We start from the raw sequence: 144,179 nt of genomic DNA on the forward strand, positions 1-144,179 counted from the left end.
ATACTTCGACTTTCTCTGGAGGACTTGACCCGATGATAGAAGAGGATTGGGTGGAGAAGAATGAGAGGATCTTGGAGGTTCTGCACTGCACAGATAGGCAGAGAGTCCTTTATGCCACCTTCCAACTATCTAGGGAGGCGGGTTGATGGTGGACTGTAGTGAATCTGCTGGAGAAGCAGAGAGGTGGTCCTGAGGAAATGACGTGGAGCCGTTTCAAGGAGGTATTCTTTGACAAATACTTCTCGGCTTCTGTACATGATGCGAAGGCAGATGAGTTTTCTGTGCTGACTTAGGGGAGTTTGACGGTGCAGGGGTATGCGGCTTGGTACATAGAGCTGTCCCGCTTTGCACTATGTATGATCTCGAGCGAGTATAAGAAGACTCGGAGGTTCAAGAAGGGATTGAGGAAGGATATCCATAGACTAGTGGGTATGCTTCAGATCTGCGAGTTCTTGGTGTTGGTGGATAAGGCAACGGTGATTGAGATTGGTATCCGAGAGGATGAGGTGGATCAGGAATCAAGGAAGCGGACAGTACCTTCTGGTTCTCAGACAGGATCTCGTCAGGGATTATGGAAGAATAGGAGCAAGGGCTTGGGTAATCGTCAGAATACCGAGCGTCAGGATTCTCAGATGAGTCAGACTAGTAGTCTTTGTACCAGGTGCTTCAGACGGCACGAGGGTGAGTGTCGGCTTTTTGATGGTAACTACCATAACTGTGGTCGACCTGGCTACATGGCTCATGATTGTCGTGCACCGAGGCAATACGTGCCTACATTTAGTGGGGACCAAGGGAGTAATCAGATACCTCGGGGAACCGCTCAGATGAATACAGCTCTGACCAGAGTATATTTTCTTACTCCAGCGAACACTGAGCATGCAGGTAACGTGGTGACAAGTACCTTATTATTACTTTCAAATAAAGCTTCTGTTTTGTTTGATTTGGGTGCAGCTCATTCCTTTGTATCTGTGAATTTTGTTGGACGGTGTGGGTTTGAGACCCGAGTCATAAATGAGGTGTTATCTGTTACTATGCCATCTAGGAGTGTATCTTTCTATAGGAAAATGTTGGTAGACTGCCTAGTGGAAATTCAGGGAAAGCTGCTACCGGTAAATCTTGTTGTATATGACATGTCGGGGTTTGATGTCATTTTAGGGATGAATTGGTTGTTCTCAAGTTATGCTGTGATCGACCGTCGTAGGAAGGTGGTAGTTTTCAGACCTCCTGGGGAGCAAGAATACAAATTCGTGGGATCGTGTGTGCGTCTAGCGCCACAGATTCTGTTGGCACTACAGACGAGGAGGCTACTCTTGGACGGATGTTAGGGGTACCTAGCTTGTATGAAGGAACCACCGCGGGATGAGTTGAGACTCGAGGACATTCGGGTAGTCAGCGAGTTCCCGGATGTGTTTCCAAATGATTTACCTTGTTTACCTCTAGATCGTGAGGTGGAGTTTTCGTTGCTGCCCGGTAAGGCACCGATCTCTAAAGCTCCGTACCGGATGGCTCCAGCAGAACTTTAGGAGTTAAAAGAGCAGTTACAGGAATTACTGGATAGGGGATTCGTTCGACCTAGTGTTTTGCCCTAGGGAGCTCCAGTGCTTTTGTGAAGAAGAAGAACGGGTCGATGCGGATGTGCATTGATTACTGTGAGATTAACAAGGTAACTATGAAAAATTGTTATCCTTTACCGCGTATAGATGATCTCTTTGACCAGTTGTAGGGGACGCGGGTCTTTTTGAAGATCGATTTGCAGTTGGGATATCATCAGGTGAGGGTTAGGGCTAAGGATGTAGCAAAGACAGCTTTCCAAACCAGATATGGCCAGTATGAGTTCTTGGTCATGCCATTTGGGTTGACGAATGCCCCGGTGGTGTTCATGGATCTGATGAACAGGGTTTTCCATGAGTACCTAGATCAATTCGTAGTGGTATTCATTGATGACATTCTGGTATACACAAGGAGTACGGAAGAGCACATGAAACATTTGAGGTTAGTGTTATAGATTCTGCGGGAGAAGAAGTTGAATGCTAAACTGAAGAAGTGTGAATTATGGTTTAGTCAGATTGCGTTCTTAGGCCATGTGGTTACCAGGGATGGTATATAACTTGATCCTAGCAAGATTGAAGCTGTGGTCGACTGGGTAAGGCCGAAGAATGTGCAGGAGGTTCGAAGTTTTCTAGGACTGGTAGGTTACTATTTTCGGTTCGTAGAGGGTTTCTCTAAACTTTCTGGACCTCTGACACGATTGACTAGGAAGGAAGTCCATTTTGAGTGGAGCAGTGATTGCGAGCAGTGCTTTCAGGAGTTGAAGCACCGGCTAGTTACTGCTCCAGTGTTAACCATTCCTTTGGGGGAAGGTGGGTTTGTGATTTCTAGCGACGCGTCTCTGAAAGGTCTGGGATGTGTGCTTATGCAGCAAGGTAAGGTAGTGGCGTATGCTTCTTGGCAACTGAACGAATATGAAGGGAATAACCCTACGCATGATTTGGAATTGGCTGCTATGGTATATGCACTGAAAATCTAGCGACACTATCTGTATGGGGTGTAGTGTGAGATCTTCACTGATCATAAGAGTCTTAGGTATTTCTTCACATAGAAAAGGATGAACATAAGGCAGAGGTGGTGGTTAGAGTTGATTAAGGACTACAATTGCACGATCAGTTATCACCCGGGGAAGGCTAATGTGGTGGCTGATGCATTAAGTCAGAAGTCGGAACCTGCAGCTGTATCCACGGTGGTAGCTCAACTTCATATCAAACGAGATCTAGGAAGCCTTGGTGTGGAGTTTGTGACTGGTGATCATCAGGCTTTGTTTGCTAACTTGGTGATCCAGCCGACTTTGTTTGAGCATATAAAAGCCGCGCACGCTAGTGATGCAGAGTTGGCAGAGGTGATGGAAAAGGCACAGTAGGGACTGGCTATAGAGTTTAACATCTCTGAAGGGGTATTGAGGTTTGAGACTAGATTGTGTGTTCTGAACGATGATGAGATCAGAAGGACGATTCTAGAGGAGGCGCATTGTTCTTTGTATACGATACATCCTAGTAGTACCAAGATGTATTGGGACTTGCGTGAGACCTTTTGGTGGTCTAGTATGAAGAGACAAATTGCTCAGTTCTTGGAGCAGTGTCTGACGTGTCAACAGGTGAAAACTGAGCATCAGAGGTCAACAGGGCCATTGCAGCCTTTGCCTATTCAATAACTGTTATGTCAAATCTGTGAAAACATATATATATGTAAATATATATATATATATATATATATATCATCAAAACATGGCAGAACATACTGCATTTTCATAAACATATTTCATCTCATATAATAAAAATACAAAAAAACATTCCTGGTAGGTTAACTGGTTGTTGTCATGTATTACCCCCACGTAAGTGAGTTTTGTGGCCCAAAGGCAGGACCTGACAATGGTTGACCGACCACTGTCAAGTCAAAAGTACAGTCTGTAAGTCTAATGGGTCTGCCAGACCTGGTCCGTACACCAGGGGCGCTCACACACTTCTTAAAAACCACATCGACCATCCAATCTCACACCACTCCGTACAGCGGCGTTAACACAAATATCATGATCATGATGACCATGGACACATGACAACGGTACCGCGCAAGGGCTAGCCTTGACCAAGCCAACCAGGTTCTGATATCATATAACATATACTGAAACTGTGATACATGGATATTTCATATCATTAATTATCAAATCAATCATATCATTTTGCATATGTACGTATATCATGAAAATCATTGGCCCGTACACCGGTATTACACATTCTACCATAGCTCGGCCCGTATGCCGGCAAATCATATCATAGCACAGCCCATACGCTGGCAAATCACATGCATAGCTTAGCCCGTACGTTGGCAAATCACATCCATGGCACGGCCCGTACGTCGGCAAAATATATCCATAGCTCAGCCTGTACGCTGACAAATCATACACATAGCATAGCCCGTACGCCGGCAAAACATATAAAAATCTTAGCCCGTAGGCCTGTTTTCCATTATAAAAGTCTGTATCATTAACATATTCCCAGAAAATGGTATTCCATAACAATTTCTACTCATGCCACACTAACAAGTTTTCCACATATTTAACATACCATCATTTTTAACAGTATTTTCGCAAATATAAATCATATATAAATATATTTATTTTCCTGAAATCAAATTCTATAACAATATACATATTTTTCATAAAATACTAGCTTAATTTATCCCCTTACTTGATTCTTGAAAAGCCCCTAAGAAAATTTGTCCCACACCCGTAGGGTTCCCAACTCAACACCCTGGAAACAACATTCCCCATAACTAAAGTTTAGTATTTTTACGCGTATAACACTTCCTACAACTATCAAATAACCAAATACTGAGTAGAAAGCCTTACCCTGGATTTGGGATGGTTTCCAACTCAGCCCCACCGACAATCCGCTCCGGCAGACTTGTAGAGAACTTTCCCAGGAGCGTCATGGTGGCTTTAGATCGTCGAATCGACGGAAATCTGGCCCAAAATCTTAGTAAGAAGGAGGACAAATCGTATGAGGAGAGAGAGAGAGAAATTCGGCACAGGAAAATAACTGAAAATTCTCGTTTAACCCTATTTATACTGTGGGATTCGTCGACGAGCCATGTCACCTCGTCGACAAGTCTTATAGAAAGTTCGTCGACGAACTTCAACCCTCGTCGACGGATTTCAAGTTTCCACAAATTCTCTCTCAGTATCTTCTCCTCAACGAATCCTGTCCTCGTCGACGAGCTCCTTTTATACCCTCATCGACGAGTCGCTTGTGTTCGTCAACGAGGAGCTGAAAAATTTCTCGGGATTATGCCATCCAAAATGCAATGTCATCGACGAAAGCTTTGCGTTTGTCGACAAAGTCGACTGCCTCCTTCTGTTCCTGTTTCCATTTCCCTTTCTTTTATTATTTAAATACCATTATTCTTCGGGTCGTTAGACGGGTGAGCGCCGCAGGTGTAATTTCAGGACCCACAGACTTAGTTTAGAAAATTAAGTGAGGGTATTAAATGTTAGTTTAAATGTTAATTTGGGATATATGGAGCCTAAGGAAGATTATATGGGTATTATTTTGGGGAAATAAGTTAATTAACCTGAGAAAAATTCGAATTGTAGGATTTGAGTTTCGGGCACCATGGGCGTAGGATTTGGGTTTTAACACAACTCTCAGTAAGCCAGGTAAGGGAAATAAATTATAACAGTATTTTTAGAGCTACTATTTGAATTAATATGTGAAAATGAGCATATGATATTTTGTTTGGAAATTATTATGATATAAATATCAGATGAATTGTGTGCATTTGAGTAATATTAAATTGTGATATTTTGGAGTGTGAAATTAATATATTATGAACATTAGACGAAAACTGTGTAGCATATGACTTATATTGAAAAATGTGAAATATAACGATGAGTAATTTCTGAGAAAATATTGAAATGAGAATTATTGATGTCATTAGTGGAAAATAATGAAATATGGTAGTTATATGTGAATAGAAATGATTTGCATGAAAAATGAGATTTTGCAAATTACTGATATAGGTATTTTGAGAAATGTTAAAATACGTGAAACACAATATATAATATTATGAGATGATGAAATGTGCACAAAAAATGATGAGAACATTTATATTGAGATGAATTAAGATATACTGATATGAGATTAATGATGTATATTTATATGGAAATATTGAAACGTGAAAATGAGAACGTGAATTCTGAAACGTATATACTGAAATATGATTGATGAAATGCCAATATCGCATAATGATTGCGGGTATGTGGTAGTGAACCCTAATGGATGGTTATGGAAACCCTAATGATGGGTTATGATATTGAGCACGATACTGTTGCTAGTGGTGTAGTGCAACCACACGGACTCTTGGAGCATGTGGTGTGACAGTCGACTGAGCCATTTTGTAGAGTTGTTGTGCCCCCTGAGTCTGGATCAGGGTTATAGGCCAGCCAGTCATACTACAGACGTGATATGATATTTTGATCTAACTGGGTCGACCAACCGCGGTTAGATCGAGCCTTCGAGTTACACAACTTTGACCATGGGGGGAAGCATGGCGTGGAAAGAAAGATCCTCAGGGTGGCCATGAGTTACAGACCCGATGTTGATATTTGATACCAAGAATACTCATGAGCCGGATAGTGAAATGGAAATGGAAAGTGAAAGAATGATAAAATGGGCTAAAATGAGAAATGAAAGAAATAATGGAAAATGTGAAATAGAGAATGGTAAAATTGAGAAATGATTCTGTGTGATTTAATAATATAAATAATTGAGGCAAAGTGAAACTCTCCGCTTGAGGGCTTACTAAGCAAGGTGAGTGCCCTGATAGGTATCAAATGTGGCCATTCCTGACTACATAACGTGTTAGGGCAGAGGAAAACTACCTGTATGGGCGGGTAATCTTCCCTATTCTCAGGAATTTCGCGGGTAAATATATGTTGGAAATGAATAAACTTGAGAAATGATTTTAAAGCTTATAAAAGATTGTGTTGTATATCTATATGATTATGAGAATATATTTATCAGTGTATTTTTCTCAGATGAAATGTTGATTTGAAAAGTAAAGTGTATGACAATTGAACTCATATGACCACACACTTTAAATAATTTATTCCTTTTTATTGAGATGTGTTTCATCCAAATTATCTAAATTTTTCAGGAAAGAAGGATAGACCAAGTGATAGAGCTCCAAGACCTTAGGGAGCTGAGACCTTGACACACAGGGCGAGTTTTCGGGACTAGGGGAGCTGTAATTCCCCTGATATGAGATTAATGATGTATATTTATATGGAAATATTGAAACGTGAAAATGAGAACGTGAATTCTGAAACATATATACTGAAATATGATTGATGAAATGTCAATACCGCATAATGATTACGGGTATGTGATAGTGAACCCTGATGGATGGTTGTGAAACCCTACTGATGGATTGTGATATTGAGCACAGTACCATTGCTAGTGGTGTAGTACAACCACACGGACTCTTGGAGCGTGTCACGTAACAGTCGACTAAGCTGTTAAGTAGAGTTGTTGTGCCCCCTGAGTCCGGATCAGGGCTATAGGCCAGCCAATCGTACTATAGACGCGAGATATGTGATATGATATTTTGATCTAACCGGGTCGGCCAACCGCTGTTAGATCCAGCCTTCGGGCCACACAACCTTGACCATGGGGGGAAGCATGGTGTGGAAAGAAAGATCCTTAGGGTAGCCATGAGTTACAGACGCGATGTTAGTACTAGATACCAGGGATACTTATGAGCCGGATAGTAAAATGGGAATGGAAAGTGAAAGAATGATAAAATTGGCTAAAATAAGAAATGAAAGAAATAATGAAAATTGGGAAATAGAGAATGATAAAATTGAGAAATGGATCCGTGTAAGTTGATAGTATAAATAATTGAGGCGAAGTGAAACTCTCCGCCTGAGGGCTTACTAAGTAAGATGAGTGCCCTGATAGGTATCAGATGTGGCTATACCTAGCTGCATAACGTGTTAGGGCAGAGAGAAGCTACCTGTATGGGTGGGTAATGTTCCCTATTCTCAAGAACTTCGCAGGTAATTATGTGTTGGAAATGATTGAATTTGAGAAATGATTTTGAAATTTATAAAAGCTTGTGTTGTATATCTACATGATTATGAGAATATGTTTATTAGTGTATTTTTCTCAAATAAAATGTTAATTTGAAAAGTAAAGTGTGTTATAACTGAACTTATATGACCACACACTATAAATAATTTATTCATTCTTAATGAGATGTGTCTCACCCAAATTATCTAAATTTTTTAGGAAACTGAGATAGGCCAAGCGATAAAGCTCCGAGACCTTAGGGAGTTGAGACTCTAACACATATGGTGAGTTTTTAGATTAGGGGAGGTGTAATTCCCCTAGAGTTGAGCCGTGTTTGAGTATGGGATGGTAATGTATGTATATATCTATATATATATATATATATATATATATGTATGTTGCTACTCTAGTATTGTATTCTGGTTATTAAGTATGTACTATCTTCCGATGTTAGGTTGTATAAATAAAATGACTTTTTACCCGGTACCCAATGCGGGTCGGGTCATATGAATGGTAATAGGGTTGTTGACGTGGCCGATTTGAGAATGTTGTTGATGACGAGTGAATATTTTTTTATTATTGTAAAAAAAATTGTACGAAAATTGGGGCGTCACATGTTGTGGGGCTCCGCTGTTCCCCTATATGATACAATCTTTCACCTAATGTCCCAACTTACCACACCGTAAACAAGCCTCTGTAGTCCTCTAACACTGCCTAGAGTGCCTCTTACCACGCGTACGACAACCATAAAAGGATGTGGTGCTCTGAGATGTACCACTACTGTTCTTCTTCTAGTTGCCCTGCCTTGCACCAGAAGAAGAACTGGGAGGCACTGGCCTCTTCTTCGAAACCTGGACCTCTGCGTCCTCCTAAAGGCTCTCCTCTGCTACGGTGGCTTTGTCTACCAGTGTAGCAAAGTCTTGCAACTTCAAAATCATTGTCTGCCTCCGGATCTCCTTCTTTAGACCCCTCTGAAACTTTTAGGTCTTCATTACCTCATTCGGTATCATGAATAGAGCAAATCGGGATAGCTCCTGGAATCTGGCAGCGTACTATTGAACTGTTAGCGATTCCTGCATTAGGCTCATGAATTCCTCCATCTTCATGTTTCTGACCATGGCTGAAAAGTACCATTCAAAGAACAACTCTTTGAAACGGTCCCACGTAATCACTACTGGTATCAGTCGATGCTCCTCCATTTTCTTTACCGATACCCACCATCTCTCTACCTCCCCTGACAACTTGAACATTGCAAAGGTTACTTTCTGCTTCTCTATGCAGTTCAGAACATCTAGAATCTTCTCGATCTCCTAGATCCAATTCTCAACTCTAATTGGATCTGCACTTCCTATGAAAATAGAAGGCTTCAGTCTAGTGAACTAGTCAATGGAGCATCCCATCTCAACTGTAGGACGGTCCTGCCCCCTATTCGTTCGCACCACCTCAGCCATAAGCTGCTGTGTGAAATCCCGTAGTACACTCGTAGAGTCGCTGCCAACCTTATGGCCGGCTCCCTCACTACTACTGCCTCCAACGTTGGCAGTATTGTCCCTGGACTCCATCCTGAAGAAGCAATTAAGAAAATCGATTAGAAGCTTAATAACCTAAGTATCATATAATACTACAGTATTATAGACCCAATTCCTTAATCCAAATTCATACTACTCATACACTTAGATAACTCAACATTCTCATTCTAACTCAAGTTCTGCCCCTCCACTCGGAAACAAAACCGTTGATGGCTTGCCGTGATTATCTGAACCTTTCAATTGATCCAGAAAAGCACAGAAGTTTGTCAATGGATTTCTGCCTCCAAGTCTACTAAGAAAAACTCAAATGTCTTATCCACATCCTAAACTCTGGTAAAGTATAGTCTACAAAACCTAACAACTTATGCTCTAAGAATTTTCATAACCAGGCAGTGTAATTCACATCACACTTTCGGCTGGTTAAGGCTCTGATACCAACTATAACGCCCCGACCCTTTATACGACCCCGGAGTGCTACTACACCTGTATAATATACTTGTCTCTAATAAATATACATATACAACCCGCCCTGAATAGGGACATACAGGTGTTTCATACTGATCTGTAATTTCATGCACAGCGGAAAACATAAACATTCATATGGAAATCTAAAAGACATACCAGAGTTTCTAACTATATTTTCACATACATACGATCGTGCTTAAAACATAACCTATTCTTACAATCCCCAAAAAGACATTCTAAACTAAGTCTATTACATATACATAACACTTACGTAATCTAAACACAATATGACACTCCAAGTCCCTCCAGCAACTAGGACCGACGTCTTGCAAGACCTGAAACAAAGGTTGTATGTTAGGGTGAGACACTTCTCAGTAAGGTAGAAAATATTACATCAGTGTGTGACAATGCATATTCAAACTAGTAGAAAGCAGTTACATATATAACATATTTTCAATACTGTAATATAGGAGATATTTATATATTTCCTGTAATAGATAATTCAGTATCGTTGCAAGCGAGAGTTCCCGAAGTTAGGGTAGGGTATAGGCCCATACACTGTACAATCCTTCCACCCGGTACTCAAACCCGTGACTTTGCCTATTTTAGTTTTTAAATCATGTATATGCATATTTTGAACACCGTCCAGCTTAGAAACATCATAACTAATGCCAACACTACCCCTTGGCGCGGGTTATGCGATCATAAATCCCTGAACAAGCCCGACCTTGCGCAGGCACTGTCAGTCATTATGGTTATTATAGTCTCACTAAATCCATCTGGACCATTAATCCACCAGTGGCTACTCCTACCTAACTGACTATCTCGATACCCACTCTGAAGAACAGATGTGTGGTTGCACTGTATCCAGAATATAGCAACGGAACCGCGCTTAAGCTTTTTAAGGCTTCATATAATGTTGAGCTTTTTAAGGCTCTCATAGTAACAATGTGACGACCTGCTTAATTTCCACATTTTTTTTATACAATGAATACAATATCACAAAGCTCAGCAAATCATAGCCCAACTGGACTCGTGGGTACCAGGGATATATAAGAACATATAACAGAAGCCTAAGCAGCAAGAAACATACAATCATAAACATCTTATTATACCATACATCACAATACCAGAGTTACTACAATCACTGTATATATGTACACAACACTCAACCCAAAAAGATGTCTTAGGGCCATTTCCACAAAATACATCCGACCCTATCAAAATACTTATCCTTTTGGAAGGGCGGATCTACTGTACTAGATCAGCGGGGCTTTAACCGCTCTCCTATCTGGGGCTCCTGAAAAGTTTATAAAATTTTGGGGTGAGACACCTCTCAGTAAGGGAAATCAACTAATACCAGTGTGTGACAACATCAATATTCCGTGTTATATATATACCATACAGAACATATTCAGTAACTGTTTTGTCAAATCTGGGAAAACATATATATCATCAAAACATGGCAGAACATATGCATTTTCATAAACATATTTCATCTCATATACTAATAATACAAAAACATTCCTAGTAAGTTAGCTGGTTGTTGTCATGTATTACCCCCACATGACTGGGTTGTGTGGCCCGAAGGTGGGACCTGACAATGGTTGACCGACCACTGTCAAGTCAAAAGTACAGTCTGTAAGTCTGATGGGTCTACCATACCCGGTCCGTACACCAGGGGCACTCACACACTTCTTAAAAACCACATCAACCATCCAATCGCACACCACTCCGTACAGAGGCGTTAACACAAATATCATGATCATGATGACCATGGACACATAGCAACGATCTTGTGCAAGTGCTAGCCAAGACCAAGTCAACCAGGTTCTGATATCATATAACATATATTGAAATTGTGATACATAGATATTTCATATCATTAATTATCTAATCAATCATATCATTTTGCATATATACGTATATCATGAAAATCATCGGCCCGTTCGCCGGTATTACACATTTTACCATAGCTCAGCCCGTACGCCGGCAAATCATATCATAGCACAGCCCGTACGCTGGCAAATCACATCCATAACACAGCTCGTACGCCGGCAAATCATATTATAGCACAGCCCGTACGTTGGCAAATTACATCCATAGCACGGCCCGTACGCCGACAAAATATAACCATAGCTCAGTCTGTATGCTGACAAATCATACACATAGCACGACCTATACGCTAGCAAAATATATAAAAATGTAGGCCCGTACACCGATTTTTCATTATAAAAATCTATATCATTAATACATTCCTAGAAAACAGGATTTCATAACAATTTCTACTCATGCCACACTAACAGGTTTTTCGCATATTCAACATACCATCATTTTCAACAGTATTTTTCCAAATATATAAATCATATCTAAATATATTTATTTTCTGAAATCATATGTTATAACAATATACATATTTTTATAAAATACTAGCTTAACCTTACCTGATTCTTGAAAAGCCCTTAAGGAAATCTGTCCTACACCCGTAGGGTCCCAACTCAACACCCTGGAAACAACATTCCCCATAACTAAAGTTCAGTATTTCTACGCATATAGCACTTCCTACAACTGTCAATTAACCAAATACTAAGTAGAAAGTCTTACCCTGGATTTGTGATGGTTTCTAACTCAGCCCCACTGATGATCCGCTCTGGCAGACTTGTAGATAACTTTCCTAGGAGCGTCATGGTGGCTTCTGATTGTCGAATCGACATAAATTCGGCCTGAAATCGAAGAGAGAAGGAGGAGGAACCGTATGGGAAGAGAGAGAAAAGTTATGCGCAGGAAATTTCAGCCAAAAGTGAATTTTAGGCCTATTTAGATTATGGCCTTTGTCGACGAACCACGACACCTCGTCGACGAGGTCAAGAGAAAATTCGTCGATGAATTATCCCCTTCATCAACGGAATTCAGAAACCCCAAAATCATCCCCTCGGTATTTCCTCGTCGACAAACCTTGCCTTCGTTGACGAGGTCCTCTTATACCTTCGTTGACGAATCCCCTATATTCATCGACGAGGCCCTGACAATTTTCTTCGATTATTCCTTCCAAAGTGCAATGTCGTCGACGAACGCCTCCTTCTGTTTCCGATTTCCATTTCCCTTTCTTTTATTATTTAAATATCATTATTCTTCGGGTCGTTACAAACAAGTTGTGGTCCTAATATTATATATATGATTTACAATAAAACACATTAACTTGTGCAATTCCAGTATTTTTCACAATCTCATTTATGCAGTCATATTGTAACGACCTGCCTATTCTACCATTTTTTTTAACTAATAAATCTTACAGATCATAATCCACCTGTACCCGTGGGTACCAGGAACATCTCAAAAATAGAATGCGAAAGCCTAGGTAGTAGGAAAACATAAAATCATATACAACCTGAAATATCATTAAATACAAAACTAGAGTTTACTATATCCATAATACAACTCCCAAAATCTCCAAAGACCAGTCCTAGGGTCGTTTCCCACAACACCCATCTGACCCTACCAAAAAGACTTACCCTTAAAAAAAAAAGGGTAGACCAACGGTATTTATCTCAGCGAAGCTTTATTCGCTCTCATATCTGGGGCTCCTGAAATATTCAAATAATTTGGGGTGAGACACCTCTCAGTAAGGGAAAATAGACTAATACCAGTGTGTGACAACATGAGTATTCTGTATTATACATAAGAGCATACATAAACATGTTTAGTAAAACTGTCAATATTATTTAAGGGAAAACATGTATGTTGCATAACCGAATATACTGAGTTTCCATAAACATAATCCGTCTTTTATAATGATAATAATACAAAAACAACTCTGGTATGTTAGCTGGCTAATGTCATGTATTACCCCAACATGACTAGGTTGTGTGGCCTAAAGGCAGGACCTGACAATGGCTGGCCGAATGCTGCCAAGTCAAAATAAATGTCTGTAAGCACGATGGGTCTACCAGACTGGTCCATACACCAGGGCGCCAACACTTCAATAACCACATTGACTATCCATCCTCATGCTGCCCCGTACGACAGCGATAACACAAATATCACGATAAACATGACCACATAGCTACAGTACTGTATCTGGTGTAAACCTAAACCAAGCCAACCAAGTTCTGATAACATATATCGTATTCCAAACCGTGATACATCATTATTCCATAATAATAATTATCAATTCACTATCATCATATCACATTTCATATACCAAGTGAAAAAGCATCGGCTTGTATGTCGGCATTTCATAGTTTATCAATCACGGCCCGTACACTGCATCACATAACAAATAAGAGACTCGGCCTGTACGCTGGGTCAATCACCTCAATAGCTCGGCACGTACGCTGGCATATCATATAAAAATATCCTCAGCCCGTACGCCGATTTTTCCATTGTAAAATTCTATATTTCTCAGAAAACAGTATTTCACAATAAATCTTACTCATGCCACATAAAATGGGTATTAGGTATATTTAAACACATCGTCATTTATCACAGTATTTTCCAACATAAAATATACATATATATTCATTTTCCTAAAACCAAATATTGTAAGATTATACATACATTTTCATAAAATTTCTAACTTAGTTTATCCCCTTACCTAATTCCTGAAAAGCCCCTAAAATAATCCGCCCTGCACCCGCAAGGTTCCCCACTTAATGCCCTGAAAATAATATTTCCCATAACTAAACTTCAGTATTTTCACGTGAATATCATTTCCTATAACTATGAAAAGACCAAATTTGACACAAAAAACCTTACCTTAACTTAGGGGTGAACTTCAACTCAAACCCACCAACGATCCGCTCTAGCAGATATGTAGAGAACTTCTCCAGGAGCGTCGTGGTGGCTTTAGATTGTCAAATTGGCATAAATTTGGCCCGAGATCGTAGAGAGAAGGTAGGAGGGACGTAGAGGAGAGAGAGAGTGTGAGAATTTATGAGTTTTGTGCATTTAAACTAAGTTTTAGGCTATTTATACTAGGGGATTTGTCAATGAGGTCTCGTCGACGAGCCAAGTCACCTCGTTGACGAGGTCAAGAGAAAATTCATCGACGAGCTCTCCCCTTCGTCGACGAAATTTAGAGTCGCTAACAACCTCTCGGTATCTTCTCGTCGACGAGGCTCACCTTCGTCGATGAGCCTGTACTTCCACATCATCGACGAACGCTAAGGCTACTGCCTTCTCTTGTTCAATTTCTATTTAACCATTTTCTTTTATTATTCAAACACTATTTTTCTTCGGGTCATTACACATATCGTACATAAAAACATAAGCTAACTTTTTAGAGGTTTAGTTTTCCAAAAAGACTAATGTAAACAAATCCCCTTACCTATTTCCCCAAACTTGAAACACAAACTATACGACTCCAAAACAACGAACCTAGTTCTCATAACCTATAAACCATAAAACAGTACTTCAACACGATCCCATTTACTACAGATCTATCGAACCAAAAATGAACTTAGACCCTTACCTCGATTTCAGGATGAAACTCGGAAATCCTCAAAACGAAGATCCGATCCGCTATAACTGTAGAGGTTTTCCCCCTGATCCACGTAGTAACGTCGGATCGTGGATACGAGTGATGAACAGCGGAGGATCGAAGAGAGAGAGAGAGAGAGCTCTCCAATTAGAGAGAGAGAGAGAGAGAGAGAGATAGTTTTGAGTTTCTTAACCATGAAGCAATGAAATAGATATTTATAATTTAGTTGACCTGGACAGACTCGTCGACGAAGTAGAGCGCTCGTCAACGAGTAGAAGAAGGCGTTCATCAATGACGGAGTTGGCTTCATCGACGAGCCTAAGATTCTAAAAATCCTGAAATCTTTTGGTATCCACTTATTGACGATTCTTTGAACCTTGCCGACGAGCCACATAAGAGGCTTTGTCGAAGAGAGAAAGTGCCTCGTCGACAAGCCCTGTTGTTTTTGCCTTTTTAAATTCCTTCCCCTTTTCTTATTTGTTTAATTCACATTTCTTTGGCATGTCCTTACATATTTAAACCTATTACCTTCATTTATTCCAAAGTACTAAGTCTATCATAATACAAAACATCAACCCAAAGTATCCAACATAATCCAAATGACATCCCGACTACAGTTTAGTACTCACAACAGTACTTACAAAACTAACAGAATACTATGCTCTAGAACCCTCTAGAACGCTAGGTCCGACTACTTGAAGGACCTGAAATAGATCTGCATGATTGGGGTGAGACACTTCTCAGTAAGGGAGAATCGGGTTATATCAGTGCGTGGGCACATGAGTGTTATTCCAATAAGAAACAAAGCATTTCGCATTTCCAATATTTTCACAAACAGTTCCAGTATATTTCACAATCATCAGTATAATCCGGTAAACCGACATGTCATTATTGACCTACGGTATTGAACCGGCATTCCACAACCCTCGATATTATCCAAAAAAGTGGCATGTCATTATTGACCCCACGGTATTGAACTGACATTTTAGTAACCATAATCTGGAAAATTGGCATATCATTATTGACCCATGGTATTGAACTGGTACAAATCTAGTGTTTTCACACTCTTCGGCATAAACCGGTAATTTACGACCATCGGTATTAACCCGACATGTCTTATGACCCCACAGAGTCAAATCGGCATGTCATTATTGACCTCACGACAATGAAACCGGCATGTCAGTAACCACCATTCCTAAGAACAGTTTGGAACTCCAGTTCCTATATTCCATTTCAAACACATCACAAGTCAGTCATCACAATATATCCTCTCCTGCCACACCTATTTGGATAATTAAACAATCATATGATAATTGATCTAGAAATACCTTTTAACATAGAATAAAGGTACGGTCATCTCTATACTTTAGTTTTATTCAAATAAACGATTTTCTAAAGGAAACGGAGACAGTACCCGAAACCCTATTTTTCCCAAAAACCGCATACCCGAAAAATCGGCAATCTCATCCAGTGAAATTTTCCAAACAAGTAACCAAAACATCTGTATGAACATAACCTATAGTTCTATCGGATAAGATTTTAAAAATAATTGATATAAATAAATCCCCTTACCTGTTCCCGAATACCGAAACACGACTCCAAATGGCTCGAAACACCCACACGAATTCCCAAATCCTAAAACTGAAAGACCATATATCAATATCACCCTATTTAGTACAAATCTATAAGTCACTAGGCTTTTTTCGACCCTTACCTCAACTTCGGGGTAAAAACTTAGAAATCCTCAAATCGAGATTCTACTCTGTAGGACTTGTAAAGATTCACCCGTTGATCCACGTAGTAATGTTGGATCATTAATTCAGGGGCAACGAGCTGCCCGAGATCTTGGAGTGAGAGAGAGTGAATTCGCAGTTTAGAGAGAGAGAGAGTTATATAATAAACATAACTTAGCCCTTAAGTAATCTAAAAATACCTCCTCCAAGATATTTATATATATAAATATTTAAAAATATCACCTCCAAGATATTTATATATAGATATCTAAAAATATCTCCTTCGAGATTTTTTTTTCGAGTTACTACATCTAGCTCCTTCTAACTTGGTCATCCATGTCATTCGACTTCTTTCCGTATAGCGTCTTCACCATACCTTGTTGCACCAACACGTTCTTCACCCTCCTCTGCCAAAGTCAGACATTCCTCATTCTATCAAACTTACCAACATCGAACTTTGGCGAAGAGCTCCCAGTCATTGTGAACCAACAACTCTGATACCAATTGTTGGAGTTAAACACGCAGCGGAAGCAGGCACAACTCATACTAGTTCAGAACCAATCTGGAACTAATGCAAATCACTCGGATTGAATCAGAACAATTGATGCAAACACATAATAGTGAATATACGAATCAAGCAAGCATAAATCACATTCACACACAATAGTTGAAGATCAATAGACAAGAGACACAAGATTTACGTGGTTCGGAAAGGTTTGCCTATGTCCACGGGAGCAATGATCGATTTTCACTCTTTGATAGTTCAAGCTTACAATTAGGGTTACAATAAAATGTATTTATACCAACCCTATACGCACAAGAGGCTCTAGGTCAAATCCCAGAGATAAAACCCCCAAATCCCCCCAATCTATAGGTTTGCAATAAGAGTTTTCGTATTTGCGTCGAACCAAGTCATCGACAGTTACAGCCAACCCATTGATGATTATAACCGAACCTTTGACAACTTCGGGTTGGATGTAATAACCCCAAAAATGGCTATACAAGATTAGTGAAGTGATTCCCAAAATAAATAATAATAATAATAATAATAATAAAATTAAATTTATAAAAAAGGAAAAAAATAATAATTAAAATTTATTTTTATTTTTATTAATAAATTATATTATTATTAATATCAATTAATAATAATAATAATAATAATAATTATTATTATTATTATTATTATTATTATTTTATATAGCCATCCTAAAGCTTCTTTGAAGCTTCAGGATCTGTTTGAACTACAGAGAAGCACAGAGCCCCTCCCCCAGTTCTCTCTCTCTCTCTCTCTCTCTCTCTCTCTCTCTCTCTCTCTCTCTCTCTCTCTCTCTCTCTCTCTCTCTCTCCCTCTCCCTCTCTCCTCAGTTTCGTGACGAATTTTCACCTGATCGAAAATCGAAAGATACCGCTGGACTCCATTCTTCGTTGCTGTCATTTTTATCAGAGCGGATTAGTGGTAGGAGCGGCGTAGGCGTATCTCCTGGGGAAAACTAATTTATGCTTTTACCTCAATTTCTTGTAAAATATAAGCCCAATTGATGATCAGATACCACCACGAGAATTTAGGGATAATTCTCTATAAGTCTAGTGAAACGGATTTCTCGTGGGGTTGTCGTAGGCATAACCCCAAATTTAGGATAAGGGGGTTATTAAGGGGCTAATTGTTAATTAATTGGTGTTGATTTAGAAATGCTAGTATATTGAGCATCTGGGGTTGAAGTAAGATTTTTGAAATTTAGGACCTGGGTGAGCGCCGCGGGTGTAATTTCGGGACCTGTAGGCATAATTCATAAAATTAAGTGAGAGTGTTAAATAATAGTTTAAATGTTAATTTGGGGTATATGGAGCCTAGGGAAGATTATATGAGTATTATTTTGTGGAAATAAGTTAATTAATCTGGGAAAAAATGCGAATTGCAGGATTTGAGTTTCGGACGCCAAGGGCGTAGGATTGGGTTCTAACGAGACTCTTAGTAAGTCAGGTAAGAGGAATAAATTATAATAGTATTTTTAGAACTACTATTTGAATTAATATGTGAAAATGAGCATATGTTATTTCACCTAAAAATTATTATGATATAAATATCAGATAAATTGTGTGGTATTTGAGTAATATTAAATTGTGATATTTTGGAGTGTGAAATTAATATACTATGAATATTATATGAAAATTGTGTGACATATGACGTGTATTGAAAAATGTGAAATATAATGATGAGTAATTTATGAGAAAATATTAAAATGAGAATTATTGTTGTGATTAGTGGAAAATAATGAAATATTGTATTTATATGCGAGTAAAAATGAGTTGCATGAAAAATGAGATTTTGCAAATTACTGAAATGGGTATTTTGAGAAATGTTGAAATACGTGAAACACGATATATACTATTATGATATGATGAAATGTGCACAAAAAATGATGAGAACATTTATATTAAGATGAATTGAGATATACTAATATGAGAATAATGATGTATATTGATATGGAAATACTGAAATGTAAAAGTGGGAAATATGAATACAACAATATGGAATTTAAATATGATTGATGAAATGCCAATGCCGTATAATGATTGCGGGTATGTGGTAGTGAACCCTAATGGATAGTTATGGAAACCCTAATGATGGGTTGTGATATTGAGCACGGTACTGTTGTTAGTGGTGTAGTGCAACCACACGGACTCTTGGAGCGTGTGGTGTGACAGTCGACTGAGCCATTTTGTAGAGTTGTTGTGCCCCCTAAGTCCGGATCAGGGTTATAGGCTAGCCAATTGTACTACAGACACGATATGATATTTTGATCTAACCGGGTCGGCCAACCGCGGTTAGATCTAGCCTTCGCGGCTGCACAACCTTGACCTTGGGGGGAAGCATGGCATGGAAAGAAAAATCCTCAGGGTGGCCATGAGTTACAAATGTGATGTTGGTATTTGATACTAGGGATACTCATGAGCCGGATAGTGAAATGGAAATGGAAAGTGAAAGAATGATAAAATGGGCTAAAATGAGAAATGAAAGAAATAATGGAAAATGAGAAATAGAAAATGGTAAAATTAAGAAATGATTCTGTGTGATTTAATAATATAAATAATTGAGGCGAAGTAAAACTCTCTACTTGAGGGCTTACTGAGTAAGGTGAGTGCCCGAATAAGTATCAGATGTGGCCATTCCTAGCTGCATAACGTGTTAGGGCAGAGGGAAACTACCTGTATGGGCGGGTAATCTTCCCTATTCTTAGGAACTTCACGGGTAAATATGTGTTGAAAATGAATAAACTTGAGAAATGGTTTTAAAGCTTATAAAAGTTTGTGTTGTATATCTATATGATTATGAGAATATATTTATCAGTGTATTTTTCTCAGATGAAATGTTGATTTGAAAAGTAAAGTGTATGATAACTGAACTTATATGACCACACACTGTAAATAATTTATTCCTTCTTACTAAGATGTGTTTCACCCAAATTATCTAAATTTTTCAAGAAACAGAGATAAACCAGGTGATAGAGCTCTAAAACCTTAGGGAGCTGAGACCCTGACACATAGGGTGAGTTTTAGGGACTAGGGGAGGTGTAATTTCTCTAGAGTTGAGTTTTTTTTGAGTATGGGATGGTAATATGTATGTATGTGTATGTTAATACTTTGGGTATTGTATTCAGGTTGTTAAGTATATACTATCTTCCACTGTTAGGTTATATAAATAAAATGACTTTTTACTCAGTACCCAATATGGGTTGGGTCATAAGAATGGTAGTAGGGTTGTTGACGTGGCCGATTTGTGAATGTTGTGGATGACGAGTAAAAATTTATTTATTATTATTTATGTATAAAAAAAAATGTATGAAAATCGAGATGTCACACTGGATGAAATTCCCCTTCTGTCTGCTTTGTTCAATGCTTCATTATGTTGTCCTGGTACATGTATTCACTCATAATATGAGTCACATATCCAACAATCTATTTTTCAAATAAGGACATAGACCTCAATGGGAGGTAATCCCCAAGTTCAGAACATTGATCTCTTTATCGGTTCATAGCAAAGGGCTTACTCGTGATTACATTTAAATCTATGTGCATGAGCGTTGGTGATTAAAGAGAATAAAGGTGGTTCATTGGACTTTAGTTGCTTTAACAAGGGTTGATTTGTGGCATCCTAAATTGATTGGAACATGTTTTGATATATACGTAGAGTGAAATGATTTTAGTCGATATTTACTCTTCCAGTTCTAAACCCATCTACTCTAGATGTTTGATCAAAGAACTTTGGAGCTTTCACTTAAGGAGAATGAAATGCAAAGAAAAACGACGAGGACTAGTTGTCCCCCTCCCCCCCCCCTCGCCACCATCCCTTAAATGTTGGAACGAGCAACTTTGCTATTCCTTCCATTGTGATGCCCATCATAAGATATTTTATCCTTAGACTAGTGAATTTAGTTGATATATTACTTTGCTCCCCGACATCCTTTCAAGGTGGTGATTTGTTAGCACAATGCTCATTTTATACTAAAAAGCATATCTCTAGGTTTTGATCACGGGATCGAAATGGGTTAGATGATCATAATCCCTGATTTTGATAACTTAGTTTAAGATCTCTATTGCTAGTTTTACATTGATTGTCATTTTTTTTTTCTCAATTGTAATCATAGCTTTGTTTTCAATTCCTATAATCATTGCTAATTTGTTAATATAAAATTTGACATCGTGTCTTTTTTCTTTTATGAGTTGCAACTATCGATAACAAGTGTTATAGAAGGGTCCATAAGTTGTTGACTTTAAAAGGTCATTTTTTTTAGCTCAAGCTAGCTAGCTTGATCATGTTTCTGTGATAGATGTATGAACTAAGGTGACAAAAAAGGTAGACAAGTGAGTGAGCGATTACTTGTCATCGAGAGCTATTCTTCCATTCACCAAACGTGGACTTTGTGATTATTGAAGTTCCCATTTTTTAGGTTTAGGAGTGTAGGCTAACTTAAATAAAAAAGTGCAAACATCATGATGGAAGATAAAAGGAACTAGCAATCATAAAGTGTAATAGTAATACATAATGCACTTAAAAAATCTTCATTAGTTGACAACAATTTTTAAAAACATGATGTTATCCTATTTATATTTTTGAAAAAATAATATATGCTGTTTCAAGAAAGAGTAAGAGGTTAAAAAATAGTTTTAGTATTACAATCAACATTATTAAAAATATAGTCATTTTAGCTGTAATTCCAATAAAATCAAATTACTGTTATGTTGCATTTGAGAGCATGAATTTCAAATATTGAATTTGGATTTGGGTGAATTTTGATAAATTTTAATATAATTATCTATTACACCTTATCGAAATACAATAGAACTCCAAATTAAAGATTTCCCTAAAAGCAAGGTTACTTTTATTTCTCTAGGAAATTGGAATACAAATCTAACTCCTCTTGTTTACTTTAAAGGATTCCTACAAAATTTATAGGATATAAGTTGACAATTTTAAAAATTTAATTTGATTCATTTAAACAAATCACAAGTGATAATCATTTAAGATTAATATTAGCTATTTGCAAAATATTTTATACGTTAGCTTATTTTTATAAGTTTAATTCAAATAGGAATCATAGGTAATTCCCATGTACATAATTATCGAACACATCATTTATCTAACCAAATCTCTAATACTATAAATGAAATTCTCCCTTTGGTGTCATATTTTCAAAGTGTCAAATTTATCCCTATAACTACTAATAATTATTTCAAAATACTATTGTAACTATCATCAACTATCCAAAATATATTTTATAATTATATCAAATTTATCCCTATAACTATTCAAAATTATCCTAAAATACCCTTATAATTATTTATAACTATTAAAAAATTAACTTATACTATTCAATTAATTTTTATTTTCTCTATGTAATACTGTAAAAGGGAATTTTTTTTTGGCGCCTTATTTCAAAAATATCAAATTTATTCTCATAACTATGAATGACAATTCTAAAATATTTTTTTAACTACCAACAACTACCTCAAAATACTTTTATCGCCATAACTAATCCTAGTTATTTTAAAATATCATTATAATAACTAGTCATAGTTCTAAAAAGAACTTATGCTATTTAATTATTTATTATTTTTAAATATTTTTTTAAAAATAAAAATTTGTGTATACTCTCCGTGCTGGTGCTAATTCGGGTAATACAACCCCGACAGCCGATCTCATTCACAACATTTAATTTTTTAAAAAATAAAAAATTAAAAAAATTGTCGCGCTTTCTATTTCAGTGCCCTCGCTGTCCCAGCCTGGTATGGATCTTGAGTTTTAGCAGCCACCATGGACATCTGAACCTGAGGGAAGTGCCGGCAAACCAAACTCCAGAAGCCATGGATCGGCTGCTCAAAGCTGCGAGAACCTCTGGTTCTCTCAATCTATCCAATCGTTCGCTCAGGTACGCACGAGATGCCGAAACTTCATTGTCATTTCAGTCTCAGTCGTCTTGATTTCTCCTGTTTTGAAAAATGCAATGTTTTGTTTTTAATTTTGTTCTCTTTTATTATGTTTTCTCAGCAACCAAACAGAGCATTAGTGAATGAAAAAAAAATTGGTTCTGAGAGAAGTGAGAGTAAAGGAAATGAATTGGTAGCTTAACTGTCGACCTATGTGCAGTGTGGACAATAATTGATTGAGCGGAAGTGGATTAAAAGAAAATGATCTTGGGCATTAAACAGTATTTTGAGCGTGTGTTTATGATAGATGGGCGAGTAGTTACATTTGATCTTTTGATCCAGTTGCAGACGGATCAGAGTTGATAGACCCCAATCATGAATGTACTGAGTTTCTTGGGTATTTAGTACAAATATAAAATTAAATAAAAAACTATTAGAGTACAAACAGGATCCCAATTAGATCAAATGTAGAAACTCCACTCTATTTAAGGAAATTCAAGCCTTTTGCAATTTAGGCTTAGCCTATGTATGGATATAGTGGAACATTTATTGACCTGTCTTCACCAGGATAGTCTGATTGAATTGTATGGCTGGCTCTTTCTATGCAAAATAAAATAGAAGAGTCCAAAAGCTCCACACACGAAACACCTTTCTTTGATAATCAAGCTCTCCATGACTTAGATTGTGTGAGTATTGAGTTGGAATGAGGATTTTGTGATGTGCTAATGCCAGAGGGTTAATTTGTAGGCATACATGAACTTAATAGACATAAAATGTGTTTATATTAAATAGATACTTGTGTAGGTCCAAAGTAGGTTCAAAAAATTAATATTTATAGTCCATGGATCTATGAAATACATGTATCAGTGACTCAACTAATTGAAGGTGCATATCCCCTTCCAAGGTACATTTTCCTTTCTCAAGGTACATTCTCCAATAGTCATTAATTCTTTAATATTTAAATGTACCTACGATCCCCATTCATTTTAATATTTAGAGAATTTGTCAAAGAGGGATCATTGTGCATAATGAAGGCGCGCTCTGCATTGAAACTCCACTTAGTGAAACAATAAACATTACTCCAAAGTAATAATGGTCTCATACTTAAACTATGACTACTTATGCGAAATAAATATTGGGGAAATACACTTACACTGCTATACTAACTCCATGGTTGTGAAAATTCTTTCTGTTAACAAAAAATAATGAAATCTAATTGATATTTTAATGGATATGGTACATGAATGCTTAATAATTTTTTTAGACAAAATTACCCTTATAAGCCTAAAAAAATATTAATATTAATATTAATATATTTTATAGAATGAGCATGGAAAAAATGACCATGAGGTGAAAAAGACAAGAAATTATTTTGGGGGTGTGGATGACAAAAAAAGAAAAAAGAAATAACATATTAAAAAAATAGAAAAATTAATTGAATTATAAGAATAAAAAAAGGGATAAAAATTTGAGGAATTAAATAATTGATTCTATAAAATAAAAATACACTATATTCTCATTAATAAAAAATACATTAATAAAAGAGCATATACTATATATTGTAATTTTTACTTATTTATATAACATATTTCTTATGAATTACATTGTAGTATCCAAAATAGCTTGATTAAAGAAATAATTTAACTTAATAAATGAAATAATTTTTTTTTCTTCATAAAATATGATGCATTATGGTGAGTATAAATGACATTTCACGATAGTTTTGGCATTCTTGAGGTTGTTTGATTCTTGCCATCAAGAAGTTGTTACAAAATTAGATTGAGTGAAATTAGGGTATAAAATATAATTTTATTATTTTAATTACTGGATTTTAACTCCGTTACTTACTTTGATAGTTTAGGTGTAAGTGTCGCTTTTAAAAATTTAAGAAGACATTTGTAATGGATGGTATAATTTAGGGGGTGTAAGTGTGTTTTCTCCTAAAATATTATTTCTCGCATTTATTAAGCTAGGCTTTGACATGGGCTTTAATAGTCAACATGTTTGAGCCTTGTGCTAACCCTAGTTTCATGAGCATATTTGGGAATAAGTCAATCCTCACAGCGAGCAGCCCACTCTTATGATCGTATAGGTGAAATTTGTCAAGGGTGCTCTTGCAACTTTAGAGGCTCTAACACTCACTAACAAGAGATACTAATTTTCATCAACAACTTAAAAACTCGGCCTCCCAATATTACAAGATAAATGCACTTAGAACAAGGATGGATTAAATATATAAGTGCATTTCTTATCACCACCACAAGATTTGTTCTTGCCATTGAACCTAATTATAGGATATTTTGTCCTTTGGTTAGCTATTTTTATATGTGGTTCATGATTGTGTGGGCTGAACCCCATCCCCCTCAATGTAGTCAAAGTCCTTTCTCTTGTTAATGCCTATAGTTAATGAATCTGCAAGAAGATTCTTTCACAGCTGATGAGCCTATTCTTTCACAAGAACCATGGCATGAGATGCCTCTTCCTTCGGCGAGTAGGGGGATTTCCTTTAGCACAACCAATTTATAGCCCGAAGAAGGGAGGAAAATCCGCATCAAGAGGACAGTCATCAGTCCCACAGCACTCTTGCTATTGATCAGATTAACTCTTTCGTATAATAAGAAGAATGCGAACAGGGGTTATCCTTGGGTTAGCTATTCTCAAGGGAATGTCAATGTTTTCTACCCCACTTGCTGGAAAATCTGCTAAGTATGCCTAATGCATATCATTAATAGATTAAGAATGTACAACCAGGAGAATAAGACATCTCCTTAAATAAGTCTGGGAAAATCCAGACAAAAACAAAGAAAAAACTGAAAAACTAAAAAGACCATAACCAGTGCAAACTAACAATTCAACACAAAGGATAATGCCAATCATGCTGAATATAAAAAAAGTTCACCCCCTTAAATTACCCTGTCCCACACACCAAAGAGAAGCCAAATAATGTATCTTTTCCCAAACTAGCAAATGCGACGACTTCTTCCCTGAAAAAACACGCACATTGCGCTCCATCCACAATCCCCAAAATATTGCAAAGAAAGCACATCTCTAAAGCGCTGCTCCTTTTTTTTTTTGTTGCTAAAAGCAACTAAAGAAACTGCCAAAAGTTCCTCCAATGCTTCCAAACTCACCCAACATTCGCCTACCAAATAACTTATTCCATACCCTCTAAGATAATCACAATGTATAAAAAGATGCGATGCAGATTCTAAACAATTAAAACAAAGAACATAAAATGTGTTAGCTCTAGCCTCTAGTTCATATCATAAGTTACCGATAATGCAATTATACTCCTTTTGATTAATCACTTCATTTTCATTCTCACTTGAGACTAAGTATTAGGATCAAAAGGATTAGAAAGATGCTTGTAGTTATCATAGTCATTGTTGAATAATTGGGTAATGGAAGACCTTATCACAAGGGTAGGTCTCTCCCTTTATTTATGATACATGTCAAGTACATGCCGATGACCGTAATACCCTTATTAACTCATGCTTACTAACATAACATTGGCACATACTAATAATGCTAATTGACCAAATAAATCATCAACACTTTCTCTCAAGCTGGAGCATAGATATCATATCCTCCTAGCCTGTTAAAAATGAATTTAATGCAAGCACACCCCCCAAGGCTTTTTGTGAATAAATCAACAAGCTGCAAATCAAACTTCACATGAGTGGTTGTAATGAGCTTCTGCACAAGTTTCTCTTAAACAAAGTGGCAAATTACTAGCATTCAACTTCATTGTGTTTTTTCCACTTATGGAAGACTAAGTTGGAGCCTTGGAGGCAATATGAATAGCAACTTGGTTATCACACATCAATTCCATAGATGAAGAATCTGGAAAACTGAGTTCTTCCAACATGTTCTTCAACCAAACAAGTTCTCATATAGTGTGAGCCATGGCCCTATGCTCGGATTGGGCACTTGACCTGGCCACCACAGTTTGTTTGTTACTCTTCCAAGAAATCAAATTACTACTAACAAAGATACAAGACCTAGTTGTGGATCTTCTGTCGAAAGGTGATCTGACCCAATTTTCATTTGTATATCCTTGAACATAGTGTGACCTCAATCTTGATATAAAAACCTCTCCTAGGTGCACCTTTGAGATATCTCAAGATGTGAATTATTGCATCTGAGTGACTTGCTCTCATTCTCGGAGAATCAAGAAATTGACTCACAATACTTGTTGTGAAAGGTATATCTAGTTGAGTAACTGAGATAATTCAATTTACCAATAAGTCTTTGTTTTGTCGTGGGTCGGACAACAAATCACCCATATTTGACATTAACTTAGGGGTCGCTTGGTATTGCTGTCAAAAATTACGAAAACAAAAACTAGAAACGAAAACTAAAAACTAGAAACATAAACTAAAAACCAGAAACCAACAACTTTTTTGGTTAATATTTATAAAACTAAAACAAGTTAAAAACTTAATTTAAAAATGCTCATTTTCATTTTAAAATCAAATAATATTATAAATATATGATTAAAATAATAAAATTACAAAATAATACACATTAAAAATATGCTATAATAAAAAAGTTTTTATTATAATTACTTTACTTAATTGTTATGATTTTAAATTTTACTTTACAATAATAATTTTATTGTACATGACAATTGAAAAACAGTAAAAAAATTTCGTAATTGACTTTATTATTATTATTTTTGAAAATTTATGTATATTTATATTGTAATTATATTTAAATTCATGTGATCATTTAATTTTAATTTTAATATAAAAGTGAATAAAATGAATGATTTAATCCAAAAAAACTATTTCTAGATATCAAAATTTTTGGCAACAAGCTGTCAAAACAACTGAAAACCATAAAATTTGATTTTTGTTTTTTTTGCAGATAGTTGAAAACCAACAACAAAAATAGAAAATTGACAACATAAATGAACGCATTTTTATAAGTTGTTTCTTCGCTAAGTTGAAACAAAAATAGAAAATAGAAAACAACAACAATACTAAACGAAGACTTATTGTTAGGATCTATGGGTGTATCAACAAGTTTGGATCCTAACGACCCAGCCTCATATAAAAGATCAAGAACATACTTCCTATGTGACAAGACAATTCCTATAGGAGATTTGGATAATTCTATTCCCAAGAAATACTTCAATGGTCCCAAATCTGAAACCTAGTATATAGGAAATGTAGGCCTTGGATACCTTGATCATCATCACCAATAATTACAATATCATCCATACATACAATAAGCATAATCTTGCTGGATGCAGTGTGACAATAAAATACAGAGTGATCTACTGCACACCGTCGGATGCCAAACTCAAGTGTGAAAACAATGAATCTACCAAATCATGCTTTGGGAGACTATTTTAATCCATTATTGAGTCAACACTTTAGGCTCGACTCCCTTGAGCAACAACCAGGTGATTGCTCCATATAGACATTCCTTTAAAAACAATCATGTCGGAAGCCCTTTTTCTCATCTAGCTGATGCAAATGTAACATGATTGTTAAGGACATGAAAAACGTACTAAGGCAAGTTTGGTGATCAGAGGGAATGTGTCTACATAATCCAAATTGTACACCTAAGTATATCCCTTAGTAACGGCGAGCCTTCAAACAAGCCATAGAACCCTGTGTATTGACTTTCACAGTATACAAGAAGTGACAATGAACCATAGGCTTATCGGGAGGAAGAAGTACCAAATCCCAAGTATCATCATCTTGTAGCGCACACGTCTCTTCAACCGTTGTAGTCCTCCACCCAAAATAGGATAGGGCTCCAAAAATAGATTTTAGAAGAGCAACAAAAAACAAAACATTGATAAAACTATAATACGAGTGCGAAAGAAATCATAAAAAACAAAAGTAGAGATTGGCTGTTGGGCACAAGTACATTTACCTTTCCGAACAACAATAGGAGAATCAACACTTGAGAAATAGGATCATTTGACGAGGGAACTAGGGGCGTAGAAGTAGAAGTTGGAGGAGGCTTTCCTCCTTTGATTCATATTGGGTACACCTACAAATTGGTATGATCTCAGTCATGAGAAGGACTCAAACTAGATGAAGATGTAGGAGGATTGTGCACAGATAATAGGTTAGGATTTGGAATGCTAGGTAGAGGAAGGGACTCGTGAAGGTCAATAAAAACTAAAAATAATATGGTTTAGACCTAAAAAAGGTGACATGAGAGAGACAAAGAATCTATGTGAAGTAGGCTACAACATCAATATCTCTTCTTAGTGCATGAATAGCCCAAAAAGATACACTTGATAGCATAATGATCCAACTTATCCATTCTTGGACTTAATTGATGGACAAAGGACACATTGCCAAATATATAAGGAATAAGTGAGAACAAAGGAGCCCTAGGGAAGATAAGTGAATATGGGATTTTACCACTAAGGATAGAAGATGGAATTTTATTTATGAGAGAGCAGGTAGTGAGCAGGACATGACTCCAAAAAACTTTGGGGTCATTCATTTGATACAATAGGATACGAGGGACTTTGAGAATATGTTTGTTTTCTTGTTCTGCAACTTCATTTTGTTGCAGAGTGTAGGCACAAGATGGCTGATCATGCCAAAGTTAGTGATAGAGGTAGTGAATCGGGTACTAAAGTACTCCGTTGCATTATCACTACGAAGTATCTAGCTTATCAAACTGAGTATTTATTTGAATATAAAAGATACTAAACAACAATGATCTTTCATTGAATACAACCAAGTCACCTTGAATTCATCAACAAATGTAACAAAGTATAGAAACCCCAACTTTGACGTGACATGACTATGACCTTGAACATCATAATGGACTAACATGAAAGGCTAACCGCCATTTAATTGATGGGAAGCAAAGGTAACATGATGATGTTTTCCCAATCAACAAGACTCACACTCAAGATTAGAGATAGAACATAAAGTAGGAACTAGCTGTTTTAATTTTACGAATGGCCAAAGGTGACAAGGATTTGAGTGGTGTAGTAGCGACATGTAGGCAATAGGTGGAGAGGAGAGAACAACTCAAATTAGTAAAGTCCACCAGCCTCAGGTCTTGCGCCAGTCATCTTGGCTGTCTTTAGCTCTCAAATAACAACAGAGTCAGAAAAGAAGGCTGCAAAACAATTTAGTGACTTTGTAAATTAAGATATATGAGATTGGAAGTGGATTTAAGAATGTACAAAACAAAAGAAAGAGAGATGGAGGGAGTAGGAGTTACTGTTCCTATCCCCATAACTGGAGTAGTGGGATCTATTAGCAAGGGTAACTTGAGGTAGATTTTTAGAATATTCAAAGATAGAAAAGAAGTTGGTTACACGTGCCATATGGTCAATGGTGGCTGCGTTGATAACCCAAGGACTAGTTGGAGAGATACCAGATGACATAAAGAATGTTGGATTGCCTTTCTAAGCAAAAGATGCAGTGTGATGGTAAGCTTGTGCTTGTATGCATGATATTGCACAAACCTTGATTACTCCTCCTCTGAGGCAGTTATAATACGCTGTTCACCCAAACAAGTGACTGACGAGGGAAATGTATTTTAGGGATTTGGGGACTCCATCTCAACACACACAACCTTGATGCAGCTGCAAATCAGAAATATGAACAACATTGTTCCCATTCATGGACTTCATTCCAATGCACAACCTTCGACAACCGGAACAAACCACAAGCACAGGATGAACAAGATAGAAACAAATCACAAGCATAGGAAATACCACTGTTTCAGGTCTTAATGAACTCCAAAAGCTTGGCAAACAGCTTCTGGCATTGCCATTTATCACTCCTAGAATGCCACATGTGAGCAACTAAAAATGTGAGATCTTTGGACAAAAAAACATGACAAACAACTTGACATTATGGTGTAGGGGAGGATTCAAGACATTCGTTAGGAAATTACAGCAAAAAGGTTGCTTGGAACGCTCTCCCAAACTGTGTGTGGAGTTGGAGCTGCCGGCTTTTGGCTGGTACGTGGCAGTGCGTGGGGGCTCCTCTGGCTATGAATTTCAATGGGCTAGCTGATTGACAGGTTTTATGGGTTGTTATGTGGTTGGTTTGGCAAAATATGAAGAGTTTCTGGCAATTCCTTAACCCGCTTCTGTTCTTTGGTGGTTCAGATGATCCTTCTATAGCAGCAAGCTTGTGTAGGATTATGATGTTTAAGGTTTAGTTTGGCAGCGGCTATGCATTTTGGGTTTAGGTTGGCTCTTGTTCTGATAACATGTTGAATAATTGGGTGAGTGGAAGGCGTTATCACATTTTAGGTCTCTCCCTCAATTTTTAATATGTGTTAAGTACATGCCAATGGCTACAATACCCTTACTAACTCACGCTTACTAATATAACACTAGCACATACTAGTATTGACTCAAAATTTTTTCAATTTAATTCTAGTGATCAAGAAAATGACCATTTCACAAGCTTGTAATTTTCATGCGTAAGCCCAAAATAACATTAGCCTTGCCTCTTAAGAATTTTTTTTTTCTCACTCATAACGTGCAAATTTGAACAATAAAATTAGATAATCATCCACAAAGACTAATAATAACATGTGAGTGATGCTAAGATAATAAATACACTTCTCATTTATTTTACATGCCTTTCCAAAATGCTGGAATCAAACTTTTCATGCTGCTAATTTGGGTTTGATTTAAGCCATTTAGCGATTTATTTAACTTGCATACTTTGTTTTCTTGGCTAGGCTCTATACGATCTTACGGGTTGGTACATATAAATTTCATCTATGTTCCCATATAAAAAAGTAGTTTTTACATTCATTTGATGAATTTGTAAGTTATAAATTGTAGCAAATTGCAATTAATAATCTAATGGATGTACTTCTAGAAACTGGAGAAAAAATATAGAAACATCAAGGTCTTATTTGAAACCTTTTGCCACAAGACGAGCCTTGTACTTGTCTATTGACCCATGTTTGAGTCATTTTAAAGACTCTTTTTATTTTTGGATAGCAAAAGAAATTCATTGATAGATTATGAATGTATAAATAGGAGAATAATATATCTCCTTAACAGACTCTAGGTTACCCCCAGAAAAAGCAAAAAGGAAAAGCCAAAAGTCATGAAAAACAACCTAGAAAAATCAATGTGCCCTAACAAGTCAACAAGGAATGCCAGTTGTGCTGAATGAAGTTCCCATAGCCCGCAGGCCGAAGGGAGGCCAAATAATGAATTTTCCCCCAAACCAGCAGAAATAACAATTTCTTCGCTAAGAAAATATGTGCAATTTGTTCCATCCACAGGCCCCAAAATACTCTAAAGAAAACACATCTCCATAATGCTTTCCCTTCCTTTTTCCTACCAAAGCCAACAAAAGAAATTGCCAAAAACTCCTTCACTGTCTTTGGACAAACCCATCATTCTCCAAAATAGTTAAATAACTTGTTCCATACCCTTCAGGCAAAATCACAATGCATGAAAACGTGCTGAACAAATTCTGAGCAGTTAAAACAAAGCACAATTACGTTTGTGGAGAGAGCCCTTCAAAGGCCTCCTAATCTGCAACAAGTTATTGGTGTAAGTGTTAATCCTATTAAGAACAACCAACTAGAGAAAAGCTTTGATTTCAGGGGGACTTTGGCCTTCCAAATAGCTTTGATTTTAAGGACTTGTTTACATCCTATGGTTTTACAACCCTATTGTAAACCAATTTCCATGTTTTATTGGAAACTAGAGATTCCATCTCATCATTTACTACCTCTTTCCAAAAAATTGCATTTTTTTTTATACAAATGCGTCTTGTAAAATAATTTGACTCCACTAAATTATAACATAATAGTTAGGACCAAATCTTTTCAACCCTGGCTGTTTTACTCCTTCAAGGTTGAAGTCTTGAAATCTCTTCCATTTTGTAGGAGGAGTTGAGCTAGGTTTAACAAAAGCATTATCACTAATTTTGGCCCCCACTATTTTTAGAATTGAAAGGAATTTTTCCTTCATGAAAAAAACATCACCTGTTCTAAACACAACATTATTCTCAATGTCCAAAAATCTAGAGTTTGTACTATTTACTATGTATCTAAGAAAGCACAAATAGAAGCTCTAGCACCCAATTTAGGTATTTTAGGGTTTGTAAGCTTACAAAGGCTAAACAACCCCAAACTCTAAGCTATCATAGGTTAGGCTTGGGCCTGTTTCAATGGCCAAAAGATTTAGTTTAATCTTTTTGTATGGCACTCTATTCAACATACATGATGAGCAGTTAAAACTGCCTCTAAGATTAGGAGATGCACTTGATTCTATTAACATGACATTAGTCAAATATATTAAAGTTCTATTTCTTTTAAGACATTCCACTAAAAGCCCAAGAGTATGGTGGAGTAATTTCATGGATAATTCCAAGTATTGAACATATGAGTTGAATTTTGAAGACTCATATTCATGGCATCTATCACTTCTATGTTTTAATTCTTTTAATTTTCTTACCAAATTAATTTTCAACATCGAGAAAGAATGTTATGAATTTCTCAAAATGCATCAGTTTTATTTTTTTAACAAGTAAATATGCATATATTTTGAAAAATGAGAGTAGTAAAATACCTATTTCCTCCACTAGTTAAAATTCCTTCAAATCAACACTAATCTGTATGAACTAACTCTTGCAATAAGATATTTATTGCAACACTATATGAGGCCCTTTTGTGATTTTGCTCTTACTAATGCTACATGATTCAAAATTTCCAAGATCCTTTGTGACATTTGGATAAAATGATCAAAGAATGTGATTGAACAATAGGGGATAAGGTGGATGCGAATATTGTTTGGAATAAGATGACTAACTCTATCATAAAGATAGCAAAAGAGATTTTAGGTGAGTCCAAAGGGAGATGCTGCGGTAGTAAGTTGATGGTGGGATCAAGAAGTCCAAAATTTCATTAAGATTTAAGACAAAAAGAAACTGGTATAAAATATGACAAAGTTGTAGAGATATAGAAAACCTTGAAAAGTACAAAGAGGCAAGAAAAAATGCAAAAGAAAAAAAAACTATTAATGAAGCTAAACATAGAGCTCATGATACTTATATAATGAACTAGATCCAAAAGAAGGAGAAGGGGACATTTATAAACTTGTTAGAGTTAGAGAAAGAAAATGTGGAGATTTAGGTGATGTAAAATGTATGAAGGACGAGAATGATAATGTCTTAACTATAGAAGAAGACATTAAAAAAAAGGCGGTGGAGATACTTTGATAATTGGTTTAATGAAAACCAAAATGAAAGTTTGAGCTTAAAAGTGACAAATGAGGAAAAGTCTAAAAATAGCAAATTTATTCACAAAATCAGAGTTCTTGAAGTTAAGATGACTTTAGAAAAGATGAAAAATGGGAAATCTATTGGACTGGATAATATAGCAATTGAAGTTTGGAAATGTTTAGGGAATAAAGGAAGTATATGGCTAACTAATCTATTTAACATTATTCTAAAAACCAAGAAAATGCCGGAGAAATGGAGGAAGACCACGTTAATACCTTTATACAAAAATAAAGGTGATATTCAAAATTGTAATAACTATTGTAGAATTAAGATTATGGGTCATACAATGAAACTTTGGGAATGGTTAATTGCACGGAGAATAAGACTAGAAACGAGTGTTTCAGAGAATTAATTTGGTTTTATGCCTGGGAGATTGATAATAGAAGTTATTTATCTTTTAAGGAGAATAATGGAAAAGTTTAGGGAAAAGAAGAGGGATTTGCACATGAGTTTTATTGACCTAGAGAAAACATATGATAGAGTACCTAAGGAAGTTCTTTGGTGGGTCTTAGAAAAGAAAGGGATATACAGTAGATATATTGAGTTCATTAATGATATGCATGATAGAGTAATGATTAGTGTTAGGACTGTACGAGGGGAAACTAGAGATTTTCCAATCACAATAGGTGTACATCAAGGTTTTACTTTGAGTCCTTATATTTTTACTTTAGTGATTGATGAAATTGCTAGGAGTATTCAAAACGGGATCCTTTGGTGTATGTTGTTTGCAGATGATATTGCCTTGATTGGTGAAAGTAGGAGTTGAGTGGAATCTAAGTTAGAAATTTTGAGAACTGCTTTAGGGTCGAAAGGTTTTAGGATAAGTAGGAATAAGACCGAATATATGAAATGTAATTTCGGTAACGTAAGGAGTAGAGGAGAGAAGATTAAACTTGATAATTAAGAAATTAATAGCACTTGTAGATTTCAATATCTTGGATCTATCATGCAAGCAAAAAGGGAAATTGAAGAGGATGTAATACGTAGAATTAAAGCAGGTTGGGTAAAATGGAGGAGTGCATTTGACATGTTGTGTGATTATAGAATACCCTTAAAATTAAAAGGAAAGTTCTATATGACGGCTATAAGGCCAACTATGCTTTATGGTTCAAAATGTTCGGCAAGTAAAAAAACAACATTTTCAAAAATTAAAAGTTATCGAAATGCAAATGTTAAGATGGATGAGTGGTATAAAAGATGAATTAAGGAACAAACATGCAATAGACTAGGCATAACACTGATCGAAAACATGATAAGGGAAGGCTGGCTTAGATGATTTAGGCATTTGAAATGCAGGCCTAGTAGCACACTTGTGAAGAGGAGTGAGTTAATTATCGTTTCTAGCATGAAAAGGGGTAGGGGTAGGCCTAAAATAACTTGGAATGAGGTAGTGAGGAAACAATTTAATAGCCCTTAATCTAGTAGAAGAAAATGCTCTCGATTGGGTGAATTGGCTGAAAAGGATTCATGTAGCTGAGCCCACCTAGTGGGACTTAAGGCTTATTGATGTTGTTGTTCTTTTTGACATTTTGGATTACCTAAAATTACTCGTTTTTTGTACATATCTATTTATATGACATAAACCAAGATGCCAAAAATTTAAAGAAGAAAGTATGTAAATAGAACTTGAAGATGCTTTATTGTTATTTTTAGGCTCTCAACAACTTATATACTGTTGGCACACTACATAACAACTTTAGCTTTTTGGTAAAGGGGGGTCATCGAACATGGTATCTTTTTTTCAATGGAGTGACTATGTCTACTAATTTTCTTAGGAGTAGAGTGACTTATCTTTCATCTTTGTGGGTGTTAGCAAATGGTTTTTTCCACCATATCTCTTTGGAAGACATGCAGCAAGACTGGTTTGCTTTCTTGCATTGATTTTGGTTTTTGGGCTTAGAATGGGAGATCTGTAATTGTTTACTTTTGATGTAGGTAGGATTTTATTCTCCATGTTTTCCTTTTTTTTTTTTTTTTTCAAAGGTATCAAAGCTTTGGATGCGAAGAAGTCATGGGTTCTATCCTTGTTGTCTGCTTTATTGTGTGGTGGAATAATATATTCGTTGTAATGCATGTTATTTATCTTTGTCTAATCTCTCCACATGCAATTAGGCTGCATGTGTAGGGGAGTGTTAAAGCTTGATATACATTGTTTGCTCACAACCTAACAACTTAAGCTTTTAGGTAAAGTGGCGATCTCACACATACTGTCATTAATAACCTTTGCCTACAAGTGTTTCATTCTTAGTGATTACATAATGTCCAGATTCCATAGTTTGTTTAAAGCCAGCCTTATTAAGAAGAAAACTTGGCACCAAATTCTTTCTTAGGGAAGGATGTGATACACATCCTTTAATATCAACATTTGTCCAAAAATATGCTTCAATTTACCTCATTGCTACCAAGTACTTGAGTGGCACAAGAGTCACAAACTTGATAGTTTTAGGCTCCTTAAAAGGAGTGTACAATTTGAGCCAATTTTTATCAAAGCAGACATGCTATTAGCACCAGAGTTTGCCCACCACTCTGCAATACTATGGACCACATTAATGTAAGTAATGATGGTGACAAATGGCTCCTCAATTACATTGGCTTGAGGATTGGGGCCATGTTTTTGAAATTTTCTAATCTGAGCAATATGCCCACTTTTCTGACAAATAAAACCTTTTTTTTTTTTTTTGGTTTTTGTTTTTCCCGTTTTGATTGCTTGATTCCTATTCTTTTGTTGAGGGTTGCCCCTGATAATTTTGGATTGTCTGAGATGATTTTTATATTCTTCTTTTTGGGCTTTCATTGAGTATTCTTAGGAAAATGACCATAGACAAAGTAGTTCTGTATAAATTGAACTTACTTCATTTAAGTCCTTCTCTCACTGCCCAATTAGTTCATCATCATTCATGTTGTCTGAGTTGACTTTGTTTGATTTCTTTTGAGAACGTAGGTGACTTTGAGGAGTAGGGTAAAAAAATACCTTAATTTTCTGTCTCTTGAACTAGGCTCCAATATGTTCATTGGGTTTTTCAAGTATAGGCTCCGCATTTTGAAAACTCTCTGTAAAATTGTTAGGTGTCTAGTATAAATATAAAAACAAATAAAAAAACAATTAGAGTATAGGCATGATTACAATTAGGCTAAGGTGTTAAAATATTGTTCTCTTTTAAGGGGATTCAAGCCACCAATGCTTTAGTATCAACCCATGAAATTGGTGTAGTAGAACACATCTTGACTTGTTTCCCCCAGGATACAATAACTTGATGAATTGTATGGCTCTTACCAATTTTGCACAAAATGGAAGAGTCCAAAGCTCCAGAAGGAAACATCTTTTCTTTGATAGTCGAACTCTAATTTAGATTGCATGAATGATAGAGTTGGAATGAGAAGGATGTGAAGTACCAATGCAAGAGGGCTGATCTATAGGCACACATGACCCTCTGCATATGCGAACCTAGTAAATATAAAACGTATTTAAATTAAATAGATACATGTGTAGGTTCAAAGTTGATTCAAGAAATTAATATTTGAAATTCATGTATGAAATACCTGTAACATTGACTTATTTAGTTGAAGATTTATATTCCTTTCCAAGGTACATTTCCCTTTCCCAAGCTATATTATCCAATAGTCATTAATTCTTTAAGATTAAAATGCTCCTACAGAATTTATATGCCAGCCATCCCGTGAGTTGTGAATCAGCTAGCTCAAGGAAATTTATTTTTATTGATTTATTTTTAATTCTTGTAAGCAGTAGTCAACTCTGCAGTTTTTACTTCTAGGACCCAAAATTTTCATCTGAATCACATAGCACTTTCTTAGTTGCTCATTCTGTTTGCCCTGTCCTAGAGGGTGAACAATTATACAGAATGTTCAATGCGGAATTTCATTCATTTGATCTGCGTGAAGTTTACTTCTAAAATTGTGTCATAGGGAAGTGCCTGATGAGGTATATCGAAGAATGGATGCAGTTTGTGAGGGAGAAAAGTGGTGGGAGGTATAGTTCACATCCTTGGCCGTTTCTTCTTTGAGCATTTAATGCAATCTAAGTTTTTTATTCTACGTCATCATATGGACAAAGTTGCATTTATTTTTGAGAGACAAGAAAATAATATTTAATAACATGATTGCAGACTGTGGATCTACAGAAGCTCATTTTGGCCCATAACAATATTGAGACATTGAGAGATGACCTAAAAAATTTGCATCTGTTATCCGTGCTGAATGTTAGCCACAACAAGCTTGCCCAGCTTCCAGCTGCTATAGGACAGTAAGATCCTGAATCTATATTCTTGTTTTAATTGTTGAAATGTTTTTTCTGCTCTGTTGATCTCATGTTTATTCCACGTGTGTTAAACAGGCTTCCAATGCTAAAGTCGTTAGATGTTTCATTTAACTTGTTACTGTATATGCCAGAAGAGATTGGATCAGCAAATTCTCTTGTCAAGTAGGCTTTCTTTCCATATTTTTATTGTCATCAGTTTTGAAGCATCTGGAAAGAAATAGGAGAATTTAACAATATATTCATAATCATATAAGTAACTTTACGTACTGCCAGATCAATGGAAAAGTAATCAATGCATGTGAATGTTTGAGAATCAAGCCTTCACGTGGATAAGCTCAAACCTTGTATTCCCAGAAAGTTAGGATACTGCATCTGCATTGTGTCAATAATTGTAATTAGGTGTTTGCTTTATGGGGACAATATTGTAATTGGCTTCATTATCTTGATTATTCAACATAAGAGTAGTTTGCTTTTCTTTTGCATTTGATTGTTTCAGTATTTATGTTGTCATTCCAGGGTTGATTGTTCTAATAACCAACTTAAGGAACTCCCCAGCTCCCTTGGAAGTTGCTCAAATTTATTGGAACTCAAGGTAATTCTTTACCAAAATAAAGGGTTCGTACAACATTTGGAGTTTGGGTGGGGATTTTGTGAAATTATGGGCTATTTTATCTTCTGTCTATAGAAGTTTTTAATAATAACATTAATATCCTTTTGATCAAGTTTCTTAGTATGCAACACTTTTGTACATGGGGCTCCCATGTTATATTAGGAGTTTAGGAACAGCATGGTGTACACAGCCTTTCCTCCACATTTGGAGAGCCTGTTTCTGTGACTTGAACTTTGTGACCAAGTTTGGGTGTGCATCCTTACCATTAGTCACGGTTTCTCAATGGATATCCTTAATAAACCAAAATTAGTTTGAACCGCCCTTTCTTATCCAGACATCCTCAATTCATGTATTAGTTGTTATTACTAATTGTTTTTGTTAAAGCTTGATGTATATTGTTGGCCAACAATCTAACAGCTTAAGCTTTTAGGTGAAGTGGTATTCTAACATGGTACCAGAGCTGGTTACTAGGAGGTCCCGAGTTCTAGGCTTCTTGCCTTGTTGCTTGCGTTTATTGTATAGCGTTTAAAAAATTATTGTATTCCCTATTATGGATATTACTTAGTGTGTTTATCTCTCAACATGTGTCGGGCTGCATGTGCGGGGGACTGTCAAAGCTTGATATACATTGTTGGCCTACAACCTAACAGTTTAGGGTCTGTTTGGTATCGTTGCTGTTTTTTTTTTTTATGTTTTCTATTTTTGTTTCTCCACAGTGAAAAAACAGATTATAAAATGTGTTTGTTTCTGTTGCCTGTTTTCAGCTGTTTGCTAAAAAACTGAAAACCAGATGTTATGGTTTTCACTTGTTTCAGCAACTTGTTGCCAAAAATTTTAATATCTAGAAATAATTTTTTTGTATTAAATTATTCATTTAACACACTTTAAATTAAAATAAAAGTATATGAATTTAAATATAATTAAAATAAAAATATACATAAATTTCAAAAAATAATAATAAAGCCAATTACAAAATATTTTTACTATTTTTTAGTTGTCATGTCCAATAAAATTTTTATTATAAAGTAAAATTTGAAAGTAGAACAATTAAGTAAAATAATTATAATAAATTATGTTTTTAATTATAGTAAATTTTTAATGTGTATTTTTTGTAATTTTATTATTCTAATAATATTTTTATAATATTTTGATTTAAAGATGAAAAGCAAAGTTTTTTTAATTAAGTTTTTAATTTGTATTAGTTTTATAAATGTTAACCAAATAGGTTGCTAGTTTCTAGTTTTTTGTTTCTGTTTCTAGTTTTTGGTTCTTGTTTCTAGTTTTCATTTGTCTAATTTTTGACAGTGATACCAAACGAACCCTTGAGCTTTTAGATGAAGTGGTATTCTAACAGTTTCAATATTAAAGAAATATTTCATCAGCTATATTGATTAGTTTTATGTTTCAAGAGTGGACAAGATATAATTGAATTTGTAATTTAGGGGCCGTTTGGTATCATTGCAAAATTACAGAAATGAAAACCAGAAACGAAAACAACTAGAAACAAAAACTAAAAATTAGAAACCAACAACTTGTTTAGTTAATATTTATAGAATTAAAACAAATTAAAAACTGATTTAAGAAATTGCTCATTTTCATCTTTAAATAAGATAATATTATAAAATATTATTAAAATAATAAAATAGCAAAATAATACACATTAAAAAATACAATAATAAAAATAAAAATTTTTATAATTATTTTACTTAATTGTTATACTTTCAAAATGTCCTTTACAATAAAAATTTTATTAGACATGGCAATTGAAAATAGTCTAATATTTTGTAATTTCTTTTATTATTATTATTTTTGAAATTTATGTTTGTTTTTATTTTAATTACATTTAAATTTATATGGTCATTTTATTTTTGTTTTAATTTAGAAGTGTATAAAATGAATGATTTAATCCAAAAGAACTACGGATCTTAAAATTTTTGGCAACAGGTTGCCAAAACAACTAAAATCCATAAAATCTGGTTTTTAGGCTTTTGACAAACAATTAAAAATTGACAATAGAAATAGAAAACTGGCAAGAAGTAGAAACAAAAAACAAAAACAGCAACGATACCAACAGACTCATAACTTTTAACTTATTTATGCAGAAATATGTTTTTTAATCAATATTCTAAAAAAGTGAAGAATTAGAATTAGTTATAAACATAGTTTATAAACCTGAACAGACTGGATGGTGTGACAGTGTTGGACTGTGGATCCAGTCAAATCACGTGTCCAGTTTATGCAACAAACCAGAAATTTTGCAAACTCGGGTCAAATGGGCTAAACTGTGAATTTGGCCTGACTCTGTGAATTGCCCAGGTTGACCCATGTCTTTACTAAAACATTTTTGAAGGTGCAGGTGTGAAGATTCGAACCAGAGACCAACTGTAAAGAAAGACAAAACCTTAACAGTAGGCTTTCTTTTCTTGTAAGGGACAAGAAAATATATATATATATATATATATATATATATATTAGCCGTGTGATTTGGAGGTCACGGGTTTGAGGCGTGGAAACAGCCTCTTGCAAAAATGCAAGGTAAGGCTGCGTACTATAGACCCATTGTGGTCCGCCCCTTCCTTGGACCCTGTATACGCGGGAGCTTTGTGCACCGGGCTGCCATTTTTTTTTTTTTTTGTATTTTTACATAAGATATTTTGCATATATAGGTTTACATTATGCTTTTGAATTAATGACACACTGGTGTAGGACAAGAAGCAAGACCATGGGAGTTGGAGAATAATTAAGAAGAATTGGGTCAAGAGATTGTTTGGCTTAGTTTAATTAGTATAAGATTATGTGTATTTAGGGGCTTGTTTGTAATATTTGTGTATTTTAGAGTTTGTTTGTATTTTCATGTAATTTTAGGGGTATATGTGTAATTTCAAGTGTCAAGAGGCTTTCTTATGAATAGGTTGTGAAAGCCATGTAGGAGTAGTTGTTGATGAATTTGAATTGAATTGAACGTGTGATTTCCACTTTGTGTCTCCTCTCTCCTTTCTTCCCTCTTCTTTCTTCTCTTCTCCTCGCGTACATTCTCTTATGGCTGCAGATCCTTGATGCTGCCCCTGCATCACACACTTAACCGCTTAACTCTTTAATAAATTTATAATTTGATCAAACTCTCTCACTCACTGTGTATTTATCTCCTAATCATAACAATTTGTTATTTTAATATTAATTATTGTTAGTATAAGTTTCAAGAATATTTGAAAAATAACAGGAAAAGTGGCGCTAAAATGGTGCTAATTGTTAATTGTTTTTGGCTTTGTTTTGTTAATGGGTGATTATGATCTTTTTTTTGTATGTATATGCTGAGGTCACCCGTTGCAGTGGTCTGCCAGGCCCGACTAACCAAGTGACTTCACTGAGTTGGTCATGGTTCTGGGTTTTAAACCTAAGGTTATAAAAGAGGGAATGGGTTTTTACAGATTGATTTGGTAAGTGTTTTGGAGCTAGCTGGCTGAACCGTGGCAACTGGGGGCCATCCCTTTTTATGGTTGGTTGCACAGCTGGTTTAAGGGCCAAACTGGTTTGTGTATGACCATTTGCAATAATTGTTTTTTTTTGTATATGTTTTCAGTATATCTAATTTGTTTTAATTGACGGCACCATGGCATAGCAATTTTGCTTGAAGTTTGTAATTAGGTTCTAATTTTTTTTATTCTATCTTTCCTCCAATTTTTCCCTGCCAAGAATGAGGAACTGGCAACTTAACTCATTGATGATTTGTCTCTGGTCTGTCTTTATAAACCACTTATTCAGGTTTAGAGGTTTGATTTGTTCAATTCAGGTTGATGGATGTTAGGTGCTTATGAATTGTATGACACCTGGACATGCTACCTCTTGGTTTAAAAGGAATATGATTGTTTAATGAGAGTTTCCAATGCACAAGTTACAATCTCATATCTCTTACAAAAATATATTCCTAGAAAGTATGGAGAAGATTATCTGATAAAGGAAAATTTCCCAACAGGATACATTTTTTGGTATCTGATTTACTCTTTTTGTACTCCAGTCAACTGTATTTCAGGCATCCTGTTATATAATATTTGACATAGATTGATTAGTTCTATTAATTGATGGCTGGTATAGCTTGAATAATTTTTGACATCTGATTTGCACTCCTTTTGTACTCGAGTTATGAGTATTTCAGGATGTTTGGCATAGTATTGTAGAATATGGATTGATTGGTTTTTAACTAATTAGTGACAAGAATTGGGCCAAATAATTGGACTTCCTTGTCTCACGGCTGTTGCAATTGTGATGAAACCTAAGCATTTGTGATTTATTATATATTCTTGATGCAATGGGGGATATCGAAACATCTCGTGCATATTCTAATGCAGAGGTTGTGATTTGTGATGCTGCTTGCTGAAGCCTCATACATCTGCCTTACTGCAATTTTTTTTTTATCAGGCATCAAACAACCGAATTGCCAGCTTGCCAGAAGAGCTAGCTCACTGTTCAAAATTGACAAAACTAGACATAGAGGTAATGAGATCTCTGCAAATTAGATTTAATTACTATCTGGTGATGATGTTGGTTCCTTTTCCTACTTAAAAGGAATAATTTCATGTTCTGAGGCTTCAAGTTTGTAATTTATACTTTATTTGTGCTAGGGAAACATGCTAACAATGTTATCTGAGAATATGATTGCATCGTGGACCATGCTCACAGAACTCAATGCTTGTAAGTATCTGCAGTCTAGCTGTTTAGTTTACCTATCTGATGTTTAATCCAATTCCCTTGGAAGTAAAATCCTTGAATCTGTGTTTGCTATTATATTTTTACAGCTAAGAACCTGTTGAGTGGTATTCCAGAGAATATTGGCCGCCTTTCACGTCTCATTCGACTTGACCTTCTCCAAAATCGTGAGTGAACATAGTTTCCAAATTTCACAGGGTTTAGGCAGCACATGTGTATTATGCATATATGCACACACATGCAACCTTACACACACACACACACACACACAGAGGGATGCAAATATATAATTAATGCTTAATGCATGTATATATGCTTGTATTATCTGTGGGAGCTATTTTTTGGTTGGATTATGCATGTACGCATGTATGTTTTTCTGTTAGTGTTGTGCCTGTTTCTTACACTTTCTTAGTGCATCTCTTTTTTAATTTATTTCATGTGAATGATACTGCAGGAATATCATCAATTCCGTCATCAATAATGGGTTGCTCTTCCCTTGCAGAGTTCTATCTAGGGTAATATTGTCACATTCTTATTGATTGTTGCAATATTTAACATATTTTGAGTGCATATATGTTCCTTTCCATTGAGCTTTAGAAATTTTTATAGTCATGTGACAGTTATGTCTTCATTTTTCAGGAATAATGTCCTGTCATCATTACCAGTGGAGATAGGGGCACTGTCTCTCCTAGGGACATTAGATCTTCACTCAAACCAGGTGTCTAGAAATTGTATTTGTTCAACTTTGCATAGAATTTGATGTGTTTTAGTAAGAAGGGCAATTTTATTTTCTATAATTCCAGTTGTTAAGATAAACAGAAAATTTTCATTTTGATATGACCCCTAGTCAGTTTTCTCTCCTAGGAACATTAGATCTTCACTCAAACCAGGTGGTTTGATATATTTCTTCAACTTTAGCATAGAATTTGATGTATTTTACTAAGAAGGGAATTTATTTTTTTTATATAATTCCAGCAGTTAAGATAAACAGAAAATTTTCATTTTGATATGATCGCCTAGTCAGTTTGTTATTTGGTGGGACTTTGTTTCTCTAAATGGTGTATTCCTTTCTTTGATTAGTTCAAATTGGTTACTTATAAATTTCACCTTTTGGCGGAAAGAGACTGACCTCCCTTAAGGTTTAGCACAAAGACAAGGAGGCTTCCTGAAGTTTCAAAAATTGACTATTCCCGCGTGGGTGCCCATCTGAAACACATGCAATGGCATAAATATTGTTCAAATATCCATAAAACGGTGCAACCCCACCACCCCCCCCCCCCCCCCCCGGTGCCAAAAAAAAAAGAAATTGCAAACTCCATTATTGGGGATGAATTTTTTTCAAATATAAAAAAACTCTGTAATCCTCCCCAAAAATAAAAAAGGTTAATACTTCATCATTTCCTTGGGGATGGATTTCTAGCAACTGTTATGCCATTTCATGTGTGTCAAGGGCCAAAAAGGGCAATAGAGTCAATTTTTTGAAAATTTATTTGGCTACTTCAAGTTGAATTAATGGAGGGGGGGGGGGGGTTTCATTTTTAAAGTCCAAAGGAGGACCACGTCTTTTTGGCCAAACCTCAGAAGAGGTTAGTGCCTTTTGCACCCCCCTCCCCACTCCCATTTTTTTTGTTATTCAGGTTAAAACGTGTTATGGTCTCTATATCTGCAATAGAAATTGATCAGTTTTTACTGATAATAAGACTAGTACATGTTTGCAATCAAATAACCATGATTTGAGATAAAGAAAGTGTTGATGTTAGGCTCTTGTTATGCTGATGTTGAAGGGTGAGCTGTTGTCTATGGGTGCTTTGCTGTTTGAGCAAAAAATGCATGAGGAACAGAAGGAAAGCTTGCAAGTGGCAGTGGGAAGGTTATGCTTCTTGGTCATAAGCTACAAAAGATACTATCCTTTGGTGATTTGGATTTTGGAGACTCTAGTTAAGGACTGTCTGGGTTGAGACTGAGCAGCCTCTCTCTGCAGCATTGCTATTCAAGCTGTTATACCCTAGGGCTCTTAGGGTTTGGACAAGGTAAAATATTTGCAAAGTTACTTTGAGGTGAAATCTGTGGTGGCTAATATTCTAATCAGTGCTGTTAGTGTGTGTGTGCTAGTTCTCCCCCTGCCCCCCATGGGTGTTTGAGAAGTCAGATGTATATAGTTGCAAAGGAGTAGCAGTGTTTTTGCGAATAGTTGCCCATGATGGGCTATTGTGTTACAGAATGTGGATGTTACAAGGCATAAAGTCTTCCTTCTATGTTATAATGATTATCATTATGTGAAAGATGCTGGCAGTTATCATAATTCCAAAAAGTTCAGATTTTACGGTAAAGGCAGTAAATGAGTCTGATTAAGCTTGATTTAGTGGGTAGAAAGTCAATGATCAGTAGCAGTACAGTTCATATGGCCGATTGGCCTGTATATCCTAATGCATACCATCTTAGAGGGCTCCTGATGCTGCATACAAGCAAGAGCTATTTTACATTTCCAAATTTTATTTTTTTTGACAAATAAATAATTTTTATTAAAAAGGGCAGAATATACAAGAAGAATAAAACAAAGAGGTAAACAGGGCTACATCAAAAGTAAGGGCCTTTCTAGTTGTGGAAAGCAGCTTTTGTTTTCCATTTTCGTTTTCCAAAAAATTACAAAAAGGTTTGTTAATTTTTAATTTTTACAACATTTGTATGAAATAAATGAACAACAATTAACAGTTTTGACACTGTTTGTGAAAATAGTTTTATTTTTCATTTCTAATTTTTCAACATATTTACAAAAATGCTACCTTGTTTTTCAATTTTCCAAATTTATATGGAAAAGTTGGAAACATATTTTTATTATTTTTCTAGATGAGAGCATGAAATTCAGATCTTGGACTTCAATTTGTATGGATTATGTCTAAATCCACATAGATCCAAATTCAAGCTCAAAAATCCATGATTCCAAATATTATCTTATATAAAATTTTAAAAATTAGAAAACAAGTTATCTTTTTTTTAATTAGAAAACAATTTCGTTTGTGATGCACTTAATGCCCGAATTTTTTCACACACAGCTAGTCCCTAGCCCGGGTAAGGAGGAGGGTTGCGTTAGGTTACTTACAACCAGCGTAAAATTTGTTAGATCACTATGATATGAATCCTTATCGAATATTTATTGGGGTGTCCCCTACGAGCGACGTGTTGCACTTGTACCACTCGCGTGTCGCGAAAAGTGGGTGAGGGTGGGCTAGGTCGTCGTCCGGAAGCGACACGCCGTATTGACGCCCAGGTACAGTGTCAAATATGCGAGGGTTCCTGCATCATTTTGGACGTGGGCAGGTAAAGAAGTTAGTTCGAGAAACTAGGATTAGATTAACAACTTGGAATATAGGGACACTTATGGGTAAAAACATGGAAATTATGGACACAATGATTAAAAGAAGAATTAATATAATTTGCCTTCAAGAAACTAAGTGAGTGGGGGAGAAAGCTAGAGAAATTGATAAATCTGTATTTAAACTTTGGTACACTGGAAAAGAAAGACATAAGAATGGAGTAGGAATTATTGTAGACAAAAACTTAAAAGATAGCTTTGTTTATGTGAACAGAGTAGGGGATATAATTATAAAAATCAAGATGGTATTCGGCCAAGAGATAATAAATATCATTAGTGCTTATGCTCCTCAAGTCGGCTTTGCGGAAAATCTTAAGAGACAATTTCGGGAAGATATGGATAGTATTATACAAAGCATACCAGGGTTGAGAAAATATTTATAGGAGGAGATTTGAATGGACACGTTGGAAGGGATAATTAAAGTTATGAGAGGATACATAGAGGATATGGATATGAAGACAAAAATGAGTCTGGGGAGATGATCCCAGACTTCGCTATGTCATATGATTTTAGTACTTGCTTTAAGAAGAGAGGAACACTTAATAACATTTAAAAGTGGAAAAAATAGAAGTCAAATAGATTTTTTTTTTACTAGGAGGGGGGATCTTTTATCATGCAAGGATCGTAAAGTCATTTCAGGTGAAAGTTTAACCACACAACATAGAGTCTTAGTGTTAGATATATGTATTAAAAAATGAAAAGAAAAATGATAAATTAAATCAGTGTAAGAGAACTAGGTGGTGGAACCTAAAGGGAGAAGATATAATAAAATTTAAAGATAAAATGATCAAAGATGGGGATTGGATTATAGGCGATGGGGTAGATACAAATACTCTTTGGAGCAAATTAGCTAGCTCTATTAAAAAGATAACAAAAGAGATTTTAGGTGAATCAAGGGGAAGATTCTCAAATAGCAAAGAAAGTTGGTGGTGGGATAAAGATGTCCAAAAAGCTGTAAAGACAAAAAGAATTTGGTATAAAATGTGGCAAAAATGTAGAAACATGGATGACTTTGCAAAGTATAAGGAGGCGAGAAAAGATGCAAAAAAGGCCGTTAGTGAAGTTAAATACAAATCATTTTAATAGTTTGTATGGTAGATTAGATACAAAAGAAGGGGAAAGAGATATATTTAAACTTGCTAAAGCTAGAGAAAGGAAGAGTAAGGATTTAGGAAATGTAAAATGTATAAAAAGTGAGGATGATATTGTCTTGGTTAAGGATGAAGACATTGAAGAAATATGACGAAGTTACTTTAGTAAGTTGTTTAATGAAAACCTAATAGAAGGCTTAAACTTAGATTTGACAATTGAGGAAAAGACTAAAAATATGAGATCTATTCGCAACATTAGAGTTAATGAAGTTAAGTTTGCACTAAAAAAGATGAAAAATGGGAAAGCTATAGGACCGGATAACATCCCAATTGAAGTTTGGAAATGCTTAGGTGATAATGGAATTATATGGTTACCTAATTTATTTAATTTAGTTATAAAAACTAAGAAAATGCCAAATAAATGGAGGAAACTTATGTGGAAGTAAACTTATGAGTCATACGATGAAACTATGGGAAATGGTAGTTGAACAAAGATTAAGGTTAGAAACGAAGGTCTTAGAAAATCAATTTGGTATTATGCCTGTGAGATCTACCACAGAAGCTATGTATCTTTTAAGAAGATTAATGGAAAAGTTTAGGAAAAAGAAGAGGGACTTGCATATGGTATTTATTGGCCTAGAGAAAGCATATGATAGGATACTTGAGGAAGTTCTATGGTGGATTTTAGAAAAAAAGGGTGTATGTAGTAGGTATACTGATGTCATGAAGGATATGTACGATGGAGTAATGACTAGTGTAAGGACTATAGATGGAGAAACTAGAGAATTTCCAATCACCATAGGTGTACATCAAGGATCTGCTTTGAGCCCTTATCTTTTTGCTTTAGTGATGGACCAATTGACTAAGAGTATTCAAAATGAGGTTCCATGGTGTATGTTTTTTGCAGATGATATTGTATTAATTGATGAAATTAGGGGCGGAGTAAAGGCTGAGTTAGAATTATGGAGAGAAGCTTTGGAATCTAGAGGCTTTAGGATAAGTAGAAATAAGACAGAATATAAATGTAATTTCTCTAATGGTAGGAGGAATATTGGAGACAAAGTTAAACTTAATGATGAAGAAATAAATAGCACTTGTAGATTTTGATACCTTGGATCTATTATGCAAGCTGAAGGAGAAATTGAAGATGATGTAATGCATATAGAGTTAAAGCAAGTTGGGTAAAATGGAGAAGTGCTTCAAGTGTGCTGTGTGATTGTAGAATACCCTTAAAATTAAAAGGGAAGTTTTATAGGACGGCTATAAGTCCAGCTATGTTATATGGATTCGAATGTTGGGCGACGAAGAAACAGAATATCCAAAAAGTAAAAGTTGCCAAGATGAGAATGCTTAGATGGATGAGTGGTATAACACTGAAAGATAAATTAAGGAATGAATATATTCGCGGTAAGTTAGGTGTAGCTCCTATAAAAGATAAGATAGGGGAGGGATGACTCAGATGGTATGGACACTTGCAACGTAGGCCACAAAGTGCGCTAGTGAGGAAGGCCGAGTTAGTTATTGTGGGGGGCAGTAGAATGGGTAGGGGTAGACCTAATATAATTTGGAAGGAGATAGTGAATAAGAATTTAATAGCCTTGAATCTGTCAAAAGAAATGGTCCATGATCGCATAAATTGGCGGAAAAGGATTCATATAGCCGACCCCACCTAGTGGGACTTAAGGCTTGGTTTTGTTGTTGTATTTTTAAATCTAAAGATAAAAAAATGAAAATTTTTTTTTTGCCCATTTAAATAAAATCTTAATTTTCTACATTTTTAATACAAATCTTGAAACATTTAAAGATAAGCTAAAATTTTTATAATTCTTTGGAAAACTAAAAATTGGAAAAGGAAAATGTTTTTCACAACCAAACAGGTCCTAAATGATTACAAATTTCCCAGTCTAGGCCCAAAACCAAAATCAATGTAAGAGAGCCAACCAATCCCGCTGCATCTCTTCCAAAGAGATGTGGTGAAAAAAAACCATTTGCTAACACCTGGAATGATGAAAGATAAGTCACTCCACTCCAAAGCAAGTTATTGGACATAGCCACTCCTTTGAAAATTCTAGCATTCCTTTTCATCCAAACACACCAAATTATAGCCATAATAGAGCATCGCCATAAAGCTTTCCTGTCCTTTCCTTTACCAAAGCCTCTAAATGTGATGGAGCAAAAGGCCTTCAATGTGGACAGACACACCAGCCCTAAACGGATATACCAAATAATTTATTTGAAATAGCCAATGTGTTAGGACAATGAAGAAACAATGTGCTAAAGTCTCCACTCCTCAATCAAAGGGCACAAATAACTGGAGACAGGGTTTTATTGGGTCTTTTCTTTTGAAGCAAGTCTATTAATTCTTTCAAGTACCGCAGTCGAAATGAAAGCTTTATTTTTTAGGGAGCTTTGGCTTTCCAAATCAAAGGATACAAAGCAAATTTGTCCACAGTAGGGTTATGAGTCAAATAAGAGAGAAAGGATTTACAAGAGAATTCCCTAGAAGTGTCTAATTTTTATTGTATTTTCGTTTTTAGGGTATTTTCGTTGGTATCACATCCTTAAGATTGTAGGATACTATAATTGAGGAGATCAATAATTTAATGTATTTAGGTTTCTGCAAATAGTTCCTTTATTGTCCAAGCATCGTAAGTGTGTAAAAGGCTTTATATATTGGTTCTGATTGAGAATTAGAGTTGCTGGACATTGGTCCTGTGTCAAGTAGTATTAGAGCATACTCTCATCCTACACAGCTAACAGTGTTTTTGACAGGGTTTGCAAGTTCAGATCAAGTTGCTTACTCTGTCAGAGTTTTCCAGGTTGTCTGCAACTTTTTACAACTCCTATGCTTTGCAATTTCAACTTAAATCCCCTTGCATTGCCCGCCATCTCCACCATCATCAACATTTGACACCAGCCTACTCCATCACTTCCAACAGTCACTGACAGCTGTAGGAAGAAAAAAAATAATTACCAGTGCAGGCCAACTTCCTACTCAAAAAGGTTGTCGCCCCTATTGAAGCCCTTTGAAGCAATCAAAAGCCTTCACTCTCTTCATTGTCAGCTTGATCATTGTCTAGCCCCAGTTGCCAGTGCTGTTCCCAATTCCCACAGTGCTCAATTTCATTGTCTCTAGCATCCCTCTCACCATCTTGTGGTGTATTTGGAAAGAAAGAAATAAGCGAGCCTTCAAAGATACAGTTACTCCATGTCATATTTGCAAAAAGCAGTGGATTGCTGTTGTTTCCAATTCCCGCTGGCTTAGTGGGCAAATTGTTAATGATCATAATGTAATTCTTGATGTTTGTGACACTCTATAGAGTAGTTGATCTTTTGTACCTTGGGTTGGCACAACTAATAAAGTTTCTCTTTACCACAGCAACAACAACAATAACAACAAGAAGCCTTAAGTCCCACTAGGTGGGGTTGGCTAAATGAATCCTTTTACGCTAATTCACCCGATTGAGAGCACTTTTCTCAATTAGATTAAGGGCTATTAAATCCTTCCTCACTACCTCATTCCAAGTTATTTTAAACCAACCCTGGCATTTAAATGCTCAAACCATTTAAGCCGCCTCTCCCTTATCTTGTCTTGAATTGGTGCTATGCCTAAATTATTGCGTATATACTCGTTTCTTTATCTTTTAATGTTATACCACTTATCCACTTTAACATTCGCATTTCAACAACTTTAACTTTTTGTACATGTCGTTTCTTAGTTGCCTAACATTCTGAACCATAAAATATAGCTGGCCTTATAGCCATCTAAGAAAACTTTCCTTTTAATTTAAGGGTATTCTACGATCACACAACATACCTGACGCACTCCATTTTATCCAACCTGTTTTAATTCTATGTACTACATTTTCTTCAATTTCCCCTTCTACTTGAATAATAGATCCAAGGTATCAAAATCTATTAGTGCTAATAATTTCTTGATTATCGAGTTTAATCTTCTCTCCACTGCTACTCCTTACATTATTGAAAGTACATTTCATATATTCTGTCTTATTCCTACTTATCCTAAACCCTTTAGATTCTAATGTGGCTCTCCAAAGTTCTAGCTTAGATTCCACACTGCTCCTACTGTCATCAATCAACACAATTTCATCTGCAAACAACATATAATAAAGTTTCTCTTTATTGACAAAAAAATTGTCTCTAGCGTCCCTTGGAGCATCTGGTGTTGTAGTCAAATCAGATCTACCTACAAGTGGAGCTAGCAATAGAACCAAAACCCCTCACTTGTCAATTGCCAATTCTTTGTCGGCCATTGTTCATCACTCATCCTTGCTTCATTAATGATGTTTTCCTCCGCTTGATCCAGATCTTGTTCTTGTTGCAACACTGCCGTCTTAAGCTGTGCTGAACTATTTCATTCTGTCGTGTGATTGCCAGTCTTGTTTGCTGCCATTGCTGTGATGTCATGCAGCCAGAACTCCAAAGGCTTGAGGAAGACCCCAGAAACCCTTCTTTGTTGTTTGAAGCAGAAGATGAAGTCGTGAGGCATTATTCTCACAAGAAAGAAGACAATTTTTAGACTTGTACCAACTGGTTCAATCAAGTCAGAAAGAACTGGTTCAGTCAAGCTGAATAGACTGAACTGGACTGATCTGGCCAGACAATGGATTAAAAAAACTAGAAAAGAACAAAAAAAAAATGTTGCCTACCTTCACCTCTGCATTGGACTAGTCTGATGATAGGATAAACAAACTTGATTCCGTGCTTTGCGCTTTCATATCTATTGCTCATCCTAGTTGGAATGAGTCCATAGGGTGTAAACAGCTGCTCCCATTGGAGTTTACAAAAGATGTAGTCCCAGCAGAAGTCATGCAAGAATTTTTTACTCATATTCAAGAGTCACATAAGGAAATTGTGGATGCATTGGTATTGGAGCCTGAGCCCCAACAGCTGAATTCATCTTTCCTGTTAAATTTTCCAGTTCTACCACAAAGTACCTTTTCATCATACAGTTATGTTGTTTTGAAGGCAGCACATTACATTGGTTTTTTTCAAGCTTCCTCACAATTTTAGCTCTTCATCCTTTGGATTTTACATTTCTAATTTTTGTATTTTCATTTTAGAGTATTTTTATTGATATATATCTTCAAGATTCTGGATATTATTCTTTAGGAAATTACTATTTTAGTTTGTTTAAGTTTCTAAAATAGTTCCCTTATCTTCTAAGACATTGGTCTTTTTCAAGCTCCCTCACAATTTCAGCTCTTCATCCTTTGGATTTTACTTTTCTAATTTTTATGTATTTTCATTTTCGAGTATTTTTATTGATATCATATCTTCAAGATTTTGGATATTATTCTCTAGGAAATTAGTATTGTAGTTTGTTTAGGTTTCTAAGATAATGCCCTATCTTCTAAGCATTTTAAGCCTATAAATGGCCCTATGTGTTAGTTCTATTGAGAATGGTATTGAGAATTAGAGTTGTTAGACATTGGTCCTGCATCAACTCATTTTGGGATGGTGACTTTAGTAATTTAAGTCCTGTACAAGGGAAGCAAAACTGGGTGTGCCCTCAGAAGATACCTTTGACAGGAGAGAAAAGCACTGACTTGGACACCTCCTAGAGGACTCCTCTTGGATGAGAAGTGCCCTTCTTAATGGGGACCCCTTAAGTAACAAGCAGCCTCAAGGGGTCCCCAATATGGCTGTACTTGGGCTAGGTCCAAAATGACCTATGCGATTCTTTATTGTTCAAAGTGCAAGTTTGTGTAGGTCTAGGTAGGGTTGACTAGGCTAGGCTTGTGTCATTGTCTCGGGCCCAACTCCAGTGAGGTATTGTCTACTTTAGCCCACTGGCCTCACGGTTTTGTCCTATAAAAGGCGCTGCACATCGTTTTAGCCCAAACCATCCTTATAAGCCCAAGATTTCCCACATCCAATGTGGGATTCTGATTTTCTCCAATCTCTGAAGCCCTCGTCAGAGTACTACTTCTGTGCAGGGTCTCACATGATGGTACCCCTAGGGTGGCTTTGATACCAAATGTCATGGTCTTGGGCCCAGCTCCATTGAGGTATTGTTTGCTTTGGTCCATTGGCCTCATGTTTTTGTCTTATAAAAGGCGCCTCATGTAGTTGGAGCCCAAACTATTCTTACAGGCCCAAGATTCCCTAGTGCACATCCGATGTGGGATTGTGACAGCTTGTCTGTGTCTCACAAGTCTTGGCTGGGCTAAACTAGATCTATTTAGTTTGACTTAGTCTAACTAGGAGTCTTTGCATTGCTTCTTGTAAGGCACATAGCTTGGAGGCATTGATACAACAAATTTCCTTCCGATCCTATCTAGCCACAATTGCTACCCCATTCTAGATATGTTGTCGATCCCACTATGGACTTTTGTGTGTTACCATTGCCTTACCTAATGTCAGTGCTGTCGGCTATAGGGTAGCTTTTGTGCCTGTTATTTCCATCTCAAATTTATGACGAAGATAGTGTATCTATCATTTGCTTCAGTGCTTTCTAAAGTAGCTTTTGTGCATGTTTGGCCTACAAGCCTCCGAATCCAATTCAACCCCCTAGAGCTCTTGATTATCCTCTTAGAGTGTGCTGCCTCCTTCAGGCTGGGCAACTATCCTTAGCTACAATCTTGTAGGTTATTTCTTGTCTTTGTTAAGCAGAAAACTTCTGATTTCCCCTTCGCAGTTCAAGGCTACCATCTTAAAGTGTCACTACAATCAGCGTAGTTTCCCTCAACAATAGTGTGAATGGGTAGCTGAAAACTCTAATTTGCCCTCCAAATCTCAAGACTATGGCTTTAGAGAGTGCTGCTACCATTTCAGACAAAATGCAATTACATTTAGTTACATTGTGGCAGGAGTAACTTTTGTTTCTGGCTAGCTGAATACTTTTGATTTGCCACTCCAGAGCTCAAGGCTACTCCTTTTGAGAGTTCTGCTACCATTTCAGATAGTGCAGCTACCCTCAGCTATTGCTTGTCATTTGGCAATGTAGCTTTTGTCTCTACGAAGCCTAAAACCTTTGCTTCACTTCTCCAAAGGTCAAGGCTACCACCTTGAGAATGCTGCTACCATTTCGCATGCTGCAGCTACAGTATGGCAGCATCACTTGTCTCCAGATTATGATTCTAGGTTGTATTCCACAGACTTTGCATGCTAGCCATTTTCAATCCTGTAATTACATAAATATTTGCAGAATGGTAGCTACAATGTAGCTCCTTAATTAGGACTTTTGTCTTGCATGTCAGGTTTTTGCTATAAATAGAAAGTATTAGGATTCAAGCATAGTGCAGATAAAAGCTACTTAAAGCTATATCTTAATTTAGATATAAATTTATTTGGCAGTAGACAGACTGGTGGTACCTGACAATTCTGCAGTAGACTTATGGTTCACATGATATGGCTCATAAACCTGGATGTAGTAAAACAGAAACTGCATGCAGTAGCACAGAGGCTATAAGAATTTGCCCTGACCAGAGTTCTTGTATTGCGGTTGGATCTGCCACAGCTTGGGGATTTTGATGACTCAATTTATTTATTACACAATAGACACTCAAGAGGCTCTTTCCGACGTTGCCGTGCAATTTGATCTGCCATGGTCCAGAGACTCATGCATTAGTTATCTCCATGACCTGGAGGCTCTTATAGTGCAGTTCAATTTGCCATTTTGTAGAGGCTCTATGGCTCAGTTGCCTTGAGACTCTTGTAGTGCAGTTTGATGTTCCATGATCTGGATACTCTCTTGGCTTAGTTTATTCACCATGTCCTGAAGGCTCTTATAGTGCAGTTTGCTTATGTGGCATGAGCTCTATATGTCTCCAGCTAATTGATTGCTATTTTTGACTTCCAATAGTAAAAAAAGTCCTGTATTACCTCAAATAATTGGATGACTTGGTGAAGTACAATCTCCATGACGTTCACTTTCTTTTCTCAACTGGCTGTTTTTCTCCTCTTTGGCCATCCAACCCTTTATATGTGGAGAAATAGAAGAAGAGAGCAGTCAGGGTGAATTGTCTGTGGTTTTACTGCTGTTTTTCATGCAGTTCTTAAAGTTGAAATGAATTGGACTGTAGAATTGGATGTAATGGGAACTAATCAATTGTGGGCTGTGACTTAACATGCAATTTGGATATTTTGAAATAATAATAATTTTACGAAACTAAGACTGACTCAACCCAGTTTAGCCCTTAGCCATTTCACTTTAGCAAGGGCCATATTTTTCATCAAGTTTGTGAAGAATTTTTATTTTTATTTTTTATTAAGTGTCTGGAGACAATTTAGTAGCAAATCTCACTTAGTGATGATGCAGCTTTGTTGAGTTGAGAATGGGGAAACTCCTGAAATTCTTTAAAGTAGAAATTTTCTGTGGAAATAATGTTACTAGTTCTTTACGTCTAGAAGGAAATAAAACAGTTTAGATCTTAAATAAGAATATGAATATTGCTACATATATTGATATAATTATCATAAATGAATGGAGTATTGGAGTACCCATAAATGAGTAGAGTATCATAATATTATTAGTGTAGATTGTTTTTTGGTTGTGCCCAATTTTGTAAAGTGCAGAGATTTGAACTTGACGAAACCATATGATGTTGGTGACTTTCTAATTGGGCATTTGTGTCCAGTCTGTGATACTGTGTATAGCCTCAGTTTTCAGTAAAACTTGTTGATGTTTTGTTCTTGCATGAAGATAGGTGCTTAGTAACTGTGAGATTTATCATGTCTTTGATTGGTTGTGTTAATGGTTGGAAATTTGTTGGATTATTTGTGCAAAGGTAAAGAATTTATTTCTGATTTTATTATTTTCTTTGTTCTTCTCACTTTTTTTGTATGCTCCCCTTTTTTGGGGCCTTAAACTGATATACTCTAAAAATCTAATTGAATTGCTGACTGTTTCATAACATTTGCAGTTGAAAGAATATCCAGTGGAGGCTTGCAAATTGCGTGTTTCAGTCCTAGATTTGTCAAACAATTCATTAACAGCCTTGCCCCCAGAGATTGGTAAGCTTAAAAAACTTAGCCTGAAGTAGTGAAAGCAGATTTTGTTTCAATTTATTTGAGAGTAATACCTACAGTCTCACTTCGAGGCATTCAAAACTCTGAAATGCTCTACTTCCTGCATGTTTCATTCTTTTTGGGTTTTATGTGTTGGAGCTACTTTTTACAATCCAGCCTCAGAAACCATCAAGCTTATAATAAAGTTATTGGGATTAACTTGACTAGGAATTATAATTCTTTGTGATCTGTTGATCCTATTGTTTAATTTGATTGTACCTATATTTCATTGGGGACACCAATTATGTGCTCGATCCAGGCCATGAGTTTGTTAATAGAATGAAAAATCAGCAATACTGTATTCTTTTCCCTTAGCCTGAGGCAACATTTTTGGTATCTCATATGACTGAGATTGATGCGATCTGAAAAAGGATATTTTTGGAGAAAGATAGTATCTGTTCAATTCTCTGCTTCATACTTTGGAAATACCAATTAAATTGCACGTCTCACTCGAGTGAGAATATCACATCTGATCTGACTATATGCAGAGAAGTTGTTACATAACAAATGGTGTTGAGTGAATGCAAGCCAACTCACTAGAACATGGAGGAAATCACAATAAAAAATAAAGGAAGCCCAGTGCACAAAGCTCTTGTGTATCTGGGGTCTGGGGAAGGGGCAGACCATGATGGGTTCATTGTCGGACAATCTTTTACCATCATTCACTTTTACAGGAGACCTTTGTACAAAACTGGTGCTTTTACTTGCATGTTCTAGTTGTGTTGCCACCATTGCTGCTGCCACCATCATCATCGTGCTTCTAGTTGCCATGCCATGACAACAGTTTTCATTTACAATCTATTAGAATCTGACTTATGCCAAAAAAGAAATCTATATATGATCTGTTGTAAAGGGTTTAAAAAGAGTGCAGGCTCATTAGAAAATTGTTTTCTTTTGTTAATTCTTAATGATCTTACACATACTGGACTGACCATTGCCTAGGTACAATGACAACTTTGCGAAAACTTTTGCTCATGGGCAATCCTTTGCGAACTCTTCGAAGGTTGAAGCAGTGTCTTGGCCATTTTCTTGTGTTTGATGCCTTTTTCCCCTTATAATGTCCCCTTAACTATTATTTATTTCCTGTCAGCTCTTTGGTATCTGGACCTACGCCTGCATTATTGAAGTATCTTCGAAGTAGACTCTCAGCTGAAGAAGGTACTTTGGTTCTTACCATTTATATTTGGTTTTTTCTTAAAGCTTACGTTTCAATGTCTATAAAAAATTCATGATTTTTCTCTAGTATTTGTCTTAGTTGTATTGCTTTTGTAAGTGTTTTGGATTCTGATGCACATGTCATGATTTACATTTCTGGAAGGTTCCAATGTTTCACTAACAGAAATTAGGTTCTCTATGTAGAGTCTGGCGCTAATACAGTGGCAAAAAAAGATGTGATTACCACAGTTGCTCGATTGTCAATCACGTCAAAGGTATATGTTAATGGTTATTTAGTCTTTTAGCATTATTATTATTATTATGTGTTATTGTCAGTAATAAGTGTGAGTTAGTAAGGGTATTATGGACATCCCTATTATACTTACTTATATTATAAATAGAGGGAGAGACCTATCATTGAGTTTAGGTCTTCCATTTTACTCGATTACTCAACATGGTATCAGAGCGTGATCCAAACTAAACCCTACTCTCCTCAGCTGTCGCCGGAAAACACCATTCCTGCAGCTGCCCTTCCTAAATTCACCTCGATCTCATTTTATTTCACAAAACCAACCATACACCCATAAACAGACACGCCCCCCCCCCCCCCCACCCCTGGGTGACTCACACCACAAAACCCCATTGCTGTAGGAGCCCCCACGCACCCCCATATGCCGGCCAAATGCTGGCAGGACCGACCTCATGTGCTGGTGCGTGGGTGAATATCTCTAGACTATATTATCAAGCTGTTAATTCAGTTTTTTGCTAAAAAATTCAACCTTATTCGACTATGCACTCGCGGCATGTTAATGTCTGTTCACGGCTTGTGAAGGCTTCTTTGTGAGTTTTTTGGAGCCGTGGCAGCATTCATATGTTCAGTTGTGATGCTGTGGCAGTGCTATATCCATCGATGAGTTGTTCACCTCGTCCATGGCAGTGCGACACCTAAGGAATGGTTGTTTGATGCTTTGTCAAGCTGTTTATCAATTGTTAATGAGTTTATTGGGTCTGAAACAATGGGATTTGCTGTGTTTTTTGATTTACTATTCTAATTCCTTCCATATACCAAAATATCAAGCTCTTAGGCATGTGCTTTTGCTCCAGGATCCAATCTTTGTTGTGACAATGCACTCATGGTAATTCGTTAGTTATTGTTTGGTGTTAGTTATTGATGACTTTCTTGGGGCAGTGGCAGTGCTCATAAGCAGTTTTTGTGTGTGTGTGTGTGAGGCTGTGGCAGTGTTGCCTTCTTGGGGCTGCGTATGAGTTTCTTGGTGCTATGGCAGCTTTGTACTGATTTACCTGTGGCTTGTTCATGGTGGGTGACCTTGTTCGTGGTTGTTCCAAGTGTTCCAGCAATTAATCTTATGATCATTGGTTTGAGTTTGTGAATGTTGGGATGACCTTTGCAAATCCCAAAAGTATGTTTCCTTCGTTAGTCACTTGTTTGAGTGAACCGCGTACTGTGACTATATCAGAGGAGGAGTATCCAAGGTTTCTACAGTATCAATTATCTCAACAAGCATCTTATCCCATTGCTTCTTTTTGCCTAGAAAGGTAGTCCCACAGTCTTCATGTCATCTGGTATCCTTCCTGCTACTCCTTGGATTATCGATTCTGCTGCCACCTGACCATATAACAGGTGCTACCAACTTCTTTTCTGATCTCCAATATCCTAAAAATCTCCCTCAAGTTACCCTTGCTAATAGGTCCACTATTGTTGTTAAGGGGATAGGAACAATAAATTCTGCTCCTTCTATCTCTCTTTCTTTTGCTTTTATATATATTCCTAAATCTCCTTTCAATCTTATGTTAGTTAGTAAGCTTACAAAATCACTAAATTGTTCTATCACATTCCTTCTTGATTCTGTGGTTATTCAGGATCTGAAGATAGGAAAGACAATTGGCACAGAATGTGAGGCTTGTGGACTTTACTACTTTGAGGCACCTTCTCCACCCATTGCTTGAACAGTCACAGCTACCCCACTTCGAATCCATTATCGCCTTGGTCATCTGTCCTAGGACAAGTTGAAACAACTAGTTCCTACATTGAGTTGTGTGTCTAATCTTGAGTATGAGTCTGCCAATTGGGCAAGTATCATTATGCTCCCTTTGCTCCTCAGGTCAACAAACAGGTGGTTAGTCCTTTCATGCTTGTCCATTCTAATATGTGGGGTCCTAGTCGTGTGACATCAAAGTTGGGGTTTCGGTACTTTGTTACATTTGTTGATGAGTACTCTAGGATGACTTGGTTATATTTAATGAAAGATCGTTCCGAGTTGTTTGATATCTTTTGTGCTTTTTGTTCCCAAATAAAGACAACTCAATTCGACATGCCAGCCAGGATACTTTGTAGTGATAATGCTAAGGAGTACTTTAGTACCCAATTTAGTACTTACATGACCAGCTCTGGTATGATCCATTAGTTCTCTTGTGCTCACACTCCACAAAAAAATGGAGTTGCAAAGCGGAAAAACAAACATATTCTTGAAGTCACTCACATCCTATTGTATCAAATGAATGTCCCCAAAGTCTTTTTAAGTGATGCTGTGCTCACAGCTTGCTCCCTCATCAATAAAAGGCCATCCTCTGTCCTTGGTGGTAAAATCCCATGTTTTGTTAGCTTTCCTAAGGCTCCTTGTTCTCCCTTCCTCCTCATTTATTTGGTTGTGTCCTTTGTCCATCAGTTATCTCTAGGAATGGATAAGTTGGATCCTTGTGCTATCAAATGTATTTTTTTGGGCTATTCCTATACTCAAAAGGGACATTGATGTTATAGTCCTACTTTACATCGATTCGTTGTCTTTGATGATGTCACCTTTTTTGAGTCTACTCAATACTACTCTGATTCCTTGAGTTCTGTTGACCTTGATGAGTCCCTTCCTTTGCCTTGCCTTTTAGGTACAAACCTAGTATCTGTGCCCAATCCTCCTACATCTTCATCTAGTTTGAGTCCTTCTCCTCACTTGAATTATCCCAATTTGAAGGTATACACATAACGACTCAAGGGGGAAGTGCCTCCTCCAGCTTCTACTATTGTGCCTCTAGTTCCCTATGATCTTATTTCTTGTGATGTTGATCCTCCAATAGCTGTTCGAAAAGGTAAGCGCATTTGTACCCAACATCCAATCTCTAATTTTGTTTGTTATGATTTCTTGTCACCCTCTTATTACTGTTTTGTTAGTACTCTATCTTCTGTTGCTCTTCCAAGATTTATTTCTAAAGCCCTATCTCATTCTATGTGGAGGACGGCAATGGTTGAAGAGATGTATGCACTACATGATAATGATATTGCCTTGTTGCGAGGGGTTATACTTAGGTGTGTGGTTTGGATTGTTCAGACACATTCTTCTTAGTTGCTAAATTTGCCTTAGTACGTTTGTTCATTTTTTTAGTGACCACTTGCCATTGGCCTCTACATCAGTTAAACGTGAAGAATGCTTTCCTACATGGTGATCTTGTTAAAACTTGATATACGTCGTTGGCCCACAACCTAATAGTTTAAGCTTTTAGGTAAAGTGATAATCTAACATGGTATCAGAGCCAGTTTTCAGGAGGTCCTGGGTTCTATTCTTGTTGCCCGCTTTTATTCTATGGTATTTAAAAAAAATTTGTGTTCCTTGTCATGGATGTTATTTATCGTATGTTTATCTCTCCACGTGCTGTCGGGTTGCACGTGCAGGGGAGTGTTAAAACTTGATATACAGTGTTGGCCCACAACCTAATGGATTAAGCTTTTAGGTAAAGTGGTAATCTACTTGAGGAGGCATATATGGAGCCACCCCCTAGGTTTGTTGCTCAAGGGGAGTCGGGCTTAGTATGTCAGCTCAAGAAGTCATTGTATGGATTAAAACAATCTCCAAGAGCATGGTTTGGCGGTTTTACTACTATAGTACTTGAGTTTGACCTTCATTGGTGTGCAGTAGATCACTTTGTAATTTATCATCATACTCCATCGGGCAGTATTCTGCTTATTGTACATGTGGATGACATTGTGATCACTGGTGACTATGATCGTGGCATCCAGGACCTAAAGCTTTTTCTACATAGTAAGTTTCATACCAGAGACTTGGGACCATTGAAGTACTTATTGGGTATAGAAGTATTGAGATCTCGTATGGGAACTATCTTATCATAGAGGAAGTATGTTCTTGATCTTTTAGATGAGACGAGGTTGTTGGGATCCAAACCTGTTGATATACCTATGGATCTTAATAGTTAGTTAATGCTAGATATGGGTGATTTGTTGCCTACCAGGTCGATATCGGAGACTTGTTGGAAAGTTGAATTATCTTACAACCACTCAACCAGGTATATCCTTCGCATCAAGTGTTGCGAGTCAGTTTCTCGATTCCCGAGTCACCGGGATGCAGTAATTATCATTTTGAAATATCTCAAAGGTGCACCAGGGAGAGGTCTCTTGTATCAAGATCAGGGTCAGACTCATATTGAAGGATGTACAGATGAAAATTGGGTTGGATCACCTTCCGGGTGAAGATCCACAACTGGGTATTGTGTCTTTGTCGGTAGTAATTTGGTGTCTTGAAAAAGTAAGAAACAAATTCTGGTTGCTAGGTTGAGTGTTGAGTCAGAGTATAGGGCTATGGCACACACTACATGTGAACTTGTTTGGTTGAAAAACATGTTGAAAGAACTAGGTTTTCCACATTCTTAGCCTATGGAGTTTATGTGTGATAATCGAGCTGCTATTCATTTTGTCACCAATCCTGTCTTCCATGAGTTGACAAAACACATTTAAGTTTATTGCCACTTTATCGGAGAGAAACTTGCACAGAAGCTCATTACGACCACTCATGTAAAGTCTGAGTTTCAGCTTGCTGATTTGTTCACTAAAGCCTTGGGAAGTGCTCGTGTGAAATTCATTTGTAAAAAGCTAGGAGCATATGATATATATGCTCCAGCTTGAGGGGGAGTGTTAATGGTTATTTAGTCTTTTAGCATTATTATTATTATTATGACGTGTTAAGAGTTTTGTTAGTAATAAGTGTGAGTTAGTAAGGGTATTATGGTCATTCCAACTGTACTTACATATATTATAAAGAGAGGGAGAGACCTATCATTGAGTTTAGGTCTTCCATTTTACCCAATTACTCAACAGTATATTTCTGACTGTCTAAAAATTACACTTATGAAGATGAACACTTATTTGGCTGGTGGGTTTAATGTAGAAAATTCATCACATCATGAGTACATATGCTCAATCTGCTGTCTTTCATCAGAGAACTGGCTGCATAACATTTTATTTATTTTGTCAGCTTTGATATGTTGCACATAATGCGCTATATGCTCTCTCCACTAAAAACAGCATCTTCATTCCAAATTGCAGTATGTGCATATCAGTACAACTGTAGTATATAAAATCTTTATCCAGATGAATACCAAGGTTTAATTAGTTTAATAAGTGGTGTGAGATTTAATTGACGTGTAACTTGGATATTGAGCTTGGCAACCTGCATTGCATTATGCTGTTGTGAATTTGTACCACCTCCCTGTGAAACACACATGCACACATGAAAAAGAAGACAGGCATGTCTGCATGTGCAAACATTGCCTCCTTTTTTTAAAAAATAAAATAAAAAAAAGTTTTTATTTTATTTTTTGTCTTTAAGATGCTTCTAGTTTTTTATCATTATATATTTATATATATCAATTTATTTTTTAGCAACTGTAGATTGTTTCACATCCCTCATATTTGTGATTCAGGAACTTTCTTTAGGAGGGCTGGGGTTGAGTGTGGTACCAGCAGATGTATGGCAATCGAGTGAAAACATAAAAGTTGATCTCTCTAGAAATTCAATTGAAGAACTACCTTTTGAACTTTCCTCGTGTGTTTCTCTTCAGGTAAAATGGTAAAAAATTGTGCTCCAGTTCATCCAGTTGCATAGTTAGGGAGTATTTGTGCTAAGCAGACTGCAATTTGCAATGGTCTTCGATCTTTATACCCTAACTGGCATTTATTTAACACATGGATCATGTAGAGAGTGTTGGCCTCATCTCATCTATTCTTGAGTTTGACTTCGAACATAGCTCAACTTTTAAGACTGCCTTAGAGAGGCACAGACATTCTGCTGGCATATGCTTCGAATGATTGAATTGCCTCCTGGAATTAGAAAAAAAATTGTTTCTTTAAATTGCAAGCTCGGTGTAATTTTATACAAGCATTGGCCAAAATCTCATTATGTAAAAAAAAGAGATTGTTTTCAGGTGTCCAAACTCCAATCAATGGACCACCTGTTAACTGCTAATCTAATATTTTATCATTGATGGATTAATTATCTCCTGGCATTCTTGTCTTTTGAAGGACTCTTTTTTATCAGTCAGTTGCACCTCAACACTTACCCAATTGTGCAGGCTTTGATTTTATCCAGGAACAAGATTAAAGAGTGGCCAGGTGCAATTTTAGAGTCTCTTTCAAATCTTACATGTTTGAAGCTTGACTACAATCCACTCAAACAGGTAATCAGGCTTGATTTTTATATTATGTTTTGCCATTTCAGTTAAATGCCGATCAAGGTAAGGCTGTGTTTAGGTCAATTCACAGCTTTTAATGATTTTGATCCAAGCTCTTACAAGTAGTATTTTCCAAACATAATCTGTTTGCTTGACATAGATTCCACCAGATGGCTTTCAAGCTGTCTCCAAGCTCCAGATTCTTGATCTAAGCGGAAATGCTGCTTCATTACCAGGACATCCAGCCTTCTCAAGCTTACCGCAGTTGCAGGAGCTTTATCTCAGGTCTGTCAGCTGGAATATCAGCTTGAGTGTGCATGCAAGGTTGATTCATATAACATCTCCAAAATCTGTTCTATTCTTATGTTTCTCTTTTGACTAACAGACGAATGCAGCTTCATGAAGTTCCATCAGACATACTGAGCTTGCAGAAGCTGCAGATTCTTGACTTGAGTCAAAATTCCCTCCAATTGATTCCAGAGGTAACATAATTTTTCGGTTACAGCACCTGCATTTAGTATTTGAAATTGAAACTTGCATTTAGCAGCAGTTGAAATTGCCAACTTAGAGTTCGTTGATTTTGTTCTCTCTCTATTATTTAACACTGATCTAAACTAAGCTTGATCAATGACTCATTCTTGTTGATGGTGGTTTGCATGCTATTACAAGGACAAGAATGCATTTATGTGTGATTAACTATATTCTAAAACTTCCATTTTCCAAGCAGTCCTCTTTGAGTAAATAAACAAAAAATCCTAGCTAATTTCTGATAACGCATGCAAACAAGACAATTTTTATTTTGTAATTTTTATTTATTTTCATTTTCTTTATTTAGATTAATTTATTAAGGTAATGTCCTTGAGATTTGAGGGAATTCTTTTAAGATTCTGTGGTATTATTATTATGGAAGCAAAATTCTAGGGTATTGGAGATTCATGAAGGAAAAGGACCACTTTTAGAGGGGAATCATTGCTTCAAAGTATGTTCGATGGTTGGACCACTAGAGTTGGGAGAGGAGCTTGTGGGGTTGAAGTTTGAAAATTCATTAGGAAACGTTGGGGTAGTTTTTTCTCCCTTTATTAGTTTTCAAGTAGAGAATGTGACGACCTGAAAATTCTGATATATATATATATATATATATATTTTCCCACATATTAAACTTTGATACCATGCCATAATATCCTGAACCCTAAGTGGGTACCCGACTGACCTGTTCATCACATATATCTACCATGCAGCGGAATCATACACATATTATCCCAGATACAATATTAGAGTTCTAATACCATCAATCATCACATAAATATCTCCCTATAAACATAATTACAACCCATGGTGTACAAAACATCACTATATACATACTGATACTCACATGCACTTACTTTTAACAAAAAATATCTAGGTCTCGCCCCAGAGCACGCTAGACTTGATTTCTCGTATTTCCTGAAATGTTGAAATTATTGGGGTGAGAGTGAGACACCTCTCAGTAAGATGGAATACATTATTATCAGTATGTGGCAGACGAGTTTTAGTGTATCATAAGCATATCCTGTAAATAAATAACTTTAACTGATAAACCATATAATACTGTACTCACACATAAATATATTTGAAAATACATATTTCCTTCTCAAAACAAGCTTCAATTCAATAAATAGCCATGTTTACGTAAATCCACATATTAGTATTTTACCCCATACAATAGATTACATAATTTCAATTCTCAACACATACTTATTTTCCATACTGAGCATATCTCCCCAACGGCATCAGTAGGAATTTCATAATATAATTTCCATACTGAGATGCCTCCCCAACGACATCAGTAGGAACTTTAGAACATAATTTCCATACTGAGCATACCTCCCCAACGACAACAGTAGGAACTCAACATAATTTCTATAATGAGCATACCTCCCCAACGGTATCAGTAGGAACTTTACAACATAATTTTCATACTGAGCATGCCTCCCAATTACATCAGTAGGAACTTCATAACATAATTTCCATACTGAGCATACCTCTCTGTCACGGGCTAAGCTTGTTCAGGGCATTATGCTTGCCTATGACCGCTTATCTCGTGTGTTTGGGATGGGTCTCCATCATGTAAATACTAGTGTAGGGTTATTTTCTAGTATTTCTTTCATTGTAAGCCAAATAAGGCAGTATGACTCCTCGGTCACTTTGATGTTTCGTAGTGCTAGAGTGAGAATGGCCTAGAAAGCTCTTTAGGGGAGGGTGAGTGTTCATCAATCATTGTAAAACTCACTAGCAATTGTCAACGTGCTTAGCCTACTTGCCTCCCTCGCTAAGTACAACATGTCAACGGAGGATTTGTTAATGAATTACGTTTGCTTCAATATTTACTGCTTGGTTGCCACGACTTTCATGAATTGATTATAATTTCCGCTGCTATCTGATTGAATGTTAATGAAAGTGTTCCGTGGATGAATGTTGGTAAACAAAAGGCTGGCTAGTTAAGCAAGAGTGCTTTAGCTAGCGCCGCACGGCCCTTCACAACGGTGTGAAAAAGGCGGACCGTGACATTTGGTATCAGAGCCCAAGTCGGTGACACTTGGTGAGAGCCCAAGGTTGAGTTGCTACGTGAATTCGTTTGCCTTCGTTGTTGGGTTTGGAAAGCTTTGGTAAGTGACCATGGCACCAAACAATGCTGAGAGGATCAGCGTGCTGGAAGCACAGGTTGAAGAGTCAACCAACACTATGGCCGCGGAGGTGGCCCAGATGAGAGAACTTGTTGATGAAGTGAGGGGATCACAAAAACATCAAGCAGGTTTGATAGGCGACATGTCAGAGGACTTTCGCCACACTGTGGAAACTTTGCAAGCCCGGATGGCAGATCTGGATGCAAAGGTAAATGTGATGGTTCTTGCTATGGGGAACTCCAACACTCCGGGAGTTAGCAAAACCAAGGTGCCAGAACCCAGGACGTATGGGGGTGCCCGAGATGCCAAGGAGTTAGAGAACTTCTTGTTTGATGTGGAGCAGTACTTTCGCGTTGTGAGGATGGCCTCAGAACAGGCAAAGGTGGATACTGCGACCATGTACTTGGTTGGTGATGCCAAACTGTGGTGGCGTACCAAGTACAGAGAAATTGAAAATGGAAACTGTGTGATTGATAGTTGGGCAGACTTGAGGAGAGAGCTCAAGGCCCAATTCTTTCCTGAGAACGTTGAGTATAATGCAAGGAGAAAACTGAGAGATCTCAAGCATACGGGTTCAATCAGTGACTATGTGAAACAATTTTCTGCTTTAATGTTGGATATTCGGGATATGTCGGAGAAGGACAAGTTGTTCTATTTTCTAGAGGGGATGAAACCGTGGGCAAGAACTGAACTTCATAGACAAAGGATTCAAGACTTGTCAACTGCACAAGCGGCTGCAGAACGCTTGACAGACTACGCTGGTGATGAGACCACTTCGTCCAAACGGTTTGGCGGAGAGGGAAACGGTGGAAAGTCTTTCAAGAATGGCAAACCCAAGAGTGGGGGAGCCGACCCTAATTCATCAACCTCACAGGAAGCTTCGTCGTCTCGAGGATTCAACACACCCAATGGAAAGGGGAAGAGTAAAATTGAGTGTTTCTTGTGTCGGGGTCCTCATAGAGTTTTTGAGTGCCCTCACAAAGCATCACTTAATGCCTTACAGGCTTCCATTGTAGAACAGGCAGTGGAAGACGATGGGGAAGAGGATGAAGCCCCGAGGGTGGGTTCAGTGCGGTTAGTGAACGCATTGGAAAAGCAGGCCAAAATATCGAAAGTTACACGAGCAAAAGGGTTAATGTTTGTGGACTTGAGGATAAATGGGAAGAGTACTCGCGCTATGGTGGATACGGGAGCTACTCATAATTTTGTTTCGCAGTTGGAAGCAGGAAGACTCAACTTATCCTTAGAGAAGGATACAGGACGCGTGAAAGCAGTTAACTCTGTAGCCCAGCCTACTCTGGGAGTAGCCAAGCAAGTGGCTATAAAGCTTGGACAGTGGGAAGGTCATGCGAATTTCACAGTGGTGCCATTGGATGACTATCCAGTCATTCTAGGAACGGAGTTCCTAATGGGGACGAGGGCAGTGCTGATGCCTTCGGCTGGTTCCCTGTGTCTGATGGGAGATCACTCGTGCATGGTGCAAGTCGTTGCAACGAAAGGAGACGAAGGGAAGTCCCTTTCAGCCATACAACTCAATGAAGGATTGGGTCAGGGTGAGCAGACACGTCTAGCCACGGTGGTGGTAGACAAAGAAGTAGGCCAAGAGCTGGAGCCTACGCCCATCCAAGCGGTGTTGGATGAGGATAAGGAGGTGTTGCCGGATAAGCTGCCTCACAATTTGCCTTCACGACGGACTGTGGAGCAAGAGATCAAGTTGTTATCAGGAGTGAAACCACCTGCTAAAAGGCCATGTCGGATTGCGCGTAGAGAGATAGTAGAGTTGGGGAAACAGCTTGATGAAGTGGAAGCGGGATGTGTTCGCCCTTCCAAAACACCGTTGGGAGTATCGGTGTCGTTTCAGAGGAAACATGAAGAGCATCTACGGAAGGTGTTCGACAGGCTGAAGGGAAACAGTCTGAATGTAAAGAAGGAGAATTTCTCTTTCGCTCGGTGGAGCAACAAATTCCTTGGTCAAGTCGTTGAACAAGGTCGTATCTGGAGGGGTATGGAGAAGGTAAGGATGGTTCAAGAACGGAAGATCCCCACAACAGTGAAGGAGTTGCGTTCCTTTCTTGGCCTTACTAGTTACTGCAGGAAGTTCGTTAAGGGGTATTCGCGGAGAATGACTCCAATGACAGGACTACTGGGAAGGTATTATTGGCCGCACACGCGGGATGATGTGGTTAATTATACCAAAACTTGTCTCACTTGCCAACAAGACAAGGGGGAGCGGAAGAAGTATGGTACTTTCATGGCCGCACCAAAGTACTGTTCGGCAGAGGGGACGACACAATTGTTCCTTGTGACTGTTGTGAAACATTGGGGTTTTCCCCAAGTTATTATTTGTGACCAAGATTTAATGTTCACTGACAACTTCTTAACAGAATTTTTCAGGATATTCAGGTCACACCTTGACATCTCTTCGAGTTATCATCGACAGACAGACGAACAGATGAAGAGATTCAGAGAGCTGCTAGATGAGTACTTGTGCCATTTTGTCAATGACAACCAGAAGAATGGCGTGCAACTACTTGATGTGGCTCCATTCTGTGGCAATGCCCAAAGGCGCTCAACAACCAACAAGAGTCCTTTTGCGCTTGTTACAGGCCAGCTGCCGCTGTTACCTCACACAGTGGGCGAGCCGTACAGACGAAAGAGTCTTAAGGCATACATCTTCACCAGTGGAGGGAGACAGAATGCAGACTTTGCCCAAGTCTATCTGGAGAAAGCTTCTAAGCAGATGAAGAAGTGGGCAGATCAACAGAGAAAACCGCAATTTCATGTCAATTGCCTCAAGCCATTCAACGCCAACACCAATGACCTGAGCAGAAGTCAGTCAAACAGCGCAGAGTTGAAGACAGTACCACCTGACAGACATGATGTTGAAGAGATCCGTGCAGGCAGAAAGTTCATATCCTCAAGGAAGAAGCGGCAGAAGTTCCTAGTGAAGTGGAAGCGCCTTGATGACAAAGAAATCAGCTGGATTTCTGCGGAAGATATTCAACTGTTCGTGGACAAATTTGAAGTGTACCTACCGCCAAAAGTCTACGAGGACGTCGACCGCATAAGTGGGGGAGAATGTCACGGGCTAAGCTTGTTCAGGGCATTATGCTTGCCTATGACCGCTTATCTCGTGTGTTTGGGATGGGTCTCCATCATGTAAATACTAGTGTAGGGTTATTTTCTAGTATTTCTTTCATTGTAAGCCAAATAAGGCAGTATGACTCCTCGGTCACTTTGATGTTTCCTAGTGCTAGAGTGAGAATGGCCTAGAAAGCTCTTTAGGGGAGGGTGAGTGTTCATCAATCATTGTAAAACTCACTAGCAATTGTCAACGTGCTTAGCCTACTTGCCTCCCTCGCTAAGTACAACATGTCAACGGAGGATTTGTTAATGAATTACGTTTGCTTCAATATTTACTGCTTGGTTGCCACGGCTTTCATGAATTGATTATAATTTCCGCTGCTATCTGATTGAATGTTAATGAAAGTGTTCCGTGGATGAATGTTGGTAAACAAAAGGCTGGCTAGTTAAGCAAGAGTGCTTTAGCTAGCGCCGCACGGCCCTTCACAACGGTGTGAAAAAGGCGGACCGTGACACTCTCCAACGACATCAGTAGGAACTCATTTTTCTCAACACAAAATTATTAATCATCATTTTCACAAACAAGAACAAAACCTGTCATTTCATAATTTTCATAAGACCATTATGTCATATTCGGCACACAGCCGTTTATCATCGGCACACAACCATATATATATAATCATATCATAATTTCATAATTTTTACCACATTTCCTGAAAATCATTGCCAAATCGTACCCATTTTGTTTATTTAGAAAATAATCTAACGTGCTGATTTAATCTAACGTGCTGATTTAGCAACTTGGAATATAGGGACACTTACGGGTAAAAGCATGGAAATTGTGGATACAATGATTAGAAGAAGAATTAATATAATTTGCCTTCAAGAAACTAAGTGGGTGGGGGAGAAAACTAGAGAAATCGATAAATCAGGTTTTAAGCTTTGGTACACTGGAAAAGAAAAATATGAGAATGGAGTAGGCATTATTATAGATAAAAACTTAAAAGATAGCGTTGTGGATGTAATTAGAGTAAGGGATAGAATTATAAAAATCAAAATGGTATTAGGACAAGAGATAATAAATATCATTAGTGCTTATGCTCCTCAAGTTGGCTTAGCAGAAAATCTTAAGAGACAATTTTGGGAAGATATGGATAGTATTATACAAGGCATACTAGGGACTGAGAAAATATTTATAGGAGGAGATCTGAATGGACACGTTGGAAGAGATAATAAAAATTATGAAAGGATACATAGAGGATATGGATATGGAGACAAAAATGAGTCTGGGGAGATGATCTTAGACTTTGCTATGTCATATGATTTTAGTATAATGAATACTTGCTTTAAGAAGAGAGAAGAACACTTAATAACCTTTAAAAGTGGACAAAATAGAAGTCAAATAGATTTTTTTTTAACTAGGAGGGTAGATCGTGTATCATGCAAGGATTGTAAAGTTATTCCAGGTGAAAGTCTAACCACACAACATAGAGTCTTAGTGTTAGATATATGCATTAAAAAATGGAAGAAAAAGGATAAAATAAACCAGTGTAGGAGAACTAGATGGTGGAACCTAAAAGGAGAAAATATAATAAAATTTAAAGATAAAATGATCAAAGATGGGGATTGGACCTTAGAGGGTGGGATAGATTCAAATACTCTTTGGAATAGATTAGCTAACTCTATTAAAAAGATAGCAAATGAGATTTTAGGTGAATCAAGGGGAAGATTCTCAAATAGCAAAGAAAGTTGGTGGTGGGATAAAGATGTACAAAAAATCATAAAGACAAAAAGAATTTGGTATAAAACGTGGCAAAAATGTAGAAACAACGATAACTTTGAAAAATATAAGGAGGCAAGAAAAAATGCAAAAAGGGCCATTAGTGAAGCTAAATATAGATCATTTAATAGTTTGTATGATAGATTAGGTACAAAAGAAGGGGAAAGAGATATATTTAAACTTGCTAAAGCTAGAGAAAGGAAGAACAAGGACTTAGGAAATGTAAAATGTATAAAAAGTGAGGATGATATTGTCTTGGTTAAGGACGAAGATATTAAAGAAAGATGGTGAAGTTACTTTAGTAAGTTGTTTAATGAAAACCAAATAGAAGGCTTAAATTTAGAATTGTCAAATGGAAAAGACTAAAAATATGAGATCTATTCGCAACATTAGAGTTAATGAAGTTAAGTTTGCACTAAAAAAGATGAAAAATGGGAAAGCTATGGGACCAGATAACATCCCAATTGAAGTTTGGAAATGCTTGGGTGATAACGGAATTATATGGTTAACTAATTTATTTAATACAATTGTAAAAACTAAGAAAATGCCAGATGAATGGAGGAAAAGCACTTTAATACCTATATACAAAAATAAAGGAGATATTCAAAATTGTAATAACTATCGTGGAATTAAACTTATGAGTCATACGATGAAACTATGGGAAAGAGTAGTTGAACAAAGATTAAGTTAGAAACGAAGATCTGAGAAAATCAATTTGGTTTTATGCCTGGGAGATCTACCACAAAAGCTATTTATCTTTTAAGAAGATTAATGGAAAAGTTTAGGGAAAAGAAGAGGGACTTGCATATGATATTTATTGACCTTGAGAAAGCATATGATAGGATACCTAGGGAAGTTTTATGGTGGGTTTTAGAAAAAAAGGGTGTATGTTGTAGGTATACCGATGTCATTAAGGATATGTACGATGGAGTAATGACTAGTATAAAGACTATAGATGGAGAAACTAGAGAATTTCCAATTACCATAGGTGTACATCAAGGATCTGCTTTGAGTCCTTATCTTTTTGCTTTAGTGATGGACCAATTGACTAAGAGTATTCAAAAGGAGGTTCCATGGTGTATGTTGTTTGCAGATGATATTGTATTAATTGACGAAACTAGGGATGGAGTAGAGGCTGAGTTAGAATTATGGAGAGAAGCTTTGGAATCTAGAGGCTTTAAGATAAGTAGAAATAAAACAGAATATATGAAATGTAATTTTAGTAATGATAGGAGGAATATTGGAGACAAAGTTAAACTTGATGATGAAGAAATAAATAGTACTTGTAGATTTCGATACCTTGGATCTATTATGCAAGCTGAAGTAGAAATTGAAGATGATGTAATGCATAGAGTTAAAGCAGGTTGGGTAAAATGGAGAAGTTCTTCAAGTGTTCTATGTGATCGTAGAATACCCTTAAAATTGAAATGGAAGTTTTATAGGACATCTATAAGACCAGCTATGCTATATGGATCAGAATGTTGGGCGACGAAGAAACATAATATCCAAAAAGTAAAAGTTGCCGAGATGAGGATGCTTAGATGGATGAGTGGTATAACATTAAAAGATAAATTAAGGAATGAACATATTCGTGGTAAGTTAGGTGTAGCTCCTATAGAAGATAAGATAAGGCAAGGACGACTCAGATGGTATGGACACTTGCAACGTAGGCCTTATAGTGCACCTGTGAGGAAGAGTGACTTAGTTACTGTGGGGGGCAGTAGAAGGGGTAGGGGTAGACCTAAAATAACTTGGGAGGAGATAGTGGGTAAGGATTTAATGTCTTTGAATCTATCAAAAGAAATGGTCTATGATCGCATAAATTGGCGGAGAAGGATTCATATAGCCGACCCCACTTAGTGGGACTAAGGCTTGGTTTTGTTGTTGTTGTTGTTGTTGTTGTTGCTGATTTATACAATAAAAATAATCATACTCATGCCACACAGTTTGAGTAATAAATTATAATATACAACTACATAGGAAAAATATATTTTATTCACCTATTAATTTAATTCCATTGTAAATTTAATTCCATTATATCCCAAAAATTCTGATATAATCAATTCCCTACTGTTTAACTTAATTCCAAAATAATCCGAAAAATCTAATTTGATCAAATCCCTACAATTTACTTAATTCCAAAATATTTCCAAAAATCTAATTTAATCAAATCCCTGCAATTTACTTAATTCCAAAATATTCCCAAAAATCTAATTTAATCAAATCCCTACAGTTTTACTTAATTCCAAAATATTCCCAAAAATCTAATTTAATTGAATCCCCGCAATTTTACTTAATTCCAAAATATTTTCAAAAATCTAATTTAATCAAATCCCTGCAGTTTACTTAATTCCAAAATATTTCCAAAAATCTAATTTAATCAAATACTACAATTTAATCGGTTAATTTTGAAAATAATTGATATAATCTATTACCCTTACCTTGGTCTTGAAGTGGTGTCTAAGAAGCCCAAACCTAAAATCTGCTCCGATTAACTTGCTAAGGATCGAAGCCGAGACCTCGTGGTGGTGTCTGATCGTCAATTTGGTTGAATACTAGGGAGAAATCGAAGAGAGAGAGTGAGAGAGAGATGGTGAGGAGAGAGAGAGAGGGATATGTACGACCATAGGGGGAGGCATTTGAATTGCCATTCTCAAATTCCCATTTCAATCAGGAAGCTCTTCCTAATGTTATACTTATATATTATAATATTATTATATTATATTATATTATATTATTTAATTAATTATTAATATTAATTAATTAATTAATTAATTAATTTAATTATTTAATTATTATTATTATTAATTTTTTTTTACCCCTTCCATGCATATTATTTTTGGGGTCGTTACAGAGAATGAGTAGCATTTCTTTTGGCACGATATTTTGTGTGGCCAATCTCTTCTCAGTTCGAAATTCCCATCCATTTTCAGTTTAGCTTGCGATAAGGATGCTCTAATTAGTATGCACCTTTTTCAAATTACTATTCAAAGGATTTTTTGGAACATTCCCTTGTTAAGAAATGTCTCAGTTTGGGAATTTGACCACCTTATAGATTTTTACAGCAGCTTGTGCAAATTTCTGTATCGCTCGTTAATGACCCAAAATGAAGCTTGGATAAAGATGGTAGATTCACTGTCAGATCTTATTATTGGTGTCTCACCCCCCTTGATGGAAACCTTCAATAACTTTCCCTAGAAAACCATCTGGAAAACAACCACCCCCGCAAGGCAGCTTTTCTTTGCTTGGGAGGCAACCCTGGGGAAGTTTCTTGCCCTTGAGAACCTGCAGAAAAGGGGGCTATCCCTTGTTAATAGGTGCATGTGTTTGTATAATGCTGAATCTGCTGATCACATACTCTTGCACTGCTCTACCAGCAACTTTTGAAACTTGGCCTCTTCTATGATCAGGCAGCAGTAGGTTACTGGCAGAACAGTGAAAGAAGAGTTATGGGCATGGAAAGGTATTGGTTCTGGTAAGGATAGGAGGAAAACTTTATCTCTCATTCCCCTAGCCATTATTTTGTTGATGGAGGGAAAGAAAAAGAGCTTTTGAAGTATTGGTGATGCTAAAACCTGTTACTAAGAACTGGTGGATCGTGGCTGTAACAAGGTGGGATTCTGGGCTGTTTTTGTTTGACACTTATAATTCTTGATTTTTTGGACACCCTGCAGTGTGGGTGATTTCCTTTTGTTACTGTACTTGGTGTGGCATTCCCTTGATACACTTTAATGAGTTTTTCTTTACTGATCAAAAAAAGATTCTAGGGAACAATTCTTTAGGAAATTAGTGTTTTAGTTTACTTAGGCTTCCTTATTATCCGAGTATTGTAAGCCTATAAAAAGGCCCATGTGTATTGGTTTTATTCAGACTTGCTTTGATAAATAAAGTTGTTGGATGTTGGTCCAGCTTCAAGTGGCACCAGAGCAAACTCTGATCTGACACGGCTGACAGTGTTTTGAAAACTTAAGTTTCCTTGCATCCACTGTCTCTGCCACCAGATTACCACCGACCACCCCAGCCCTTTCCTTAGTCTCCACTCAACCCTTTTTATTTGCAACAGTTTGAGAAAAAAAAGAGTGTTGCTGCAGCAGAAGCAGAAGGAAAAAAGGAAGAGAGAGAGAGAGAGAGAGATGTAGTCATTGCAAAATTGAGCCCTAACGTCCAGCTGCGATCTCCAGTTGAAGAAAGATGACCCTGTTCATCATTATCCCAAATTCAACAAAGATAAAGTTTGACCTCACCAAATTTGAACCATGCCATTCTATGGCCTTCCTCCTTGTTGCTGGTGTGAGGTCAAGCTAAGGAGATGCCGAAGTTGCTTTGAAGAATACGAAGTTCGAGTGGCAACACTCTTGCCTTACATGAAGAAGTGCCAAACCAAGAACCAGCTGCCAACTTTCGCTCTCTCTGCTATCCAACGCACTTCGCTGTGGTCATTCAACAATACCAACATTGTCAGAAGCCCCTCCTGCCGCTAGCAAGCAGCAACTTAGGTCAGCAGAGGAATGAACCCTTGCTGCCACTCACATAGCTTTCCTGTCCTTGCTGCCCCTTTTGAAGGAGCATTTGCACGTAACCTGCCACCATTGTGGCTGGTTTCTAAGGCAGCTCCTTAGTTCATAGGCGGTTTGTGTAGGCAGATTAGGCCTCTCCTAGCACTTATTCCAGTACGATCATGCCCAGGGAGGATTATTGTGAATATGTGTCCTGCAATTTCTGTTTTTGCCCCATGAAAAAAGGGGTAGTGGATGCTTCTATGCAATTGGGCTGGTAGTCATTTCAAGAGAATCTGTTTTGGTAAGTGCAAATCTTGTGATGAGACCAAGAATAAAAATTTTGGTTTCGATCAAAATTTTGAGGGTTTCTATTTATGAAAAATGTTATGGAAATTTCAATTCTGATTTTAGAAAGTGACAAACTTGTAGTAAATTATGGACAACATGGATGAAACTTAAGGAAATATTAGCGTAGATGACTTAATAATTTAGAACCGAAAGAGGAAGCTTGAATTTTGCTCCCTTTTTTTTCAGTTTTAAATTTAAAAATTCAAAATTTTGGCCATGTATCCAAATTTGGCAGAAATTTTGCAATAAATAAATTGGATAGTTTTTTCTGTTCCAATCTAAAATTGACTGAAATTTTGGCAAAATGACCAAAATTTAGTGGCATGGATAGGACACGCCGAAAGCAATGCGGAGGTGAATGAACTAAAGAACTGTGGTTCATACCCATGTAGAATGATTCCTTCTAAACTCCTTTGTGAGATGGGCTGTTTTATGGTGGATCTTATAAATATGGACTATGGACGTATGTTGAGCAATTTGATGTCTCGTGAGAGGAGGCATATTGATGCAAGTTGCAATATTATTAAGGGTACAATAATAACTGTATCGTAGCTACTTTTTTTGTGGTTAGGAAAGCTGTCCAGTGATTTTGGTGATCTGGAAGAAGGCATATGTCGTTAACATTTTGCACTTGTTTTATTATTTATTTATTATTTTTTTGCAGGGTGGGGGTGGGAAGGAGTTCCATATTTATTATTAGATGAACAAAATATCACATGTATGTGCATGTAATCCCATAATGCACAACGCACAATGCACGTTGTACTGATTGTATTCTTGAAGTGGTCAATGCCATTCATATAATATGGTGTTCTATTCTTGCATCCTTTGCTGGGCACTGTTTAATCAGGAGATCCAGGACTATGTGCATTTTGATGTTGTGGTGCGTCACTGTTTAATCAGGATATTCAGGACTATGTACGTTTTGATATCCTGGTGGTTATCAATTATCTTTTTTGTGTGTGTGTGTGTGTGTGTTCTTTTTTCCTTTTTTTTTTTCCTGGGAATGTATCTTCATTTAAGAATTTTGTCCGTAGCTATGTACCAACATCCTCCTTTTTTGTTGGGTAGGGAGTTTGGGATTGAGTGCCTTTACAATAAAATTGTTCTTTGATTATCATTCTGTGCAGGGATTCAAAAATCTATCTTCTCTTACTGAGCTTGACGTGTCTGACAATAATATTACAACACTCCCCCCACAACTGGTTAGTATACAACATCTTTGATTCTGCTCTAATGGGTTTGATAAATGATGTTGACATGTGACAAATGTGGTGCTGCATGAGGTCTCTTTTTAGAAACTTCAGCCCCTCACCCTCCCACAAAAGGGTGATCCAAGTGGATTCTTTCTGATTGGTAGTCAACTTCCCATTATTTGATAATTTTGATTCATCTCACCATCTGTTGGTCACTTTTTGTACCTAATGATGAAAGCTGTGGTTTGGTTTACTATTTCTCTCCAGCAAGTGCATTTTAGGAAACAATGTTTTTTGGCCCTCAAAGTGCATTTTATGACCTATAATCTTAGTACTCTGCATTCTTGTAATAGTGTGGAAGACATTTTCCCATGACAATTGTCACAAGTGACATCAAATAGAGCATAGCTGCATAAGTAGTTAAAATTTTCTTTTAGCTTATTGAACTGTCTTTATTACTGTTTTATTTCTGTTTGAGCCCCTTTTCAAAGAGTTAATTGATTTTTTTGTTCTAAGCTTGAGAGTTTGTTGGGCAGGGGTTGCTTGAACCTAGTCTACAGGTCTTGAGACTTGATGGAAACCCATTGAGAAGGTATGCTGAATATTTTTTTTTTGGTTAATATCTACTATATTCAGCCCCTACCCAGAAATTTTGCTATGAATAAAATAACTGATTCAAAATTGAGTTCAATGTCCTTGAGTTTAACTCAGCTACCTTGTATCAAAGCTACTTGAATCAAACTTGAGGACATTGTTTCCAGCTGGCTCAGTGGGCAAACCTTAATGTAATTCTTGATATTTGTGACTACAGAGTGGGGTTGATGTTTTTTACCTTGGGATGGCATTCCCTTGATGCTCTGCTAATATAAATTTCTATTTACTGATTTAATAAAAAAAAAAAAAAAATGAAAGATGCTTGGTTTAGTGCAATGCCAGTAACCATTCATGAGGATGAATTGGACCAATTGACTTGCCAGAGTCCAAGTCAACCAGCAAGGAATTTCTTCACTCTATTGGAGAAGTTTGGAATCTCATACCTGCCATTGTTATTTATAGATTGTAGAAATATAAGTTGGCTTTTGTAAATAAAGAAATTATCATTATTAGCGAAATGATTATGAACAATAAATGTGGGAAAGTTTTTGGAGCTAGGGTGTGGTTGGAAATTTGGTGTATGTTCTTGACTTGGTGGATCAAAAGGATATGTGGCAACATTTCGTGAAGGAATTTTGTGAGTTGGCTAGGATTTTCCTCCCAGGTGCTGGTTGCACAGAGGGAGGAAGTCTGCGACCAGCACCTGGGAGGAAGTCTGCGAAGTAATCATTCGTCGAGTCAGTTGTGTTGGCAGAGAAGAATCATCTGTGCATGTTGAGATGGTGAGATACAAGTGAAAAAACTTGGGCATCTGTTGCTGGAAGCCAATAATTCTATTCTGGAGGCTACAACACCCACAGTGAGGCTGGCTAGGATTTCAGTCGCGGCTGTGTGGGTGAGGTGGCTAGGCTTTCACTAAGGTATGAGAGTGCGAAGAATATTTGGTGGAGTGACTTTATGATTGTTCTGGACCTTGGCCAGTTACTGGAAAGGAAAGGAGGTTCATTTAGATTTCAGACAGGCCAGTGAAAGGAACAGAGCCAGAACCAGAATGATTTTGGTTCAGACCTGGGCCAGTCCTTGGAAAGGAGGCTCATTTATTTTGCAATTGGGCTGAAAATCCTAATGAATCTGTTAGTCCAGTAGGCTTTTGCAATAGCCCAGGGTTCTGACTAGGTCAAGGGCTAGTCAGGTTTTACATATGGGGGTTCAGATATGGTGAGGCTCAGAAGGTTTCAAATTGCAATGTTTCTAGTCGAGGAATCAGTGCAAGGAGTAGTGCAGTTCGCACAATGTGTGTAATGGTGGGAAGGCTTTCTTTACTGACAAAAGAGGGGGTAATAATGTAAGAAATTAAGATGTAATAAAAATGATAACTAAATTAAATTATTGAGACAGTTACAATAGAGAAGCTGAGGTGTGGTAGGACCACTGTCCTTGAAACCGATTTCGTGCCTACGGAGAAAATCTCTCAATGCAAATAGTCACAATGCGCACGGTTTTCAGGTTTACTCATCTAGGCTTGGGTTCGTGTGCACTCACAAACTCTAGAGCTTTAGGAGCTATAGTACACGGTTACCCAATGTATAGGAAGGGAAAAAAAACGGATAAGATGATAGAAGGAAAAAAAAAAAAAAAAAAACCAAGACATCTACCAGAGACTACTATTGGATGATGGAGAGAAGTATGTAAGAAAGAGAAGAGAGATGTTTCTTGGGTTGTGTTTTGGAAAAGGCTGGAGGTAGCCTTTTTATAGTAACTTCCAATTAGTTATTGCAGTAGATTAATGGTATTTGACCGTTCAAATACTACCATTAATATCTAGCTGTTGCAGGAGATTAAACAAAATAAAAACAACTGAAAATAAAACGTAGAAAAATTTCTGCTATTAATCCACAAAATAAAGAAACAAAAAACTGTTAGAATTTGAAACATCTCCAACAAATAATAGGCAAATGCCCTAGGCTGTGCAAGGGAAAAGAGGCTAAGTGATGCTGATGGAACCAGTGAGTCATCTAGTGTGATAAATCGTCTCGTAGTGGATATTAAGAGAGGTGGTGCGTAGATCTGGGGATAGCAAGGATGGCAAGGGATGTAGTAAGGCTGAGGATATGAAGGTTTGTAAGTGTGCAGGAGGGGCTTGGTAAGAGAAGTGCTCTTGTTAAGAATCAAATAAACTCTTAACATGCAGGTGAGCAAACTCTTAAAAGAGATTATGTTGGTAATTTTTATGTTGAGTCACAGAATTGTTCTAAGGCCACAGGCGTGGAGAAGGATAATGAAGTAATATTGATTAAAAGAAATGGGGTGTTATCGAAAAATGACAGTGAGTGTGGCGGTGATTTTGTTTGTGAAAGTAGTTTATTGTTGGATTAGTTCACAGTTTGGTTATGTTTGCAATTCTTCTAAAGTATTTGGGGATATTTCTCATGTTCCACATTCTCCACTTGAAGGCTTGGATGATGTATCTATTTTTGAGGGGGTGAAGATTTGGTAGTAAGTAATCAATGTTGGGATGGGATTTTGCCCACCCTTATGTGGGAGGTTAGTGCAAAGTATGTTGAAGCTCTCAAGTTGGGTGACAGAATGGGATTGTGGGTGGCTGATCCTTGAGGGAATGAAGTTCACTTGGACAATGCTAAAAGGAAAACAGAAAGCACAGTGTGAATTAGTGAATTTGTGTAGTTCTCATTATGAGAGAGGTTTAGAGAGCGGTTTTCTTATTCAGAGCTTGTTAGATTTTGTTTTGCTTTCTTTTCTTTTCCTTTTTTTTTTTTTTTTCTGTTTTTGATTTTTGATTTTTTTTTAATGGAAGAGGAAGGATAATATCAATTAGTGTAAGAGACTAGGTGATGTAACATAAAGGGTGAAAATATAATAAAAATTTAAAGATAAAATGATCAAAGATGTTGATTGAATAATAGAGGATGGTATAAACACAATTATTCTTTGGAGTGGGATAGCTAGTTTTATTAAAAAGATAGCAAAAGAGATTTTAGAGAAGACTCTAAAATAATAAAGAAAGTTGGTGTTGGGATCAAGATGTCAAAAAAGTTGTAAAGACAAAGAATTTGGTGTAAAACATGGGGAAATGTAGAAACATGAAAACTTTGATTAAAAAAGATGCAAAAAGAAGCCTGTTAGTGAAGTTAAACATTGGTCGTATAATAATTTATGTTCTAGATTAGATACAGAAGAAGGGTAAAGAGACATGTTTAAACTTGTTGGACTTGGAGAAAGAAAGAACAAAGACTTAGGTAATGTAGAATGTATAAAATGTGAGAATGATATTGTCTTAATTAAGAAATAAGACATAAAAACAAAATAACGAAGTTACTTTAATAAGCTATTCAATGAAAATCAAGTAGAAGACTTGAGCTTAGAATTGACAAAATGAGAAAAAAGGTTAAAATATGAGATTTATTTGCAAAATTAGAGTTAATGAAGTTAAATTTAGATTAAAAAAATGAAAAATAGAAATGCTATAAGACCAGATAACATCCAATTAAAGTTTGGACATCTCTAGGTAATAATGAAATTATATGGTTAATATAAAACTAAGAAAATGTTAGATGAATGGAGGAAAAACACTTCCTATATACGAAAATAAAGAAGATATTTAAAATTGTAATAATTATTGTGAAATTAAACATATAGTTATACAATAAAATTATGGAAAAGGGTTGTTGAACAAAGATTAAGTTTAGAAACAAGCGTCTTAGAAAATCAATTTGGTTTTATGCCTGGAAATCTACCACATTAACTATATAACTTTTAAGAAGATTAATGGAAAAGTTTAGAGAAAAAAAGGACTTGCAGATAATTTTTATTGACTTAGAGTAAATGTATAATAGAGTACCTAGGGAAGTTCTATGATGAGTTTTAGAAGAAAATGACTTAATGTAATTAAGGATATGGACGATGGAGTAATGACTAACATTAGGACTATAAGTAGAGAGGTTAAGGAATTTCCAGTCATAATATGTGTACATCAAATATTTACTTTGAGTCTTTATCTTTTTGCTCTAGTGATGGATGAACTTACCAAGAGTATCCAAAAATGAGGTTCCATAGTTTATGTTGTTTGCAAATGATATTGTTTTGATCAATGGAACTATAGAGGTGGAGTTGAATCCAAGTTAGAATTATGGGGGAAAAAAAAAATTAGAATCTAGAGGTTTTAAGATAAGTAACAATAAGACAAAATATATGAAATGTAGTTTTAGTTTTAGGAGGAGGAATATTGGAGAAAAGTTTAAACTTGATGGTCAAGAAATCAATAACACTAATAAATTTCAACGCATTTGCTCCATTATGCAAGTTGAAGAAGAAATTGAAAAAATATCTAATGCATAGGGTTAAAGCAGGTTGGGTAAAGTAGAAAAGTGCTTTGAGCGTGTTGTGTGAATGAAGAATACCCTTTAAATTAAAAAATAAATTCTATACGACGGCTGTAAGGCCAGATATGCTATTTGGATTAGAATGTTGGGCGACTAAAAAGTAATATATCTGAAAAAATTAAAATTGTTGAGATGAGAATGCTAAGGTGGATGAGTGGTATAGTATTAAAGATAAATTAAGAAACGAACATATTCAAAGTAAGTGTGGCGCAGCTTTTGTAGAAGATAAGATGAGAAAGAAACTACATAGATGGTTTAGGTATTTGCAACATAGACTAAATAGCGCGCTAGTGTGAAGGAATGAGTTAGTTATTGTGAAAGGCAATAGAAGGGGTAAGAAGTAGACGCAAAATAACTCGGCATGAGATAATAAGTAAAAATTTAATAGACCTAAATTTGTTGGAAGAAATTGCTCATGATCATGTTAATTGGCGGAAAGAGTTCATGTAGCCAACCCCCACTTATTGAGACTTAAAACTTTGTTTTTTGTTGGTGTTTTTTATTTTTTACTTTTTTGTTTTCCCTTCTTGCTTTGAGAATCTCCTATCCTCTCCTACGTAAAAATTTCTCTCCTCTTAATATTTTTTCTTTTTTATTAAAAATGCTAGGTCTTTGTTTTTTTTTAAATTGACCTCTTGCATGGTACAATGGGGATCAGTTAAAATAATTTGTAAGAAAAGCAGATGGACTCATTCTCTTGTCATGGAAATGCAATGGACCTAATCTCAATGAACACGTGAAAATTACAGCAGTGTGGTCCATTTACTCTGGTTTCTCAACTACATTCCTCATGTGTTCATATATTTTATTACTCGACTTCTGTGATCTTGTCGTGGTTTTCCCATATATATATATATATATTTTAAAAATCACATTTCGTAATGGGTTCTGATTCGAAAAAGCAGTACTGATGTTACCAGAGCAATCATTTCTATTAAAGAATGATAGATTGAGATATTGAATTTTAAACTAAAAGATTCTGGATGCTATTCTGATCTATGCCAATTTTTTCAGCATCCGGCGGGCCATTTTGGACAAGGGAACCAAAGCTGTGCTGAAATATTTGAATGAGAAAATTCCAGGGCCTTAACTTGTTTGGCATCTCCCTAGTTGTGGCTCGTGCATGTGCGTGTATAATTTATTGTAGAAAGAGATTACCAGAACAGACGCTGCCACAGCTGCTTTATTATGGTTTTTGTTTAAAAGCTTCCTTTAGTGGAGTGCATACTGATTCTGAAAGCAGTGCATACGAATCTGGCTTTCATTTATTTATTTATTTTTTTGAGCTTCTTGTGATTTTCTGTACCTGCATGGAAGTGTTGGGCTTAAATGTGAGTTGATCCCATAAACAAAAAGAAAAAAAATTTATATGACAAATATGTAAAATTAATAAAAAAAAATTATTTTATTTTATTTTATTTTATCTTATTTATGTGTATTGATCAAATCTTGCACCTCGCCGTAACCCAAGCCTACCGGTATTTGGCAATCGAGTTCTTTATGGGGACATTTGTGCTCACCTAATTATTAATCATCCGAAAAATCAATTATGAATTAATTATAAGCTATAGGATATTCAACCAATTATTTAAGGGTGTGCCCTTTGGCACTTTTATTTTTTATTATATAAAAAGATAATTTTATCACTTGATTGTTACTCTGCAAGTGAAAAGCCAAATGGGAGGGGAGGGTGCCAATTTTTCACTTTGTTGTATGAGAAAAAACAGTGCAAACAATAATTTATAGGAATATTTTAGAAAAACAATAGTAGATACCAAAAATAGAAAAAAAAAATTGATTTTCTACTTTTGGTATTGGGCAAGGTAAGCACACAAATGATATATGGCTTACTGTTGTAGTGTTATTTCATAAATTTTCCTTTTATTGTAAATGTTCTTCTACGTTTATTTATTATGTTTTCCTTTTATGAATGAGAAAAAATTTGCAGTTAGGCAATTGGTGAAGGTAGAGTGTTTGTGCATGCATTGCCACGAAGAAAGATGTGGAAACCGAACTCTAGAATCTCTTTTAACTATAGTTTTACCAAGAGCAGTGGGAAGTGTGAAATGCATATTTATTCTGTGAGTAATAATCTACATATACAACTCTTGAAATTGAGTGTGGGGAATCACAAAGATGACTTTTGAGAATCTTTAGTTATTGATTTTCTTCTTGCTGTTGAGATAATTGATGAAAATTAGAGGTTTTGTCATGGATGTTAGGGATTGAGTCACACCCTCGCATTGTTTAGAAATTGGTACCTCCTTGGAATATAATTGCTGCCTTATGTGTATTAATATTTTGTTCTTTTGATTCCCTGCATAGGGTAAGAATGTCATTCTTTATTAATTTTGGTTTTTGGAATTCCTAAACAAGACAAGCATCATTCTTTCTAATGATGCTTGTTTCATTTTACTTTCTTGAATCATCTTATATCATTTGGAAGATCCTTAGAATAGGGTGGGTTGATTTGAATGTATTGAGGAGTTACATGCACTCTCTCTTTCTAACAATAATAGATATGGGCATGTAAGCATATTTGTAGCATCAATTCTTGAGTCATGTTTGAACATGTAAGCACATTTGCTATTTTGCTTCAGTTATTAGGTATATTGATGGAAGCGTAGCAACTACCCATCCATATGCAATTTGAGGACAAGAATAATAGGGTTTCACTTTAATTATTGCTACCTTATTACCCTTCTTTTCTGCTACATACTATTTATCCAAATTAAACTTTATTCGCCCTAGGCTTGCAGGCTTGGTGGTATCTCCTTGCCCTTCAAGTCAGTGTCAGAGGTTCCACTCCACCCTCTGTTGCGAAGCATGACATACCAACATTAAGTCCTACTTTGTATGGACAATGTTAACTAATGATTTGGTCAATTAGGAAACTGCCCAAAACTTATAATTGTTGGTAATGAGGCTGAAACATTGATAGAAAAGACAAGTAAGGGTTATTTCTTCCCTCATCTAGCCAATGTGGAGCAATGGAATGTCAATTAACTCATCATGTACACAGAAGCTCAGGGCTGCAGGTTGCAAATGATATGAGTCGAGTTTTACTGTACTCAAGCTTCTTTATCAAAATTTTAACTAAGCTCAAACTTGAATATACCCTCAAGCTCGCTCACTTCGAAACTCTTACTAAACTCAGCTATAGAGATGCTCACGCAAGATTTCATTCTTTTATTAGAACCTTTCACAATAAGTGTAAGCTTTCATAATTTTGTCAAGCAAAAAATAAAAATAATCTCTTACTAATACTGCTGCCTAAGGATATATTTGCCCCCACCAGGCCAACCTATTAACCTTAAACATTGACCCATCTCTAAATTTAAGCATATGCCTACACCTACACAATTCCTACTTTTAAGTTCACTACTGTCTATTGAGCATAATTTGACGTTAGATGAGTCCATAAATGTGTCTAATTCAAGCCTATTAATCAAGCTCAATAAGTCTATAAATGAAAAGCCCATGACCCAAAACAAGCCAACTCGTTCATGTTCAAGTTCAACTCATTTATCAAGCAAGCCTAAAAATTGAGCATGGAAATCGCTCATTTATATAATCAACGAACTTGAACAAGTTCCTACCAAGTCGAGCTCTCCAGCTGCTCGTGTGTGGCTTGGTTTGTTTGCAACCCTACCAAAGCTACAGGAAAACTGCATGCAATTTGCTTAAATGTGGTTAAATATCTTTCCTGTAGGAAGAAGAACAAGGGCAAGAACCAGTCATAACTCATCAAAATATGATATCATTGGGTAATTGACTACGAATCTGAACCATTTGATTTGGCTGCTTCATCCTGATCTTCAGCTTCAGAGAATAACCTAAACCTAAGGATTTTATGAAGGCTGGCTAGAGGCTTGATTTGCTTAGCTGCAGCTTGATTAGGATCCACTATGCACTTGCCTGCAAAGAGGCTCGCTTCAGATGGTCCTGTCTCTTCATGAATCACTGGAGCAGCATCTGCAGACGAAACTTTCTTCAGCATGACAAATTCTAGTCAAAACATAATTATCCCAATGTGGGATATTTAACAATGAAGTCAAAACTCAAAACTCATGATCGCAGTTAGATTTCAATATGGATTTATTTCTAAAATAGATGGTTCAAAATGATTTTAAAAAATTAGTACGTATAAGTTCAAGTGGGCAGTTATAAGCTCCAGCCTCGACCAACAAAACTGAACTATTGACAGATTAAAAAGCCACTTTCTCAATTGAGTCTTAAACTCGAGGAGGCATCCACACAGCAATGAAAACGAGAGTGTGAACCGGTGAGTGGGGAGAGGGGTGGGGTGATGGCGATGCCTACCCTATATTATAAGTGGGAGGAGTTGAAAGTTCACCATTTTACTGGCTATCAGCTTGCAGTTATGATCAGCAGCAAAGGAATACAGACACAAATGCAATAAATGTTGATCTGGAAATTGATGACCAAACAAAAAGGGAATTCTTAAACCACTACAATGGGAAATCAACGTGAAGTTACTAAAATTATTACCAAATTAAAATAGAAAACGACATAAAAAATAATTAAAGGAAAAACTATAAGCAACCTTCCACTAGGAAGGGCAGTACTTGAATTAAAAACAAGGACTCAAACTTTGATTTCAATTTAAAGAAGCAATAGAAACTTACAGTACAATATGAAAATTACGAAAGAAACTTTGGGGAACTTTTTAAAACAGATGCTTGTGAATAATTTAGGACCAAAATGAAAATACCCAAAGTTCACTCCTTTTCAAATATAATCTAAAAAATCTGAAATTTCAACCAAAAAAGCTGAAATTTAATATATTTTCAAATTTCAGCCAAAATTTCAAAGAAAAAAAAAAGTGCAAAATAAAAATATTGTTTTGTGTTTCCTTTTGAACCCTCCCAAAATCTGAAAATTGGAAGAAATTACATCAAAATTACTGAAATTTAATACTTTGATTAAAACCATGATTCACCCTGTGTCTTTCACTCTCCTCTGATACTGAGATCACATTAATTCATATTATAAAGAGAAGTAATTTTTTATATAACAAAAAATTTAGTACTTTGATTAAAACACCCTGTGTCGTTTAGTCTTCTCTGATACTGAAACATACTAATTAATATTATAAAGAGAAGTAGCTTCTTCTACAAACAAACATTATGACAAAGCCCTGCTTAGTTGTAAAGACCGAGCCAAAAAAAAAAAGGGGTAATTTTAAATCCCAGTCTTCTAGGCAAAAGCAAAGCATGGTAAATATTAAAGATAAAAAATTCAATGCCAAATAAAAAAGTATTTCCTTTTCAAATGATATATATCATCAGTTCTTCTAAAAAAAATTAATATACCTAAATTCTTCAAATAAAAGTAGGCATGCATGATTAAGAAACATGTATAATTAAAAGGCCCTCACATGGGCTTATTTTTTGCACCACAATGGCTGGCAATTTTTAAGCTATGAGATTTCTATTGCCTTATATTATGGCTGTTTTGAGGTCATTAGAAGTTGTTACAAGGGGATCCTCAAGTTGAATATCAGTAAAACTATCAACTGAACTATAACATTGTCAAGATATGATGCTTACCCAATTGGCCTTGGATATATAGCAAGGAAGTGTGTAGTCATTCTTTTTTTTTTTTTTTTGTTTCCGATTTTGCCCAAAAGAGACTTCTCTCATATTCCATTAAGTCCCATTATTCCATTTTATTAATACAACTTTTACAACATTTAACACCAGCGTCACAACTCCAATCAATTGTCACATGTGCTTCCATTTCTTTGTTACAACTTCTACGATAATCTTTGTATGTCCCAGCTCCTATTTTTCCATTAGAACTTTTGCAATATTCCATCTATGTTTGAACTCTCGTATATGTACTAAAAATATACATTTTATAAGCGTGCCTAATTCTTTCTGTCCCCTAGGGATCTATTGATCCATACACACAACATATTATATAACCAAATTGTTCAAACTTCTGCATATATTGTACATGTGTGCACGAGCATGCACGTATACCGTGCATGAGTACATATGCACATACATGTGCATGTGCACAAATGCACCATATAGATGGGTGCATACGTGTACTTAGCACATATGTGTTTGCACCTTGCATGCATGTGGACATGCATGTGCAAATGTATGCATGTAACTGAGTGCATGTGAACACATGATGTAGATATCCATGTATATTCTGCACTGAGGATTTTTTTTTTGTCTGGAAATGACCTAGAATTTAAATGGTATTATATTCTTGAATCATTTCAACTACTTTTTGACAGAATGATTTACAAATTTTTTATGCAAATATTCAGAAAATAAATTTATAAAATTGCTTAAAAATGATAAGATTTAAACTTTTTAATCAATTTATAAATTCTAATCATGGAATTGATTATCCAAATACAGCAGATTGTTCATAAAAGATGCATGAGTACCCATTACATTAAAGTTTCTAATGCAGAGATCATAGAAAAAGCACAATAAGTTACAAACATACACTATTTCTCATAAAATTGCTAAAAATACATAATTTGTAATTTATACTTTTTTGTGAAGTTTTTATGACTATTATAATTTATAATCCCTTCGGATTTTGCGCGTGCCAAAAACTAGTCAAGTTGATAAGTAGAAGGTCATCTAGATAGGATTAGAACAAACTCATTGTGGAATGAGGCCAATGGTCTAGTTTCATGCAAATTACAAGCTGACTTTGCAACAATAAGGCAAAAGAATTAAGAAATTTTAGAGCATAACTGAAGCACAATATGTTGGAGATGTTTTAAATTCTAACTCTTTTTTGGTTCTTGAAACAAATGTCTAGGACAAAAAATATAATATAATTTTCCAGAAAAATATAATGAAAGGAAAATCTGACATCAGGATCCCCTTTAAGATACTACTTTGTTAATTGGACCATCTACTCCTAGCTGCATAGAATTATCACAGAACTGAGATGAATATGACTCACCATCTTCTGAGAAAACCAAGCATGTCCCAATTGTTTCTTCATACTCTCCAATCTGTTAAAAAAACAAAATTTACTATAAGGAATTTGTGCTCATAGGTCATAAGTTGAGCTCCATATGGCCACCAATGGGGAAAAGGAAGGCCAACTGGTATGTAAAACCAACAAGCTAATAAGTATTCAAATCTTTCCAGTTCATCAAGCTCTGCAGCGATATTAAATGTCTAAATATGTTATTACCAGAAAAAATGCATGAAACGGATAGAACTTCTAACTGGGAAATCAAGCAAGCAAAGTGAAATACTATGCAGAAGATGCTTCTGGTAATCGGTATCTCCAAAATTCCAAATAAAAATAAATATATAATAGACTTAAGATTATGTAAACTTTAAGTATACAAATCACAAATTCATAATATTTGAGCCACTAGGACTAAAACATTCCATCCTACAAAAAAATGTTATGAGTGTACACTACAAGAAAAAAGTTCATGACATGCTTTTTAGCATGTCTAATACAACAAATTTTAAATTATTCTTATTAAGTCACCATTCAACCTAATAGCACAATTTTTTTTTTCTTAATTAGCAAATCGACAATTTATTAATAAGGGGAAAAGGCATCATGGGGATGCCACCGAAGTACAACCAAGAAAATGAAAACATTACAACCATCACTGTAAGGTTTCAAGAAAATCAAGAATTGCATGGATGTCCCTTCCAATCCTCTTACTGTGCCAATTAGAAATCATAGCTAACCAGCGATCTCTGACAACATGCAGAGGGGAAGTTGTTCCCTCAAAAGCTCTTCTGTTCCTTTCCCTCCAGACAGTCCAGAAAACAGCAAGGGGAATGAGGGAAAGGCATTTCCTTCTTACCTTATTTGCTTGGATCCCAGCTCAAGCCCATAACTCACCCTCCACTGAAGCTGCAGTCACCAACCTCTGCCTGACCATGGAAATAGTCAAGCTCCAGAGGTTTCTGGTCCAAGAACAATGTAAAAGGATGTGTTCAACTGATTCAGCTTGCTCAAAGCATGGAAAGCACGTATGCACATGCCATAAGCCCTTTTTCTGAAGGTTATCAAGGGTAAGGATCTTTCCAAAGTTGCCTCCCATGTAAAAAAACCAACCTTTGAGGGGGCTTCTGTTTCCCAAATGAGGACCCAAGGGAAACCGGCAGGGAGTTGAGGTGAATGAAGTAAAAGTGACCACGAAAATACTATCTTTGTTCGAGAACCACTTGGGCTTATTGGAGGTGTCCTAACACAGAAATTTATAAAAGGTATCTGAAGAAACCTGTCAGAATACCATCTCTCAGACAAAAGCATTCCTAATCAAAGGAATATTCCAGATCATCCCCTAACTAGAGTGCTCCAAGTGTTGGTTAATAAGGGCGTCTTGGTTGAAGGCTAGCCTGAAGATAAAGAAGTATTTGTTACTGAGCTGGAATTCACCACACCATATGTCATGCCAAAAATACACAACCTCCCCATTTCCCACCAGTAAGAAAATGAGGGGGAAGAAGTTACTCCATTCTCTCCTGATTTTGATGCATCTCCAGACATCAGTGCTGTGGGGTTCATTCAAATAATCCAGAAATCCAGCCACTGTGATGGAGGCCACATTTATTGGCAATGACCTCTCTCCAGAAATGCTCCTTCTCAATCATGAATCTCCAAAGCCACTTCCCTATAAGAGCCTTATTGAAGGTGAGAAGGGATCTGAAGCCAAAATGCCGTTTGCATGGGTTTTTTTGACAAACCCCCAACTACCAAGATGATATTTAAAGTCCTCATCCGTATTCCCCCAGAAAGAAACTTCTTTGAATATTCTCCAATCTTTTAGCTAGGAATGGGACAAAGAGACATGAAGTAGATTGGAAGATTGAAAAGAGTGTTCTAACCTAAAAGCTTAACTAGTTAGATAGTAGACCAAAAATGTATATCAAGCCTTGACACTCCCACATGTGAAGCTCGATTGCATGTGGAAAGGTAAACAAACAATGAGTAGTGTTCTTTGAAGAGAAAGAGTTAATATAATTTTAACAAATAGAAGATAAAGGCAAGCAAGAAGAATTGGACCCAAGAGGCAGGAACTCCTGGCAACAATGGCTCTAATGCCACTAGTTAGGAAGAGGGAATTCCTTGCACACGAGCTTGATATACATGTATGTGCACCAACATGATAAAATGATCTAAAAGCTTGAGCCCATTGATGTAGGATGAGAAGTGGGTAATTGGCTGGACCATTTTGGAATAATTTGGAGACCTCTGTCAAGGAATAGGGTAAACGGATTATTAGGACCTAAACACAAATGTGCATAGTTAATTAATTGTTTATTGTGTGTGTTTAGCTTTCTTGTAGAAGGATTATGTGTTTTGGGGGCTTGTTTGTAATATTTTTCTATAACTCACCTTTCCTCTTCAATGAATTTATTTATTTTTTATATCAAAAAATATATATCTTTATAGAAGACAGTTAAATCGGTGTAGATATAAATGCATCTTCCCATTTCTTTTTTTCTTTTACGAACATTCTCAATATATCATATTACTTCTTTCATTGTGAATTTTTCAAGAAAATATAACATTTTGGTTGTTTTCCTTTCATAATTATGATATTTTATGAATTGAATAAAACAAAAACATATTATAATGTGTTATCATATGCCTAAAACAATGTTTAAAAAGCATTAGAGAAGTGTCTACAGAGTGTCTGAGAAGTCTCAAAAAAGTTTCTGGCATTACACTTTAGAAAATTCTGATCATATTTATATAGTGTCTGATAAGTGTCGAAGGAGCTTCCAAGGAGTGCCATTGTATGACACGAATTCAATCTGAAAAATCATCCTCCATCTCCGGTCTCCCTGAGCAAAGCAGGCAGATACCCTCTATAGAAGCATGAAGCGATACATAAGCTCGAAAGTCATGGTTCAATCTGAAAACTCATCCTCTCTCTCTCTCTCTCTCTCTCTCTCTAAACCATTCAAGTCGTAGTCAAAATAACCCTCTCCTTCTCTCTACTAGGCCTCCACCCATCAGCTACTACCATACCCCCTCACCCACCTGACAGTTCCTTAGAACATTGCTATCAACCCACAGTTTTCAATTAGATTTTCAAACCTTCAATTGCAGATGTAAATCTAATATAAATACGAGAGAGATAGTGGAAGGGGGAGTGGTATTAGGGTCTTAATGTTGAGAAAGAATGATCAAAATAAAAGGATTTGGGTTTTAATATTTTAGTTTCAATTTTTTCTGTATTTTGATTTTCAAATATAAATATATATTATAAACTTTTATCTCATTTTGTTTTTATTTTTAATTTTCTTCACATTTGATGTGTATCACCAACAAATTTCCAATTCTTGTTTTCATAGACATCCTTCTATGAATCATTAATATTCCGAATATGAAACAAAAAAAAAATCATTTTATTATTTTTTGATAGAAAAAGAAATATCATTAATAGAGAAAAAATTTATAAGGAGGGAGAAACTAAAACAAAAAAAAAACTAGAACAAACAAATAAAACAACAAAAAACAAGCCAACCAGTTCCTCTAGTCCCTATATTAATCCTTAAAACAAAACAAAAAGAATTTACAAGGAGGGAGAAAATAAAACCAAAAATTGGAACAAACCAGAAAAAAACTAAAACAACAAAATTCAAGCCAACCAGCTCCTCTAGTCCCTATATAAATCCTGAAAACTAGCTTCCTTGAAAATCCCAAACTCAACACACCGTAGTCAAAAACTGAATCTTATCCCACACCAAAGACGAATTCAACTTCTACCCCAGAAAAAAAAAACCGCATATGACATATCAACCATAAACCCCATAAAACTGCATACTTGCTACAATTCCACAGAGCTGCCCTAGCCTTCCTTCTTCCAAAGCCAGCGAAAGAGATGACTAACAAGTCCTCAACTGAACAGGGGCAAACCCAACTCTCTTCCATAATACCAAACAATTTATTCCAAATCCTCCATGCAACAAAATGGAAAAAGAGATGGGAGGCTGTTTCGGAATTCCTACAACAGAGCACGCAAACATCTGGAGAGAGAGCCTTCAAAGATCTTCTAATCTGCAGCAAATTATTAGCATTAATTTTGTTAAGAACAACCAAGTAAATGATTTAATTTGTGGGGAAACTTTAACCTTCCAAATAACAAGTGGGACACAAGAAGTTGTGAGAAGCATATTGGTAGGGTAGAATTCCTCAATGAGTACATCTTTGTTCTTAAGCATTGTTCCAGTGTTGAGAATAAAGTGGTTGATGGCCTCTATAGGGTAGCAGTTATTCTACATATCACGAGACTCAAGGTCATTGGGCTTGATCACCTGAAGGATGAGTATTTTACTTGTCTTGATTTTGGGCTTATCTTCAAGAGGGGAGTGAGGGTCATCATAGAGATTTTGTAGATTTCATTATCCAAAATGAATACCTATTTACAGGTACTAGGTTATGCATTCCCTACACTTCTTTCAAAGATCTTCTAGTCTGGGAATTGCAAGCTAGAGGGTTAGCTGGTCATCTAAAGAGGGATAAAACCATTGCCCTGGTTGATGATGGGTTTTATTTGCCTTTCCTTGAAGAGTGATGCTGCTAAGATAGTGTTTCAGTGTCGCGCCTGTCAAGTAGCCAAATCCAGAGACACAATAGTCTTTATACCCCTTTTCCATTGCCACACATACCTTGGAGAGACCTAAGTATGGATTTTGTTCTTGGACTCCCCAAAATAACCCAATGACATGATTCCATAGTGTCTACTAGGAATGTCAAATTTTCTAGCTACTTTTGAAAGACACTTTGGACAATGTGTGGGACTCGATGTTTTCTTCTGCTTGCCACCCCCAACTAATAGTCTTGGTGAGCTAGTTAGGTGTATAAGTGTGTATTGGTATTGTTCCTTTGCCACCAAATGCCCCTATTTTTTAGCATGCTGAGTCTTTTGTTCATCACTAGACCCCCAAAGTGATATTAACCCCAAAACGACCCAGTGACATGATTCCATAGTGTCTAATAAGGATATCAAATTTTCTAGTTACTTTTGGAAGATACTTTGGAAAACTTGTGGGACTCACTTGACATTTTCTTCTGCTTGCCACCCCCAAACTGATAGTCTTGGTGACCTACTTAAGTGTGTATTGATATTGTTCATTTGCCACTAGATGCTCATATTTCTAAGCCAGTTAAGTCTTTTGTTCATCACTAGATCCCCAAACTGATATTGTTCCTTTACAACCAGATGCCCATATTTTTGCTCCTCCTCCTCCTATTCCTCTTCCCTTTCCCTATCCCAACCAATTGAAAACCAAAAAAAAAAAAAAAATGGAGAAAATATATACATTGGCCCGAAGCCCCTCAACAATGATTCCCATATCTATCCTCAGTGAATTTAGTTACAAACCCCGTGCGCCCAAAGATATTGTTCCTTTGCCACCAGATGCTCGTATTTCTAAGTCTGCTGGGTCTTTTGTTCATCACATTCATGAGTTATAGGATGAGGTTAGGCAAAAACTTGCCATGACTAACATGGATTATAAGCTTACTGTAGATGTGCATTATATACATGGGCCCAAAGCCCCTAAAAAATGATTCCCATATCCATCCCAAGTGTATTCAGTTATAAACCCCGTGCACCCATTGATACTGTTCCTTTGCTACCAAATGCCCGTATTTTTCATGCACCCATTGATATTGTTCCTTTTCCACCACATGCCTGTATTTTTTAGAATCTTTTGTTCATCACATTCATGAATTGTACGATGAGGTTATGCAAAAACTAGGAGTTGTGCATCCATTGATATTGTTCCTTTGCCACCAGATGCTTGTATTTCTAAGCCTACCGAGTCTTTTGGTCATCACATTCATGAGTTTTATGATAAGTTTAAGCAAAAAGTTATCCCCCGTGCAGCCAATAATGTTGTTTTTTTTGTCACCAGATGCCCGTATTTCTAAGCCTACTGAGTCTTTTGTTCATCACATTCATGAGTTATATGATGAGGTCAGGCGAAAACTTGGAGTTGTATGATAAGGTTAGGCGAAAACTACTTCTCGCATCAAATATATTATCTAATCCACAATTTAATAAGCAAAATTCAAGAATGATAGATCTATCTCCCTCCTCAACAATGAAATTGTAAATATAATAGATCCTTTGTAGTTTGCATACATTAATTAAAAATATTTTAGAAAGAACTAAAACTCCTTCCTCCTCACTCTTGCTCCCCTCTTTCCCCATCCTAACCAATTGAAAAACAACAAAAAAGGGAGAAAATATATGCATTGGCCCCAAGCCCCTCAACAACGAATCCCATGTCCATCCCAATTCAGAACCTGCAATGGCATTTATTCAAATTAAATATTGATTTTCACAAGAAGATAACTCACCAGCTTTAATTTGTCACCTATAACCAACACTGGGTTCAACGTGTCCAAGCCCTGCATTTTTTTAATAAGTTTTATAAGCATGGCATCAAAAGAAGGTAAAGTGATAATTTTGTGCATATAACTAATACACAAGATAATTGAGCTATGAGAAAGCACAATAAAATTATGAGCAACATGCACATAGAAGGTCATGAGTATGAAAATCACACAAGGAAGCTATTAAATTTAAAAAGGGTCTTGTCACATTTTTATTTAACCTAAGCAAACACCAACTAAAATGAATTGATGCAATACCCAGTGGAGAAGGCTCCCACACCATATCAGCAGTCTTGAGAAGACATGATGTACACAGCCTTAGTTCCACATTTGAAGAGGTTGCATCTTTTAAGTATAATACCCTTAATTTTGGGCCTAAGTTTGCTTCGAACTAAAATGTATCAATAGACTGTATAATAATCCAAAACCTATTTTAGCTTCATAAACATACAGATAGAACATATGACGCATTTGGTGGGATGTCGACTTGCCCAGAAACCCCGTCAAGATCCAGGAGCACGTATTCTTCCTCATCTTCCTCATGGTTATCATGCATTGAACTTGCCTCCATCAACTCTACACATAAAAAGCAAAATAAATTCTCAAGGAGAGAAAAATATTTGAAGCACTAGGCATGTCTATGATAGCATGTAAAATTATCCAATACAAAAACAAAAAATCGTAAAAACATATTCAGATGGTTAGAAAAATGTTAGAAAATTTTGAACACCTTAAGTTATAAAATCCCGAACATATTGCATTGGAGAATACCAAGCATAAAATAAGCAATCAGCATATTTAAAAATAAACATTTTAAAAAAAATGTGAACTTGTTCTACAAGTCAAACTGACACCATTTATTTATATTTTTTGTCTTCATGATATGTATAACTCACATAATGATCTTGAATGTGGAAAAACACTAGAACAAGTTGATTAATTATTTTCTCATTATTCTAATTTTCAAATTTTGATTGGGGAATGTCCCACAATATTAAAGAATTAATAATTTGAGAAAATATAATATTATACTAAAATTATTTAAATTTTGAAGTAAGATATTTAATCAGTCTACACAAATTTTATTATTTTTTATTAAAAATTAAAAAAAAAAAAAATAGGATTGGCCTTCCATAACATTCCTCATATAACTCTTATTATTCTTTAATTTGACTTCCATAAAATTGTTCTTATATTAAAATTTTATTTTGATAAAACATTTTCTAATGGCTATTCTAGAAAGAAATGAAAACAGAAGTAAATTGGTACAAAAATCATTCCATAAAAAAACAGGTAATTTTGCTTACTTTCACTCCCTTTAGTCTCTCCTAACGATTTTGAGTGAATTTCCTTTTTCAAAAAATAAATTCGAGAGTGGCATGCAAAACTATACCTGTGTTTAATTCTAAAAACTTCATGATACACCCATGTTAAGATCTACTAATTGCTAGCACAATCATATAACAATCATTAGTAGAACTCATAAGGACAACCCATAATTTAGAATTAAAATTGAAATATAAATGTAAACAAACAAAACAATTATAGTGAAGTAATCTTATCAATATATACCAACCATGAGAGAGAGAGAGAGAGGATCAGATGGAAAGCAAGTCCGTCCTAGGCTATTGTGATGAAATAGAAGCGGTTGTTTTATGGAAGGATACTAAGCATTCATTCAACAAAGAAAAAAAAAAAAAACAAAGAACAATGATACTAAAATTGTAAATATTAATTTACCTTTGCACTTAAATGATGATTCAGATAGAACAGGAATTCTTTGGCCGTTCAAATTGAATTAGCAGTTTCTAAGCTAACTAAAAAAAAAAAAAAAATTGTTTCTTTGAAAGTAGTAGTAACATTTTGCCTGTATTATCGATGCATTAAGATTATGAGTCATATATAACAGCAACCCTCAGGGCTCGGGCTAATTTAAAATGAATTAGCAATTTCTAAGTTAGATATGAAATATGGCTTTTTAAAAGCAACAGAATAGTTAAACCAATCTACAATCTTCAAAGCAATTTTTCTTTTTTGGTGATCGAAAAAAAATATAATGAGCAACGATACAATTTAGAAAAATCCCCTTAACCAAAAAGGGTCCAAGAGATAGAAAGACAGATTCATAACATGATCATTCTTTAAGCTTTGCAGAATCCTAAATTTGATCAGCCATCATAAAATTCAGAATTGAAACGTCATAATTAAGCGGCCCCGGGGGGGGGGGGGGGTGGCGAGCGAGTAGAACTACAAACAACACAATTCAGCACAATTGTTCAGTGTGGCCAATTTATCATGGAAGTGACAGAAGAAAAGACGAGGAGGAAGAAGAGAGCTTGCCTGGGTCAAGAGAGTAATTGAGCACGGATCACCAACGGCTGAGAGAGAGAGACGACGTAATACTGCGATAACGGCGAGGGGTTTTGCGGCAAAGTTAACGGTGACCGCAGCGACGGCAGCAAGATGTTGCGCAAGGATAGCAGGACGGAGGAATGTCCGTTTCGTTCGGTGAGAAAGGGAGACGGGGAAGGCTTGGGGCCGCAAGGGATATTTTTGAAAAAAGGCCGTTTGGTTCGGACTCGTATCATTTCTTGAAGGTAGGATTAGGGAGAAAACAAAATTTTAATATAAAAACGTGATATTTAAAATTATAATAATTCCCATGAAATTAAGATTATAAGTTATATTATAAAATTATGGAAAAGAATAATTAAATACGGAATAAAATTAGAAATATAAATTTTAAAAAATTCGTCTAATTTTATATGTGGGAGATCAATAATAGAAATTATTTATTTTTTAATAAGTTTAATGAAAAAATTTAGGAAAATTTGCATATGATTTTTGTTGATCTAAAGAAAGCATATGATAGAGTGTTTACGGAAGTTTTTTTGGTGGTTTTAGAAAATAAGGGAGTTTGCAATAGATATATTAAGCTCATTAAGGATATGCGTGATAAAGTAATGACTAACGTTAAGATGATATGAGGGATATCTAGAAATTTTCCAATCACAATACGTGTATATTTTTTTGCTTTAATAATTGATGAACTTGTTACGAATATCTAAAATTAGACTTCTTAGTATATATTGTTTACATATGATATTGTATTAATTGATGATAATAGGAGTAGAGTGAAATTTAAATTAGAACTATGGAAAGTTATATAAGAGTTTAAAGGGTTTAAAGTAAGTAAAAAATAATATAGAATATATGAAATGTAATTTCAATAATGTAAGGAGTAACAACAGAGAAAAGATTAAACTTGATATTCAAAAGATTAATAACATTAATAAATTTAAATATCTTGAATCTACTATGCAAGGTGAACTGAAAATTGAAGAAAATGTAATGAAAAAATGCATTAGGTGTATTGTGTGATTGTAAAATACCCTTAAAATTAAAAGAAAATTTTTATAAGACAATAAGGCCAGGTATGCTTTTATGGTTTAGATGTTGGGCAACTAAAAAATAACATGTATAAAAAAATTAAAGTTGCTAAAATGTGAATGTTAAGGTGAATGAGTGGTTTAGCATTAAAAGACAAAACAAGAAACGACATATATGCAATACTTTAGGTATAATATTGGTTGAAAACGAGATAAAGAAAAGTGACTTAAATGGTTTGGACATTTGAAATATTAACCTAAAAGAGCACATGTGAGGAGTGAACTATTATTTTTGGCATGAACAAGAATAGAGTTAAACCTAAAATAATTTTGAATGAAGTGGTGAGGAAGGATTTAATAGTCCTTAATCTAATAACGGAAAATGATCTCAATCAGATAAATTGATATAAAAAAATCTTGTAATCGATCCCACTTAGTGGGACTCATAATTACTTTTTTATAATATTTTCATTAGGTAAGATTTTTTAAAGAGGAAAGTCTCATTTGGCCCATGTGTTATTAAATTAAAAATCAAAATTCCAGAAGTCTTCTTTTTTTTTCTTTTTTTTTTTTGTGACCTGAAATTATCTTTCTTAGCATATAACGATATAGATATAAATATATAGGTATAGGAATATGTATAGGAAGGTGTTAGTTTATTTTAATATTTCAGTACTATTAAAATTTACGTATCATCTTGAAAAGGCATGTTCATAAGTTAGACATGCATTTATTTAATTGAGTCATTGGTTAATATACTTCATAAATTTAAAATATTAATTATGTGAGTGTACCTTGAATTTAAGTGTGTGTGTATTTATTTTAAGTATATCTTGTTTATTAAGTGTATGGATAATGAAAAGTCTTATGTGCCTATAACTATGCCTCTAAAGCATTAATTCTACACACAATCTCTACACACTAAGCTCTTTGCATCATTTTCATCATATCATCTTATCATTCGAGTCTAAAAAGCCTAATAATCAAAATAAATTTTTTTTTTGTTTGGACTATTCTATTTGGGCGCATAGTTGATGAATCATTTATGGCAATGATTACAACATTAATATAGTCCACTCTATTGAAGGGTGGTGAGCTCAAGTGTTATGAAATATGTCTACTATGATAAAAGTTACTTCAAGGTGTACACTCTTATTAAAGAACCAAAAATCATTAGGGTAAAAAACATTTACCCCCCTAAGGTTTGACAAAAAAACAAGGACCTTCCTGAGATTTCAAAAATACCACAAACATCCCATGAAGTTTAAGAAATATCACAAACCTCCCCTAAAAAAAACTTATCTTTTTGTAAAATATAAGTAAAGGTTTGTATCTTTTTGGCAAACCTCAAGGGAGATCTTTGGAATTTTTGAAACCTTAAGAGATGCCCTTGGGATTTTTGAAACCTCAAAGGAGGTTATTATCTCTTTGCCAAATTTCAAGGGAGGTTAGTGTTTTTTGCTCAAACCATTATGTTTGATGATTCACATACCACCCAAGAATGTAGCAATGGTGATGTTGAATTGAAGTTTACTTCTGAAAGGGTATTACTATTAAAATATGTGTAATATATTTTTTCCACTTAAAAGAATTTGATGGCGGGTTTTCTCTTAATGAGGTCGGGTTTAAACAAATCAAGAAATCAGACTAATATATAATTACCAAGAATGGTACATTTATAGATAAAGGTTATATTTGAGATGTTTAAATTAAGTATTGATAATGATGGTAAAACATCCTCAATTTCTATTTACATTCTTTCTTCAATTTTTAACATGCTCATTTATGTCATTTTTAACATGCTCATTTATGTCATGTTAATGAGTAATCTGAAATTAATTCCAAATGTTGAAAAGGATTTCGAAAAATGTGAATCATGTAGTAAAACTAAAATAACAAAAGGGTTTAAAAGTGTTAAGGGAAATACATAATTGTTTTACTTAATTCACATATATTTGCGTGAATTTGAAGGAATTTTAACTCGTGGAGGAAATAGATATTTTTTCACTTTTACTTATGATTTTTCAAAACATATGCACATTTATTTGTTGAAAAATAAAAAATGATGCTTTTGAAAAATTTATACTTTTCTCTCGAAATTGAAAATTATTTAGATAGAAAAATGAAGAGAATTAGAAGTGATTGAGGTCATGAGTATGAATCTTTAGAATTAAACTCATTTACATAATCCTTGGAAATAATACAAGAGATTGATCCAATATATTCACCTACTTCTAATGATATAATTGAAAGGAAAAATAGAATTTAATACACTTGACTAATGTTATGCTAATAGGTGCACCTCACAATAGTTGGGAAGAAATAATTTTAACTGAATTGTCATGTTTTAAACAGTATCACACAAAAAGGCCAAAGTTACACTTTTTGAAATTTAAAGAAGGCATAAGCGTAATTTAGATAACCTTAGAGTTCAAGGTTGTTCAATTTTTGTAAGGCTTATGGATCCTAAAAGACCTAAATTAGGTTCTAGAGTTTCTACCTGTGTTTTTTTTTTTTGGATTTGCTATTAGTAGTACAACATTTAGGGTTTGTTTTGTATCGTTGTTGTTTTTTATTTTCTGTTTCTATTTCTTCACAGTCAAAACATAGATAATAAAAATGTATTTGTTTTTGTTGTGAGTTTTCTATTTCTATTACCGATTTTTCAGTTATTTGCCAAAAATTTTAAAACTAGATTTTATAGTTTTCAATGGTTTTGACAACCTATTGCGAAAAATTTTAATATTTAGAAATGGTTTTTTTGGATTAAATTATTTATTTTATATACTTTTAAACTAAAATAAAAATTAAATGATCTTATGAATTAAAATAAAATTAAAAGAAAAATATACATAAATTTCAAAAAATAATAATAAATCTAATTACAAAATATTTTTATTATTTTTCAATTTTCATGTTCAATAAAATTTTTATTGTGAAGTAAAATTTTAAAATAGAACAATTAAGTAAAATAATTATAATAAATTTTATTTTTATTATAGTAATTGTTTTAATGTGTATTATTTGTGGTTTTATTATTTTAATCATGTTTTTATAAATATTTTAATTTAAAGATGAAAATGTGCATTTTTTAATTAAGTTTTTAATTTGTATTAGTTTTATAAATGTTAACCAAATAGGTTGATAATTTCTAGGTTTTAGTTTTAGTTTTTGATTTTTGGTTTGGTTTCTTTAATTTTAGACAATAATACCAAACAGCCCCTTAGATTTTTCAACATTAAAAACAATTTTGATTTTGAATAAAGTGATGAAATTTTTCATGAACAAAAATTTTCTTTCAAAGACTATAAACAATAAGGCTAAAATTTTAGTGTAATGTTGCTTCAAAATTTAGCTCCAGTACTCCTTTATTTAAAGAATAGAAGAGATTTTGAAATTAAATGTATAAGGAGTAAAGGACTTAGAATTGAAAAGGATTCTGATCTTGATTATTTTGTTTATGCTTTAGAGGTAAGTGAAATTACTTTACAAGATACATTTACATGACTTGATGGAATTCTTTGGAAAAAGGTTGTGCATGATGAGACGAAATCTCTTATTTTCAATAAAACATAAAAATTGGTAGATTTATTATTGAGTTGTAAAACCATCAGATCCAAATGAGTCTTTACAAAGAAACTCAAACTAGATAGGCCAATAAACAAGTATAAGACTCTTCTTATAGCTAAAAGCTTTCAATACAAAGTGTTAGAATTGGTGTATTCCCAAAAGGGGGGGTGAATTGGAAATTTAAACTTTTCTCATAAGTTAATCTATCCAACAGTAATATATACACAACCTAGGGTTTGTCTATGCAATTTCCAAATGCATAGATAAATATAATGTGGAAATTAAATCAAAGGCATCATTCACACCATAACATACATGTGCGGTAAATATGAAGTGCAGAAATATAAACAAGGCACACGATATGTTATCGGGGTTTGGCCAACTGTGCCTACGTCCCCGCCTCTAGCTCGCAAGTCCAAGGATTCCACTAAAGGCTCACTTAAGGGTGGAGCGGCACCGATTACAACCAAGTCAATTACCAAAGGGCTGACATCGACCTTCACAACCAGGTCAATTAGTGGGGCTGACCTCAACCTATACGCCTTAACAGGATGACGCACCTAACTTTCATAACCGAGTCTAAGCTAATCCGGGACTATTTCCAAGGGCTAGTCTCCCTCTTCAGGTTCGTGCCTAGAAATACAACAGATTTTGCAATCAAATGATATCGATACAGTGATTATGCTTTCGTGTAAAGCAAATATGTACCTAGTCACGTGCAATCACATACACCAAAAATGATATAATATGTATGTGATAACCCAAAAATATATATATGATTAAAGCATAATAATAATAAAATAATAAAATGGTCATTGAGTTAATATCAATACAGAAGTGTTTTTCTATGGGATCCTTGATTCCATATTTGATGCCTAAGAAAGACCTTGTCTAAGCGAGTGCTCAGAGACCATTGCGGCTCAGTCGCTCCCTGGAGGTCGGCCTGGTCAAAATGGAATTTCATAGGATAAACAGGATAGACATTGTTTGTACACGTAAATAAGTATATATACATAAAATAGTATTTTGACAGACATAATTTGTAGAAATACATAATAAGATGATAATAATATAGGTATCATATGTGGGGCCCACAAGACTATGTGGTGTCCACATGAGTCCCGAAGCCACAAGACACTGTTTATATACGTAAATAAGTACATAAAATAATGTTTTGACTGATATAATTTGTAGAAATATATGATAAAATAATAATAATAATATAGGTATCCTATGAGGGGCCCACAAGACTGTGTGGGGCTCACATGAGTCCCGAAGCCGTATGGAGGTTTACATGAGTCTCAAAGTTATATAGGATGCATAAAATCGTATAAGAGTTATTTGAGTTACGTAAGATCCATTCGGGTCTCGAAGTTGTGTGGAGCCCACAAGATCATGTGGGGCCCACATAAGTTTCCAAAATTCAAATTTAATTCTTGTTCAAAAATAAAAAATAAAATAAATAAATACTAAAAATAGTTTAAAAGTAAAAACAATGATAATAATAATGATAATAATGATTAAGAAAAATAATAAAATAATAAAATAATTAATTAACTAATTGACTAATTAATTAGATAAAGTGATTAATTAAAAATTTATTTAATGGGAATGGTGGCAAGCACTCCCACATGACCCCCATCCCCATCCCATACTCAACTCATACCTTACCCATCCCTTGCCCATTCTTTAATTTTTAAAAAATTATAATTTCACCAATCTCCCCACACTTTTATAAATTTCATTTCTTCCCTAAAATTTTCCTATAAATAGGGAGCTCTCAACCTTCATTTTTCACAACAATTTTCTAAAGAAGAGAATGATTAGTGAGTGAAAGAAATTGTGGTGGAGAGAGAATTTTTGAGTAAGTTCTCAATCACCCACTCTTTCCGATCTCATTTCTTAGAGATAGTTACAGTATTCATAAGAAAGAAGGTAAGTAAATTTTGATTATGTTAATTTTTTTTTATTTAAAATTTATACCCGAGTTTATTTTATAAGTAAATTTCAATTAGTTCCACAAAATTTCCAAGAGTTTATTTTTACGCGTATTTAATTTTACCAGTTCTATCTTTAATATACTTGCATCTATTTTTGGGTTAAGAAATGTTCTAATCCCCTCAGGTAAATTTTCATCATTTATTTCTATTCAAAAATAAAATTATATATATTTTTAACACAAAAATTGTGTGGCATGAGTTTATTTCTACGTTACATTTTTTAAGAAAATATGAGTAAAGATGAAATTTTCACGATATTATTTTAAATTGCATAAATTATAATAAGATGATTTTAAAACCCCTTATGGCAACGAAAGTTCAAAGTTACAGATGTTCGGTACCATAGCTTAAAGTTTATACGGATCAGAGTACACCCACACTGTTTACAGAGTGGTTATTTATGTTAGTGGATTTCTCCTGAGTGTATACCTGGTTTCGGACCAGGACTTAAATAAGGAAAATCTCACTTAAAGTTTACGTACGTTGATTTAGTTTGGTCGGCCAGCCAGCTAAGTCCAATCTTCGAACCGCACAACCCAGTCATGGGGGTAAACATGACTTACAACAAACAAGCCTAAGGGTGGTTTTTATAATATATGTTTATACATAGTTAATTACGTGTACAAAGTTACTGATGATTTGAAGGAAAAATGTAAGTTTACATGAAAAGGATCATTCTAGTACTTAAATGTCGATTTAAAGAAAACATATAAGGAAAAGTATATGTATATTTATCATTAAATATTTATACAGTTTTAAAGTTAAAAGTTTAATTTAACAGTTATAGTATATGATTATAAAATTTTACTGTTATAGTTGATGGTAAAAGTTTTATGCAAAAATTTTTAAATTTATATTTATTCTAAAGACAGTTTTGAAGTTATAATATTAAATATTATTTTACAAAATTTTTTAAAAAGCTCATTTTGGTCACACACTAATAATAATCTTATTTACTTACTGAGCGTCATCTCACTCCAATCATATTTTTATTTCAGATAACTCTAAAGAGTATGTTGGAAATCAGGCTTAGCAAGCATGCGGGTGGAGATAGAAAAATAAAGATTTGTTTAGAAATATTAGTATGATGTTAGATATATATGCTTGTGTAATTTTTCTTCTTTTGAAATAAATGATTGTAATATGGATAATTAGCACTCTGGTTTAATAAAAATTGAGTTTATTTGCTTCCGCTGTAAATTAATAGTAAAAAGTTAATATCCTAGGCCCCTCGGGGTCGAGGTGTTACAATGTAAGTTCAATGTGGTATTAAGGTGTCTACTCTAAAATAGATTTACTATCGGTGTAATCAGTGCGTGAGAGTGCAAACTAGTATAATCTTTGTGTCATAGGATATTCAATCTAAGTGCTCTAATAATGTATATGTTTGGTTTGCAAAAAGAGTTTAATCTTTGTATTCAACGAATGATATATATCAATGAATATTACAACAAAAATTTTTATCTCATAAACAAATATCTCTTCAAATATATTTTTCAATATAAAACACACTAGATATTTGAAAATGTTTTTAAAAGGATTTTGCAAACAAAAATAAATACAATCTTCTCAAGATGTTGCAATGAAGGTACAATCTTAGAAAATCTAACAAAGTCTCCTTAGGATAGACTTATTAACAAAGTCCCCTAAGAATCCTTAAGATTTTGCTCTCAATAAAAATAATATCAATCAAGTAGAGCAAGGAGAGCAAACCTATAGAACAACCACACTTAAACATACTTACAAAGAAGTTTGAGTAGTAAGATCAGGTAAGAATAAGTGTAGGAGGCTCAAAAATGAGTATTATAGGTTTTGGGATTTTTAGAAAATTTCTCCTAATCAAGATTGCTAATTTTGTACTAATCTTTGCAAATGATGGGTTATTTATAGAGAATGAAAGAATTATAGTCGTTGGGGACCTATTGGGTATTATTAGGAAAATTTTAAATCATTTTAAAATAATTAATCCTGTTCAAAATATTTAACCACGGTAAAAAATTCAGGGCACCCGAGAGGTCAAGTCGACCAGAAACATTTTCGGTCGACCGAAGTTCATATGGTTCGGTCGATTGGGCCAAATTTGAACTACCTAGGTCGGTCGACTGGATCTTTAAATTCGAAACCTTTTTGCATGGTTCGGTCGACTAAGACTGAAATGAACTAACTTTTCAGTCGACCGGACGAGACAATTTTTCGTATGTCCGAGGTTCGGTCGACCAAGCTAATTTGAACTAGGCCTGTCGGTTGACCAGATCGTTAGGACAACTCTCGAGGACCCTCGGTCGACCAGGTTGGTGCAATACAAAAACGTCTCGGTCGACTAGGAAGTCAAATTGTTGACTTTATGAGGGTTCGGTCGACCGAGGCCAAATGACCCATACAGTTCGATCGACCGAGCTGCAGTCAACATGTTGACCTAAACCTGGTTCGGTCGACCAGGGCCAAAATGAACTTCCTAGGTCGGTTGACCGAAAGTGCACATTTTGTGCATTTCGGTCTTTTTTCATCCAACAATCACCCTATTTCAAATAATCAAACATGTTTATACACGGGTGAGTGTCCTAGGGTCCTTTTTAGGTTCTTTTTGAAGACACCGAAAAAATCCGGTGTCGATCGACCGAAGGGTAATCTCTAAGGTCTTTCTAAGGTCATTTGCCTTATGAGCTTTTCTATTAGATCATGCAGGTGTTGCATGCAATTATTACAATCAAAACCCTATTTACTATTACAGACCTTTTAAATGATAATGAAATAGAGTACAACATGTATTGGGTCTTCCAACTTTAAGCTTTCACGTGCCATCAATATATCTGCTAATATAGACCTACACATGAACTAGATATCCATTAAATACATGAGTATTTGTCATTATCAAAACCAGGATATGAATCATGGGGTCAACACAAAGAATACCTAAATATTTTTTATACCTTTTCTTTGGTTTCCCATTAGAATACTAATTGCAATTTCTGCAATTTATAATCTACAAATTTATCAAATGGATGTAAACATTATTCTTTGCATAAGGACTTAGATGAAAATATTTATATAGATCAACCTAAAAGCTATATAGAGCTTGGCTCATAAAACAAAGTGTGCAACTTAAATAAGTTACTTTATAGTTCAAAATAAACTCCAAAATAGTGACATAAAAAGTTTGATTCCTACATGATCGAGAGAATTGTACGAGTCAAACCATACTATTATATCGTAAGGGAGATAAGTTGAGGAATTCTGCTGCATTAGTTATTGAGTTAAGCTAAAAATCAATATGACTTGAATCTCTTTAAAGAAAGTGAAATATGTGTCTAATCTATTGTAAGTAATGCTTATATTTAATTTATGTTTAAGTTTATTATTATATTTGTACTGCAAGTATTGACATACTTGCACTTTTCAAAGTATTATAAATATTCCTTACTTTAATTATGATTATCTTGTCTGAGTAGAGTTGAATTATTACGATTCAATTCTACAACTTTGCATAGATAAATAAAGTTATTCACGTTTAAGGAATATTGTAAAGGGAGCCCTTTCCATTAGTGCTTGATGTTATAAGCGTAGTCGCCCATAATGTCAATGGTCACTCCTTGTCCGTATAAGACAATCCAATATATTGGGAAAACTTATAAAAAAGAAGCCAATAGACAACAAGTAAAGCCAAAAACAATGAACGACATGATCTATAAGTAATTCCTACTTAAGCAATAATGATTATCTTAGCTCATCCAATTAGCTTTAAGTCCTATTTCTCTCAATGTATTTTTCATTAGTTATCCATCTAATAACTTAGTTAAAGCATCATTTTTCTTATTTTTTTTAAATAGTCGTTTCACAATTATTTAGTTTTCATTAATTCAATTTAGTAGATATCAAATATCCCCTCCATTTTTGTGGTCTCTCCAAATAATAGTCCAATTAGTTAGTCCACATTTACACTGACCAATGCAAAAATTATGACCATGTGCCTATTATTTAGTATGGATAAAAGCACCACATAAAGCACACATCTATTTGTATTTATAGTTAACATGCTTTAATCGATATGGTTAGGGATGGACATAGTTGTGACCATGATCATTGATAGGGTTATTGATGGTGGTTGGCTTCGAATGATTTAGTTCAATCGGTTTTGAGTTCGGTTATATAGAATTTTGGTTCGGTTCGGTTTGCAGACACCCCATTTTGTCTGGGGCTTTATATAAGAGAATTTGGGTTAGATTTAATTTTAGTGCCTTTTTTGATCTTTTTCCTTGTTTAATTTCAAATTTATATAGGGTTTTGTGAACATTCATTAATATAATGAAAATGGGAAAATATATGAAAAATAAATAAATAAAAACTAAATACATGGATAATAGAAAAAATAGAATAAAAAAATAAAAATAAAGTGAAAAACAAATCAAGTGGACCAGCCTCTTCATGCTTGCACCTGCACACACATACACACAAGAGAGTTTCAATTAACAAATTAAAAAAAAAAGGCAAATTAGTTTAAATTTGATTGAACAATTATAATTGATTGGTTAGTTTAATTTAATCAACAAATTAGTTTTAAGTTTGATTGATCAATTTAAAATCAATTGATTGATCAGATTTAGTAAATTAAAAATCCAAGGGAATCAATAATCCTCAAAAGCATAAATTCAAATTGATTTTTTTTTTAAATGAATAAAAATTCTGTGGCAATCCCTAATACCAAGTCCGGGTAAAAAAAAAAAAATCAAATCCAAATAACCTTGACTTGAAGAGCCATAACCCAAGTTAACTTTGACATCCATTGACCATTGACTCAAGTGCCTTGTACTAGCCCAAGTCAAACCTATTTACCAGATTAGCCCATTCTCAAATTAAGTCCTATTGTGCTCAACCCAATTAACTGCTTCATTTTACTTAACTTAGTAGAAGCCCAAGTCCTAATAAGCCCAGGTTCCCAACTGACCAAGCCCAATTGCATTTAAGATCCAAGGCCCATTTTAATTTACCTAGATCAGACCCAATTGGGTTTAGAGTTAGTTCAGCCCAAACATAAACTAGAAATTAAAATTCATACCTCAAGGCCCAATTAGGCTCAGTTAGCCAAAACGGTATGGCCCAATTTCACTAAGCTTGATCACCTTAGCTCAATAGACTAATCCCAACTTAGTCTAAACTCAAAAAAACCCTTTGACCTAGCTTAAGTTAACCACACCCAATCACCAAATTCACATCCAACCATAATTCTAGTTCGAGATCAATCAGCCTTAATTCTATTTGGATTCCAAGAAAAATACTCAAACAACTAGTCAATCTTCACAACAATCTTAGATAAAACAAATAAAATATGAAGATTTTGTGAGAGAAAACTTATCTGCAAAAATTTGATTGGAGGGATTTTGGTGGAGAGTTCAAAACTTTTTCATAGATCCATGTTTCAACGTGCAACATAAAGAGAGTAAAATCAGAAAGAGGTCAAAATTGATAGAAATAAATTAGGAAAGAGAGAAATGAGAGTGAGATGAGAGAAATCTGTGAGAAACAAATCAAAATAAAGAGGAGAGAGAGAGAGAGGTAAAATAGAGTGAGAGTGTAAGAGAGAGGAGAGAGAAAAAGGTAAAATAGTGAGGAGAAAGAGATACGTTCGAAGAGAAGAAAGGAGGAGAGCGAGAGAGGAGTAGAGAGAGAGGTTTGAAGAAAGGTAAGGAAGAAAGAAACAGTGGGAAGAAGAGAGAATGAGCGGAGGAAAGAAAAAGAGAAAAAGAGAAAATATATATGTTAGTCTAAGTGGCTACATGATCCTAATTGTCGTATTTGGATGATAACAACCCATTAGTGGTTCTTAATTAAACTAATCTTTGCATACTAAGTTGTGACAAGTATAAGAGGCGAAATCACACAGATACGAGTTTTGTGCAAAGATCAAGCAAACATTCTTATGGGCAAAGATCGAAAGGACAATCAAATAAGCAAAGATTAAGGGGACACTCATCGGAAGAGCTTAGGCACATACCAATAGAAGCTAATGTAGAAACATATGTAATGGAGAGTGTTTGAGGTAGTATTTGCTGTAACTCTTGTACTTCTGTTTCATATGTGTTTATTGAGCAAGAGTTGAGCAAATTGCATATGCATACTAGGACATAAGAGTATATAGGATATCACCAAATCATAAGTTCAGTACTTATGAGTTTTCAAAGTCAAAAAAAGAGTTTTATAAAAATATCTTTTACTCAAATGTATTTTTATATGGGACAAGTTTTAAATCATATTAGTGTTATAATCTTTATAAAACTTAGTCCTAGTTGGGTTTAAAACCTCATTTATGCACCCCTCAAATTTCCTAAACACCTTTAATTATTTGGAGCATAACTTTTGCTAGAAGACTCCAAAAAAGGCAATCTTGGTATGTACGGAAAGTTAAGAAAAAATTCCACAACTTTCATGTTGAAGACTTTCATAGATAAGAAGGGGAAAATAATCGAAGGTTTCAACAAAACCGTCGACAGTTTGAGTCGAAAACAGAACACTAATGGACAAAAAAAAAAAAAAAAAGCTAGTTATCAAAATAGTTTTTTATATTAAATACCCAACGACCATAAAACGACTAATTCACTCCTTTGCCTATAAATACAAGTCCAAAGGCTTGTTTAAATATGATTTTAGTGATTAACATCTTTTGACTATCATTTATAAGCACTTTGCATTTAGTTCATCATCTCAAGTGCTCAAAATCTCTTTTGCTCTCTTCTCTTGCGTTGATTTATTACTTGAGAGATTAGTGTGAGGTTCTTATTGTATCAAATATCAGCACATTCAAGGAGCATTGTCTTTGTAATTCATTTTCTTGTTGCAAAGGGTTCTTGGTGAATCGTGTTTGAACTATTAGTGTGCGCAAAGAGATTTGTTCCCGTGTGAAAGCTCTTGGTGAGCATTAAAGGTTTGTTCCCTTATTGTGTAAAGACTTCTCCGCCGGTGAAGGAGTTCGAATAGTGTGATATAATTGGTGTGATCCCAAAGGGGGGATGAATTGGGTATTTTAAAATTTTTTCCTGGGTTAAATCAGATAACAACAGTATTTCGCAACTTAGAGTCTTTCTAAGCATCCTCAATTCGCCCAAGTAATGAAGTATGGAGATATTTAAAGTACATATGAAATTCTTCACAAATTAAATATTTGCATACAAACATCACATCATATCTCATTTAAATTTAAAGGTGTGTATGTAAAGATGATTTACCAATTAATGTAAACATACATAAGTGCAGCATATCCCATTTAAATTAAATGTGTGCATGCAAATAGATTAAGCAGTGAATAAACAAGCATACACATATGGAAATAAAAGTGCAATAAGTAAATGAGATAAAGAGAGAGAGACACACGATCTTTGTTATCGAAATTCGGCCAAACCAGTCTATGTCCCCGTGTAACGACCCGAAAAATAATGATATTTAAATATTAAAAAGAGAGGAAAATAGAAACAGAAACAGAAGGAGGCAACAAGTTTAGTCGACGAACGCTTTGCGTTCGTCGACGACATAGATAGAGTGCAACCATATATCTCAGATAGTATGTGGGTACCTTCAGCCGTGCTTGGAGAGTATGCAACTCTCTAGTTCGCTAGGTTGAGGGGGTCGGTTTGACGAGGTAGTAGCTAGTCCCGCGTCTAGGAGAGTATGCAGTTTGGCCGGGCTGAGGTAGTGTAGAGTATAGTGACTTACCTGGCGGGCCGACTAGGTTAAGTCCTGCCTACGGGCCGCACAACCCTGTCAGGAGGGGTCAAATCATGACATACAGAGTCCCAAGGAAAAAACACAGTTATGTATATGTATACATTTTTACAACTTTTATTATATATAGTATGATGTAGCACTATGAATGATAGAAAGTTCAGATGATACAAAGGTTTTAAGATATTATACATGTGTTGTACAGAATTGCCAGATTATGCAATTTTAAATACTACTATTATAATTTTATGACTCGATCGCCACACACTAGTAATAGCATATTTCCACTTACTGAGCGTTCACTCACCCCATTACATTACCATTTTTCAAGTGAGACAGCTGGGCAAGCAGAGCAGGCTCGCGGATAGAGAGTATATTGATTACCCTAGTTTAGAGGGTAAGTTTTCTGTAGGGTTTGTATTTTTAGGTAGTTGGCACTGGAGAGAGAGATGTATTATGTAGCTATGGTTGAAAATACTGAATTTTGGTATTGTATATACATGTATATATGGTTATGTGATTTATGTTTTTCTACTGCATAAGGATGCCCATTACATGCAAGTTTTGGAGTAATTTATTATTATTAAAAAAAAAATGGTGAAAATTTTGAGGATGTTACACCCCGCCTTGGGCATACCCTCAAAGGATTCCACTAACCTGCTCACTTAAACAGGTGGAGCAGAAGTCATTTACAACCTCTCCTTACGGGGCGAGGAATACCCCAACTACACTTACCGGGCAGAGCCAAAACCCAGCCACACTTTACGGGTGGTGCCAAAACCCAACTCAATTACCAGACTGAACCCAACTAGTCTCCCTTACAGGGTGGAGACTCCCAGTTCAATTTACCGGGCTGAACCAAATCGGGTTTCCTTTACGGGATAGAGATTCCCCAGTTCAATTTAGGGGTTGAATCGAACCGTTACATAAAAAATGTTTTAGTACATATACATGTTTCTAAATACAAACAGAGATGTACACGTTTAAGCAAAAAAAAATGCACTCACACAAGATATGAATTGAGCTCAAGTAAGTAAGGGTGTTTTCCTCAAAATAATATTTTCAATCTTTGAAAGATGATGTATATAATAAATGCTTAAAAAATTTAACCCTAATAAAGATTTTCTCCAACAATATCTTTCAAAGAATAATAGGAGAACCTGGGGTTTCAGTTTTTCAAATGATATCTGCAAAATAAAAATTTATTTATGAAAGCATAAATGCAAGAAGACTTTTCCAAGCCCAAGAAAACATGAATGGAAAAATATGTGCTTAAGTTTTTCGAAGATAACCAATAAAAGTTTTCTCAAAGAATATTTATCAACAAAATAACCAAGAGAAATTTATAGATTACTCTCAAAATGATTTTCTAAAAATATGAGTATAAGTGAGAGTAAGTGCTAAATAAATAAATGCCCAAATAAAATGCTCTCATTCAAAATTTTTGAAATGAATAAAAGGAAAGAGAGTTGGAGAGTATAAAAAATTTAATCCCAAAAAGATTTTAGAAATAAAAGTGAATGTGGGGGAACTTTGATTAAGAGAAAGTTTGAGAGGATTTTGAAAATAATCAAAATTGCTAATTTTGCTAATGAAAAGGGTATTTATAGAGTTTCTGAATTTTTGACCATTTGAGGTCATGCTCGGTGTTTTTAAAATTGTTTAATAAAAAATTAATTGCGTTTTAGTGCTGGAAATTATCGAAACCCGAGAGGTTTAGACGACTGTGAGATTGGTTAGTCGGCTGACCTCACACAAGAATTTGAAATTCAAATGTGGGTTTGGTTGACCTAGGGAAGTGCCGGTCGGCTGGCCAAAAGGTGATTCTGAACCTTCGTAGGTTCGGTCGACTATGGGAAAGGGCAGATTTTCCGAGCTTGAGGTCCGGTTGGCTAAGGCAATTTTGACCTAAAGAGTTGGTCAGCCGAGGTGTAGACAATAGGCCAAAACACAAGGTCGGTCGGCTGATAATTTGAGTTCATTTTATGGCCGGTCTCCCGAGCTTGACTAAAATTGCAATTTTGCCCCTAAGACATGGTTAGTCGGTTGACCCATTTACAACGAGTAATGGTTGGTCGATCGGGCCTAGTTAAAAATGAAATTTTGGCCCTATTTTTGACCCTAGAATTATTTTAAAACCTTTGTGAGATTTAGGCAATTATGAAAAAGGTTTTTCCTAAAAGGTTAGGTCCCTAAGGTTAATATAAGGTCGTCTGAGCTTAGCAATTTATATCATGTAGATGCATGCATTATTACAAACTGAATATAAAACTAAAATGCAATACAAATGAAATCAAATGTCATCTTCTTCTCTTTTGCTCTTTTGTATTCATGGAATATGCAAAATTGAGCTTTAAGTCCTGTCTTGGCTTACATGTTTACTTGATCTTATGTGTGACCTGAATTATATACCTGTTCACATACTTAAAAATACACATAAGTTATGAGTGCTTTTTCAGCATCAAAATAGGGATTGGACTCAAAAAGTCAACAATCTTCCCCTTTTTGATGATGACAAATGCACAAGAGCAAAATGAGTGTAGCCTAAAAAGGCTCCCCCTAACAATATGTATAATTTAAAATATAAACAGTAAAACTCAAGCATATTTACAAAAGAAGACATTTCAAATGAATTATGCATTTAGGTTTAGCATTAATGTAACACCCCATAAATTATGCTATTTATATATTTATATATATATATATATATATATATATATATATCTCATAATAAGTAAAACTCTGATACCATAATAACATAAGCAAAATCAACCCGGACCCAAAGGGAAACTGGGGATATACTTGTCCATACATGCATGTCAACTATGCAACAGGAACCATGATTTACCCAACCTTATATACTATACCAAAATTTTACTGTATTCCTAAAAACATATATACATCCCCAAAAATAACCATAATATCCTAGGGATTACACAAAATCCACCCCGATCTCACAAAATCCATAAAAGGAAGGGGCTTAGTTTTTTATTTTTATTTTTAAAAGGGTTGTTGGGCCTAAGGGATTTTGAAATTAAATGGGCTTGGGTTAGTTTCTTTTTAAAATGAGTTTGGATTAGGTTTTTAAAACGGGCCTTGGGTTAGTTTCTTTTTAAAATGGGCCTTGGGTCAAAATTTTTAAATTGGGCCCCGGGTCAATTTTTTAAAAACTGGCCTCATCTGTTTCTTTTAACGTGAAATGGGCATGGGTTTAAAAATGGTTTTGGGCTTGGGTTTTAAAATGAGGGTTGGGCTTCAAGTTTAAAAGCTCATTTGGGCCTCGGGTGTTTTAAAGTTTAGGAGTGGGCTTTGGGTATTGAATGCAGTTTGAATCTGAGTTCGAATTTGGGTTGGAGGTTCTAGTTTGGGTAAAAGGATTCGACCCCGAGGTCGAATTCGGGTCAGAGGTTCGGGTTTGATCCCTATTGAGCCTAAGTTCAGGTTCAAGTATGAACCTGAAAGCTGAGGGGAGATATACCTTCATTCACACACACACACATAGTTATCGTATGGGTTGAACAAGACAGGAAGGGGACCTTCACATTTTACCTTTGCCTTTTCTCTCCTCCCGTCTTCTTGTCCTTCTTCTTTGTCTTGTCTGGGTGTCTGTTTAGGCATCTAATTGAGAATTTCTGAATTGGCCTCGAAATCTGAATGGGAAGGCACTATAGAGTGCCTTTTGATTTCTATCTGTCTGCACCTTCTCCCCTTTGTCTTCTCTAACTCTCAATTTTGCAAAGTTTTCTCTAATGCTCTCAATTTTGCAGAGCTTTCTCTACTGCTCTCAATTTTACAGAGCTTTCCCTAATGCTTTTAATTTTGCAGAGCTTTCCCTAATGCTCTCGATTTTTCATAGGTTTCTCTCCTTTCTAAAATGCCCTCTTCAACACTATGCAAGGCTCTCTATTTATTGGAAGTCTGGGTAGGGTTTTGGTGCCCAAATGCTTCCAGCGAGGCTCCCCTCTAACATAATTTTATTCTAACAGAATGTCTAGCAGTGAATAATCTTAACAGTTTTTATTCTCTTCCCTGCGCACATGTGATTTTATTTTGCATTTTATTTTTTTATTATTTTTTGAATTTCACTGGGCAATTGACTCTTCTCTTTTGTGCGTAGGAGGCTTTGAAGATGCTTTGGACTACTCCAGTTGGCGACAATGGATTGGATTTGCTTGATTTATTTATTTTTGCTATATTTAATTTGTATTTCCTGTATATTTTTTGTATTTCCCTGTATGTCTCTTGGTATTTCCCTTTATTTGCATTTTGGCATTTCCCTGTTTCCAGTGTATCTCCTGACTTGGGCACGCACCCTCTTTTAATGGAATATCTCGATTTTTTATGCATACGCATCCCGTAGTCTTGTATGAAAAAAAATGGTTTAATTGACCAATTAATTCCAACAACACCCAAAATCATTCCCACCCCTATTTAAATTTTCAAAAAATGAGTGGTTTGGGAACAACTTATGAACATGGTCAACTAAGTCCATTGTAATCCGAGTCAATTAATTAACCTTCAAAAACCTAACTAATTGATTCAAAAGCCCTGCTTCTTAATTAAAGTGACTTGGTAAAAATTAGGGTGTCTACAGTAGGCACACCCAAAAATAAAAAAATTATTATAATTGGGTGTTTTGCTGAAAAGGACATGGTGGGGAGATTTATTTTGTAACACAGTTGTTGGGAGACGTTTTATTAGAAACATTGCTATAGAAAAAGCATCAACCCAAAAAGTTTTAGGAAGATTACATTGAGCTAGCATTGACAGCTCCATGTCCTTTATATGTCTATGCTTTCTTTCAGCAATACTATTTTGTTGGGAAGTATGAAGACACGTGAGTCGATGATGAATCCCATTTGAAGTTAAGAAAATTTTAAACTACCCGGATATGTACTCTACCCCATTATCAATTTGAATTTGTTTGATTTTGTGAGAAAGTAAATTTTCAACAAGTAGTTTAATACGAATGAAACAAGAGAAAACTTTAAATTTATTAGCAATGAGGTACAACCAAATGAATCTAGAACAATCGTCAATGAAGGAAACATCATAACGATACCCACCATTAGACACAATCGGTGATACCCATGCATCGGAGTGGATGAGATCAAGAGGAAATTTAGAAACCCTGTTTGAGAGAACAAAGGGAAACTGAGTGTTCTTGCCTAGCCTACAAGACGAGCAAACAAAGTCGCATTGAGTAGTGACGGTAATGGGAAAATCAAAGGAATTGATGACGCTCTTGGTGACTTGTAGGGATGGATGGCCAAAACGAGCATGCCAAACATCAATAGAAGTTTTAATTCCTACAAATGCAATAGGAGGTTGGGTTTTATTTGCAGAATTAGAAGTTAGACAAATGGTATATAGTCCTCCTTCACTCGGCCCTTCCAGCAGTGCGCATCCTATTTTGTGATCCTTCACACAATAAGAGGAATTGGTTAGGATAAAATAACAATCATTATTGACACAAAATTGGTTAACATACATCAATTTGGTTAGAGCATCGGGATAATGTAAGACACGATTGAGAGAAATTTTGGAGCTACGAGTATTTAAGGTAAAGGAACTTGTGCTGGAAATTTGCAAACCATTACCATTACCCACGACAATTACGTCCGAGCCATTATAAGGCGCTGGAGAACCCATATCACCACTATCATTGGTGATGTGCCAGTTTGCCCTGCAATCAGCCAGCCAAGTATTATCTTCCAGTAGAGAGTTCGAGTGAGCTACCATGGCGGCAAGTTGAGTGGGTGGATGCCGACCTTGGTAGCTATAGTCGAATTTGTGAAAGCAATCCAAGGCAGTGTGGTTTTCCTTTTTGAAAATCTGGCAGGCATAGGGATTAAAAACATCACCATTCGAGTTTTGATTATTTTTGAATGGCTGAAAATTCTCTTGAAATTGAAATTGATTGTTCTTCTGTTTATTATTATTGCCTTGGAATCGAGGAGGGCCTTGATTTTGATTCTGTCCAGGAGGATTGGGAAACCTGGGTTGAAAGGGTTTGTTCTGCTTCTTTTGGCCTCCAAGACGACGAGCCATCAGTAAAAGTGCCCTCATCGTGCAGCTGTGGGATGTGCACAGGTCATTGGCTTTGAATTTGAATTTCATAGGACAATAGCTCAGAGGAAAAATCATCAAAACTCATTGATTTGTCATGCAAAACAACACTCATGGAAATCGAAAATGATGAAAAAGAGAAATTCAAACCATTGAGAACGTGATGAATTAAATCATCATCCTCTACAGGTTGTCCGCCTGCAGCCAGTTGATCTGCCTATTACTTTGCATCCTGAAGATATTCCCCACAACTTTTCCCTTCCTAATTTAAAGACTGCAACTGGTGCTTCAGGTAATTGATGTGGGAACGGGACTATGAGGCATACTTGTTGGCTAAGGCAAGCCAGACCGCATGGACAATATCAAGACCGATCCAAAGTGGCATTCAGCCAGCTGAAAAACGAATTGGTCCTTCTTTGTCCAAAGGAGAAAAGTCAAATTAATTTCAGGAGTGGAAGTTCCAACGTTTCAAGTGGCTGGAAGAAGTTTAGTTAGGCACGGGGTCAGTACCATCCACCAAACCCAACAAATCATTACTCCATAAAATCGGAAGTAATCGGGAAACCCAATTTAAGTAGTTCGTTTCATCCATCCGTACCGAAATTAGCTATCTGATATTTGGGGGACTAAAAGTGGTGGACAAGGAAGATATTTTTGCGGAAGTGCATAGGTACGTAGGAAATGGCGTTGGCCTGTAGGCTTTGATACCATGAAAGATTGTACAAACATGGTGTAGCAATTGATACCTACACCATTCTTTACATGTCTCAATTATAGAATTGTAAAAACTATACAAGAAAGTTTTACATACAAGGAAAGACTTGATAAGCGTGACATACAAGGAAAGTTTTTAAGTGCGACAACATGCTAACTATTGATATATTCTAAATAAAGAGATACAATCATGAAAAGAAACTATGTGTCCGATTGAAAAGAAATTAGTCGAGTTAATCACCACACATTATATTGATTGACCGATGATAGTTCCAATCTCTGAATTGTCTTGTTTAATAGGGTACCATTCATAAAATGAGTATGTAGGAGGTGTTAATACCTTTCTCTCGCATAACTGAATTCTCAATCTCAACTTTGGTAAAAACAAATCGAAACTATTGGTTCCTCTATCATTAATTTAAAGACCAATCAACGAATAGTAATTGGTTGAATGAACCACATCTACATAAATAAAAGATTAATAATGACTACATCAAACTCTTATTATTTTTATTTCTCGTTAATACGAACCATCCCCAAGACATTACTACACAATTAATGAGAGGAGTGCTCACTTAGCTAAATATCCTCCGTGGCTAAAGCAACACGCCATGACGTAGAAAATTCATGTTTTCCCTTGTGGCCCTACCTGCAGTTTCCACGTGTCAAAACAAAGGCGACTTAGTGACCAACAGTAGGCGGAATCCACGAATAGGCCAAAAGCCAAATCAGGGTTTCGAAACTCATGAAATCGCAGAGATTCTCCATGCCTCTCTAGGGAAAAAAAAAGGGGGGAGGGGAGGGAAGGGGAGAGAGAGAGAGAGAGAGGAGAGTAGTTAGAGAATGACAGAGAGGAAATGTCGCCATAAAGCAAGCTCTAATTCCTAGCTTTTGCTCTCTTTCTCCCTCTCTCTTTCTACTACTAGAAAATTTGTCTCTAAGCTCTGCACTTTCATGTATAAATTCGCATTGTCTGTATTTATTTTTTCAGTTTTTCGGTGAGAAAAGCGAAATCGGCACCGAAAATATTGGCAAACCCATCTTTTTGGGGGTGATATTCAGCTGTTAGATGCTTTCGTTTCGTTTTATGATCGAATCTATCCCCAATTCTCATTTCAAAATCCCACATTCTCTCTCGCTCCCATTACCAATTGTCTTCCCCTGCGAAGTTACTTCTTCTCTCAGTCTCTGCGTTTAATTTTCTATTTAGAATTTCAAATTTCAGCTCTTTTCGGTGTGACCGTTACTTATTTGCTCGATTTGTGCCATTTCATGTTTTACTTCTAATTACTGTACCGGTCACCTACAAAATTTTCATCGAGACCCCCTTTCTTGTACTCAATTTCCTATATTTTTCTTCCGTCAGGTGTTTTCTTTATATGTTGTCTCAATTGCATGAGATTCCGCCTAAAATTTTGATATTTCGTCTGCCGCGCTATCGTTCACTGTAATTTCCACGTTATTTACGGGTCAATTTAGCTGACGGAGGGCGGAATTTAGGTTTTCTGTGGGATTGAGAGTGAAGATTTGTGCTGAATGGCTGATCGTTATAGGTCGGTTTCGATTGAAGAATTGCCCTCACATTTAATTTTAGAAATCTTGGCCTCAGGCCGGCTAAGTGCCGCTGATCTTGTTTGCTTAGAGCTGACTTCGCGCACTTTCGGGGGTAGCCAAGGGTTGTTCCCCCTCAAGTTTCGGTCTTTGGTGGATTTAGCGGCGTTCCAGCTATGTGGGTCCCATCCTGTATATGCTCCGATGGGTTTGAATGCACGGAAAGAGCTGTTTGATCGTTGTGGTGGGAATTGGAAGCGGGTATTGAGGTTTTTGCAATCCGTAGAGCAGTCCTCCGATATTGTCAAGACCTCAGCAGGCAATGTACTATTTCTTTGATATTTGCGTTAAACATTAGTTGATTGAAGTCTATACTTTTTTTTGGGAGGTGGGGTTTTCAGCTGGAAAATTCGAATTTCGAACTGACAAACACACACACACACACACACATCTATATATATATATATATATGACAGTAAAAAAATTCACTGTGTTTCATTTGATAGCACTGTAGGTGAGTCAGTTATCAATTGTTGAGAATTAATATAATGGGTTTTTTGGTGAATTTTTTTTTTTTGCTTTGTTAACTTAATTCCACAGTTGTTTCTGTCAAAATTTATTAGTTAGTATTAATTGGAAAGCTTTAATCCTTTGGTATTGCATCATGTAGCACATTGCATTTTGTCTGATACTGTGTTTCACAACTTTCACTGTTACGTTTTTTTTACTGCATGTTCAGTCTCTTTGCATTTTTTCTAATGTTCTGTATTAGGGATGGGAACATTTCAACTTGATCTCTAACTTCAAAAAAGGAGAAAAAGTAAAAAGTGTTTTAAAAATTATCTGGACTTGATTTGCCATTTCATTTTCCAGCCTGATATCCATCTGTGAGACATGTAATTAACGCAATTTTATTTCTTGAGTAAGGAAATTGGAGAAAGCTATTTGATTTTTGTCTTGCAATAAATTTTGTTAGGGTGAGAGATAAACTTTGATATTTATGTAGTTATGACTTATTGTTGTGTGTCCTAATCCTTCCTCCCCACCAAATACAGAAGAAAAGAATGTTAAATGAAGAGTTCAGTATTAATTTGTCAACATTTGTCAGCAGATGCAGATAGCAACCGGAAGATATCACACATTGCTGATCAGTGGTTCATCTGTATACTCTTGTGGCTCCAGTTTGTGTGGTGTTCTCGGTCATGGCCCAGAAACAACACAATGTGTAGCATTTACCCGGATCAGTTTCCCATCTTTGTCACATGTGGTCCAAGTCTCAGCCTTCCACAATCATGCAGCTTTTGTCATGCAGTCTGGGGAGGTCTGTAGTGCTTTGCACTTCACCAATATATTGCTCTAGTTGAGATATGGTACTGGATAATTTAGATATGTAGCATATAAACTGCTCCACTTAAATGCCTTGGTTGTAAAGAGCACTGAGTTTATTTCTCATTTAGATTGAACCATTTTAACAAGGACATCTGAATGCACTTTGGTGTTTGATTTGGATATGAAATCGCTGACATAGAAGCTGCCAAGAAACTCAATTTCATGAAAACCAAGAGCATTGTTATGGATACTTGTGTTCGAATGACTATGGATGCCCTTAAGCTGTTGAAAATTTGAGTTGTCCTGGGTCCTGGCATAAGTCCTGCACTTTTCTTTTCTTGTTACATGATGTTTCAGTTAAGCGACATTTTTTCATTCTCAATTTAAACCGGAGAGACCACTATGGTGGATTGGGTTACTATGTTTCCTCTTTATGTTGACTTTTGACATTATATTCTCTTTTCATTTATTTAGTTATTCAATTGGACTTGTGTCCACTCAAGTGAAAATTTATCTGTCAATACAGTTGTGTTGAGGCCAAATACTGAAAAACACAGTCAATTCCTTTTCTTGAATCCTTATTGAATATTTGTTGGGGCGTCCCCTACGAGCGACACGTTGCACTTGAACCACCCGGGTGTAGCAAAAAGTGGGTGACGGTGGGCTAGGTCGTCGCCTAGGTACGGTGTCAAATATGCAAGGGTTCCTGCATCATTCTGGACGTGGGTAGGTAAAGACGTTAGTTCAGGAAACTAGGATTAAATTAGTAACTTGGAATATAGGGACACTTACGGGTAAAAGCATGGAAATTATGGATACAATGATTAGAAGAAAAATTAATATAATTTGCCTTCAAGAAACTAAGTGGGTGGGGGAGAAAACTAGAGAAATCGATAAATCAGGATTTATACTTTGATGCACTGGAAAAGAAAAACATAAGAATGGAGTAGACATTATTATAGACAAAAACTTAAAAGATAGCGTTGTGGATGTAACTAGAGTATGGGATAGAATTATAAAAATCAAGATGGTATTAGGACAAGAGATAATAAATATCATTAGTGCTTATGCTCCTTAAGTTGGCTTAGCAGAAAATCTTAAGAGACAATTTTGGGAAGATATGGATAGTATTATACAAGGCATACCAGGGACTGAGAAAATATTTTTAGGAGGAGATCTGAATGGACACGTTGGAAGAGAAAATAAAAATTATGAGAGGATATGGAGACAAAAATGAGTATGGGGAGATGATCCTAGAGTTTGTTATGTCATATGATTTTAGTATAATGAATACTTGCTTTAAGAAGAGAGAAAAACACTTAATAACCTTTAAAATTGGACAAAATAGAAGTCAAATAGATATTTTTTTTTAACTAGGAGGGTAGATCATTTATCATGCAAGGATTGTAAAGTTATTCCAGGTGAAAGCCTAACCACACAACATAGAGTCTTAGTGTTAGATATATGTATTAAAAAATGGAAGAAAAAAGATAAAATAAACCAGTGTAAAAGAACTAGATGGTGGAACCTAAAAGGAGAAAATATAATAAAATTTAAAGATAAAATGATCAAAGATGGGGATTGGACCTTAAAGGATGAGATAGATACAAATACTTTTTGGAATTGATTAGCTAGCTCTATTAAAAAGATAGCAAAAAAGATTTTAGGTGAATTAAGGGGAAGATTCTCGAATAGCAAAGAAAGTTGGTGGTGGGATAAAGATGTACAAAAAATCATAAAGACAAAAAGAATTTGGTATAAAATGTGGCAAAAATGTAGAAATAGAGATAACTTTGAAAAATATAAGGAGGCAAGAAAAGATGCAAAAAGGGCCGTTAGTGAAGCTAAATATAGATCATTTAATAGTTTGTATGATAGATTAGGTACAAAAGCTAACTTACTAAAGAGATATATTTAAACTTACTAAAGCTAGAGAAAGGAAGAGCAAAGACTTAGGAAATGTAAAATGTATAAAAAAATGAGGATGATATTGTCTTGGTTAAGGACGAAGATATTAAAGAAAGATGGCGAAGTTACTTTAGTAAGTTGTTTAACGAAAACCAAATAGAAGGCTTAAACTTAGAAATGCCACATGAGGAAAAGACTAAAAATATAAGATTTATTTGCAAAATTAGAGTTAACGAAGTTAAGTTTGCACTAAAAAAGATGAAAAATGGGAAAGCTATGGGTCCAGATAACATCTCAATTGAAGTTTGGAAATGCTTGGGTGATAACGGAATTATATGGTTAACTAATTTATTTAATACAATTGTAAAAACTAAGAAAATGCCAAATGAATGGAGGAAAAACACTTTAATACCTATATATAAAAATAAAGGAGATATTCAAAATTGTAATAACTATTGTGGAATTAAACTTACGAGTCATACGATGAAACTATGGGAAAGGGTAGTTGAACAAAGATTAAGGTTAAAGACAAAAATTTCAGAAAATTAGTTTGGTTTTATGCCTGGGAGATCTACCACAGAAGCTATTTATCTTTTAAGAAGATTAATGGAAAAGCTTAGGGAAAAGAAGAAGGACTTGCATATGATATTTATTGACCTTGAGAAAGCATATGATAGGATACCTAAGGAAGTTCTATAGTGGGTTTTAGAAAAAAAGGGTGTATGTTGTAGGTATACTGATGTCATTAAGGATATGTACGATGGAGTAATGACTAGTGTAAGGACCATAGATGGAGAAACTAGAGAATTTCCAATTACCATAGGTGTACATCAAGGATCTGCTTTGAATTCCTATCTTTTTGCTTTAGTGATGGACCAATTGACTAAGAGTATTCAAAAGGAGGTTCCATGGTGTATGTTGTTTGTAGATGATATTGTATTAATTGACGAAATTAGGGACAGAGTAGAGGCTGAATTAGAATTATGGAGAGAAGTTTTGGAATCTAGAAGCTTCAGGATAAGTAGAAATAAAACAGAATATATGAAATGTAATTTTAGTAATGATAGGAGGAGTATTAGAGACGAAGTTAAATTTGATGATGAAGAAATAAATTGCACTTGTAGATTTCGATACCTTGGATCTATTATGCAAGTTAAAGGAGAAATTGAAGATGATGTAATGCATAGAGTTAAAGCAGGTTTGGTAAAATGGAGAAGTGCTTCAAGTGTGCTATGTGATCGTAGAATACCTTTAAAATTGAAAGGGAAATTTTATAAAACAGCTATAAGACCAGCTATGCTATATGGATCAAAATGTTGGGCGACGAAGAAACATAATATCCAAAAAGTAAAAGTTTCCGAGATGAAAAATGCTTAGATGGATGAGTGGTATAACATTGAAAGATAAATTAAGGAATGAACATATTTGTGGTAAGTTAGGTGTAGCTCCTATAGAAGATAAGATAAGGGAGGGACGACTCAGATAGTTTGGACACTTGCACTGTAGGCCTTATAGTGCACCTGTGAGGAAGAGTGACTTAGTTACTGTGGGGGGCAGTAGAAGGGGTAGGGGTAGACCTAAAATAACTTGGGAGGAGATAGTGAGTAAGGATTTAATATCCTTGAATCTATAAAAAAAAATGGTCCATGATTGCATAAATTGGCGGAAAAGGATTCATATAGCCGACCCCACTTAGTGGGACGAAGGCTTGGTTTTGTTGTTGTTGTTGATATACATATACATACATAGTAATTCAGTTAAATTTGGGTTAACAGTATTGACTGACAATAATTCAGTTGGTTTTTAATTCTGTGTAGTTTCTTATTTTGTTTGGTTCGGTTAATGGAAATATTTTAGCAAAAACTTCAGTTAATTAGGCTAATGAATAGTTTAATTGAAATTTTGAGTTAATTCAGTTAATATACTGAATTAACCATATCAAGCTGAGTCTACATGAGATGAAAGCTTGTTATCCTGCAAGTCTTACTGCAGTAATTGCACGCAAGTGATTCTTTCTCTCACAGCTTATGGCAAGAAGGCTGAGGATAGAAGCTTCACATTGTATGGAAGCATTAGTTGTTAAAAGCACAAGGCAGACTATGGTGCAGAGGGCATCTTTGGCCTTGGTGCAACAGCCTGAGGAGAATGGGGCACACATTCCTTTAAATTGTGTTGCTTATTTATTAAACATTTATCTTGTAAACAATTTATCATTAATATCTATAGAAATGGCACATGTGAGCTGTAGTATATGCTCTAGTAGCACACAATCAATTAATTCAGTGCATAACAATTGGAATTATTTTATTGATTTGGAGCTCAATCATATGTTTTGCAGCTTTGAAAATAAAAATTCTTGATTTGGTTTAATTTTCAAAAATTTTGAAGTATTTAGAAATTTTTATTTGGAGTTTGAATAAGTTAAAAGGTTAACCAAGTCCAGAACTGGTTTAAGTATTATAATCCTATATATTCAACCAATTTTTGACCAAGACCTTATGAAGTTTTTTAAGGAATAATTTTTTCTTGTATTTTGATTTCTATCATTCTTTGGCAAAACAATTTTTCTGAAGCCTTGTTTTAATGGAATGTCTTTGAATTTGAAACTGGGAGATCCAAAATAGTCTGTAAAAATTTTCAATTTTGCTCTTGAAAGGGTGTTCTAATTTTTATTGGAAAATTTTCAACTTCACTCATGAAAGGGTGTTTTAATTTTTTTATTCTTTTGGAAAGTTATTTTGTTAGAAGTGGAGCTTAGGCGCAACTGTAAGGTTGTCGCTGTGTGACCTCACGGGTTTGAGGCGTGGAAACAGCCTCTTGCAAAAGTGCAAGGTAACGCTGCATACTATAAACCCATTGTGGTCCACCCCTTCCCCGGACCCCGCGTACGTGGGAGCTTTGTACACCGAACTGCCCTTTTTTTTTTTTGGAAAGTTAACTTGTTCATCGAAATATGATGCTCATTGTGCTGGAAACAATATATAAGCTGCTGGTCCTGTACCATGGACACCTTTTTTGCGCTTGGCACCTGGTTCAGGCATGTGCCTCATGCAGGTCGATTACATGAGTCTTGGCATCTGACTGCCTGGCATGTGCTGTTTAGCCATGTATGAAAGTAATGACAACTTGCTTTACCACATGTCAAACATGACACAATGATCGTTGCACAGAAGCCACAACAGCATGTACTTTAGTGCTGTCTTTCACTTAGATGCGCCAAATACCAAACTACCACATAGGGATGATCTTGAGGATCATGTCAATTTACCAAGTCCAACTGGTTCTCCTTTAATCATGATTTCATGGATGACAAAGACCTATATCCTGCATGTATTTGGTGACTAGTAGGAGGGCATTGCATCTTTGCAATTCTCCCTCGTGAAATGAGATAGGATATCGGATGCAAGACAGCATCAAGGATGTGCTGCTATGGAGAATTTAGAAGAAATTGAGGAGAGAAGGAAAGGGGAAGAAGACGGAAGAAGAAAGAGGGGAAGGAGATACTTTTTTTTTTTTGTGGGGGGGGGGGGGGGGGGGGGGTGGGGTGGTGGTGGGCGAACACGTAATCTCAATTCAAATTTTTACAATAACCACCTTGTACATGGATTTCACACACTATTTATAAGAAAGTCTCTAACACAAGAAATTACACATGTACCCCTAAAACTACATGAAATTATGAACGCACGCCTAAAATACACAAATATTACAAACAAGCCCCCAAAACACATAATCCTATTACAAGCAAACCAAGGACACATGCAACAACAACAACAAGCCTTAAGTCCCACTGTGTGGGGTTAGTTATACGAATCCTTTTCCGCCAATTCACACAATCAAGGGCATTTTCTTCAACTAACTAAAGTGCTATTAAAATTTTTTTCACTACCTTATTCGGGTTATTTTAGGATCTACTCTTTCTTGTTCTAGTATCATTTACAATGACTAGCTTGCTCCTCCTCATTGGTGCACTAATTGGCTTACGTTTCAAATGCTTACTGGTGGTCTGCCTAACTTATTTGGAATATGTTCATTCCTTAATTTATTTCTTTGCACTCATCCACCTTAGCATGCGCATTTTGAGTCACTTTTACTTTTTGAATATGTTGTTTCTTAGTTGCCCAACATTTTGATCCATAAAATATGGCTGGTCTTATTGCTGTTTTATAGCACTTTCCATTTAATTTTAATGGTATTCTACAATCTCACATCACACTTGATGCACTCCTCCATTTCACCCATCCTGTTTTAGCTCTATGTACTACTTCCTCATCAACTTCTGCCTATGCTTGCATGATAGATCCAAGATATCGAAATCTTTGTTGATTACTTGATTTTCAAGTTTAATCTCGTCTTCAATATTCCTCCTTACATGGTTGAAATTACATTTCATGTATTCTATCTTGTTTCCATTTATCTTGAGCCTTTAGACTCTAAAGATGTTCTCCAAAGTTCTAACTTAGATTCTACCCACTTTGCAAACAACATACACCATGATATCTCATTTCTCATTTTGGATATTCCTAGTAAGTTCATCAATCACTTAAGCAAACATATAGTGGCTTAAAGTAGAACTTTGATGTACACCTATTGTTACTAGAAATTCTCTAGACTCTCCTCCTGCAGTCATTTCTCTATCATACATATCCTCAATGATATCAGTATATTGTTGCATACTCCATTCTTTTCTAAAACCCACCATAGGACTTCCTTAGGTACTCTATCATAGGCTTTCTCTAAGTATAAAAACCATATGCAAGTCCCTTTTCTTTTCTTTGAAATTTTTCATTAATCTTTTTAGTAGGTAAATAGCTTTTGTTGTCAAGCTGCCAGACATATTGAGACCCTCATTTCTATTCTTATTATTTTGCGCAATTACCCTTTCCCATAGTTTCATTGTATGAATCATAAGTTTAATTTTGCGATAGTTATTACAATTTTGAATATTACCTTTGCTTTTGTAAATAGGTATTAACATACTTTTCTTCAATTCCTCTAGTATTTCCTTAGTTTTTATAGTACTGTTGAATAGATTAGTTAACCATATACTTCCCCTAAACATTTTCTAACTTCAATTGGGATGTTATTTGGACCTATAGATTTCCCACTTCTCATTTTTTTTAAAGCTACTTAACTTCAATGACTATGATTTTAAGAATAATTCTAAGATTTTTTGTCTGCTCCTCATTTGTCACTTCTAGGTCTAAGCTTTCAATTTGGTTTTCATTAAACAACTATTTAAAATATCTTCACCACCTCTCTTTTATGTCTTCTTCTTCTACCAAGACATTATCATTCTTAGCCTTTATGCATTTTACGTTCCTTAAATCTTTGCACTTTCTTTCAGTCGCTCTAGCTAGTTTATATGTCTCTTTTCTTTTCTTTTGTGTCTAATTTAGCATATTGATTATCATAAGTTCCATGTTTAGCTTCACTAATGGCCTTATTTGCCTCTTTTCTTGCCTTTTTATACTTTTCAAAGTTTATTTATTTATTTTTTATTTCTTTAATTTGTTTTATACCAAATTCTTTTGTGTTTATTGCTTTTTGGATGTTTTTGTCCTATCACCACCTTTCTTTGTTGTCTAAGACTCTTTCTTTGGACTCACCAAAAATCTCTTTTGCCATCTTTTTTAATGAGTCAACCATTCTATTCCACAAAGTATTTGCGTCTACTTTATCCCTTATTGTCCAATCACTCTTTTTGCTCATTTTGTCTTTGAATTTCACTATATTTTCTCCCTTTATACTCCATCACCAAATCCTCTTGCATTGATTTATGTTGCTCTTTTTCTTCTGTTTCTTTGTTCAAATATCTAAAACTTAAACTCTATGTTATGAAGTCAAGCTTTCGCTTGGGATAACTTTACAATCCTTGCAGGATAAAAGATCCCCACCTCCTAGTTAAAGAAAAATCTATTTGGCTTTTATTTGTTCATTCTTGAAGGTTATTAAGTGCTCCTCTCATTTCTTAAAGTAGGTATTCATTATGACATGATCGTAGGACATAGAGAAATCTAAAATCACATCCTTGGGGTCATTTTTATCTCCATATCCATGGCCTCCATGTACCCTCTCATCACCTTTATTATCCTTCCCAATATGTCCATGCAAATTAACTTCTATGAATGTTTTTTTGGACCCTGGTATCCCTTGTATAATACTATCCATATCATCTCTAATTAATCCTAGTTGGGGAGCATACATACTAATGACATTTATTATTTGTTGGCCTACAACTATATTGAATTTTATGATCCTATCCCTTATTCTTTTAATATCTACCACATTATTTTTTAGGTCTTTATAAACCATAATTCCCATCCTGTTTTTATGCTTTTCTTTTTCCAATGTACCAAAGTTTAAAACCTAATTTTCCTATTTCCCTAGCTTTATCCCCTACCCACTTAGTCTCTTGTAGGCATATTACATTAATTTTTCTTCTAATCATTGTATCTATTAACTCCAAGCTTTTTACTGTAAGTTTCCTTATGTTCCAAGTTGCTAATTGAACCCTAGTTTCTTGAACTACCTTCTTCAGTGAACATTTGGTAAGGATTCATATTGGAAGATTTAACAAATTTTGCACTGGCTATTAGCTACCTAACACACATGATAAAAACTAATTAATTAAATACATTTGGGTTTAGGATCCAATAATTAATTGACCCTATTCTTTGACATAGGCCTCCAAATTGGGTCAAAATGACTGATCCAAATGCCCGTTTCTTGTCCTACATCAATATTCTTGGTGAAAGTCAATGCATTTAGTTCCCCATAAGTGAGCTCAAAAGATTTTTTTTTCTTTTACCCTTTCTACTTCAGGTGGAATCTCTCTCTCTCTCTTTCTCTCTCTCTCTCTCTCTCTCTCACGCACGCGCGCACACACACACACACCCACTCACACACATGCACATGAAAGCCATCCAAACTGTGGAGGCACTGTGACATTTTTCTCTTAGTTCTGAAGATTCTTCTTGAAGCGCTGGTGTCTGGCTTCTTCTATTTCTTTTCATTTCTTCATTGTGAACTGTGTGTGTACGGGTGCAATATCTTATGTTTTCTTGCACACACATTGCTTAGACTTAGTTAATTTATTTATTTTTGTGAATATGTTGATCTTTGATGTGGGAAAGCCCATAGTTTGGCTGAAAACTGGCACAATAGATCCCAAGTCCAAAGTTCGTGCTGCTGCATGTTGAAAACATTAATGTTAATTGAAGTTTGGATGGGTGGGTAATTGTTAAGAAATGGAGTGGACAAGATTATCTTCGACTTTGTGTGATAAAAAAATTTGAGTATATCTTTTTTGCTAAGTCTTGCTTTCATGCCCAGCCTGCTGAAAAGTTAAGTTCATTTGCCGTTTGGATGAGTGGGTTTGTGTTTGTGTTAAGACAATGGGTTGGACAAATTATCTTGTACTCTGTGGATACTAAAATAAGCATATATCTTAGTTGCTAAGTTTTACTTTCATGCCCATATTTTATTCTACTTATATGGCCGCATGTCTTTTTACTAATTTGGTCATTTTGTATACTGGACTGTAGATTTCCCAATTATGACTACTTCATTCATATGCATTTACTTTGCTGGATATTGAATGGGGTACTGGTATTTTAAGTTTTTTTAACTTGTTAGAAATTTGATAATTACAATGAGGTGGATGCAATAATTTATTTATTTATTTATTTTAAACTGCTGATACAGGTTTTCACATGTGGAGATAATTCATCCTACTGTTGTGGGCATAGAGATACAGGCCGTCCCATCTTCAGGCCTAGGCTTGTTGAAGCATTGAAGGGAGTTCCTTGTAAACAGGTGGTGTATACATGCCATTACTACTTTGTTGCAATTTTGAAATTTTTGTGTTGCATCCAGTATTGTGTATGGGCTCTGTAACTGATGGAGATTTTGCATTTCAGTTCGTGTTCGGTATAGATAAGTTAGCCCATGAATACTATATTTCAACATTCTGATGCTGTTCTCCTTGATATCAATAGGAAAGGAAGTCTGAGATTGCAGAGACCAATCTGCATGATTTAGTGTCCTTGTCATCTGACTTTTTTCGCATCATGTCTGATGTTTTGTCTTATTTGTGGATTGAATGAGCAGCAAAAGGAGTGACTGTTTAACTAGTAGGAATGCTGGGATCTTAGTCCTTTATATGTATGTAATGGCTGTCTATTTAGGGGTCAACATTGCTTCTTGAATTCTATTCTGTTAGGGTGCGTTAGCAACATTTAGTTTATGTTCTTTGTATCCTTGTTTTTCGTTTGTATTGTATTTGGTATATTTCCTTTTCCAAAAAAGTATGTACTTGGCCTATTCCCTCATTGTGGACTGAAACATTTGTTGCCACATTTGGAACCAAAGGACATGGTCTCACACTTGTTTCTTGGAATCAAAGTACTTCGTAGCATATCTGATATAACACATCTGCCAGTTGAAATGCTGAAAATATATGCATGAGCTCAGCCTGAAATTAAGATATCTGAAGACAGCTTCTATCTACTTGGTTGGATATTTTCTGCAAATCACTGCTAAATTTTAAAGAAATTTATCTTTTGTAGATGATGTCCCAGTAGAATAGAAGGAATATATGATAGGCTACTCCCACTTAGGATAACTAGGAGAGAAGAAAAGAAATGATAGTGATTTCATTAATGAAGAGAAAAGAAAAGAGACGGTAGTGATTTCTTTCTTGTGTTGTTTGGATAACTACAGAGAAAAGAAAAGATCTAATATTATTTTATCAAATTAACCATCTGTTTAACTAAACTAATTAACTCTCGTTATATTACGTTTCTTTTAGTTCAATGGGGCATTTTTGACATTAAGAAAAAGCATTGCACAACTTATTTCTTTTCTCTCCAAATCTCTTCACTTTTGGAGAGATTGGAAAACTAAGTATTTCTCTCCCTCCTTTCCTCTTCCTTTCTCTCCATTCATTTAATGAAATAAAATCCAAACAAGTCATCTGGAGAGAAAGGGTCTCATCTCTTTTCTTTTCTGTCCAAGTCAAATAATTCAAACAAGGTGTACATGTTGAGCTAGCTCTCATTTTCATGTTACAATGACCCTTTTGGTGGTATATTCATTAGACAACTACAAGTTGAACGTACTTTATCTTTTTCATCTTACAAGAACCCTATGTTGTTGAGTTCTATGATATCAGCTTTATCCTTGCTGTCATGTTAAAAGTATCAAAACATAATCAATGACTCTCCTTGAATATTGAGCAAACAATGAGATGCTAGTTAGCGGCTGGAAAGTTATCCTTTTGTGCGCTTGCTTGTGTGGTGTTGTTGTTGAGATAAAGAAAACATGGGGGGCTGTTTGGGGGCATGGGTGGGTAAGCAAAGCAGCTATAGAGGTAACTAAAAAATTATAGCCCCACCCAAATATGATTTTCTAAGAGTGGCAAGGTAAAATATTTTAACATTTGGGGGATAAATTAAGACTTTATGGTAAAATATTGAAAAAATATGGAGCCTAAGAATAATTTCCAAAAGCTAGAAAAAAGGAGGTGGGGAGGTTTTTTTTTTTTTTTGGTGGGGGGAGGGGATTTCTGGGGTTGTGATTGCCACCCCCTGCCTCTGCACTGAAATTTGTGCTTTTAAATGTCGAATGTTTTTGATATGGTTATATGGAAATTCACATTTAATGTTCATTTTGTCAAACTCTACTTTTAAAAGGGAGAATTTCTGAATTTGTTCTGGCTATATTATGTTTTTCCGAGCGAATATTTTTAATAGATTTGTTTCGCCTTTAAAAACCAAGTAATCAGTGAAGTATTTGAAGAATATGCATTTGAATTTTGAGGCCTAATTCTTCCAGTGACACTTTCTTATATTTGCATTAGACTTTGTGATGTAGGACAAGAAGCCAAACCATGGGTTAACCCTTCTTGTAGATTAATGGAGAAGCATAGGGCAAGGATTTGTGTGTTTAGTTAATTAGTTTTATTGTGTTTACTAAGTATTAACTAGTCTAGGATTATGTGTATTTGGGGCCTTGTTTGTAATACTTGTGTATTTTAGTGGTATTTTTGTAATTTCATGTAGTTTTAGGGGGTATGTGTGCAACTTCATGTGAAGAGGCTTTCTTATAAATTGTGTGTGAAAGCCATGTTGTAGGTAGTTGTTGAATTTGACTTGGAATCAAATGTGAGTTTCCCCCTTGTATCTCCTCTTTCCCCCCTTGCCCTTCCTCTTTTCAATTTCTTCTAGTCTCTCCCATGGTTGCAGATCCTTGATGCTGCCCCTGCATGACTTTCTTTGTAGGAAGGGCCAAAACCTTTCATAAGGATATTTTGGGGCTGATGGTTTTTTTTTTTTTCTGCATCTTTTTCTGATTCTTCTCAGTGTTTTATTTGAGTATTTGATACTAGCCATGTTATATTTGCTTTTCCCTTTACAAAATCATTTGCTTGGCTCAATAGTCTGGAATTTGTATCAGGTTGCTGCAGGGCTTAGTTTTACCATGTTCCTTACAAGAGAAGGCCATGTCTATACATGTGGGACAAACACACATGGCCAGCTGGGTCATGGTGATTCTGTAGATAGAGCAACACCCAAAATTGTTGAACATCTTGGAGGCATTGGTTCTGTAGTACAGATTGCTGCTGGTCCAAGTTATGCCTTAGCTGTAACTGATGATGGAACAATCTACTCTTTTGGGTTGGGCTCCAATTTTTGTCTTGGTCATGGAGAACAGCACAACGAGCACCAACCACGTGCAATCCAGTCATTTAGAAGAAGGGGTATTCATGTGGTTCGCATCTCTGCTGGTGATGAGCACGTAGTGGCACTTGATTCGAATGGATTTGTTAGTCTTCTATCTCAACATGAAGATGTTCTGTTTATTGGATAGCATGATTTCTTTACGCTTAGAATTATTAACTTTCCGCTTTAAATGGTTAAACAGGTTTATACTTGGGGTAAGGGCTACTGTGGCGCATTGGGCCATGGAGATGAGATTGATAAGACTACTCCAGAGCTCTTGAGCAGCCTTAAGAATCACCTTGCTGTGCAGGTATGGTTTGTTTTTGACCTTGTGTTATTAGTTGGGTTATTACTGTTGATTAGCAAACTTACAACCATGGATTAGTAAAATGGCAAAATTGCTGGTGAGCATTCAATGGCAAACTCATGACCATAGACCAAAGGGCAAACATGACAGAAAGGAGCTTCAAAATTTTCTACTAGTTGCTTGATCTCAATTATGCCACTGCCATCCTTCCCATTGACATCTCATGTGCTGCTTTACTTTCAATGTCGCGATGCAAACGTGAATGTGGCAGTCCTCAGGAATGATTCTTATTCTGTCCGATACCAAAAAATCAATTTGGCTGGATTTTCAGTTGGCATGAAATTTTGGTGTGTTGGGGGTGGGGTGGAATCCCTTTGCATTGATGCAAGAACAAACAATTTTCTCATGCATCCAAGATTTTATAGGATAATATAATCTTTATTCCTGCAGAAACCTTGAAGGCCCGTTTAGTTTTGGAAGATAGTTTTCGTTTCCATTTTAGTTTTCCAAAAAATTACAAAAAAAAAGGTAGTTAATTTTTCATTTTTACAACATTTGTATGAAATAAATGATGAAACCATTTGCTCATAACAATAGTTTTATTTTTCATTTTTAATTTTTCAAATAGTTACAAAAATGTCACCTTTGTTTTCCAATTTTCAAAATTTGTATCTTTTCATTATTTTTATAGATTCCCAAATCTTTGCATATGGGAGCATGTGATTCAGATCTTGGACTTTAATTTGTGTGGTTTATGTATAGTAATTTAGAATCCAAATTCAATTCCCAAAATCTGTGATTCCAATATTACCTTATATAAAATTTGAAAATTTGGAAAAAAAGTTTGTCTTTTTTTTGATTATTTTAAAATCAAAAAAATAAAAAAATGAATTATTTTTTTTTTGCATTTTTAAACAAACTCTTTATTATTCTACCTTCTTAATACAAATCTTGAAAAATTAATAAATAAGTTAAAATTTTTATAATTCTCTGGAAAACTAATAATTGGAAAATAGAAAATGTTTTCCAAACCTAAATGGTCCCAATCTTTTGCAAGCATTATGAATTTGCATTCTTTCTGCCTTGTTTTTCTCTTTCGCCTGCTTTCCTACATTTATTGCTTTTCCTATAAAATTGTCGACCCCCCATAAATAATGCTTCTTGTTTTTTGTAGGTTTGTGCCAGGAAGAGAAAGACATTTGTTCTGGTAGATGCTGGTTCAGTTTATGGGTTTGGGTGGATGGGGTTTGGTAGCCTTGGCTTTCCAGACAGGGGAGCATCTGATAAAGTATTGAGGCCTCGAATCCTTGAAAGCTTAAGAGCTCATCGAATTTCTCAAATAAGCACAGGTCTCTACCATACTGTTGTACTTTCTACCAGGGGACAAATACTTGGTTTTGGAGATAATGAAAGGGCACAACTTGGGCATGACACATTGAGGGGATGCCCTGGGCCTACAGAAATTTTTATTCAAGAAATGGTAGAAGAAGACGGCTTTGTTTCATAAAGTGGGTGACTCTCGGTGACCTGCCTTCTTTGAAGAGGTTAGTTTATGGTTTTTTAATGAATGTAAACTTTGCCAGATTTTTCTTTTTCTTTTTTGTTTTTTGAAATAGGATTGCAAAAGTTTGTTCTGTGACACTTTTAATTGTTAATTCAACATACATTAATGTTGTATTGCAGAACCAAATGTGTAGCATTTTAATTTAGCAGTCATTTTTTTAAGTACACAAAATTGCTACTGAATCTGCTTACAGATACCTTGTTTTCTAGCTTCTGATGCTATCTTGTGTAATGTATAGAAGTTTGATTGCTTTAGAGTTGCATAAAACTGCTTTACTTTTGAATCTGCTTCCTTCTTGCTTATGTGGGTGTATGTACAGTTGTGTTATAAATAGATGCTATTAGTTGAGATTGGTAAATATGCACACCCCAATAGAGTGATTGTTCAAGCCACGCATATTTTCTCATGGTATTTAAAGAAGGCACAGAGATAATTTGTGCACCATGCCACGTATAAGGGTCTTCAATGTAGTTTTCCCTCGGCTGATTTGCATCTTTACATAAGCCTCTGATGCAGGAACTAGCATTTGGTGTATATACTGCTATGCTACAAGAAACACGACTGTCCAGGGCAATGACCCTGATTTTTATGTGACATTTGTATTTGAGTGTCTTAGGTTCTCTATTCTGGGAAGGATGGGAAGAGTATGAAGTAGGAGGGATGAGTTGCGCATTGTGTGACTCGAGTGCAGAATGCCTCTCAACAATAACTGTCATTAATATGGATGTATATTTACTTTGCATGAAGCTGCAATTCAAGTAGAAAATGCTTCCATGAGCCACAAACTTCTAACACATTTGTACGTAAGAATGGAATGGAATCAAATTTATCACTTGATTTTGTCATGCTTTCTATTTAAATTTCCTTCCATTTCTTTTGCATTTTCATCCGCAAATCAAACATGATGGAAGTGGGCCAACTAGTTTATAGTATGGGAATCTGTGAGGTAAAGCACATTAAGGGAACAAACAAGTATTTCCCTGAATATTTTTCCGCAGTAATGATAAGCTACACCATGTGCTTGCGTTATTGTCACATTGTCAAGCGTCCTCACACAATTCATAATCCATGCACTTCACGACAAAAATAAGTCAAAGTGTCATGATGAGTGGCAATAAAATATTATCTTGTTTCTTTATGGAGCGAGAATTCCTTAAACCTTTTTTTTTGGGTTCCATGCCCAATACGTATTGACTAGCCTGTCCATCTCCAAGGACAAATCCTTCATTGCACGGCCAAATTTCGAAGCATAGAAACTACATTTCTGGCTTGAACATTTAATATCCTTTGATCTTAATGTACACAACTTTGAAGCTCTGGTCCAAATCAAGTAGCTGAAGCCCAGACTCTGCAAAACAAGCATTGACAGCTTACATGAACTTCTGCAGGGAGTGAGAATGAAAGTAGCTAAGTTGCGGAAGTGCGGCGGTTTGCAGGGGAGCTGGTTGGTTTGCGTGAATTTCTTTTAGTAGTGTTTGTTCCTCTGTGTTTATTCAAATTGATTTGTTAAGCGCAAAATCAATTGTTTGCCAACAGTCAACTTCTTGGTTGGTAAGTCATTTTTGTGGTTAGAAATTGATTTTTAATCTAAAATTACTTTACGGTGGTGGAATTTGGTTGCCTAACTTTCTTAACTTTTTGACTTTGTAGCAGAATTATTGTGTTGTAGGGTAAGGGTAATTCTATATTCACCCCACCTCCATAAGAGTTCATGTCATCCTCGATGCGGCATTTAAATAAATCTCATTTAGGGGATTTTTTTTTGTTTGCGAACTTATTTTATCATTCCAAAGAAGGGAGACTTGTAAAATATTGAGACCTTGAAGCCTAAAGGTGTCATTTAAAAGTGGAATTTCTTGCGTGATTGTATATCACAATCTCACATCGTATCCGAAATTTTGAGTTTGTAAGGATGATTTGAACTTTAATTGTGTGAAACGGTTTTAATTAGACAAACTTGGGAAGGCCAATGGAACAAAGTTGGCAGTATTTCACCAAAGTAAAGTTGAAATTTTTACATTCAGTAGTAGAGTCACTTTGGGGGAATCATCTTATGGATGGTTTTTATACAGTTATAAAGGTATTAGAAGTTGGATGAAAGAGCATGTGAAGGTCTTGTGTTGAATGTGTATTAGGAAGATGTAGAGCTTAAAAGGATGAGATGCTTTTTATGGGACAAATTATAAGGCATTGTAGAAAATGAACACAACTTTATTGGGGTTAAGTTGACATTTTTATTATTATAATTATTGAGTTAAATGTTAAAAAAATAATTGAGCAAACCTGTCATTTTATTTTTTTCAAAAAAAAAAAAAATCTCAAGCGCTCTCTCTTTTCCCCTCCCTAAAAAATAGGCAATTCAACACTATTAGGACAGCCGTCGGGATTATACCATCCTACAACAAGAAGGAGCTTAATTCATCAATCCTATCATTTATCATGTATTGTAGGAAAAATGGCCATCAGCTTGGGCCAACCCCAACTTATGTTATTTTTACCTGCTTGTCATGTTGCATTCATCATTTTCTTTGTCCCAATTGCGATTCGTTCTCGTGTGCCTTTCTGTAGGTTAGCCTTTACACTCAACCTACCTAGACTAGAAGGATTGGATGTTGACAAAATCCCTAGTGGGGGGGCTTAAAAATTTGTCCTAAACCCACTTCAACCTAGAGTAATCATGATGCTGTCTCAGGCCCTGTTCTTTCCCTCCCTTTACCATTCAAATCATCACCTTCCTGGATTCCACCATTTTTGTCAATAATGAAGGTCTGACAAGCGTGCTGAAATCATCCAATTGGAGAATCCATGGATTGTGCTAAAAAGAACCTATTTCGGGATTTTTTTTTTTTAATTTTTAAAAAGCCAAATACAGAAGTTGTTCTTGAAGGTCCAATTTGGTGAGTTAAATTATTAGGAACTGATGGCCACTTGAAGGGAAAATTACTGGTTGTACGTGGATTCTGCCAGTCTGGACAATTCTGCTTTAATAATCAACACTGATCCAAAATGAATGGTACGTATATAGGCATGAGTAGTTGCTGCCATCATTCCACTGTATGACTATGGAGTCTGGGGGGAGAGAGAATTGGCCTGCGTATGTGCGGAGAGGCAGATGATTCTAATATGTTGGAAGAGTTCATAAATTTAGATATGCATAAATTTAAAATATAATATAAAATTATATTAAAATTTAAAATTTAAATTCATGCTGTCAAATACAACAGGTAATATTTATAGTTAGAGCACATGTTGGAAGATTTTATTATTACTGAGAAAAAAGAGCAATGATCTTCAAAAAGTATGTATTTATTTATTTTTATTGTGGAGGGAAAGAGTTATGTCATCATTCATGTAAAATATGACAACATCTAAGCTATTTATTTAGTGATTTGGCTTTGAAAAACTTTTGAGCAGAGTAGCCTCGGAGCATCCTTCCTAAAAGAGAAGCCACCCATTGGCCACTGAGGGGTTGTATGTTTTTCTTTAGTACTTATGTTTCTCCAACACCTATAAAGAGTATATATAGAGGTAGGCCCCATAGCTAAGCCAAAAGCCCCATAGCTAAGCCACCTCCACCTCCACCTCCAGGCTTGAGCCTAGCTGGCTAATTGAGCAGTAATTTAGATACAGAAAAAAGAGGAAAGCAAAAGAAAAGGAGGGGCTGGATTAGGGTCTGGTATGTAAAATGACAAGAGAGGAGTGGAAGCATGGGCGACAGGTAGGGGGCGACCAAGGCGACTGCTGTTTCTGTACAGCTGCAGCCTGCAGTTGCTCCCAGTTCAGGGTCGTGCATGTGCTTTGCATGGTTGGGGCGTGAGCATGCATGCATGGCAGATGATGATGATGTCCATGATGCTGGTGGGGACATGCATCTGACTTTGCATGTGAACCACGACCAGGATGCAGACATGCTAAGCTATGCATTTCCCATATGGGTTCCTTAATTTAATTGCTACCTAGGCTATAGCTAAGCTAAGCCACTAGCTTCCAAATGAAGGGTCTGGGTTCTATTCAGACTCGTACAGAAGGGGAATGACAGTCCTCGTCCGCACCAACACACATACATACGTACATATATATATATATATATATATATCATAATACATACATACATATATATATATATATATGCATATATGTTTATATATATGCATGTGTATGCTAAAACTTTTTTTTTTTAAAAAAAATAAAAAAAAGGATGACTGGAAGCTAGGAGAGTACGGGGTAATTCCAATTTCTCCAAAAATACCTGAGCCTTATTTTTAATTCATTTCATTTGCCGTAAAAATATCTTCCAAAAAAGTGGGTGGGTGATAATCCAATTACGACCTCAAAGATGACAGAAAAAGAGAGAGAGAATTAGTGACATATTCGGTTTGTCCAACGAAATAAATTGAATTAACGTAAATATATATATATATATATATTATAAAAAATTAATGCATAATAAAGTTAAATGAAAATTTTGATTTCATTCTTGTAAATTTAAATATATATATATATATATATATAATGAAAATTTAAATGCATAATATGGTTAAAGCAGAAAGGAAAAAAAATTAAAGAAAAAAAGGGAGAAAAAGCATACAAGGGAAAATGGAAAAAAAGTTTTCAAAATTGATTAATCCTCTGACATGTGTTTAGTTGTTTGGGAAGAGAGAAAGAGTTAAAAGGATATGCTTGGATCAAGATTTTTATGTGTTTGTTTTCTCTTTATGTCAAATACTAATAGAAATAAAAATTTATTCTAATATAATTAAAAATTAATAAAAAATAAATATTAATGATACCTACAATTGAATTTGACATATTTTTTATTTTTTATTTTTACTTCCTTTAATAACCAAATACATAAAAAAAAAAGAGGATTCTTTCATATTTTCCTTTTCTCTTACTCACATTTTCTAAGTTTCAAAAGAAAGGGAAACATTTGCTACCAACACTTGTTAGAAGTAGTAGCCACCACGGGATAAACACGCAGAAGCTTGAAGTGTTCAATTTTCACGAGAAATTATACAGGAACCTCCCCTCCACGTGTTTGTGTACCTCTTTCCGTAATATTTGACATGTGACAAATTGGTCCTATATTCATTAATATGAAAGAGGAATCCATTTTCAATAAGTGTATAATTAAGGAAATAGGCACACAAACACGTGAAGCGAGAAGTTCACTGTATAATTTCTCCAATTTTCATATAGGCAATAGATATGTAGTCAGCCGCCGCGGGCGCATGTTCACAAATTTTTATTTAGAAAAATTTTAAAATAGTGTTATGAATTTTAATGTTCCTTTTTTCAGAAACTTGAAAAATAGTGAGCAAAGAAAATAAATAAATAAATAAATAAATAAATATATATATATAAATTTTTTATGTTTAGTTATAAAAAAAAGTGAAAAATAAAATAAAAAAATAAATCAAATTAATGAACAAAATTTTAATTTTATACATCCTTTACATTTGGTTTTTTTTCCTTAATTTTTAATGAATAAATTTTTTTTATTTTAAATGATATTTGATATGAAGAAAAAATATAATAAATAATAAAAAATAAATTTCACTCTTATTTTCCTTTTCTTTCATTTTCCCAAACAAAATTCTTGATCCAAACTGTCATTAATTAATTTTAAAAACAGATTCTTACATGATGATTTTAGGAACATTAACAAAAATATTTTATTATTATATCTTTATATGGTAAAAGATATATAGATAAACCAAAAGAATTTGGCTTTGATTTGTTCCATATGTAAAAATAAAATAAGATGAATTTTATAATTTTATAAATTTGTCTTATAATATTTCAAAAGAATTTAAGAACAACAAAATTTAGGTATAGAATAATTTAAAATTTTCAATTATTAGGTACAATAAAAATTGTCTCATAAAATAAATTTTGAATATAATAATCAAATAAAATAACTATAATTAATTTGAAGAGATTTTGAATTTGCATTAAATTTGAATAAATTATAAAATAAAAATATTTGTAGAATGCACTCAAATTCAAATTTAAAGTAAATACAAATGAATGATGGTGACCTTCAGATTTCAGGATCACCAAAATAATTAAACTATAAATTTGTGGTATTGGGAGTGTTTGGACGGCAGAGAAATGAAATCCATATGGACCATCAGAGGAATGTGAGTTTTATTTATTGCTTTAA

The 144,179-nt window shown here is 35.5% G+C and overlaps 3 protein-coding genes across 5 annotated transcripts; 2 read left to right on the forward strand and 1 right to left on the reverse strand.

Moving 5' to 3' along the window:
* Nucleotides 1-23,000: 23,000 nt before the first annotated feature.
* LOC131146223 (plant intracellular Ras-group-related LRR protein 6) lies at nucleotides 23,001-85,204 on the forward strand. Its single transcript, XM_058095661.1, has 21 exons — nucleotides 23,001-23,253; nucleotides 38,434-38,497; nucleotides 38,634-38,770; nucleotides 38,861-38,947; nucleotides 39,302-39,377; nucleotides 43,812-43,886; nucleotides 44,015-44,084; nucleotides 44,189-44,266; nucleotides 44,554-44,614; nucleotides 44,739-44,817; nucleotides 57,452-57,542; nucleotides 58,539-58,599; nucleotides 58,687-58,754; nucleotides 58,956-59,026; nucleotides 64,476-64,613; nucleotides 65,124-65,228; nucleotides 65,383-65,507; nucleotides 65,608-65,704; nucleotides 78,727-78,801; nucleotides 79,329-79,384; nucleotides 84,801-85,204. Exons 1-21 carry the CDS (start codon nucleotides 23,189-23,191, stop codon nucleotides 84,874-84,876), a joined length of 1,755 nt encoding a protein of 584 aa, XP_057951644.1. The 5' UTR covers nucleotides 23,001-23,188; the 3' UTR covers nucleotides 84,877-85,204.
* A 2,127-nt stretch (nucleotides 85,205-87,331) lies between these two features.
* Nucleotides 87,332-99,757, reverse strand: LOC131146233 (uncharacterized). Its single transcript, XM_058095668.1, has 5 exons — nucleotides 99,519-99,757; nucleotides 97,630-97,754; nucleotides 97,143-97,193; nucleotides 90,750-90,801; nucleotides 87,332-87,761 (listed from the first exon to the last, which is right to left on the reverse strand). Exons 2-5 carry the CDS (start codon nucleotides 97,747-97,749, stop codon nucleotides 87,562-87,564), a joined length of 423 nt encoding a protein of 140 aa, XP_057951651.1. The 5' UTR covers nucleotides 97,750-97,754; nucleotides 99,519-99,757; the 3' UTR covers nucleotides 87,332-87,561.
* Nucleotides 99,758-121,397: 21,640 nt separating this feature from the next.
* LOC131165817 (ultraviolet-B receptor UVR8) lies at nucleotides 121,398-139,832 on the forward strand. 3 transcript variants are annotated; one of them, XR_009139653.1, is made up of 8 exons: nucleotides 121,398-122,505; nucleotides 123,293-123,502; nucleotides 133,126-133,236; nucleotides 135,877-136,245; nucleotides 136,345-136,452; nucleotides 137,624-137,993; nucleotides 139,402-139,564; nucleotides 139,664-139,832. XR_009139653.1 is itself a non-coding variant. In XM_058123918.1 (7 exons), the coding sequence occupies exons 1-6, from the start codon at nucleotides 122,167-122,169 to the stop codon at nucleotides 137,954-137,956; spliced, it is 1,470 nt and encodes a 489-aa protein (XP_057979901.1). In that variant the 5' UTR covers nucleotides 121,398-122,166; the 3' UTR covers nucleotides 137,957-137,993; nucleotides 139,402-139,644. The 3 variants fall into 3 exon arrangements, 2 of the variants coding, with proteins under 2 accessions (XP_057979901.1, XP_057979912.1); XM_058123918.1 differs by lacking the exon at nucleotides 139,664-139,832 and having other exon boundaries at nucleotides 139,402-139,644; XM_058123929.1 differs by lacking the exons at nucleotides 139,402-139,564; nucleotides 139,664-139,832 and adding an exon at nucleotides 138,630-138,754.
* Nucleotides 139,833-144,179: the final 4,347 nt, after the last annotated feature.

This window comes from Malania oleifera, chromosome 1, assembly GCF_029873635.1.
Source record: "Malania oleifera isolate guangnan ecotype guangnan chromosome 1, ASM2987363v1, whole genome shotgun sequence".
NCBI lineage: Eukaryota > Viridiplantae > Streptophyta > Magnoliopsida > Santalales > Ximeniaceae > Malania > Malania oleifera.

What these genes read in the sequence shown, in the direction of transcription:
- LOC131146223 (XM_058095661.1), top strand. Translation starts at nt 23,189, where the DNA reads ATGGATCGGCTGCTCAAAGCTGCGAGAACCTCTGGTTCTCTCAATCTA. An exon ending in AGCCTTGCCCCCAGAGATTG is followed by an intron (nt 57,543 to 58,538) that starts GTAAGCTTAAAA and finishes ACCATTGCCTAG; the next exon opens with GTACAATGACAACTTTGCGA. An exon ending in CCTTTGCGAACTCTTCGAAG is followed by an intron (nt 58,600 to 58,686) that starts GTTGAAGCAGTG and finishes ATTTCCTGTCAG; the next exon opens with CTCTTTGGTATCTGGACCTA.
- LOC131146233 (XM_058095668.1), bottom strand. Translation starts at nt 97,749, where the DNA reads ATGGAGGCAAGTTCAATGCATGATAACCATGAGGAAGATGAGGAAGAA. An exon ending in ATGCGTCATATGTTCTATCT is followed by an intron (nt 97,194 to 97,629) that starts GTATGTTTATGA and finishes AAAAAAATGCAG; the next exon opens with GGCTTGGACACGTTGAACCC. An exon ending in TAGGTGACAAATTAAAGCTG is followed by an intron (nt 90,802 to 97,142) that starts GTGAGTTATCTT and finishes TTTTTTTAACAG; the next exon opens with ATTGGAGAGTATGAAGAAAC.
- LOC131165817 (XM_058123918.1), top strand. Translation starts at nt 122,167, where the DNA reads ATGGCTGATCGTTATAGGTCGGTTTCGATTGAAGAATTGCCCTCACAT. An exon ending in TTGTCATGCAGTCTGGGGAG is followed by an intron (nt 123,503 to 133,125) that starts GTCTGTAGTGCT and finishes CTGCTGATACAG; the next exon opens with GTTTTCACATGTGGAGATAA. An exon ending in CACTTGATTCGAATGGATTT is followed by an intron (nt 136,246 to 136,344) that starts GTTAGTCTTCTA and finishes ATGGTTAAACAG; the next exon opens with GTTTATACTTGGGGTAAGGG.